General features: G+C 44.4%; 1 protein-coding gene and 1 long non-coding RNA gene across 5 annotated transcripts; both read left to right on the forward strand.

Moving 5' to 3' along the window:
- Positions 1–1,614: 1,614 nt before the first annotated feature.
- On the forward strand, positions 1,615–15,808 carry LOC111823460. The gene is made up of 2 exons (XR_002826475.1): positions 1,615–1,653; positions 15,631–15,808. It is a non-coding gene; the product is annotated as an uncharacterized LOC111823460 (long non-coding RNA).
- A 9,001-nt stretch (positions 15,809–24,809) lies between these two features.
- DISP1 (dispatched RND transporter family member 1) lies at positions 24,810–115,176 on the forward strand. 4 transcript variants are annotated; one of them, XM_023744943.1, is made up of 10 exons: positions 24,810–25,002; positions 31,845–31,909; positions 33,374–33,450; positions 76,917–77,442; positions 94,606–94,635; positions 98,620–98,743; positions 99,580–99,707; positions 100,041–100,138; positions 103,067–103,164; positions 111,538–115,176. In XM_023744943.1, exons 3-10 carry the CDS (start codon positions 33,444–33,446, stop codon positions 115,144–115,146), a joined length of 4,620 nt encoding a protein of 1,539 aa, XP_023600711.1. In that variant the 5' UTR covers positions 24,810–25,002; positions 31,845–31,909; positions 33,374–33,443; the 3' UTR covers positions 115,147–115,176. The 4 variants fall into 4 exon arrangements, with proteins under 4 accessions (XP_023600711.1, XP_014301573.1, XP_023600710.1 ...); XM_014446087.2 differs by having other exon boundaries at positions 33,374–33,436; XM_023744942.1 differs by lacking the exon at positions 33,374–33,450.
- Positions 115,177–127,162: the final 11,986 nt, after the last annotated feature.

Genomic DNA, 127,162 nt, shown 5'->3' on the forward strand with positions numbered 1-127,162 from the left:
TCTTCAGGGAATTTCCTGGGTTCACGTATAACTCTTTGGGCCGACCCTCCCAAGTTTGGTGTAATGTGTGTGTATCATTCCAGTCCTCCAGGGCCCTAATGCCCCCATGTTCCCTTGCCATCCGGGCAAAGAGTGGTGTCCGGGACCTCTCATCGCAGGCGTGGCATTTCCTGCCCCGGGGGCCATTCGTTGGGAACATGTAGGTGTAGACCCCATGACATTTCCAATCGTAAATCACAATAATCTAGGGCGGGGTGTGGTTATTTGAGCTCGGAGGGCCAAAAAATGTAGGAAAAAACAAGACAAGCAATGCCCAGGACCCGGTTGCAGTTACTAATGACTTCCTTGCCCTGGGCCCTGACCAATCACTAGTGACCACAATCCCTGGAAGGGGCACAGCTAGAAACCTTGATGAGTATTCTATCGAGGTGGTCTCCTAAACTGCCAGCCTTCCTCACGCTCAAGACAAAGGACCCAGCCAGCGCTCTCGCTCACGGGAGCACACTCACGCCTGTCCCCTTTCGTCTCATCTTCCGCCACAGCAGCGGTTCTCAATCTCTGGGACGCTACCCCTTGCATTTCCCCCCCGACTGAGACCGGGCGGGGATTCGGGGGGCGGGAGTGCGGTGACCGGGCGGGGATGCGGCTGGGGGGACAGCGTCCCGCGTGGGGGAGTGTCCCGGACTCGGTGACCGCGAGGGCGGCGCGCGGTGGCCCAGGTGGGCTCGCAGGGGCGGGATGGAGAGGAGGGTTCCGCCCCTGCGCGGGGCGCGCACCGGAGGGACGGCCGACCTAACGGGTCGGAAAGACGGCCGGGCACCTCCGAGTATCGGCGGCTGAGCTCGCATCGCTGCATTTTCATGCTGTGCGTGTGTGCGTGTGTGTGTGTGTGTGTGTGTGTGTGCGTGTGTGTGTGTTTCAGGAAAATAGTTTGCATTCCTTGGGAAGCTGGCACCCTCCTTCATTCAGGTGCCAACCGAAGCTGCGTGTCTTTGTCAGACAGATAAGCTCTTGCAAGTCGTTTCATCCCAGCAAGCCCACCAGAGCTCTCCTCTGGAGTCTTGTCTGCCCTGCAGAGCGTGTGGGCTGTCTGGTCTCCTTTGTTGTGGAAATGAACTTTTAAGTGCATGTAGAATTAGGGTGCTAATTGCATGGGAGACCCAGCTGTCAAACCGTTTGCAGTTAACAGTTCGTTGTTCTTCTGCCTGACTCTCTCACACAGAATACTAAAAGTTATCCTGTTGGGTTTAGTTTTAGATTAGGGTGCAATGACTAAACTACTAAGAACTTACTGTTGCTTTTTATTTCTGCTACAAGGAAATACATCTCTTTGCCATGGGCAGTATTTAAAAAAGATACATTGGTAGCCCAAGATTTGTTGTTATATACACGTGGACACGTTTAGTTTTCCTTAATGGGCTTGTTTTTTTTTTTAATCATTACCGGAGATAATTATAATTATCGTCTACATTGTATTTATGTTTTATTGGCTGCAATTAATACGCATTTCCTAATCTACATCATACAGTGTCTTCACTGTGATTACAAAGGCTCTCTTAGCTTCAAGTAGATGGTAAGTGAATTGTTTGCCACAAACTGGGCAAGAGAGCCAGGGAGAGCCGTAGCGTTGCCATTGGTGGAGAATGATACCAGGTGATTGTTTGGCTTCTTCCCAGAGTTTCATATTTCAAGTGTTAAACTTGATTATTTTTTAAATTACTGTATTGGTACAGCTACTTTTTAGATCTGATTTGGTCCTCTGACTTGCACCGATTCACATAAAAAACACAAACATTTTCTGTTTATTGGTGCCATGGTGTCTTGCTAACTTATACATTCTTTCCCCCCAGCTTTTGGAGGTATAACTGACAAATAAAAATTGTATATATTTAAGGTATAGAATGTAATGATTTGGTATACATATAAATTTTGAAATGATTACCACAATCAAGCTAATCAACAGATGGTAACCTCACGTTGTTACCATTTTATTTCTTTTTGTGTGGTGAGAATACTTAGGATCTACTCTCTTCCGGATTTCAGATGTGTACAGTATTATTAGCTGTAGCTTATAAACTCTTGAAAAAAATATCTGTGCTTGAGTTTCTTATAAATTCTTAAAGCTTGTGTTGAGTCAGGGCTGCCTTTGGATTGATTGTAGCTAAGTTGCTAATGCTTTTTGTCAGGCTTAATGCTCCTTGTAGGGCTTACCGGCAGATCATCTCCAGATTCTTCTATACAGAGTTTTCTGCAGAAAAGGGTGATCAGTGATGGTTCTCTGGACCTGGTGCCCTCACTCCCTGGGAGACCCAAGAATTACAGGCTTTCCCCATGTTTGTAGTGGGTTTTCCGCTCCCTACCACTCACTTTTGCATGCATGTCTCTGAAGAACAGAAAAACACAAATCATTGGACTTACGTTCTAACCTACCTGCCTCCCTCCTAGCCCTCACGATGAAATGTCACACTCATGTGTAGAATAGTTGAAAACTTGCTTGAAAGAAAGTATCTGGGACCCGCCATTTCTTATGTTTATGATTTTGCTTTGGAGTTTAGCCTTTGAACTGTGTATGAACTCTCATCCATACTCTAAAGACTTTTAAAAACTGCCAAGAACTATAAAAAAGTAAAAAAATAAAAAGAAAGACCTATAGAGGGAAAACGATCATTAATGTTCTTGGAAACTAGGCTTGCCAATGGCCTTAGTCCATTGTTGTTATTATATAGATGTATAATTATGTATAGATTATATATAGACAGACATAGATTGTATGCAGAGGTTATTTCCATTTTTAGCCAATGTCAGACCTTTAAAACCCAAACTGATAGACGCATTTTTAAAGCCTTGGTTCAAATCTTAGTTCTTCATCTCCATCTTTTTAAAGTTACAATTGCCAGTAGCGAAGTCTAGCTGAGAAGAAAGAGTCTGTTAGTTGGTGAGATGAATGCTGTGTTTCTTGGCTAGTGAATGGGAAGTGAGACCTGCAGGCACTGGGTTTTCATTCCGTTAGCACCATCCTAGTAGAGGAATAGAAGGAGCCCTAAACGGAGTGCTGGGATACCTGGGTTCTAGAAATTGCTATGCTGCTAATGGGCCATGTGATTGGATGAGGTGTTTGGCCCCTTAGTCTCAGCAACTGCCTGTGAAAAGGATTGGATTCTACCAGTGTTGTGATTTCCCCCATTGCCATGGCAGTAGTATTCCTCTCTGCAGCTGCTTCTTAATTCCTAGCCGTGAGAAGTCTTTTCCTAGGCTAAGCATGGCTCACTAATGGCCCCCAGGGCCCCTTTCAGCTCTGATCGTCTAGAACTGTGCCATCCAGCACAGCAGTCCCTTGCCCACAAAGCTGAGATACGACCAGCCCTTTACAAAAAAAGTTTACAGTTAACTGGTATCACTAATACTTTTTAAAAAGAGATTTTTAATTGATTTTTAGAGCGAGAGAAACATCGATGTGAGAGCAAAACATCAATAGACTGCCTCCTGCATGCCCCCTACTGGGGATCGAGCTATAACCCGGACATGTGCCCTGACCAGGAATCGAACTAACAACTTTTTTGGTACATGGGATGATGCTCAACCGGCTGAGCCACACCAGTCAGGTCTCAGTTGAATGGAACCACAGTGTGATTTTAAGAAATTGGCTCATGAAATCGTAGGGATTGGCAAACCCATCAATTGCAGGGCAGGCCAGCAGGCTGGAAGGTCAGGCAAGGGTTTTGCTGCAGTCTTGAGGTAGAATTCCTTCTATGAGAAATCTTGGATTTTGCTCTTTTGGTCTACAACTCATTAAATGAGTGCTCCCCCCCACCCCCCATACACACACACACACACACACACACACACACATTCAAGGGTAATCTTTACTTAAAGTCAACTTATTGTACATTAACCACAAAATACCTTTACTGCAACCCTAGATTAATGTTTGATTAAATAACTGGGTATTATAACCTAGCCAAGTCAACACATAAGACTATCCACCGTTAGTATTTAAAACACATTTGGTATATTAAATATATACCAAATATATATAAAATATTGCATAGAGATTAGCAAATAGGAGAGTATCTGTATTCATCATCTTTAAGGGATTACCTGGGTTTTTCATTCATGTATCAAAGAGTAGAAAACGGACAATTTAATGAACCTTGTCACCCTTTGAAACTTAAAAAGTTTTTTTCTTTTTTATCTGTCATACATTATTTTTTTTAACTTAAGATGCCTTGGGTCATTTTAAAATGGTATAATAATTTTTGTTCTTATAAATTAATGCTCTTGCTAATCTTTTTGCATAAAACATTCTTAGAGCTGGGGGTTAGTTTTCAGCTTAGGCGGTCTCATGCCCATCGTTTATGGTGGAGAAACTGGTCCCAGAAGGTGGAGTCATTTGCTCAGGTAATGCCAGCGAGTGGAAGGATCAGGAGTGGAAGCCAGATCTGGGTTCGGAGCCAGTGGGCCTTCTGCTACAAGAGGGACTACAGTTACGTGAAGCGAGTCAAGGGCAGGCTTTCTGAAGAGAGGGTCATTTTGAGTTTCTACTGAAGGGATCAAGTATGAATTGATAGTTAAGAGAATGGAGGTGTATTCAGGCCATTCAGTGACGGGGGGGGGGGGAGGGGGCAGAGAGAAGTGGGTATGTCATAGGTATTTCCAAGTGGACAGCATATCCTATTGAGGGCACATGGTGACATGTGGTACCCAGGGGGCTTGAAGAGATCTTACATGTCAGAACAAGCGAGCCATGGGATGATTCACAGGGGATATTCCAAAGGAACGTAAGTAGAGAGAATGCATGGACCGAGACGGGGGACTGAGAGAGCTTGCTTGCTGGAGGAGTTGAGAAGAAGGGAACCTGCTGTGTTGGAACCCAAGTACTCCCAGTAAGCACAGGCCCGATTCGGGAAATCTAGAGGGGACTCTAGGATTCTGTGGGGCGCTGAGAAAACAGTGCAGGACAGTGATGGTGAACCTATGACACACGTGTCAGAGGTGACACGCGAACTCATTTTTTTGGTTGATTTTTCTTTGTTAAATGGCATTTAAATATATAAAATAAACATCAAAAATATAAGTCTTTGTTTTACTATGGTGGCAAATATCAAAAATTTCTATATGTGACACGGCACCAGAGTTAAGTTAGGGTTTTTCAAAATGCTGACACGCCGAGCTCAAAAGGTTCGCCATCACTGGTGTAGGAGGTAAATGAACCTTTAGAAGGTTGCCAGGTTTTTGGCATGATCTGAGTTTACTTCCTTACCTGCAAAATAAGCACAATAATGCCCACCGCATGCAGTTGTTCCAGAAGTGTTTTATGGTCCATTTGTTGCACTTTAAACTTTTATGAAATGCGATCAGTGTATCAATGAATGTTTTTCCAAGGTACCAGAATTAACGTTGCATCTAAAGTAGTCGATGCTTGTGACATTTGCTGCGTGGATCACAGCAATAACAGAGAGGTGGCGGCGGACGGAGGGGGCTACTCACATAAAAATTCATTTCTTTTGGAATTCGAAGCAGGAACTTTCCTCATATTACAGGCTGCTGCAGGGCAGGGCTAGAATCCAAGCTTTGATTAAAAGCACCCAAACTCTCTTTCTCTTTTCTTTACAACCACAGTTATTGCCAGCTGAAAAGTATAATGGAGAGTAATGAATGCATTTCCATCTGCTGCAAAAAAAAATTTTTTAGGCCGTTTCATTCTTTTACACCTAGATAAAAAGGCCGCTTTGAAATGAAGGGTAAATTAGTGGCTGCCAAATAAGTGGTTATTAGATTCCTGCTCTGGAAACCTGTTTAGGTGATACTGACGGGGGCAGCTGCCAGTTAACAGTTCCGTCTGAAATACTTTCTCCCTGGGGGTGGGGAGGGGTGGTGGAATTCAAGCACTTAGAGACTTTCTTTCCTTTTCATCCCCAACTTGTGGGTTTCAGATAGAGGTGTTACTTTCCCTGAGACGCTCAGGTTTTCTCGGGCTGTCAAGGCCAAATGCAAACCAAACTTTTGGAATGATCCCAGTAGATCTTTCACTCATTGGGACGAGAGCTGAGCTGGTTGGAATAGGCCGTGGCTCTCATGCCCTCTTGCCCGCTGTGGGAGGGGCTGTGGAATTGCTCTGCCTCCCCCATAGGTGATGGGTCTTGATGCTTTTTGACTTTAGTGTGGTTTCATTATGGTTACCCCTCAAGATCACGTCAGCAGCAGTATATTATAGAAAAAAATTAATCAGTCCCTTAATACTGTACCCTAATTATTAGTAATTAGAACTCTGGGCTCCAGTGAGCAGATTAGTACTTTTCAAGGATTTTTAAATTTGTGTTTGTTTGGTATGGGATCCAGGTTATTGTATTTGCTGAATGTTGATAGGCATTAGGGTTATGTACTCCTATCAGGGAGTGAGGCACTCAAATATAATTTAACTTCTGTGCAAGGCACTTTTTTATAATTTGTTGTTGTTAATCCTCACCCGAGGATATTTTTTCATTGATTTTTAGAGAGAGTATAAGGGGAGGGGAGAGAGACAGAGAGACAAACATCGATGTGAGAGAGACACATTGATTGGTTGCTCCCACCCGTGCCCTAACCAGGACCAGGGATCAAGCCTGCAACCGAGGTACACGCCCTTGGCCGGAATCGAATCCAGGACCCTTCAGGCCACCGGCTGATGCTCTATCCACTGAGCCAAACCAGCCAGGGCTAAGATGCTTTTTGACACTTCTGCTACTGTGGTGTTATGAAACAATTTTAGAAAGGGGATGGATAATAATTACACGCTGGCTGGCACGTATTAAATACTTACTGTGTGCCAGTTACTGTGCTAAGTGCTTCGAGTCTGTTCTATCCAATTGAATCCTCACTGTAATCCCATTAAGGGCCATTATTACGCCAACTTCACAGACATAGAAACTGAGGTAGATGGAGGCTAAATGACTTGGCCAAATGAATAGTAATTGGAGCTGGGATTTGCATCCAGGCGACCTGACTTGAGGGCCAGGGCCCTTGCCTGCTCTGCTGTACGTCAAGCTGATGCCTCTGCTTCAGACATAAGGGGGCTCTGTGTAAGGTTTCCACTCATAAAGTTCCCCCTGTCGTTTCCCATTAGGGGCTGTGTACACAGGCCGAGTTTCCATTTCTCTTCTAATAAAACTTCATCTTTAGGTTCAGTGGTTGCCCATTGGTTTCTTGCAAAACATTCTCAGCGTCTAGCGTTTTTGTCCCAGGTGAGAGGATGGGGTCAGTTGGCTTTGGCATCTGTGCTTTAAGGTCGGCGTGGTCAGATCTTTGTACTCGTAGAAATGAGCAGTCAAAGCAGTCTTTCCGTTGGGTTATAGTATAATTTGAACTCTATTTTAGACACATGTGGAAATTAATTTTTATTTGATAAAATATGCAGAAGGAGACATTCTGAAAGCAGCCTGTTGTAGAGGAGGAAAATCCACTCAGAATTTAAAATGGGCCATGGAGAATTAGAAAAGGTGGGGAGGGTATGGATCATCCATACGTGGGTTGTTGAATTCAAAGTTTCTCACCTTTTTCCTCCTTAGAGTTATTTAACCTTAGAATAGTATTATTTCGAAATGCTTGACTTTCTAAACTTTAACTGAACACTTTAGGTTTGGGAGCACAATTCCTAAACCCATGAAGTAATCTACACACAGCATGATTTGATTTGATTTGTACTTTGGGATTACACACTCGTTCCTAATTTTCACAGGTTTGAATTAACTGAAGTGAGTTGCACATCTTTGAGGTGACATAATTCAGTCTTTTTCTTTTTCTCCTAGAAAGTTTGGGGTTGGAGGGATAGGCAGCTACCTAATAAAGCAGCAACTGGGTTTTCTTTTGTTTTTAAATATGCTTTTATTGATTTTAGAGAGGGAGGGGGGGGAGAGAGAGAGAGAGAGAAAGAGAGAAACATCGAATGGTTGCCTCCTGCCTGCCCCCTACTGGGGATCGAGCCTTAACCCAGGCATGTGCCCTGACCTGGAATTGAATTAGTGACCTCTTGGTGCCCGGGATGACACAGCCACACCAACCAAGGCACAACCGGATTTTCTTTATCTTATATGAAGTGTTAACCTTTACATTTTGCTGTGGAAGGGGCCTTGACTTCAGATTGAATTTAATCTGAAAACCTAAGCACACATAGGCACACTTTTGAAATGGTAATGAGCTTTAGGTACTACACGTAATACAATTTCATACGGAAGCTTTTTAGTCTTGATTAAGGGAGGGATATATAGAAAGCCAAGGAGACGAGGATGGCTATTCTGTGTAATAGTTGTGGTAGTCCTGATTGAAATAGTCTAATTCAGCAATCTAAAGCAATGCCTGCTGCTCAGCGAATACTTCACTGTCATGAAAAGAAGCGGAAGGAAATGGTATTTTGCAGATCGTGTGCCAGGCGCTGTGCTAAGATCCAGGCTTGCATGTGAAGATCCTGGGCTCACCATCTCTTTTTTTATTAAGACGAGGAAACTGATATTTCCTCATCTTTAAAAGCAATGGAAAAATATATCCTCGGCTGAGGATTTAAAAAAAAAGTGATGGTAAACCTTCTTTAGGTTATATTTGTAAGGATATAGGTTACAGAAACATATAAACACTGTTACTAGTAAAAGTTCATGCAAATTTGTCAATACCCTTGACACTCATGATATGTTCAGCATCATGTTATCAGTCATATTCCAGTTATGTTAAGATATCGTATGTAACTGAAATAAGCAAATTTTCTTGTCAATTACATTATAATGACCTCTTATGGGATCTCTAACCATGGCCATTTAAAAGTCTTTTGTCATTCACAGACAGTTGTTTTTCACTCCTAATTCTTTTCCAAAAGTGTTTACAATCAGCTTGAGGCGAGAATGTTCAGTGAAGCCATCACTTGAGACCGTGCCAATGGACTGAGTAATTTTCTAAACTAATGAAGAAGTTGATGGATGCATAGAACTGCTCACCCACGATCAAACAGAACAAGAATTAATTACACGAACTGATGAGGATGATTATAATTTTTAATGACTTTTTGTTTGAAACGTTGCTGGTTCTTTAATGTTTTGTTTTCCTCTTTTCTCTTAAGCTATCTATAATTTACAGCAATTTGGTAAAGTGTACCTTTGTGAACAAAGATGAAACAATTTTCTCCCTATGTGATCCCTCCAGAATTCAGAAAATCTTATTGAGTAATTTTCGTTTCATGGCAATATAGCTATTTACATAAGTCGAACAAGAATCTGTTTCCTGCCTTAGCCAGTTAGGCTCAGTGGACAGAACGTTGGCCTGTGGACCGAAGGGTCCTGTGTTCGGTTGCAGGCTGGATCCCTGGCCCGGTCAGGGTGGGTGCGGGAAGCAACCAGTCGATGTGTCTCTCTCACATCAATGTTTCTTTCTCTCAGTCTCTCCCTCTCCCTTTCACTCTCTCTAAAAATCAATGGAAAAAAATATCCTCAGGTGAGGATAAAAAAATTAGGCTCAAAAAGAGTTTTGATACGAGTTTTCCTCATGTGTCTTTTAATGCATTTTTAAGTGAAAAATCATGCATGATAAGAATAGTATGTGTACTGTATTTTACTTATTCTTCTTGTTTAAAGTATATATTAGGAGGGCATCTAGAATAGAAAATAGCTTTAAGGCATGTTTTCTATATTCTTTCTTTGATGTAATCTTGTAATATGATTATCTACATACGATGTGATTTCCTTTGCTCACTAGATAAACACTGTTAAAAATAATGTTTTAATTGAAAAGGCGCTTCACCCATCTATTTTTTAATGTGTTGAGGTTAATGCTTTATCAAGTTATTCAATCTGTAGCCGGCGGTCTTAATGTAGTGGTTCTTGGCAGTGGTTGTCAATGAGCTCTAATGGAGGAGATGAGCATTTGAGGGGAAACAATCGCTGGCTTTGTAAGCGGTGATGTTGAGCAGTGACTAAGTATATTCATGTGCACGGCCAATGTAAACTCCAGACAGATTGCCCAGCCTTTTCCTCGAGTGGGTCATGTGAGTCGGTGTTTATCACCGACTTGAATAGCTTCAAGTCTCACAAACCACAAAACTTGACCATGAAACCAAGCAGCTGTTTCAAAGGACTCTTTGCAGGCAGATTTTATTTTTTATTTTTGGGGTCACTGCCATGAAAAGAAGATTGTGCAATGTGTGTATGCTCGTTGGAACTTCCCTCCCTCCCTCCCTTCCTTTCTTCCTCCCTTTGGCCCCTTTAAATCAGATTCCAGTGCAGAGGTTTCTGCAGTACATTTGGTTGGTCCTCTCCACACGCTGCCTTCCATCAGCACAGTTGGCTTTGTGCTAAGGCTCATGGGCCATTGCATTGGAAAAAGTCAAATAGTGTGCAGGGTACTTGGTCTCTGTCTTTCGGAAATGACAGTAGGTGAGATTGTAGCCTCTTTTATTTAGATCTGCTCACTGCTTTGGTTGTAGGGTTAGTGGGGAAGGAGCCTAATCCCTAAAGAACAGTATCTACGTTTTCAAAGAGCCTGCAGAGGTGGTTAAGTGGCACCTATGACTGATGGGTCTCTGGGATTTAGATGCCTGCGTTGTTTTCAACATATGGTTACTATTGAGATTATTCCTGGGTCCTATCATTCTTTTGCAGGATGTGTGTACATCATAGTTGTATAGAACCTTTAATATGCTGACCTCCAATTGCAGAGGTTCTCAACCTGTGGGTCGCGACCCCTTTGGGGGTCAAACGACCCTTTCACAGGGGTCGCCTAAGACCATCCTGCATATCAGATATTTACATTACGATTCATAACAGTAGCAAAATTAAAGTTATGAAGTAGAAACGAAAATAATTTTATGGGGGTCACCACAACATGAGGAACTGTATTTAAAGGGCCAGAAAGTTGAGAACCACTGCTAATGTGAGGTGCTTCTCTGATGATTCTCTTAGAAACTGGGCTGTTTCAGCATGGAGAATGTCAGCATTATTATCTGGTAGAGCTACTTCTCCAGGTTAAGTACTGCGCGGTTTGGGTTTTGTGTGTGTGCACACGTACACATTTGGAATTACGATTTTAAGTTAGGTAATGATGTCAAAAATGGGGAGATTATTTCAGAGGCAATAAGTAGTTTATTTATTTTTTAAATCTTTTAAAAAAATTGATTTTAGAGAGAGAGGAAGGGAGAGGGATAGAGAGAGATAAACATCGATTGGCTGCCTCCTGCCTGGAAGGAGCCTGTAGTGTGTGCATGTGCCCTGACTAGGAATCGAGCCAGTACCTCGGGTTCATGGATCAGTGCTCCACCACTGAGCCACACTGGCCAGGTAATAAGTTTATCTTTGGATAATAAAGGTATCTTAGCCCTAACCGGTTTGGCTCAGTGGATAGAGCATCGGCCTGCGGACTCAAGGGTCCCAGGTTTGATTCCGGTCAAGGGCATGTACCTTGGTTGCGGGCACGTCCCCAGTGGGGAGTGTGCAGGAGGCAGCTGATCAATGTTTCTGACTCTCTCTCCCTCTCCCTTCCTCTCTGTAAAAAATCAATCAAATATATTTAAAAAAATAAAGGTATCTTAAATTAATTTAACAAATACATTCTAAATGTCCATGATGTATGTAGAACTCTGATGCTGGAGAATTTATAAACACCTGTAAGTTCTTATCTCTTATCCTTAAAGACCCTACATCCTATAATTGCTGAATGTAGTGTTGTAGTTCAGATGAGAGAGATATTAGCACAGCACAAAGAGAGTAGAGAAAACTTTATGGACATGGTGAGCTGGGCTGGGGCTCGAAGATAAGGAGACATAGTGTAGAGGAGGAAACACCCAGTAGAGGGAGCCTGAGTGAAGGTGGGAATCGCAGGGTGTGTTGGAGGGACCAGTTTGGCTGTAGTAGGTGGCACAGGTGAGGGAGTAGGGGAGACCAGCTTGGGGCTGGGATTGGAGGGCCTGCGTGCCATCCCGAGGAGACTCTACATCTTGTGAAACAGTGAGATTCATTCATTTGGTAACCAACTGAATATGAATTGTGTGCCAAGTGCCAACGCGGCAGAAGAGTATAATGGGTAAGGGCAAGGCTCTAGAGCTCTAAACTTCCGGCTGGAGTCCTGATCAACTACTTGATGGTTCACTGAGCTTGTGCGCACTTCTCACCCTCAGGCAGGGCTAGACCGATAGGTGATGACAGATTTGTCAGATCACCAAGTCATTGATTCTTTTTTTTTTTTTTTTTATTGCTTAAAGTACAAAGGGTATTACATATGTGTCCTTTTTTTTTTCCCCCGCCCTTGACAATCCCCTGGAAGTCATTGATTCTTATCAAATTTTCTAATGCTTAAGGTCTTAATAAGAACTTTCATTTTCTGGTTTCTGATCAGAAAATATGTAGAAAACTATTATTACTAACAAAAATTTTAGTATTTCACTTAGTAGTTTTTTCAGTTGAGAATCTTTTAAATGAAGGGTTGTTTTAGCTATTTTTTTTTATTTCTTTTGGCTACTGTTGATTTTCAGTTAGATTTAAAATGAAAATAAAAATGAGTTAGAGTTAAGCTTTTAAGTGTAAATTTAAGTAAGTTAAAAATAAAATCCAGAAGCACTCCAGAGAAATCACAGTTAACCAGGACAGTCTTGTCCCCCTCCTGCGGGCTAGGCTGTTCAGGGTTCTGTGTGTGACAGCCCCACCTGTACCACACAGGGTGGGGAATGATTTTCACAGAGACGAGATGAATGATGGTTATTCCTTGGGTCATTGCTGTTGTTTTCTTACTCAGAAAAGGGAGTTTGGAAAGCATTGTGGACAGGCAGCCTTCGCTTCCTCTGCCTGCCTACAACACACCCAGCTGGGCTAGATCCCTGTGTCTGAGAATAGACTGAACAGAGTGGTAGGGTGGGGGAGGTGAAGTCTCTAGGACAGCCTCACAGGATGTCATCTCAGTGTGGCAGACGTGGGGGTATTGAGTGGGTCCCTCCGGATCTCCGCCTTTTTGTTCAAGGTCACTCCTTGGTCTTGGGTTGATGGCGTTTAACATTGGATGTCCCACAGGTACCCTCCAGTACTCGCTGCCTTTTTACCCTGAATTGCCTTTGGGTCTCTGATTTTAGAGACCAAATATGGACAGTTTAGTTCCATATTCAAACTGTGTGGCGAGACTCGTATCGGAGAGTGGGAAGTGGGTTTGGCCTGAGGACAAGGGACCAGGGAAGGCCCGGGCCTGCTGCTGCGCCTTGTTCCTTGGAATTTATGTCCCTTTAGTTGCTGACCGCTGCTCTGCCACGGCTGCGTGAAACTTCAGTGTGATGTATGGGTTCCGAAGCGTGCGTTTCAGATGTTAGGAATTGAGCTCTAAATTCACTTGACAGAAACCAGACTCATTGTTCCTCCGAGACCCTTGGTGTAGCAGAATCGGAGCCAGAAGACCTGGGCTGGAAGCCTGGCTCCTCCTCGATTATTTGTGTCACTCTGAGCACGAAATATAGTTTTTCTTAATCTGATTTCTCTTTAATATCAAGGGAGAGATAGTTCTTCCTATCGTTGGTTGTTGCAATGAGACTTGAATAAGAGAGCATTTTGTAGCATCCTAAGAGCTATTTAATGCCAAATGTAAGGGGTGGACTCTGTCTTTGAAGACAGGCAGTATGTCACAAGTACCCATGTGCTAAGGATCAGATTTGAGGGCTATGTGAGGGCAGAACCCTGTTTGCTGTCCTACTGTGTTCCCAACATCTTTATAGAACTGTGCTTACACATTTTCTTTATTTCTAAGTTTAAGAACTTTGCAGCATTTTTTTGTCTATTCACCAGCTTTTCTCAGATGTGTGATTGTTCCTTCCCCATCTCAGAATAAATGGGATAGGAAAGCATAGCTCCCTGTTCTGTAGCTGGACAGATAAGCTATCCCTGTGGGCTAATCCCGAACAGTAAAGAGGCAGGAGAGGCAACAGCAGGGTTCTCTCGAGTTCCCTGTCTGCCTCTGATTAAAATCTACATGATAGATGGGGATCTGGAGGACACAATACTGAAAAGAAAGATGTTTGGCGAGACTCTGTGGACAGACACAGGAATCCAGGCTTAGCAATTGAATGGAGAATCCAGAAAAGGAGTTTGGTCTGGGTCCAGGGAAAGATAACGGGGCACATGAGGCCTTACCTTTGACACTCTATCCCCTAAGCTTACACACCTGTAGCTCCCAGGCTGCACACTTTCAAAATGCTACCCTGTTGATATTTTATATATGCAAATCAGCATTCATATACTGATGGATGATAATTAAGATTTTATGTATTTTAAGACAATGTCCTCTTTTTCAAAAAAATATTTTTATTGATTTCAGAGAGAAAGGGAGAGGGAGAGAGAGATAGAAACATCAATGAGGAGAGAGAATCATCGATCGGCTACCTCCTGTATACCCACACTGGGGGATCAAGCCCACAACCCAGGCATGTGCCCTGATGGAAAATCAAACTGTGACCTCCGGGTTCATAGATCAACACTCAACTAGTAAGAGAAATATATCCTAAAGTTAATTTTTTTGAAAGTGAAGTATTTGACTCTTGGCTCTATTACACATGAGCTGAATGATATTGGACAAGTTAATCTCTTTTGAATGTTCTTTTTTTATTAGCTATAAAATGAAATAGTATCTTGCAGAGTTGTTGGAATGAAAAATAATATTTGTAATGAGACTTGAATAAGAGAGCATTTTATAGGATTCAATTAATGATGGGTATTAGTTTTTGATCTTGGTTTCATGTGTAAGTATTTGTATATCATTGGCAATAAGTTCTATAGATATATGAGCATTCCAAATAGTGCCAGTCTTGTGAGTTTCAATATTTGTTTATAGATGAAATATATATTATGTTCCTTCATAGATTCCTGAAGGAGCAGATACCATATTCTGTTGAATTATATGCAGTAACTCAAAAGACATTTATCAGTTGTCAGAAGCAAAATTGTAATTTCACATTTGGAAAGGGTCACTTATTTTTAAATTTTACTTGGGTTATATCTGTACCCTTGACAAGAAAATTAATAGTTTTTGTGAACTAAATTGGAGTAATTTAGGCTATAGGACATACCAATTATATCACATTCTCTCGGTACTGGAGTCCTCATCCCTCTCCACCTTCCCATCCCCTTCCTTACCGTCTCCCTCCATCTTTGATAATACAGACAAATCTGCTAACTGTACCCCAGTAACTGGTCTTTTGTTCTTTTTTGAGAAATAGAACTCCTAGTCCCTCCCCAGTGTTAGCTAACCCACGGCCACCCAACTACAATGTAACTCCCAGCTACACACACTAAATGGAACCCCGTGACTAAGTGTGGGACCCTGGGATGTAAAAGGAAGAGATGTGGGCAACTTCTGGGGTCATCTTCCTACAGACCAAGTCACTTTCCCTGGAAGTCCTTGTTCCCTTTTCCTCTTCGGCTGGGCAATGACAAGAATGAAAGCAGCCCTGGCCGGCTTGGCTCAGTGGATAGACCATCGGCCTGTGGACTGAAGGGTCCCAGGTTCGATTCCGGCCAAGGGCACATGCCTGGGTTGCGGGCTCCATCCCCAGTGTGGGGTGTGCAGGAAGCAGCCAATCAATGATTCTCTCTCATCATTGATGTTTCTATCTCTCTCCTTCTCCCTTCCTCTCTGAAATCAATAAAGAAATATATTTAAAAAGAATGAAAGCAGCAGTCTTGGACCCAGAGATGGACACTACGTGATGGAGATGACGCACCAACCAGCTCTTCTGGGCTCCCTGGAGGGAGCTCTTGCCCACCCTAGATCACTCCCCTACCTGCGAACTGCTCTGTGAGAGAGAAATAAACGTCTATCTTATTGACGCCCTGGTACCTTTGTATTTGTTTATTGCAGCTATTACAGTTTGTTGCCGTCTACCTAGTGGCCTAAACAAAACTCTGCTGTAAAGAGTTGTGGGTTGTCTACTGCCTGGGAGAAAATATTTGCAAATCATATACCTGATAAGGAGTTGATATAAAAGTAGACATAAAGAACTCATACAAACCAATAGCAAAAAGCAATCTGATGAAAAAAGGGGCAGAGGATCTGAATACATTTTTTCAAAGATGACTTACAGATGGCCAACCGGTACGCAAGAAGACGCTTCACGTCATTCATCATCAGGGAAGCGCAAATCCCAAGCTAAATGATGTAGCACTTCATATCTGTTAGGATGGCTGTTATCAAAAAGACAAGAAATAGCAAATGTGGACGAGGGTGTGGAGGAAAGGGAACACTTGTGCAGTGTTGGTGGGAATGTTAATTGATTCAGCCACCATGGAAAACAGTATGGAGGTGCTTCAAAAAATGAAAACTAGGACTACCACAGGATCTAGTAATTCCACTTCTGGGTATTTATCTTAAAACAAAGACATTAATCAAAAAGACATATGCACCCCCATGTTTACTGTGGCATTATTTACAATAGCCAAGATATGGAAACAACCTAAGTGTTCACTGATGGGTGAATGGATAAAGAAGATGTCACACAAACACACACACCACAAAGACCAAGAAGTGTCAAATCACAAGAGCAATCAAAAAAGAAGAGAAAAACGAAACCATGCTGGGAAGGAAAGATGAGATGATTAGTGGTGGTTGTAGCAACCGAGATGGAGGTCTGAACGCAGGTGCTGAACGCAGGTGCTGCCCCACAGAAGAGTCCGCAGCAAAAGCAGCAGCAAAAGCAGATAAATGGTGTCACCATCATGCTAGATGCACCCTCGTTGGAGTGTGGTGTTGGGCCTGGGAAAGACACCTGGGAACTGCAGTTGTCCTTAAAGTGCTACCTTTTCGCATGCTAAACACTCATCTGGGAATATAGCCCAAGTAGCCCATTTGCTGCTCTGCTTTTGGTATTTAAAACAGCATGTACACATTTCTTTCCCCAGATCTCGTCCTATCAGTGGTTCTTACCGGGATTAGTAGGCCTGGTATGTTGAGATTTCCTCTAACGGCTTGTTGCTTCCTTTGATACTTTATATTCCTTCCCAGCAGGAGGAAATACAGCCACGCATAGCATTACCACCCATTTTACAGGAGTGGGGAAGTCAAGGTGAAGGCTAAGGGCTTCTGCAAGGACTGAAGGGGAGGAGGCTTTCAAGTGTGGCTTAAAAGTCAGGAGTTTGGTGTTTTTATAGAGAAAAAGTAAGATGGCTAATTGAGCAGGCTTTCTGAATTCAACTTTTTTAATGCTGGATTCTACACTTAAGTACATTAAATCTTTCAAGTATTATCTATATCGGTACCAGCTAATCTACCTTTCGCTCTATAATGGATGGCTGAGCCAGCCTCTCCTTTTAAGAAAATCCTTGATGTATTAGGTCGTTAAAACAAATTCTAACATTTGGTGCTCATTAGTGTTGTAACCGAAACAAAAACATTTTAATGGCTGATCCCAGAATATTTTGAAGTTAGTGTAACTTTGCTGGAAAGGTATTTAAGCTACGGTATCAGTTGCAAGTAGGCCATGAGCCAATTTTCAAAGCTGTTTCTAAGTAAGACATTGAGTTTTTCAGAATGCAGAAAACTACATTATGTGGCACGGTGCCATGACGCAGAGCAACAGAATGAAACAATTACAATGGGTTTTGTATCGATAATTGTATTTCTAAGTGAGTAGTTTAAGGTATTATAAAACAGAGTTTAGAATAACTCCCCAGTGTGTACAGCAGTTGCTTAATTTTAATTGTAGACCATGAAAGAGTTGTTTTGAATATAAAGAAGGATGGGAATAGCCAGATGACAAAAATTCAAACTCAATATTCAAATCTTTTGCCCATTTTTTAATTGGGTTGTCTTCTTGTTATTGAATTTTAAGAGTTCTTTATATGTTCTGGATAGAAGTCCTTTGGTGGCTCTGTGTATTTTGAATATTTCCTCCAGTGTATGGCTTGCCTTTTCATTTTCTTGGTGGTGTTTTGGGAGGGCATACATTTTTATTTTGATGTTTAGTTTATCAGTTACTCTTACGTGGTTCATGCTTTTTGTACCTTGTCTAAGAAATCTTTGCCCAGCCTAGTTAAAGTCTTAAAGATTTCATCCTAGTTTTTTTTGTTTTGTTTTATGTTGTTTTGTTTTTTTTTTAGAAATTTTATAGTTTTTAGCTTTTACTTTTATGTCTGTAATCCATTTTGAGTTATTTTTTGTGCATATTGAGTATGATGTGTGTGTGTGTGTGTGTGTGTGTGTGTGTGTGTGTGTATGTGTGTGTGGTCAGTAGAAACCCATTGAAAATGTTTGTATGTGGACAAACATTTAGTGACAGTGTAGAGATTGCAACCAAGAGTAAAAACATGGTGTGAGTTGATAATAACCCGAGCTAGGAGAGCAGGGAAGAGAGAGATTTGATGGCATTTTAGAGACAGAATAAATTGGATGGGGAGCGAGCATGAATTGGATGGGGAGCAAAGAGGAGGCTAAGGCTTATGGTTCCAGGAAATAGTATGGTCTGTGGCCAGGACTGGAATATAGGACAAGGAGAAGGAAAAGATTTATGATGAATGGAGAAGAGCTCTGTTCTCACATTCTTGACTCATGTGACAGCAGGGCATTTAGTCCTTGCCCCTATGCACACATGTTGGGGCATAACCAGATTCTTAGTGAGAACACTTCTTTGTATTAACCCACTGTAACCTATTTTCTATGTTGTTATATAGTCTCCATTCTGGTATTTTTTTATAGCTTAACAATATTATAGTTTTGTAATAAAGCTACAATATACCTGCTATATAAAAGAATTATCTTGTAAAAAGAAATAAATGATGCCACCAAAATGGTTTCCACTGTACTTCCCTCCTATTTCCATCACAGCATAACCACTTAGAAGGATATTCTCTCATTCTTTGTCTAGATATGCAGACATCTCACATCATACTTTTCATGCAAGTAAGATTGTATTATTCTTATTTATTTTATTTTAAAATATATTTTTATTGATTTCAGGGAGGAAGGAAGAGGGAGAGAGATAGAAACATCAGTGATGAGAGAGAATCACTGATCAGCTGCTTCCTGCACGCCCCCTACTGGAGATTGAGCCCGCAACCTGGGCATGTGCCCTTGACCAGAATCTAACCCGGGACCCTTCAGCAGGCTGACACTCTGTCCACTGAGCCAAACCAGCTGGGGCTACACCTAATTTTTATACTGTGCTTATAGAATGGCAAGAGCTGATATTCTTTTTTAAAAATATATATTTTATTGATTTTTTACAGAGAGGAAGGAAGAAGGATAGAGAGTTAGAGAAACATCGATGAGAGAGAAATATAGGCAGAGATTATGTCTTATTTCATTTAACAAGTTTTTTTTTTTCATTTAACAAGTATTTATTGAGCACCGCAGTTTGCCAGTCGCTGAGCACAGAGCAGAACACAACTTCTACCTTGAATACTCGAACAGCTCATATCTAATGGGGAAACAGACATGTAAAGAAATAAATATAAATAGTGTGAAAAATACATGTTTATATACACCAATGTTTTTAGTTGTTTTCTGCTGCTGTGGAAATATTTATATCAGAACAGCACACATTCACTGAGACATTTTCCTAAACATATGGACGGGATGATGAGAATATTTCAATAGTGTTTTTATGCTAACTTCCTGGGAGCTATATTTCAAAGTACTTATTTGTCCCCCTCACCTCCTACCCTCAAATTCTTATATGATACCCATCACAAAGAAGGCAAAAGGCCACATTTTTGGAATGCTTCTTTTGTATGTTTTCTGCTTTGCAAGATGTTAACTCTGTATTCCACGTTGAATCCTGAATAGGCACTGCATACACGCTACATATTAACGAAATGATGGTAGTTTCGGACCTCGTGCTAATATTGTTTTCTCTCACTGCTTCCTCTAGTTCTGTGACTCAAATCATGTAATTAATTTGTATTTTCATAAGGTAAATCAGTGCAGTTTAAAACCCAGGCATCTGTTCTCTATATGTTCCACACCTGTGACACGATGATTTCAACCACTCACTTATAAAAGAGAAACACATTGTCAGGGGGCACCCCGGCTTTGAAGCATGCGTTCTATTTTTCGCTTGGTAACCATGTGAAAAATACCAATTACTGAAATTCTGAGAAGAATGAAGTTACTTGTAAACCTAGTATTCATACCAAGAAGGCTCTCTAAATCAAAACCATACAGGGATGCAATAGATCAAATCTGTGGAGCATAAACCTTTCAAGATCAATGTCGCTGAAAAAGTATCCGTGATTGGGGAAGGCAGCTTTAACAAAACAGTATTGTTACAAACAAGAAAAGTGAGACAGCTGGCGGCCAGTCCGACAAACACGTACCATGCAGGGAAGCCACGCAATTTAAAGACCTCGGTGCGTGATCTGGGTGAATGCCAGTGGACTGTTACAGGTCATACTTCTTTTCTTTTTTTATAATTTTTAACTTAATTTTTAATACATGTTTTTATTGATTTCAGAGAGGAAGGGATAGGGAGAGGGAGATAGAAGCATCAATGATGAGAGACAGTCATCGATCAGCTGCCTCCTGCACGCCCTCAACTGAGGATTGAGCCTGCAACCCAGGCATGTGCCCTGACCAGGAATCAAACCGTGACCTCCTGGTTCATGAGTCAACGCTCAACCACTGAGCCACACCGGCCAGGCATACAGGCCATATTTCTAGTACATTTTTGTTACTATTTTAAAGCATATGAAATCTTTTGAATGGAATTTCCAGAAATTAAAAACATACATAAAAGTACCATTTCAGTTGGAATGAAAATCATGACACACAATGTTATATGTCAGTGCCATCTCAACAAAACTGGAAAATAAAATCCTGAGCATTTCAGATCTTGAGGAGAATAATCTAGATTCTGGTTCAGTGTCTGTTAAGACAGATAATGTGTTCTATGCAGCATCACTTTTCATTATTAGAACATTGTCTTCAGGAGGAGTACAGATATGAGTGGTATAGAGCTGCCTCTCAGAGTCAGGGAGACAGGCGGAGGGGCACGGCTGTAAGGACTCCGAGGTTAACATTGGGATCAAACAGCAGGTCTCTGTTTAAATCCCAGCCCTGTCACTGGCTAGCCTACTGAACAGCAGACTCAGTCTTTCTGTGCCCGTTTCTTGAGCTGTGGAACATATAAGATAGGTCTTAGACATTGAAGATGTGTAAGCTTTAATTACATGAAAAATGCTGAGCATATCATGAGCACACGAGCAGCACTGAGTAAATGCCGGCGGTCAAGGTCAGTGAGAGCAGACCTTCACCCCTCGTGTGCGTCCCCTCCATCTTCCTTTACTCCTCTGCTTGCTTTTATTTTCCCTTTTCTCTCTTTTTTTAAATATATATTTTATTGATTTTTTACAGGGAAGAAGGGAGAGGGATAGAGAGTTAGAAACATCAATGAGAGAGAAACATCGATCAGCTGCCTCCTGCACACCCCCTACTGGGGATGTGCCTGCAACCAAGGTACATGCCCTTGACCGGAATCGAACCTGGGACTCTTCAGTCCACAGGCCGACGCTCTAGCCACTGAGCCAAACTGGTCAGGGCTCCCTTTTCTCTTTAGTTTTCTAATCTTGCCACCCTTTCTCTCTTTTAACTCTCTTTCCCCCCAAGTTTTTATTAGCTTTAAGTATTTCCCAATTCCTGTTATCTTGTTTGGCAGGCTCCGTGGCCATCCTTTCCTTTCCCTTCGTAGGCTTGAATCTCTGCCTCCGGGCCTCTTCACCTGAGACCTTTGAATGCCCTTCAGAGACCTGAAGACCCCCTGACACTGAACACAAAGTGTGATGAGGGGAAGGTTCCATAGTTCTTCCCCTGTTTTCGGAGGATTTCACCATTGATCGATGGGATGTAACTACCCTTCCTCCCAGATGGGTCTCTTCACCAGTTGCCTCATTGGTATGAGGGGACCTCTTTAGACTTGGGAAGATCTCACCACTCTGCTATCTAGACTCGGAGAGCATGGGAGATTTGTACCATAGTATTCTAAAGGCATTGAATTCCCAGGTAATTCATCAGCTATTGCCCTATTGTGTTGTGCTTTACTATTTGTATAACAGCTTTGTTTTGCAAAATGTTACTGGTTTTAGAGAAACAACATTATGCATTCCATATGGCCAGCTCTATTTCAACCAAAGTAGATATTTCTCATTGTAATTTCTTTTCCATTTCTGTATGAATCACCCCAGCCAACTTGGAAACAAAGCATCCAATATTTTAGAAATCAGTTGTCTAGTGAGAAACCAATGAATTTGGAATGAGTTATAAATTCATTAGCGAAAATTCCAGATTGACAGCATTTGGGGTTTCTCCGAAGCCTTTGAAGGCAGGCATGTCAACGATAACAAAACAGTAACGTGGACTTTGGGGAGTTTTTTTCGACTTGGCCAAAGAGCCCAAGTTGTTTTCTTAACTAAAAATCATCATTCACATGAGTCATCCTGACAGCCTGAAAAATTTCAAACTCCTCTAGGAAAAGAAGATACCCAAGAAGCACATTCTTCACACGTCCTACCATGTGCAAAAGTCCAGAGGAGAAAAACACCCCTTTGAAAAGAGCGCTGCTTTCATCTCTGTCCTGATAACTCTGGGCATAAAAATAAAACGCCCACTTTCAAGGGCGTGGATTCCACTGGGGAGTAATCAGAGCAAATTACCCAACAGACCCCTTACCTCCTCACCGCCCCACATACATAAAAAAATACGGGTAGTCAATCCTGCTTGCTTAGTGTGTGGAGCTTAGCCAACACAGCAAAATATATATATATGTATACGTATACGTATATGTATATGTATATATATGTATGTATGTATATATATATTTTTAAATATATTTTATCGATTTTTTTTTACAGAGAGGAAGGGAGAGGGATAGAGAGTTAGAAACATCGATTCAGCTGCCTCCTGCACACTCCCCACTGGGGATGTGCCCGCAACCAAGGTATATACCCTTGACCGGAATCTAACATGAGACCCTTCAGTCCGCAGGCCGACGCTCTATCCACTGAGCCAAACCGGTTAGGGCACCATATACATATTTATCAAAAATAAACTGAGTACCTAGCATGTGCTCTGGGTGTACAATGGTGAACATGACACTTGAGGTCCTTGCCCTTGACGAAAACATAAATACACATACACACATAAATACATCTACACACATGTATATATACATACACATACGTATGCACACGTAGTGTGTGTGTGTTCCTATACAGATAGTGGTAAGTGCACTGAAGAAATGGATAGGGCCCGAGGAAGGGTGCGTTTTGCTTTAGAATGCCATCACACCCGGCCAGGGTGGCTCAGTTGGTTTGAGTGTCGTCCCCTGCACCAAGAGGCTGCAGGTTCCATTCCTGGCCAGGGTACAAGCCCTGGTTGCAGACTCGATCCCCAGTAGGGGGCATGCAGGAGGCTGCCAATCGATGTTTCTCTCTCATCATTGATGTTTCTATCTCTCCCTCTCTCTTCCTCTCTCTCTATAATCAAAAGCATACATTAAAAAAAAACTTTCCTAAGAAGAGAGGGGTCGCTGCCCACCCCCTTTCCCTTAACTAGGGAGCTACTACTAGAAACAAAGCAAAACGACAACAACTTGAAAACAGTGAACCCATTCTTGCTTCTGTGCCAGAGGACCTTCCTGAGGAAGGGGGTTAGTGTACCCGTTGGGAGGGTTTCCTTGTATAAGGACCCTCTCACCGGCTCCCCTATTCTTTCCTCCTACCGTCCCTCCTGTGCCCTCTCCTCGTAGACAGGGAAGTGGGGAAAAGAAAGAGGACACGAGTCCCACAGCGTATTTATGTGTGTATGTGTATTTATGTTTTTATGTGTGTGTGTGTGTGTGTATGTGTATTTATGTTTTTATGTGTGTATGTGTATTTATGTTTTTATGTGTGTGTGTATGTGTATTTATGTTGTTATGTGTGTGTGTGTATGTGTATTTATGTTTTTGTGTGTGTGTGTATGTGTATTTATGTTTTTATGTGTGTGTGTGTATGTGTATTTGTGTTTTTCTCAAGGGCAAGGAATTGCAGAAGACCTGTTAGCAATGGCAGATTTAAGCAATTAGTTAATATTCAAAAGCCCTGAAAGTTATGTTCCTAAATCTTCTAACCCAATGGAAACGTGCATTATGCTCATTAAGAAGGATATACGGGGAAGTAACCGACAGACTGAACTGTTTAGAAAGCAGCATATTTTAGCTAATAATGAGCCGTAACCTTGACAGGGTTAGCACATGGAAATCGTTACTGTGCACCAGCAGATAGAGCCCCGGCACCATACTTCTTAAGTCAGGGACTAAGTCTTCATTCATTATGCCAGGGCGCTCTGCCCTTCCCAGTTAATCTCATTCGCCTGCTCGCTGTTTTCCATGCTTCAAGAAACGAAATGTAAAGGGGTCGCTGGCTTAATTTTGCCGCGAGAAACGCTTCCTCCCTTTTATTTCTACCCTTGGAAGAGTTTTGACTGTTTCAAGTTTTGCATACGGGTAAGAGGACCACAGTTTTTAAGCTCTGGAGGTATGCGATTTGAAGGCTCCCTACCTAATGTGACTGGAATTTTTCTCCAATTATAGAAGAGGCAAACCATCATTCTCCAGTTTCCAAAAAGGAATGCAGCTGCTTGCAAGAGGTCTAAACTAACAGGACATTTAATATTTTGAAAAATATGTCCTGGGGGGGAAAGACTTTTCTGTTCAAAAAGATATTAAATTATTTAGCTTGGCAGCTCCAAGATGTGAATATTTTGAGTCCTGTGGATGTCACTGATGTTTTATCGAGTTCAAATGGGAGCATTGAACACTTTATTCTTTATTCACACCGTCTTTTATTATATCTCACATGTAGACCGTGGGCTGCAACTGCCTGCAGGTCCTGTGATCTTCACGGGCGCATTCTACTTCCAGGGGATCCGTGTTTAATTTTCCAAATTCCCAGCAAATAGCAGCGCTGCCGCCTAAATCCCTCCACCGAGATTCCTTCCGGCCCAGATGCAACTAATAGTTGCAGGCTGCGTGGCTGTCATTCATGACTAATCCAGGTAGGGCTGCTCACTGTTTTTAATTTTCTTGGTCGGGACCTGAAGGCAGGGTTTGCCTTTTTCCCATGAGAAGCCGGTGATCGTGGGCCTGACATTCCAGCAACTGGAGACGGCGGCCTCTCCACACCCACACAGCCCGGCTTTGTTTCAGGGCGGCATAGACACCAGCTTGGTGATAGACATAATACAGCGGAGGACAGGCGTGTAATAGGGTGTTAAGGACAAGGAAGGGTGCGTGAGGGATTTGCCCCTAAGTTTTTCAAGTTGGTGTCATGGAAAGCAGCCATTTCCTGCTGCAAGATACCCATCGATGCCATTTGCCATTTTGGGTCAGAATGTTGAAGTGGGTGGGCAATATGTGTTTATGTTCATGATAATTCTTGTTATAGAAATCATAGAACAAGACTGGGATGTCCTCAAGGGTAGGGGTCTGTGTTCTGCTCATTTGTGTCCACTGTCTGACAAATAGTAGAATCTTAACTGTTAACTGAATGGCTACATTTATGAATGAAAGAACTAGAATGTTTTGTTTCTTTATCACTTTTTAAAAATATATATATTTTATTGAATTTTTACAGAGTGGAAGGGAGAGGGATAGAGAGTTAGAAACATCGATGAGAGAGAAACATCGATCAGCTGCCTCCTGCACACCCCCCACTGGGGATGTACATGTGACCAAGGTACATGCCCTTGACCGGAATCGAACCTGGGACCCTTGAGTCCAAAAGCTGACACTCTATCCACTGAGCCAAACTGGTTAGGGCTCTTTATCACTTTTAATATTGATATAATTTCAAACTTCAAGAAGAATTATAAAATTGGTACAAGGAAATGCCGTATAGTTATACTGTTTACTGAGATTTACTGATTGCTTACTCAGTTTTAAATGTATGCATAATGGTTTTCTGAACCACTTGAGAATAAGTTGCCAACATTGTGTTCATTTACTCCTATCCACTTTAGTACGTATTTCCTAAGAAGAGCATTCTCTTATAATAAAATACAGTACATTTATCAAAATCTGGAAATTTCACCTTGATATAATACCATTTTCTAGTCCATATGCAAATTTGTCCATTGTCTCAATAATAACTTTTGTAGCTATTTTTTTCTCAGTCCAGTGTCCAATCCGGGATGACACATTCCACCTGATTTTCATGTCTAATTGGCCTCCTTTAGTTTGGAATAGTTCATTAGCTTTTCTTTTTCTTTCTTGACCTGAACATATTTTGAAGGGTAGAGGCAGTTATTTTGTAGAAGAGCCCTCACTTTGGGTTTGTCTAATTATTAGGTTGTCATTGGAAGGAAAGCCATGGAAGGGAGGTTGTGCCCTTCTCAGTAGATCATATCAGCAGACACAGGACATCAGCGTGCAAATATTACTGATTTTTCACTTGGTTGCATTATATCCACCAGGTTTCTCCAGTGTCCAATTACTCCTTCGCCTTTGCAATTAATATGTAATTTGTGGGGAGACACTTTGGAACTGAAAATGTCTTGTTTCTCATTAAACTTTCACCCCACAGTTACACCCTCATTCGTTCTTCCACATTCAGTCGTTGGCTTTATGCTCTAAAGAAGCACTTCCTTTCCCCCTTGTCTTTATTTTTCATTTGCATTAGTTTGAACTCGTAGATTCTTATTTTATTCAAGGAGTTACATTCCATTCTGTCATTAATTGTTTTGATTCTTGAATGATTCTAGATCTGTACTGTGGAGCCCCTACCAACTGCTCCCCTGTCCTTGTGATATGTTTTCATTATTCTTGGGGAATTTCTGACTTTCTGGTGTAACAAGATGCCCTAAGTCCTTCCTTGCCCCAGCCCTGGGCTCAGCCTTTTTCTAAGGGGCCCTGACTCCCTTTTCTGGTGAATGGTATTTAAAATCAAGATCTGGGTGTGCTCATCGCTCTACTGTACCATTGGTTCTAGATGCTCTCAGGTCTTCGATCTCTCAGACTGAGTTAGGAAGTGTGTGTGTGTGTGTGTGTGTGTGTGTGTGTGTGTGTGTCTACGTCTACGTCTATGTCTAAATTAAAGTTCTATATCTAATTTAAGAGTTCATAGTCATTATTCCATTTCAAATCCAGCACCCCAGGATTCATCCCAGTCCTCCATGTTGATGACTCCCTTCTCTAACAGTGAAAAACTTGGCTTCATGCTACTGTTTTATATCCCTAGCATCTTGTCCAAGCCCTGGCAATAAGTGATAAATATATGTTTTAAGGATTGAAATCAGGGGTGGGGAACCTTTTTTCTGCCAAGGGCTATTTGGATATTTATAACATCATTCGTGGGCCATACAAAATTATCAACTTAAAAGTTAGCCTGCTGTATTTGGTCAAACTTTTAATGAACCTACCCCTAATGCCTTGGCAGGGCCAGAACAAATGATTTCACGGGCCCTATATGGCCCATGGGCCAGACGTTCCCACCCCTGATTTAAATGAAAGCGTAAATAAAACAGTCATGGAGTTATCTCTGTAAATAGCCACACTGCTGTGACCAATGCCTAGCCTGACTTAGATGTTGAATAAAACTTTGGCAAACAAATGGTTCTCTCTGACATCTTCATTTTATACTTTTGAACCAGATGAAACATGATTCCATATGAGTACTCTTGTGTGTGCATTTTTTTTTACCATTCAAATCATGAAACCAGATAAATTATTCAATGAATATGAAGTCTTTTTTGCAATAAGAAAAATTAGTAAATAAACTTGCAACATAAATAAGAAAAATAGTTCCTTTGTTTTGCTCAAAAGAAACCCCTGGAAGTGGGCAGCGCCATTGAACAGGTCTCAGTATTTCTAATTATAAAACTTGCAGCCAGCAGAGTCTGTCTGGCACATTTTTCACATTTGTCAGCCCTGGCGATGTGAAATATGTTCTTCATCTGAATTCTCTTCCTATCCCCCCTGCTGTCAAGGCAGAAAGAATTTCCACTTCCCTGCTGCTTATTATTAAGCTCTTCTAAGCAAGGATGCTTGAAGATAAGTTATGAGCCAGGGACTAGAAATTTCTGATAACCTTAAGACTCATGGCCAAATCATATGATTAACTTGGTGAGGAATCTGGGGGAAAGCAGTGGGGTTTCATTCACCTATGCCCTCAAATGTTAGAGATTTACAATTCAGGGCAGCCATTCACGATGTTACTTCTTGAAGTGCGCGCCCCCCCCCCCCTGCCTTAAACCTCAGGAAATGTGGTATATTTTTCTCTCTGATGTAATTAAAACGAACAGCTTCTTGCTCATAAACTCCTAGTTTATTCTTAGAAACTTGCTTAAAAACTAGTTGCTTTTTCTATTGACCTAAAGAATGTTCCATATAGCATATGCATTGTAACTTCTAATACAGCATTCCAAGAAATAAGGTATTTTACTAAACGTAGAACAAAGTCTTCAGTTCAGGAAGACTTTTCCACAAAATTGGCTTGGGATTAATTTTTGTTTGAAAGAAGTTTTCCTGCAACATAGCTTCTTTAGCCCTTTATGGGAACATCTATTGAAAAATGTTCCCCCACGTTCATAGGGGCAGTGCCAGGAGTCTGCATCTCCCACAACGAATAGAAAAATCACGATGCTGGGGTCCAATCCCAGCGGGTCCAGGGGTCCCCAAAGGTGTGAACGGAGTCGGCGAAGAAGGAATGACACGAAGACAGCCTTCAGTTGATCAGCAGCCTAGTCAGGACCTCTAGCCAGGATCTCCAGCCAAAGTTCTGGTCGGAGTTCTGGTTAGGAACTGATGAGGATCTGATGTTTATTGTCTTGTTACATCCATATTTATACCAGCCGATTTTAATCCTGTCAATATCTATTACAAAGGTTAGGGCGTTTCTTATCTCCATTCCAGGGAGTAAAGATTATGTAGCTTAACTACCCTCCTGGCACTTAATTAAGGGGTTGTATCCCCTCCCTAACCTCAGGGAAAAATCCCCACCTGGGGAAACAACCTTTTTGGAGAGGTGACCTTGGTTAAAACACATGGCGCTAAAGAGAGCAAACATATTAAGAACAATATGCTATATATGCCAGGTCCCTTGAAACATATGCTGTGCAGATGTTTCTTTCCTGCAGCGACTGTGTCAAGCAGCAAGGATGGACCGGCTCCCGGCAAATTCCCCCTTTTTTATTTTTTAAATGATAGAGCCTTTTCTATTTAAAGAAAAAGACCAAAAAAAGTATCACTTTACATTCATCAACTTTTTTCCCGCGATTAAATGATTGAAAGCAAAGTTTTATGGCTTCATATCTTTTAAGTATAGACATATAAAGCTAAAATCCCCAAATTGTCACTTAAAAAATACTTTGGGAGTGGTAGTGTTGTTATATCAGATTCCCTGATGCTGATTTTGTTTTATTGCTCCAGCATCAGCCTATATTACTGATTTCTCTCTCTCTCTCTCTCTCTCTCTCTCTCTCTCTCTCTCTCTCTCTCTCTCTCACACACACACACACACACACACACACACACACACACACTGTATTAACTAGTAAAGGCAGGTATACTTGCCAGATTTCTAAAAATGTCTCTGTACTTTTAGCCGAAGTTCTGTGTTTGTTCCTGTTTGAGTTTTCACTTAAGGGCCCCCTGTTGTGTTTTATGATAATTCAGTATTTTCTTTGAGGAGTACAGACATCCCAGGAACATAAGCCACAGGAGATGTAGTAGTCCTTCATGTATATTCATATGTGACATGTTTATATATAGTTGAATGAGCATCATGGAGGGATAACTAGGCCATTAGCATTAATTATCTCATGGAGTGGGATTGAGAAGGATTATTAACTCTTTCTTTATCATTATATTATTATTATTATTATTTTTAAAAATATATTTTATTGATTTTTTTACAGAGAGGAAGGGAGAGGGATAGAGAGTTAGAAACACCGATGAGAGAGAAACACCGATCAGCTGCCTCCTGCACACTCCCCACTGGGGATGTGCTCGCAACCAAAGTACATGCCCTTGACCGGAATCGAACCCGGGACCTTTGAGTCCACAGGCCGATGCTCTATCCACTGAGCCAAACTGGTTAGGGCTCATTATATTATTCAATTTGTTAGAGGAAGCATCTATCACTTTTGTTAAAAGTAAAGGAATCTAATAAATAGAAATTGAAATCGATCCGTAGCTTTGTGTATTTAGGATTCTTTTTTAAGAAACTTAAAACAGTGAAGTCAGGTAATAGATTTTTTCATAGAAGAAAAATACAGATTATCTGGCTACTGATTGGCTCAACTCTAGTATTTCTAATACCTTCACATTCTTCAGTAGCAACATCTATACAAAAAGTTACATTTCAAAGATAATTTTTAGATATGCTTTCCTTAAGATCCAACTTTTCTAATGCTCATATTCTTGATTCACATAATGTTAAACATTGTTCATCTTAGTTTATTTCAGAAATCTTTTGTATTTAGCAATAAATTGATTAAACTAGTATATTCACCAATGAAAGATGAATATTGTTTCCATGTGAAACCAAGGCTAATAAATTCTCACAGTGCCCTTTATTTAATTAAGACTCAAACCTTCTTTTGCCAAGAAATGAATTGCTTGGTGTAATTACAGTCTTCTTTTTTAAAGGGAACAAAATTAATTCTCTGCATTTTGTGAATTTTCATAAGTTTTCTAAGGCTCTGAGCCTTCAGTAATTCCAAATAAGTGCAAATGCTCTTGTAATTTTCCAACATTAGGGAGCCTCAGGCCCTAAGAGGTGGTTTGTTTGTTTTAAATCACAGGTACTAATAAAAGAAAAATATTTTTGAATGTAAATATTTACTGGGAGTTTCTTAATCATAGGTTTCACATAGCACTAACAAAGCAGCTCTTCACATAAAATATAAAAATTAGTCAGTTGAAAACGTCAGAAAAATGTCAGTAACAATTTGAGTGTATTTGGGATTGAGAAAACAAAATACTAATCCTTTTCTTAGTTAAGGTTTGTTATATATAATCAGTTGCTCTTGTAGCAAGCTTTTATTTTTTTCATTAAAGTAGCACCAAATTAATATCTTTTAAAGACCATGAGATTATAATCAAGATCTGATTCAAGCACTACATTTTTTTTTTTTTTATTAATCCTCACCTGAGGATATTTTTCCATTGCTTTTAGATAGAGTGGAAGGGAGGAGGGTGGAGGGGGTGGGGAAGAGAGAGAGAGGAACATCAATGTGAAAGAGACACATCTATTGGTTGCCTCCCTCCAAGCACTACATTTTAACAGGGGAATTCTTTCTCTCTGAGGAGCTAGCAAAGCTTGTAAAAACCATGACCATTTGATCTAATAGCTCATGGTTTTAAAGATTAGTTGATTCAGGCTATAAGAGAACAAGATAAATTATACATGATGAAACAACTATAAAGAAAAATAAATAGAGGGATCCTATCTTCTCCTTGATCTTTTCTATATTCTGAGAGATGTAACTTACAACTGAATATACATAGTAGCTTTTCAAATGAAACTATTAAGGTTAAGCCTGCATGAAGAATTCTGATACTATTACTATAGCTCTAAATGATTATCAGGTCAAAGGAAATGAGTAGTTTGCTAGTTTTTGGAGGGGGTGAAGTGAAAATAGACAGTGAGAGAGCATTGGGGGCTGGTAATGGGATGGGACTGGTGGATCCTTTAGTTTGAGCCTTACATTCATGGAGGGCCATAAATTTAAACTTTTAATATTATCCCCAATTAAGGTTTATTTACAGTTGTATGTTTTTTGTTTTCTTTTTGCCTCTGTGTTAACTATAAAATGTACTAGGAATTATTCCAACTATAAAATGTACCATGAATTATTCTAACTATTTTGGCTTTTTTCTTTCCTTTTCTACATACTAGGAGCCTAGAAAGAATGGAAATGGCGGGAGCATCTCTTGACCTCTTCGAGGAGCAGAATATTTTAGGTAGGAAATAGCATCAGAAAACACTAACTAGATGCCTGCTATAATGAATTCAAATGAAAAGTTTTGGATGTCGCTGTTGTATTTTAAGATATGTATGTGCTTCTAAAGTTTGCCCGGAAGGAAAAAAATGTGACAACATCCAGGCAAATTCTGAAAAGGAAGTTCCTAAGGGAAACTTGATGTATCAGATAGCAAAATGGGGTAACATACCTACCTCTTAGGGTTGTCATGACAACGAAAAGGTATTGTTCAGTTAAAATCCTTGGGAGAGCCCGAGCCAGCTTGGCTCAGTGGATAGAGCATCAGCCTGTGGACTGAGGGGCCCCGGGTTCGATTCTGGCCAAGGGCACATGCCTGGGTTGCGGGCTCGATCCCCAGTGGGGGGCGTGCAGGAGGCAGCCGATCAATGATTCTCTTTCATCATTGATGTTTCTATCTCTCTCTCCTTCTCTGAAATCAATAAAGAAATATTAAAAAAATATCCTCGGAAGAGCATCTGACAGGGAACAATTTTTTTCTCTTTTTGAGCATGCAGTATTATTCCTTTATTCAGAATGGGCAGATTTTTCTAGCAGTCCCCCCATACACATGTAGTAATAGTGTAAGACACACATGGGAGTGCAAGCCCCCAATTCAGGGCAGCGGTGACCTCCTTGGAGGGGAGAGAGAGAATAGGATCCAGAATGTTCCACTTGGCTTGTGGCGTCAGGGGGCCCCCGCTTGCCTTGTAATACTTGATTTTTTTAAAAAGGCAAAATTTAAAGATTTTTCTAAGTTGGGAAGCAAGTCCATGGATACTCATTACTCAAACCCAACAGGACAGGGTTCTTTCTAACATCTCTCCTTTTCTTATTTGTAACTTTTCCCCCCAGCATGAGAGGAAAGAACCTGGCTCGCATTATCTCTAATATGTTTACTTAACTCGTTCAAACCTAGTAGACAGATAAAGCAGTGGTTCTAACTGGGGCCAGTTTTGTCTCCCAGGGGACGTTTCTGGCATTGGCTGGAGATGTTTTTGGTTGTCCTCAATGTCCTACAGTGCACAGGACAGCCTCCAGAAGAAAGAGGGACATGGTCCAAAATGCCAGGAGTGCCAAGGGTGAGAAAGAAACCTTGACACAAAGTCGTCTCACTAGCCAGTCCTCCCCCTTGACAAATAAATGTACTGACTCCAATATAATATTTGTGTACAGGTCTTTCTTTAGTCTTACAGTATTTACTCAAAACAGTGTTGTCCATGTTTATTAGGGTCAGTTCTTTCCCCCTCCAACATGCTTATGTGATTGATGATACAGTCAGGATCATCTGTTATTGTGTTTATTTCAGTTCGGGGTCTTATTTATTTGTTGTTGTGTGAGTGTGTGGAACATGATTCTGAGAGTCAGAGCAGGACAAAAAGGGACACAGAAGTGGGGGAAATGGTTAAAAGTTCTCCACGTGATTCTGATGTTCGCCTGTTTTCAGAACCACTGGTCTAGCTCATGGGCTTTGAAGTGAGACCTGAATGTAACTCCAGTTTCCTACCAGGTATGGAATGTTGGGTAAGTTACTTGCCCTCCCTCAGTCTCCGATTCCCACTCCTAAGGATTGTTGTGAGGATGTAGAATATATATGCGGTGTTCATCACAGTGCCAGCCGAAGGGGGGCCCAGATGATCGCTGTTTCAATTCTTTCACGTACCCTTTTAGCAAATATTGTGTTGCTACTCTGTTCTGAGGCATTGCACTATGTCCTAACATGGTTCATGCCTTTGAGCAGTTCACATTTTAGGGGGCTTATAGCGGTTTTGCAGAAAATGCAGTGACTGTGTCTTACATTGACGTGCAATATAAGAGGTTCAGATAGTCATGATTTTCTGGAAGCTTTTCCCTAGAAAGCCTCACTAATGCAGACTGTGCACGTATCATGTGAACTATCAAGGCAAAAAAATATAAATAGATAGTTATGTGTCTCTGCCTCTCTCAAATGTAAGTCATTTCGGGCTTTTAAAAATGGATATCAAACCATGTGTAGTTGAATTCTCTAGTGTGAGCGCCTGCCGATAGGCGTTCAGTGTTCTCAGGTATGAGACATTTAAATGGTTTTATTATATCTGTGTAGAATGTCTCTACGCATCATCTGGGGATCTCGTTACAAAGCAGACTCAGTCAATAGTGTGGGGCGGGGCCTGGGAACCCACATTTCTAACAAGCTCCCAGCAGCTGCAGCTGGTTGAGGTCGCGCTTTGAGTAGTAAGGGGTTATTGCACTGACTTTGAAAGCATGCTTTCTGGCTTTGAATCCCAGTTCTTCAACGTATCAGATGTGAGTCTGCTGTGAGGGACTGTTTTCACTCTATGTGTATATGGTACCTCGAGGTATTAGCTGCCGATGTCACCCTTTATAGCATTTGAACATTTAACAAAAAATGTTTTCATTGATTTTAGAGAGGAAGGGAGAGGGAGACAGAGATAGAGAATCGATGAGAGAGAAACATCAACATTGATCTGCTGCCTCCCGCACACCCCCTGCCAGGGATGGAGCCTGCGACCCAGGCATGTTCCCCTGACCAGGCATGGAACCGGCAGCCTCCCAGCACATGGGTTGATGCTCAACCACTGAGCCACACCGGCTGGGCACATTTGAACATTTTAAATTAACACTCAGCACGGAAGACAAACCTCTGACAACTGATGGGTAGACCTGAAACACAGTGTCATGATAAGGCAGCTAAAGAGTCTCCTTTCACTTGGAGCCACGTGTTATCTGTGAGGGTTCTTTCTCCCACTAAACCAGCAGTGGCGAACCTTTTGAGCTCGGCGTGCCAGCATTTTGAAAAACCCTAACTTAACTCTGGTGCCGTGTCACATAGAGAAATTTTTTGATCTTTGCAACCATAGTAAAACAAAGACTTATATTTTTGATATTTATTTTATATAGTTAAATGCCATTGAACAAAGAAAAATCAACCAAAAAAATGAGTTCGCGTGTCACCTCTGACACGCGTGTCATAGGTTCGCCATCACTGCACTAAACCAAGTACCTGAAGAAACCGAAGTTAGAACAAGACTCGCAAATCACTTCACTACAAGGGGTTAAATGAAGATTGAAAAGCACACACATGTATAATAACGCTGTTCTCACTGTTAACATATTAATAATCAAATAGTTTTAATGAAATAATTTTTGAACTATTAATAAATGGAAACTTTAATATATTATTTACTTCATCAGTCCTTTTAAAATTTCTAATATGTGTGTGTTTGAATTTGCCTAATTTCTTGGTATAGAAATACATTTCTGTGATTTACATTCCAAATGGGGGGCACGGATGACTTTGCTCATGAGGGGTGGGAGAAAAAGGTGGTGATTCTACTGCACAGAGAAGAGGACTTTGTTCTGAAAAAAATGATTGAGGGCGACGTTAATAGCTGTGGGAGGAAGGGCTTGTGGAGAAAGACCTCTCAGTGTTCCGTCTCCAGCTCAGATCACATTGCTGATACGCACATTCCTTTTCTGTCCCTCCTCTGTTTTTCCGATGCTGAGGGCAGAGAGCTAGGCGTGGGGACCTGGATAGTGAGTGCTGGGGGGACACGAGACAGGAAGCCGAGCCATATTCAGAGGTTTATTAGATACCACCCCTGACAACAGGAGCAGCTACCACACCTGATGGCCTGCTGTTAGATCCAGGTATGGGTGCATTCAAAAATGTTTATTGAGCACCTACTGTGTGCTTAAAAATTACATTGGAAAAGACCACGGAGCCTCCAAACGTGTTTTCAGACAAAGCTGGCTCCAGTGGCTGTGTGAAGACGGTTAGATTGCTCTGGTGGCTGATACCTGCATTTCTTCCTTAAGGAGGATTAACTCAGTGCAGGAGACAACCAGCCCCACTGCGGCTGGCTGGGGGCCAGCTCTTTGAAGTTCCTTCCTCACACAGACTCACCCTGTCAATCCCAAAGGCAGAGGAAGCTGGCCTGCACTTTGATGTCAGGACGGCTCTGAGAGACCCTCTTAGGTTGCGCTGCCTTTGAAGCAGTGACTCAAGGCAATCTTTGCTTACACGGGGCCAATCATTTGACCTAGAAAGCCTAGAAAGAAAAACCCTTTGCCAAAGGGACTTGGAAATAGCTACGAGTGATTGGAAACATCGCGTCTCGACGGAGAGTTTCCAGAGAGATCAGTTGGAGTTAATCTGGTTTACCTAAAGGCGCAGGATTAGTTGTTCCAAACGATTCCTTATGGGTATTTGCAGGTCGGTGGAGTGCGTCTCTGTGAATTCTTGGGGCAGCGGCTGCTTAACTGCAGACATTTCTGGGAAGAGCCAGTTTATCGCTAAATGCACAACAATCCATAAACACAAAGTGTGCGGTTGAGATGTTTTTAAAAGCCAGCTGTAAAGGGTTTGGCGTGGGGAAAACAGCCCCAGAAGCCGGAGGATCGGCTTCAGCGATAGCACCTTATCAGGTTTCTCCTGATGCCAGGTTAATGGGAACCGGGAGCCGAAAGCTGGAGCGGGTCACCCACGTGCACCTTGGAGTGTTGCTTGTTAAGACAGGCGCATTGTTGAAATATTTGTTTGAATACCTGAACTGCAAGCCCTTCTCTTCCTGGCTCTTGTCATCCCAGGGGCTGGCTGCTCACAGCATCTGGACATTTCCCAGGCAGCTGCCATTCAAAGAAACTTGTCCAGGTGTCTTCTGCTCCCACTGCTCTTCAATTCATAACCAAAACACTTGTTAGTTTCAAGCATGATAGTTGCCTGAGCTAGGTAATCATTTATAAATGCCATATTGTCTTTTTGAAATTTAATCTTGTTTTATTCATCTATCTATTTATTTATTTATTCAATTTATTTAAACAAACAAAAAAGTTCTCCCACTGTATCCCCCTACCTCTGGCAACCACAAAACTGTCCTCTGTATCTTATTTATGCGTGGATTATTTATTTAGATGTTTAAGTTCACATACAACAGAGATCATATGGTATTTGTATTTGTCTAACTTATTTCACTTAGTGTGAGGCCTTCAAGTTCCATCCATGTTGTCACAAATGGAAAGATTTTATTCTTTTTTTATGGCTGAATGATATTCCATTGTATGAGTGTGTGTACACATACTTACCACAGTGTTTTTATCCACTCATCCATTGATGGACATTTAGATTGTTTCCATATTTACTATAAATAATGCTGCAGTGAACATGGGGTACATATATCTCTTGTAGTTAGTATTTTCATTTTCTTTGGGTCAGTACCCAGAAGTGCAATTGCTGGACCGTATGCTAGTTCAGTTATTATTTAAGGAACCTCCATAACATTTTCCATAGTGGCTGCACCGATTTACATTCCAACCAACTGTGCACAAGGGTTCCCTTTTCTCCACATCTTTGCCAGTACTTGTTATTTCTAGTTTTTTTGATAATAGCCGTTTAACAGGTGTGAGGTGATATCTCATTGTGGTTTTGATTTGCATTTCCCTGGTAATTAGTGATGTTGAACATCTTTTCATGTACCTGTTTGGAAAAATCAGGTGATCTGCCCATTTTTAATCAGATTGTTTATTTTTTTGCTGTTGAGTTGTATGAGTTCTTCATATACTTTGGATATTAGCTCCTTATCAGATATACGATTTGTAAATAGTAGGTTGCCTCTTCATTTTGTTGATGGTTTTCTTTGCTTTAGTATCTATAAATATCGCATTAGTCTTGTTTTTTATATTTTTATGTTCAAAATAATGACATCTTTAAGAATAGAAAGAGAGCTTTGTCCTAATTTGGCAGGTTGGAATGGGGTCAGAGGTCAGAATAACAGAGGCCTGACACTGCTGACCCGCCATCATTTGGTCGTTTCAGTCCCTGATCTGAGTCACTAATCATGGGTTCCGATTGGGACGCTCTGGGCCCTTGGCTACAGATCCCTGAAGGACTTCACCCTTTTGCAACGTGGATCTGCCTGAATGTTAGGAGCAAGTTGGCGTTTCATACCAGTTGCTTCATTTAAGGCCGTTTCTGGGAGATGGTTTAGCTCTATAGAGTTACCCCCAATAGTCCCAACATGGCCCTGTTTAAGGTCCCGCATTCACCTCCAAGTGATGGGTGGGCAATGGGGAGAAAGGCCCTCTAGTAATTTTTGATTTTAGATAGACTAGCCACCCATAATAAGTATCCCATGTGAAATACAGGCTGGCTACTCCATGGACATGAATGAGATGGAGTAAAACCCTACATGCATATCATATATACAAATATGTATTGAACAAACTAAAAAGTAAGGCTTTCAAGCTATTGCATGTGTAGGACAAGTAAATCTTAAGAAGTAAAGCATTTTTTTTTAATATATTTTATTGATTTTTTACAGAGAGGAAGGGAGAGAGATAGAGAGTTAGAAACATCGATGAGAGAGAAACATCGATCAGCTGCCTCCTGCACACCCACTGGGGATGTGCCCGCAACCAAGGTACATGCCCCCGACCGGAATCGAACCTGGGACCCTTCAGTCCGCAGGCCGACGCTCCATCCACTGAGCCAAACCGGTTTCGGCAACATTTTTAAAAGTAAAGTTTTCAGAGGTATTTTTATTAAATGAAAAGAGTTAAAAAGTTCTACTTTTGGTAAATTTGTTTTCTAGAGCAAGAGAAAGCGGCGGGTGGGGCAGTATAAAAATGATAAAATTAGAATGTCCAACACAATGAGCGAGTCTTTTAAACTTTGAGTTTTTCGGTGTTTTTATCAGAAGATATTCTGATAACAGAATAAATTCAGCTGCACATTGAAGATAACAGACAAACCAGGAAGTGTTGGAATAACCCTTATTTTCTCACAAACTGGGAGAGGGTAACTAAATCTTCCTAAACATCACCGTGTTAACTTCTACCAGAACTATGAAAACTTTAACGTCTTTTTTCTTGTTATTTTTGTAACAACCTTATCTTGAGTAACTGATAATGTTCAGTTTTCTATTGTTTTTCCTACTTGAAAGGCTTTTAAGAGATTTCTTAGTATATTTAGTTGTTTACTTGTTTTTAACTTGAAACATTGAAAATAAATACTTTTTTTCTAAGATTCTAATTTAAAAAATATATTTTATACTTTGAGTAGCATGGATTTTGTATTTATCATTGCGATATATTTTGGGAAAGTGTGTTGGGATCCTTTCTGAAGTCAAGTATTTGAGGTTAAGAATGAGGAAAGAAAATACCCTTAAAATGTAAGTAAGCGAGTATTAAATAAATTGATGTTTAATCCCTTGAAAGCCAGGGTTTGGTTGGATATCCAGTTACCTCGTACGTCTTGTCTGTTGAACTGATTGATGATAGGGAATCTGTTTTCCCCAAATAAGAGCTTTTCAGCAGTTCCTAAAGGAACTCTTTCAAGAGATTTTCTGATTAGTGGAGACAATGCCAACAGTAGTGGTTGGGATACTGTCTCGTTTGTGACACTGTTGCTTCCAAATGTAAGCTGTTCATTGGTTTATCCTTTTCCCCATGTGACTGTTTTTTTCATAGTCATATCCACATATTATAACTCTGTGAAATTCATATGTTTTGGGGCAAAGGCTACAAGAAACAGAAAAAGGAAAACAGTATGTTAAAAACATGGGTGAATGGATGAAAACGATTTTTAAGAGTTTCTTAACGATGCTGCTATCACTTCAGCAATATAGGACATTCCAAGGAAGACCATTTTCATTTTAGACAATCTTGAAAGAAACATTTTTTAAGCCTATTCCATTGTGTTGTTTCAGAGTAGAAACCTTAACGAAGAAAGTAATGAAAAGTTCTGTATCTTCCTTGAAATCATTTTCAGATCAGTCAGAGCTGAGAGCTGTGTCTTTTGAGTTCTTTTGTTGGCAGAAAACTCAATGGGAGTGGCAGAGGGGATCTGGTAGGGAGATATAGACCCAAGAGAAGTGTTTCCATGTGGGATTTGCTCCCTTTTTTCAGATTCCAAATGATAAACAGGGGAAGCGTTTTAATTCTCCTGTGAGAAGTAAAGTTTAGCGATCAAAGCAGAGATCGCTGATTCACAGGAATCCGTTGATACCAAGTCCAAAGCAAAAGCAGGAAACGTTGACACGGAGTCACAGGTTAAGATGGATCTTTCTGGAACCTGGATAGGAGCGTGTAGGAGAGAAGGCTTCCCAGTCAGTCTTGTTTGTGGCTGTTGCCATATGTTAGTGTGAATTCCCTGGCCCTGTCTACTGCTAATAGTGATTCAGCCTTGCAAAAAAAAAGTATTAATAAGTTTATTCACGTAGTATACTTGGTATGAGTCCAATAAGTGGTGTTGCAAGAAATAACAAGTTTTGACAGCAAAATAAATTCTTAAATTGGGGATTTGGACATGGATTCTGTGTTATGCTATTAACCTTCCTAGGAGATCCAAACATTACATTATTCGAATACTGCCTAATACTCTTCACTCATGGTTTCCAGTGCTTGACATTTGCCACAGGTTACACTTATTTGTACACTTTAATAGAAGAAATGCAAAGTGAAGGTGTGAATGTGGCTGTGGAATACTCCCACATGAAAACTGAAACTGATCTGTGTAATCAGAATTAACCAAACAATATTGACTTTAATAGTGAAACCAAAATCAGGGTCAGCAGACAAATAATTTTTTAAAATATATTTTTTATTGCCAGGCCGGTGTGGCTCAGTGGTTGAGCGTCAACCTATGAACCAAGAGGTCACGTTTCAATTCCCAGTCAGGGCACATGCCCAGGTTGCAGGCTTGATCCCCACTGTGGGGCGTGCAGGAAGCAACTGATCAATGACTCTCTCTCTCATCATTGATATTTCTCTCTCTCTCCTTCTCCCATCCTCTTTGAAATCAATAAAAATATATTAAAAGTAATAATAATAATTAAATATATTTATATACAGCAAATGCACAAATGATCTAAAAACAGACCTAATATTGTAAAACCTGAAACCAAAACTTTTAGAAGAAAACGTAGAAGGTCTTTGTGACCTTAGTGTAGGCAGAGATTTCTGCATTAGTCCGTTTAGCTGCTATGACAAAATACCACCGATGGGGTCACTTAGAAACAACTGGTTTTATTTCTCACAGTTCTCGAGGTTGGAAGGCCAAGGTCGGGGTGCCAACAGCGTTGGGTGAGGTGGTACACGCCTCATTGTATCCTCACGCGGCGGAAGGGGCTAGGGACCTCATCGGGGCCTCTTTTATAAGGGCACTTATCCTATTCATAAGGCTCCACCCACAGGATTTCCCAGCTCCTAAAGGCCCCACCTCCTAATATTACCAGATTGGACATTAGGATCCAAAATGAATTTTGGGGGGACACAAACATTCAGACCGTAGCAATTTTTTAGGACAAAAAAACCCCACTATTCATAAGATAAAACAGTGTTTAATAAATTGGACTTCAAGATAATAAATTTTTCTTCTTCAAAAGATACCATTTAAAAATAAAAAAGCAAGGCACAAAACAGGACAAAATATTTGTAACACAATGTCTGACAAAGGGTTTATATCTAGAATGTTTAAAGAATTTTTACAGCACAATGATAAAGAGAAACAATTTTTTAAAATATGGGCAAAGACTTGAAAAGACACTTCAGTTACTTAAAGCCTCTAATGAGATGCCACTTAGAACCACCAGAATGGCTCACATGAAAGACGCCGAGAATAACAAGAAGAGAAGAAGAACAAGTGGAACATTGCTAATGAGAGTGTGAAATGGCATCACCACTTGCAAGGCAGGGTGCTTCGTAGGCAACATACACGTACCTTACGACCCAGCAACTCCATACCTACATATTTACCCCCAAAGAAGTAGAAACATATGCTCCTATAGAAACAAAAGACTTATTCATGAATGTTTATATCAGCTTCATGCATAATAGTCAAAAACAGAAAGCAACCTAAATGTCTATCCAGTGGGAATGGATAAATCGTGGTGTGAACATTCAAAGCAATACGTACTCCTCATCAATAAAAATGAATGGAGGACTGATACACGCAACTGTGATGACTCTCACAGACATCTGGTGACTAAAAGAGACTTGGCACAAAAGAGTACATATTATATGGTTCTATTACATGGTTACCCGGAGTGGAGTTCATTGGGGAGATTGGCGACCAAGGGTACAAGAAAACCTGTGCTGATGGAAGAATTCTCTATCTTAATTGGAATGTATCCATTCATTTGCCAAAACTCATTGAACTATATGCTTAAAATCTGTACAATTTATTGCATATAAATTATACTTTAATAAAGTTTAAAAATAAGAACATGATGACATTTTAAAAATATAATTAAAATATTGTTAGCATCTCGTTTTGTATATTTTTTAAAAGGCATTTGCCACGTAAATTTATGGGGAGTTGTTCTATATTTCTAGGGTGCTTTATTAGGCAGTTCAGTGAACCTGTCATGAATAATTTAATTTTGCACTTAATAGTCGGGTTAAATCCAGAAATAATGAGGTAGGCCCCACTCCCTCAGGGAAACAGTCCTTAACATCTACAGCTTTCACTTTTATTTGAGCATTTTATAATTTAAAAATACGTACCAGTTTTATTATATTTACTTTTCTGTATTTTCAGAGGCTAAATTATGTGGTGTCTTAGTTAACCTACACATGCCTTAAAAACGTGAGTGTGTTCACTTTGGATTTACTTTAAAAAAAATACTCCATATCTAATCTGAATCAGAAGAATCTATCTTCTTCCACGTACGTCTTAAATCTTCCCAGTTAGTCGTGCATTTTTCCTGTCTTTTCTCCCTTCTGCTTTGTGTCTTGGTGTCCTACAGGTGAATTGTTGCCATCTGATTTTCACTGGCCACATTCTTTGAGACAAAACATAAGCTTTCTGATTAAATCCTCCTATTTGTAAGGTTCTGGTCACTTTCCGAGGGATTCTAGCTTAGAGTCCATGGAAGAAATACAACATTGGTTTGAGTGGGAAAAGTCTGCACTAGCTGATGTATCATAAAAGTTTAAGCCAGTGCCAGATGTCTTTTTCAGAGGTAGGGCCCTTGGTGCTTAGGAGAAAGGCAAAGAAAATGGGGGGGAGGGGGAGGAGAAAGGGAAAGGCACAGGCATGCTCTAGAGCAGCGGTTCTCAACCTGTAGGTCTCGACCCCTTTCGCGGTCGAACGACCCTTTCACAGGGGTCGCCTAAGACCATCCTGCATATCAGATATTTACATGACGATTCATCACAGTAGCAACATTACAGTTATGAAGTAGCAACGAAAATAATTTTATGGTTGGGTCACAACATGAGGAACTGTATTTAAAGGGCCAGAAGGTTGAGAACCACTGCTCTAGAGAGAGTGAGCCTGGGGAAATGAGGGAGTGGAGAAAGGCACTGGAGAGAGAGAGAGAGAGAGAGAGAGAGAGAGAGAGAGAGAGAAGGGGCTTGCTCTAGGTCCCTTGCCTTATGGGTTTTCAAAGGCAGGAATTTTAGGGGAGGTCTCAAGGGAGGATCTCAATAGAATATTCATCAGCTTTCCTGGTATGTCCTTTCATGTTCGTGGTCTCTACTGATTGGTCAGTGCCAGGGCTGGGGGTCATTCGTCATCGCAGTTGGTCCTGGTGTCAGCCATGGCATCACCCGCCTGGCCTTGCTGCTCTTCTGGTCCTGGAGCTGAAATACAACTGAGGCCTAGGTGGTCTCTCTAAGGTTTAATGCTTAAGGGAGTGGTCATGCAGAGCTTGTATGAGAATCTTCTGAGGCCATTCTCCAGCCCCCCTTTTTCTTCTAAAGGGGTCTACCACATGACTAGCAATATACCAGGGGAGGGAAGGTCAGGGAAAGGTCTGAACCCCATGACCAGCGATACGCTAGGGGAGGGGAAGTTCACCCTGGGGACCAGGGCCCACCCCCAAATACTTATCCTCCAAGTGTTTCCCATTGTTAGGCTCCCGGGCTTTCTGCCCTGGTGACCTTCCATACCTGACTTATCGTTCCTACTCTACTCACGTCTGTCTAACTGCCTCCTATATCATCCCCCCCCCCCAAGGGTTTTTGGCTCTGAATTCTTTAAGCGAAAGGGGTGTAGGGTCTCTTCTATAGCTGCTTCCTGCTGAAAAGGGACAATTTTCCTTCAGAGCCAAGTGATCCTTGCTGTCTGTCAGAGGGATGGTGAGGCCCGGGCATGGAAGGAGGCTGTGATGGTGTTTAGAATCGGTAAGCGGCTGTATTCCTGGAGTACAAGTAGGACTTGTAACCTGGTGAAGACAAATTGTGTTATAAATGTTAATGTTATTGGGGCAAAAATTAGAACAATAAGAACCATGACGAATGGTCCAATGAAAGGCAGTATCCAGGTAAGGATACTGGGATCCCCCCCCCCCCCCCCGAGGCTGGCTTGCCCAGATTTTGAACGTTGTTTGCCCTGACCAACAAGTAACATCTCTGGTGATGAAAAATTCAGGACCCAGTTCAGTTGACAGGCAGAAAATGAAAGTATGAAGACAGTTAACTGGTCTGCAGTCTAATGTCCTCAACTGTGTATTTTAGGTTCTTTTGAAACTCAGTTTCCCCCCTGAATTTACTAGTACCCTCATTTTCATCAAAGAGCCAAATTAAGACCAATGTATTTACTGCAGTAAGTCCAGTTTCAATTTAGCCTGATTTTTGCATAAACTTAACAAGGGTTGTAATGGGTCATAGAGGCTCTCTTACATCTGCTTCGCTGGAATCTCATAAGGACCCTCCAGACTGCGCTTTCATTAGCCTCTCAAGGTGAGGGAGCCACGCATGCCGCACAGTTGCCATCAGACTTTGCGTGCAATACCTACAGGTTTTGGATTCTTCAAGTTCTTTTTTTTTTAAAAAATATATTTTTGTTGATTTTTTACAGAGAGGAAGGGAGAGGGATAGAGAGTTAGAAACATTGACGAGAGAGAAACATCGACCAGCTGCCTCCTGCACACCTCCCACTGGGGATGTGCCCGCAACCAAGGTATATGCCCTTGACCGGAATCGAACCTGCGACCCTTCAGTCCGCAGGCTGACGCTCTGTCCACTGGGCCAAACCGGTTAGGGCAAGGATTCTTCAAGTTCTTGAGGTTCCCCCAAAAGTCTTGAGATTCTTCCTCTGCCATTTCCCAGGAAAGCAACCTTCATTCCTGACCTGGAAAGACGGCCCTGAACCATGTAATTAAGCAAGGTACCAGGCTTTCTCCCCACGGGGATTTTATCTCCCTCCAAAGTCTTAATTCCTTCAAGCTTTCTGGTGACATTCAGAGTCTAGGCATGTCTCTCTCTAACATGACATTGCAGCCAAAGTCCTGATACCAGAGGTATTTGACATTATCTTCCAATTTTACTGAACAATATTCCTCTAAATCTTTGACTTATCAGATACCAAACACATTCCCAGAGATGTTTGCTCAGAAGCTAGGGAGGGGATCTCTGCGTGTTAATGCCTGGTTTGGCTGGCCCCTTAGAAAGAGACAATTGAGTGAATAAACATTGATTTTGTGCTTACAGACATTTTTTATTATTTATTATCCTTATTATTATCCTTATCTGCTTCAGTGTTTGTATTTAGATCAAATAAAACCTAATATATGTGCTGTGTACTCCTACAGCTCAGATCCCTTTTATAGAAAAGAAAGAACAGTAGCCTGCTTTTTCCTTTCCCTAATCAGGAAGAATGAGGCTAATAGGTGTTGACAGCAGCTGAAAAACAGTCTCATGTCCTTTATGTAAAGGGTTAGACATCTTCAGAAATCACTTGAAACATAGAGGGTATTTGATTACATGCCAGTGTGAGGTTTTTACTCTATTTTATTCTTTCAAAACTAAAAAGTAATCTCCAAGATTGAATCTGAGTTATTTGTTAGGTAGAAAAGGTATTTGTGTGAGCTCCCTAAGCCTCCGCTCTTAAGAAATCTGTTAGGTCATAAGTCAGTACGAAGCCATGTGTTCTGAACTGTACTGTAGATGCTAATTATTTACTAACAGTTGTAGACCTGTGCAGTGTCATTTAACACATTACTATTCTTGATGTTCAAAAGAGGCTAAAGGCTCATTGCTGAAACCTTTTCTCTTAATACACCTTTTATTAAATTTAGAAAGAATAATTTATCTTTAGCTTATTCAGGGACTTTTGCTTTGCCTAATAAAGTGATTCCTAATCACTTGATTATACTATTGGAATATTTTGCTTTCCTAAGCTATATTTTACTATGTTACTAGAAAAACATAAAATATAGTAGTCATGGCTGCAAGTGATGTTTGCTGGTAAATGCAAGTTGGATAATTTATTTTGAGACTGATTTTATTTGCTTTCTGGATTAATATTTTATTATTAATATATCTGAAAATAAAAAAGGAATTAAGAAGCTACCATAAACCTTTTTTTTTTTTGGAACAAGTTGGAGCATAACATGCAGAAAATAAGATGGATTATGACATATTAAGTGTTCTGTTGGGTTAACATTTTATTTTACAAGTAGTTAAATAATTTAAGAAATATTTCTTCCCTTCAGTGTTAATGCTAAATCAAGCCAGTCTGAGATACATGTTAGTAATGGTCAGGATGGAAAATACACACCTGTGGTGGGAGACTAGGTCATGGTAAATATGTTTGTACAGCTGTGTGCTAATGTTAGTTATTACAGAGTACATTTACAGAATCATGTAATGAGCCTCATTTTCAAACAACCATTAACTTTGGCTTAGAAATGACTAATTAAAGAATAACTTCATTTTTCAAATGCAGACTGTGTAAACAATATATAGCATTGCCATAGCTATCTGTAAACGCTGAACACATAAATTTGATCATAAGTATATGTTGGCTAATTTCTGAGGAAATAGAGACTTGTGAGATTATTTCTTATTTATAATTTATGCTTTCATTGCATATAATGCCTACTCTTAGTCCCAGACTGAGCTTCCATTAAACTTTATTGCACTTACATGGACTCTTCTGTCATGCTTTAATAAAATTATAAAATTACTTAATTGGGTCTGTGTGAAAGCTTCCTTTATCATTAATAATTCCATTTATTCCATGGGGTTATTAGTTTTGGATAACTTACATGACTTCATTCAGATTTGTACTAGAATATGAATAAATATTTAAAAATTAGCTAAGCATGAGTAAAAGCACATTTTAAAATGTACTCATAGGACTTTGAGGATTAAGAAAGATATTTTATTCAAAAGAGTGAATAAAATGTTATCACTATACATGTATTGCTGTAGTGTTATCTGTACAAATATATTATCTGAAAATGTAACAGGCAGTGAGTCGCTTCATCCTTTTGTTTAACTTTTGAGCATCTATTGGTTCTGTTAAACTCCAGAAATGCCAAGATGGAAGGCTTGTTTCCCGCCCTCAAATATTTTAGTTTCCATCTACCTGGAGAGAACACCAAGCATCTACCTGTAATTATTAGCCAGTACTTTTTTAAAAATCCTTACTCAAGGATATGTTTTTATTGATTTTTGAGAGAGAGAGGAAGGAAGAGAGAAAGAGAGAGAGAGCGACAAAGATAGAGACAGAGAGAGAAACATCGACTAATTGCCTCCCGTACTCACCCCGACTGGGGATTGACTGGGTGTAGGTATGTGCCTGACTTGGAATCAAACCTGCCACCTTTGCCCTGGCCGGTTTGGCTCAGTGGATAGAGCGTCGGCCTGCGGACTCAAGGATCCCAGGTTCGATTCCGGTCAAGGGCATGTACCTTGGTTGCGGGCACATCCCCAATGGGGAATGTGCAGGAAGCGGCTGATCGATGTTTCTCTCTCATCGATGTTTCTAACTCTATTCCTCTCCCTTCCTCTCTGTAAAAAATCAATAAAATATATTTAAAAAGAAAGAAAGAAAAAAAAACAAAAAAAAACAAAAAAAACCCCTGCCACCTTTTGATGTATGGGACGGTGCTCCAACCAGCTAAGCCACCCGGCCAGGGCAGCAATTCCTTTTTAAAACCTGCTACATGAGAGGAAGTTATTGTAAATCTATTCAACATATATGTAGTGGTATCTTTATTATGCCCTTAACTCTTTTTAGAGCTCTTTGAAATGGATACTAAGTTATGTAAGAGGGCCAAGAAAGAGAATATAGAGACTCACTCTAGCTCCATTTCTACTCCTGGGAAAACCAGTTCCGAGAGCGTTGGGTCAGTTGTTTTGCCTGTTGAATTTAATTTCTAAGGTGAATATAGAACCATGGGTATTTCGAGTTGATTTGAGGTTAATTATGGAAGGTTTCAACCTCAGTTCTTTTCATGGCACTACACACGGTGACTAACATATTACAGGTACTTCATAAACATGTGTTGAATTATTGGAATTGGATGCATTCAAAGGATTGATAAAATAGCCACCATTTATTGGCAGATGAGGAGGAGAGCCTGTTAGCAGGGAGAGGACAGCTGAGGTGGCAAGCACTGTTAGAAGGTTTGTTAGTTTGGCCACGAGATGAGGGTGGGGGGGTCAATGAGGAATCTAACAAGAGGGCCTTACATACTAAACCCAGGAGTCCTAGCTTTAGTATGAGATCCCCAGGTTAGTCCATGACTTTCTGGTCTGAGGGGGATTAGTTCAGTTAACTCTGTAGGATATAGTAAAAGGGGGAAGACACTAGAGCAGTGGTTCTCAAAGTGCGGTTCCCCAGCTTCTGCGTCAGCTGGGAGCTTGTTAAGGGATGCAAACTCCAGAACTGCATCAGAACCTCCTGCTGAGGGACGAGGGACGGGGAGAGACCCTGCACCCCCTGTGAATGGGCCTCCCAGGGACGCTGATGTCAGCAGGCTCGCCAGGTAATATCTGGAAGAGAAGGGTTCTGTCGGAGAGATGCCCACTGAAGTCACGTTCAGCTGTAAATGGATGGTGTCGGATTTGATGAGTTAGGACAGCTCTGCAGAAAGGACGACTCACTGAATGGACAGCAGTAGAGAGGTCTGCGCCTTGGTGGCGTGACCTCAGGCTGTCAGCTTTGCAGAGGGAGGGACACTAGCAGCTCACCCAGAACTAACCGGAGACTTCCGGTTTACAAAGCACAGTGTTAATGTATTGTTACAGTGGGCACAAAACTCGCTCCAGCCAGAACAATAAATCTTACACTTGGTGTGTTTGTCCTCCTAGAAGATAAAATTATAAAGCAGAGAGGTGTGATGGACAGAAAATTAAATCAAAGGCACTTGGATATTCCTAAGCGTTATTTATGTTGATGTGCTTTACGCGAGTTCCTATGTCCAGAATTCTGATGGATGTTACGGGTTATAATAAAAACCAAAGTGGAATCTCAAGAATGGCGGTGCCCAGGAGTGCTTAATCCTACTTTTGTAATTACTCTGTAGGTTGCAGTTGTCTCCATTTGTGGTTTTTCTCCCAATAAGTTGTTTTAGAAACCAAGATTACTACTCTGTTAGATTAGCAGGGGTCCTCAAACTTTTTAAACAGGGGGCCAGTTCACTGTCCCTCAGACCGTTGGAGGGCCGGACTATAGTTTAAAAAAAAACTATGAACAAATTCCTATGCACACTGCACTTATCTTATTTTGAAGTAAAAAAACAAAACGGGAACAAATACAATATTTGTATTTGCATGTGGCCCGCGGGCCGTAGTTTGAGGACCCCTGGATTAGGGCATACACCGCCTAAATTTTCCTCTGCCTTACCTCGTTTTCAGTGCTAGATTTTTGTCCTCTGCCTTCTGTTTCCGATTTTCCCCTCAGATTACTTTAGTTTCTGCCTTGCTTTTCTTCCTCATTGTGTGATGCGTTTGTCTTAAATTTATCATATTGATACTGGGCCTGTTTTCCATTTCCCACATTCCTTTTACCATTGGCCTGTTCCTTCCTTTTTCTCATTCTCTCCTCTTTCATCCCTGTTTGCCTTCGTTTCCTCATATGTCAGACTCTTTTTCTACAAGGGGTTTCTTAAAGTTAATTATAGGGGGTTGATTCATGATTAATCAAATTGCTCCTTTTAACTGGAATGTATTCTCGGGGCTTCTTAGACGGCAGAAAAATAAAAGCCAATCACACCATATCCATAAGCCTCGGTAAACTTTTGTTGAACTTATTTGGTTACTTTAGGTTTCACTAAAGAATGTGAGCTAGAAAAATAGCAGAGTGATAGGCACGTGCTTTCATGTCTGAGCACTGACAGATGAGGTAGCGGGGACCGCGATGGAGCAGGGCCGCCATATGCAGAGATGTGGCCTGAGATATGAGACAGTCTGCAGGGTGCTCAACCTGAGTGAGTGTATTTTTACAGCAGGAATGCTTTAAAAAAAAGTCCTTAAAAAACTTGCAACTAGAAAATAGTGATTGGAACTTAGTACATTAAAAAGATTTATTTTGATTTTTGTGAAAAGTATCGCCCTCACCCTATCTGCTTGGTTCTTGGTAGTCACTTGTATTCTTTTAAAAGGTTTGCCTATGAAATGAAATATAAAATTATGATGGAGTCATCAGATAAAATATTAAGAATTAAGCAAATAAGTTAATGGACTAAGTTTATTTTTTGTGGATAAAATAATTAGCTTTCAGCTATCAAAATATTAGTTTGTGTGTGTAAATATAGAGTGGGGATGTTACTGTTAGATCCATATTATCAAAAATATGAACTTCGCCGAAACCGGTTTGGCTCAGTGGATAGAGCGTCGGCCTGTGGACTGAAGGGTCCCAGGTTCGATTCTGGTCAAGGGCATGTACCTGGGTTGCGGGCACATCCCCAGTAGGAGATGTGCAGGAGGCAGCTGATCGATGTTTCTCTCTCATCGATGTTTCTAACTCTCTATCTCTCTCCCTTCCTCTCTGTAAAAAGTCAATAAAATATATTTTAAAAAAATATGAACTTCCAAGTTACTTTATTTGAAAAAAGAATTTGGTTCATAAAATATTACATTACTCAAATTATATTCTTTTATTTGCTTAGCAATAAGATGTTGCCCTTGTAGCTTCCTTTTCCTCTTTCCCTATAAAAACTATTTAACCTTTAGTCTTTAAAAAAATCATAAGATATTAGCATTAAACATTCAGTTAAAGAATTGGTGAAAAATAAAATAGGACCCTCTTACTGGCATTCATCTTTGGGATAACTCTCATACAATTTTCTGTATAATTGAACACTCCAGGGCCAGGTGAGGATAACTTGTTCCCAAATTTGTACTTGAAAGTGGGAGTCGGTCATTTCTTTAAAAACATTCTTAAAAAATAGGTAAGTTCTGTTTATATACATAATACGATTACATGTTTCTCTCCCCCAGCCAGGACAGGCGTCCCCTGACGCCAGGTGATCCGAAGGAAATCATTAAAATCCTTGGCTGTTATAAAATTCCTTGCTCCTCTATTTGAAGTCAGTCTTGATCAAAGGGACCGGGATTTACATTTTTAAAAGGAACTTGTGCAACGCCACAGTTGAACTTTCCAAGCGTAGGACCGGAATCCAGAGTCCAGGGTATCGCTGTACACAGATTTAATTGCCTTTCAACATATATTATACCAATGGGATATATTAGTTTTATGCTTTGAAGTTAGGAATCAGAAAAAAAAAATCCCTCTTGTGGCCTGGTGAGGTCTGTACATGATTATTAATTTGGATTCAAGGTGTGTTTTTTGACCAGCTCAGTGGATTTTGAAATCAATAAATTTTTACTGATTTCAGAGACAAGATGACGTGGACACCAGGGTCTTACCTCCTTTTTCTGTCTTCTTACCTGCCCCTTCCCTTTTTTTCACTTGCCCTTTGAGAAGGACACAGAGTTATTTATCACTGTCAGAATAAGACTGTACAGACTGTCCCCGACTTAGTAGATATGCTGAGAGATCTTGTCAACTTTAGGCTTCAACAGTGTCAAAGAATGTAGGGAAGTTAAGATCATGGCAGCAAATACTGAGCATCTTTCGCATATCCTGGCTTCATAAAACCTGGCTCAGCTCTGGTTGCCCTGGCCACTGCCTTTGGTACCAGTCATCAGTGTGTCAGTATTGACAGTAACCGTTGTTGCAAATAGAATCACAGATGAGCAAAAGCGTTATTTCCAAAAGGTATGCTTTGATCTAAGCAAAAGGTACATCTGAGCGTTATGCAAGATCAGGGGTTATGTTAGAGATTTGTGACGGTTCTGCTTGTTTCTGTACAGGGGTTCTGAGCTGGATCCCTGAGGCCGGGTTTGACTCCGTGCAAAGCCAGGAGGGTGTGGACGCGTGTTGTTACTAAGGCGTTCCACTTGGCAGGGGAAGGAGTGAGCGCTGCATTGCCTCATCTCCCAGAGGGCTGGCACAGGGAGTGCCTGCCGCTCCTGTGCTGTGACTGAGGCTGTGCCCACGGTGCCCTCACTGTTCGAGGGAATGAGACTCAAGGATGCGAAGTAGACTCCACAGGATTCCTGGTGGCTGACCGAGATGTCCAGGAAAGCAAAGACCGTTGGGTGACTAAGCAAGACAGATGCTTTAACTTAGGAAGAGAACAGAGAGCTTACCAGTTTCATTTCTCCAGTACTCTTTTTAAAAAATAAATTTTTACTGATTTCAGAGAGGAAGGGAGAGGGAGAGGAGTTAGAAATATCGATGATGAGAGAAAATGACTGATCGGCTACTTCGTGCACACCCCCTAGTAGGGATTGAGCCGCAACCCGATCATGTGTCCTGACCAGGAATCAAACCGTGACCTCCAGGTTCATAGGTCGACACTCAACCACTGAGCCACACCTGCTGGGCTCCAACACTCTTTTTTTAAAAAAATATATATTTTTTTATTGATTTCAGAGAGGAAGGGAGAGGGAGAGATAGAAACATCAATGATGAGAGAGAATCATGGATTGGCTGCCTCCACGCCCCACACTGTGGATGGAGCCGCAACCCAGGCATGTGCCCTTGACCGGAATCGAACCCGGGACCCTTCAGTCCGCAGGCCGGCGCTCTATCCACTGAGCCACACCAGCTAGGGCTCCAACACTCTTGTCACCCTTTCTTCCCCGGCAGTAGCAGGAACGTTCAGTGACAGAACTGTGCAGTGTCTAAATACTGGACATTGCTAGTAGCCTGGTGACACACAGCTCTTTTCGGTTTCTTGGTGATATCCTGTTGTTAACATAACTTGGAACTCTTCGTGAATAATTGTGGGAGCTTATTTTACTGTTGTTGCTTTGTCATCAGCGTAACCGATTGCCCATCTCCTGTGGCGTTCCTGTGCCAAAGCAGTGCGCGTTCCAGTGCTTGTTACATGTTAGTCACGGTCATTTTCGTTCCACAGTTTTTTATATAAAGGAATAGAAATGTTAAATGCAGTTCAAATAGTTCCCCTTACATTTTTGTCAGAGGTTTTGCGATCTAAAGTCATTTGAGTTCCTGGGAACAGGTTAACAAGGCAAATTGTGGATTTTTCTTCTCTAAAGATGTTGACGGTTAAGGATATCTCAGAGACTGGGGCAGGTTTCCCCTGGTCCCGGGAATAGCATTCAGCGTCCTTTGAGGAGGCCAACGTCTAGTAGACGCATCATAGCACACACGTGGGTCTGGGTATGGGTCTCGGGCAGCTGCCTCGTCGTGTCAGTTCCCACCACCGGAGCTGGAGCGTTTACCAGTCCACACCCAGGAGGTCCATTCTGGCTGACAGCCCAGAAAGGCCTGCCACTCAGGGTGGCAGTGACCAACTGGAACACTTGCTGGGCTTTCAGCACTGGGCTTCGCAGCAAATGTGCCCGAGATGCCTGTTGTTGCAAAGCCTGAGTGTGGAGCATATCAGTCATTGTGATGACCTTTGTTTCCACGTTTTCGAAGTGGCGTTTGCTGAGCTTTGTGACATGCTGTCTTTAAAGATATTAAGAAAACTTTTACCTTCCATGACCTAATCCTCGCTTCTAATGTCCCTCATTTATAAATGTATTCTTTCCGTCATGCCTATGGTTTAAGTCTAACAACACTGCCATGTTGGGATATTTTAAAAGATTTTTGAGAGGCCTAAATAAAATATTCTAGTATATATCTTGCATTCTTAAATTTTGATAACAAATATTCTCCGTTCCTATTTGTTATTACATTATTTCGTACCTTTTAGCAGCCATCTCACAGAATTTTATTTTATATAAAAAAGTTCTGAAGCCAGACATAGCACGAGTTGTGTAATTTTGGACTGCTGGAAACTTCTGAATAATGCATAAGTGTGTTTTCAACATATAAATCAACTCCCGCTACATTTGTGAAATACCTAACCCTAATAACGCCTTCTCTTAGAGTTTGGGTAATTTAAGGTTCTTTCTTGCCAACAATGATAGGACTATGTATTATAAGAAATACAAATAAATAAAATAGGGTTAGGAGTGTTCACTTGCTTTTTCCCATACGACCTCAGCTGATGCGAGAGGATGCGATATGTCACAGAATTATGTAATCTAAGCATTTAACTCTGGTGACGGGTGTGCGTGTGCAGGTGACACGTGAAAGCTGACTTGGAAAATTAACTTGCAGGTATTTTTATTTCATGACATAAGGAAAGTAAGGATAACTTTCGCCATAAATATTAGAAGTCTGACTTACAGAAAATTTCGATTTATTGGTCATAATCCCTCTGAGCATAGGCATAACACATTCATTTAGATTCGTTTAAGGTCTGGCACCAGTGCAACTGAAGGTGTTAAGATAATGTTCTAATGAAGTGACAGTTAAGACGCAGCGGTCTTCATTCTGGCCACGGAGCTCCTGCCAGGCGTGTCTGTTGTGAAAGTAAAACATCTTATTTTGAAATCCTAGATTGCAAACCAAAAATATTTGGGAAATTCTCCAGAGCCCATGGGTGTATTATGTTTTGCTTTTAAATCTTTGTGCAGCACCAGATTATATTCTTAGACGATCCACAGTCTCGTTATTTTGTTATGGCTGAAATGATCCAGTTGTTTTTGATAGAAAATGATCAAATCTGCGCCTCCTCTCTCCTCCAACACACAGCACATTCTTTATACTTCATGTGGGAGACAGACTCGGGCAACAAGCTGTTTACACTACTCATGTCAAGACAAAATGTTCACCAGAATTCCAGCGTGAGACCCATCGTAAACTAACCTGCTGGAGTTATTTTCACATTTTAAAAGGTTTTTTTCATAGTAATTTTTCAGTTCAGTTAAGGAGGGCTGACATTTTTGGCTGCTTTTGATATTTCCCAGTAAGATTCTTTTTTCTTCACAGAAAAAAAGAAGACTGCCTTTTGTCTGAAAGTTACTAATCTCTGTACCTTTTGCTTTAACATATATACCCGAGCTTTTGATCTTCATTCACATTTTTGGTATGTATAGATCAATAAGTGAATTTCATTCTGGATGATCAAAATGCTTTCTGGATTACAGTTGGTCCTTGAACAGCACAGGTTTGAACTGTACGGGTCCATTTAGGTGGATATTGTATGTATTTTCTCTTTTTTATGGTTTAAAAATACTTTACTGTAAGAATACAGTATGTAATACAGATAATAGATAAAATACATATTGATGAACTTTATGTTATTGCTAAGGCTTCTTTCTGGTCAACAGGTTATTAGTAGTTAACTTTTTGGGGAGTCAAAAGTTATATGTGGATTTTCCACTGCACCAGGTCAACACCTTTATCCACCCCCCCGCCCCCCGCCACTGTTTAAGGGTCAACTGTATTGATCATTTTTCATCGAATTAAGCACAGGATGTAATGAATAAAAATTAAGTTTCCTAGGTTCACCTATTTCCAAGACACTTTATCACAGAAATCATAATTGCTGCAATAAAATCAATTGGCAATTAAACAGAAAGTCAATTAAACAGAAAGTCCATTAAATTTAATGGCTCACTGTGGGGGAGGCCTCTTTTATTTGTTTTCATTCTTGAAAAATATTTCAATCCTACCTTGGAAGCCAAACAAAAAGAAATTTTCAGAACTGCCCAAGAATAAGCTTGCGTATTGGCTTCTCGCGTGACTTCTACTGGTTTAGAGAAAGGCCAGTGACTGACATCTCTTATTATTCAGCAGCAGTTGAATATTCAGAATTGAAAAGCAGAGAATAGTGCAACATGGCAATCATACTTAAAATACATGAAATCTTGGCCGTTGTTTCTTCCCCACAACCGTGGTCCTTGGGGCCCATATACATCAGCAGGAAAATAGGATTTGTGTGCTGAATTTTATTTTGCTGACTGCGTTCCAAAACGACATATATTCTGCTTAATAAAGGACATATGTAACAGTAACAAACTATAAAACGTCATTTTTTAAAATTAACATTTGTCAAGTACTGGCAGGTACTAGATCTTCCTGAAGGGTATAAAAATGATAATAGAGCCCAGCCACCGAGGCTCAGTGGTTAGTGTTGGGAGCAGCTTGGGGGTCCGCTGTGACGATGATGAATCCGGAAGCTCTGTGTTGCTTAGGTTGAAATGTAGGAGAGCACAGGTGAGTCACATCATCAGACTGTGGCAGTGATCCGAGGGGCAGTAGGACCTAGAAAGTGGGAGAGGGAATGGGAAGGAAGGGGTGGGTATATGTGCCAATGGCTGCTCTTGAAAACAAACAAACAAGGGTAGGTGGTGGCATAAAGGTCAAAGACGACTCTCATCCTAGATCCCGATGCCACACAGATCGGTAAATAAATATCTAAGTGAAAATTTGGGGTTCAAGGGACAACGACTAAAAGAAAAATCAGGATGCTATTTGAGGATGATAAGGTAATTTACATTTTAGATTACTGAGTTGGAGCTGCTGGCAGGACACATACTGAAATGTCCTTAGAGAGTTTAAGGGACCGAAGTTTTGCCCCCCTGAGCTGCCTTTTTGGGATATTGACTTAAGCTATTTATTGAGAAGCCTTAGAGGGACCCTTTGACCCTCCCCCTTTCCTGCCCAAAAGATTCAGGCAGAGAAACCTGCTTTAAGAAGTTCTTAGGATGCCACCTAAGCCTAATTTAAAGTAAGCATGGTAAGTAAGAGGGCTTCAGGCAGGGGCTGGTGGTTCTCAACCTTATGGCCCTTTAAATACAGTTCCTCATGTTGTGACCCCCCAACCATAAAATTATTTTTGTTGCTACTTCATCACTGTCATGTTGCTACTGTTATGAATCGTCATGTAAATATCTGATATGCAGGATGGTCTTAGGCGACCCCTGTGAAAGGGTCGTTCGACCGCCAAAGGGGTCTCGACCCACATGTTGAGAACCGCTGGGTTAGTGGCTACCTCCTGTGTCCGATTGTTTGTGACTTGCCCAGCAAGGATTTGCCTGCCCTGTGTGTTCCCCTCTTCCTCAGCTCCGTCAGTGGCCCCTCTCACTTCTGAAATCAAAGACCCCATACCCCACCATCAGTATTCCAGAAACACCGCAGTACGATGTAGAGCAGGGGTCCTCAAACTACGGCCCGCGGGCCACATGCAAATACAAATATTGTATTTGTTCCCGTTTTGTTTTTTTACTTCAAAATAAGATATGTGCAGTGTGCATAGGAATCTGTTCATAGTTTTTTTTTAAACTATAGTCCGGCCCTCCAACGGTCTGAGGGACAGTGAACTGGCCCCCTGTTTAAAAAGTTTGAGGACCCCTGATGTAGAGTGTCATCTGCAAAACTTTCCCATGGCTACTGGTTCTGAACTTGTCCTTTCAGATGGCTAAGCTGTGACTTGACCAAACTGGAAGAAAATCGGACTGATTTTTAAGGGACTCTGCTGTCTAGCTTAGCCCACAGTTTACTCATTTATAACTGGACGTTTAATACACACACACACACACACACACACACACACACACACACAACGATTACTAGGTGGGATTTCTAAATGTCAATAAATATAACAAAATCTAGGATTACGTTTTGGCCTGAGTTCAGATGTGAAAGAGTTTGTTAATCAGCAGGTGGTTGTGTTTTTCCCCCCAGTTTCTAAAAAGTACCTGCTAGCTCTTGTCTCTCCTCCCCTCTCCCATATTCTCTCTCTAATATTGAAGACAGAAAGAAACCTAAATAAGTGATTTAGGAAAAACAGGGATATTGGTTTCAGAGAACATTGGAACTTTGGTAAAGTTACTAGCATTTTCCTTTTCACTCTAATATATTGAGAAATAACTGAAGCGATTGGAAATAACACTATTATTTATAAAATAATAATGTATTCCAATACTTAAAATGTACTTAAATTGTCTATTTTTACACGAACACAGCAAGATTTTAAAATTTTTATTTATGGATTTTAGAGAAAGGAAGGGAAAGAGAGAGAGAGAGAGAGAGAAAGAAAGAACACCATGGATTTGTTGTTCGTATGGGGATTGAACCCACAACCTTGGCATATGGGATGATGCTCTAACTAACTGAGCTACGTAGCCAGAGCCGAAGCCAACAGTTTTAAATACAGTGGTTAAATCAGTAACCTGCCTAATAGTGTAACGTAGAATTTGCAGGTTTATGAGTTGGGAGATTTCAGGTCTTTGGTTCCTGTGACACCTGAACTCATTAAGGGGCTTCTTGAAGTTGTTTATGGGATCAGCCACCCCAGAGCCTGTGTTTGCCTTTCTTGCAAGGACAAGCACAGTGAAACAGTGTCAGCCTCTTTAATAAACTAAACCAAACCATCAAAGAATGGTAAACACCTCCGCTTTCATTTGAATTCTCGAATTCCTTCTTGGGGATTTTTAGGCATTATAGCAGTTGGCATACATAAGGCATGACATCAGCATACCCTAAGATCGCAGGGACTGGATCTTTTAATATATTTACTTGCCTAAGTGCTCCTCCTTTTCCCTCCCTCCCTCTTCCTGTCGTTTTCCTCCGCAGGACTGGCTCTTTCTACCCACTGTGAGCTCATACATGGTCTTTCACTCCCAGCATGTGGTCTCAGAGCTGCAGCAATATCACCTGGGAGCTTCCAGAAAAGCACACTCCCAGCCCCACCCCAATCCTCAGAGTCAGGATCGCTGGGGATGGGACTCAGCAGTCTGCCCCCTAACAGGCCCTCTAGGAGGTTCTGGCGCACACTCAGGTTTGCGAATGCCCATTGGAACTATTGGTCTCATGCAGGGTGGGGAACCTTTGTTCTGCCAAGGGCCATTGGGTATTTATAACATCATTCGCTTAATATAATTCACGTCATATAAATTTGTGTTGCTATGAAAAAAGCTCTTAGATTTATTGAATTTTGAGTCCCGCCTGCGGTCGCCTTGGCAGGGCCAGACCAAATGACTTCTCAGGCCTTTTACAGCCCGCGGGCCGGACGTTCCCCACCCCTGGCCTAATAGTTAGAAATGTATACCTTCTTTTTATTGAGAAAGGTGTATCCACATACTATAAAAGTCACCGTTTTGAAGCGTACAATTCAGTGGGTTTTAATGTATTTACAACTGTCACCACTGTCTAATCCCAAAACATTTTTATCACCCAAAAAGAAACTGCGTACCTATGAGCAGTCACCTCCTATCTTCTGTCCTCCCCCCGCCCCAGGTACCCATGAATCTACCTGCTGTTTCTATGGATTTGACTGTTCTGGATATTTCGTGTAAATGGAATCATACAATATGTGACCTGTTGTGTCTGGATTTCACTTAGCGTATTTTCAAGGTTCATTCCTGTGGCAGCATGTTATCGGCGATTCTTTTTCTTATGGCTGAATAGTGTCCTGTTGATGGACACGTTGGGTTGATCCAGTCTTCTGCTCATGGGCATTTGAGTTGTTGCCTTGGCTGTTATGAATGATGCTGCCATGAACATTTGTGTACACATTTTTTGTGAATATGTTTTCAGTTCTCTTGGGTGTATACAGTTGATGCTCTTTATTTGTTCGAGTTGTATTTCAGAAAGACTGCCCATGCTGAATTGGTGAATACTGAGTGATCACTTCGCAGGGGAATACAGGACTAGGTTACTTTGAGTTTCTGGTTACATTTTAAATAAAATATATTTTTATTGATTTCAGAGAGGAAAAGGAGAGGGAGAGATTTAGAAACAGCAATGATGAGAGAGAATCATTGATTGGCTGCCTCCTGCACGCCCCCTACTAGGGATCGATCCTAAAATGTAGGCATATGTCCTGTCTGGAATCGAACTGTGACCTCCTGGTTCACAGGTCTACACTCAACCACTGAGCTACACCAGCCAGGCTAGAGTTACATTTTTGACAACCAATCAATACTTGTCTTGTGTGTGTTTCTCTTTAACACACATCACAGCCTTTTTGAGCTTAGGAACTCTAGACAGCACTGCACATTACTTTTGGGGGCCATTTTAAACAGTGAAATTACCAAGAAAAAGCACAAAGATGTGAACAAGGGGGCACTACATAGACCAGTGATGGCGAACCTTTTGAGCTCGGCGTGTCAGCATTTTGAAAAACCCTAACTTAACTCTGGTGCCGTGTCACATATAGAAATTTTTTGATATTTGCAACCATAGTAAAACAAAGATTAATATTTTTGATATTTATGTTATATATTTAAATGCTATGTAACAAAGAAAAACCAACCAAAAAAATGAGTTCGCATGTCACCTCTGACACGCGTGTCATAGGTTCGCCATCACTGACATAGACTGTGGAAAGAACATGTGTTTACAGTCTGAGAGCTGAACCAAGAGCGCAGCCACCTGCTCATCCTCACCTGGGCTCATATTTCCCACCTCTGCACCATATGCCTGATGCCTGCGAGGCTCCGAGGGGGTACTTTGGGGTCACAAATAAATTTTAGCAAGTTTGTAAATACAGAATCCTCAAATCATGATAATCAGCTGTACCTCCGGGTGAAATTGCTGAGTCATATGGTAGCTCTGTGTTAATTTTTTGAGGAATTGCTAGACTGTTTTCCAGAGTGGCTGCATCATTTTACATTCCCATCCGGGTCTCACTTTCTCCATATTCTTGCCAACACACGTTTTTCCTTCCTTCTTTCGGTTACAGCTATCTGAGTGGACGTGAAGTGGTGTCTCGCTGTGGTTTTAATGTCATTTCCGTAGTGATTAGTGATGTTGAGCATCTTTCCATGTGCATATTAGCCATTGGTATCGTTTCTTCAGAAAAATGCCTATTTTAATACTTTGGTCTTTTAGATTGGATTATTTGTCTTTTTATTGTTGAATTGTAAGTTTTTACGTGTATTATGGATACTAGCCTCTTAGATATATGATCTGCAAATATTTTTTTCCCATTCTATGGGTTGTCTTTTTTGATGCATGCAAGTTTTTTATTTTGATGAAGTCCAATTTTACCTATTTTTTTGTTTGATCGCTTGTGCTTTGGCGTTATTTTCTTTAATTTTGAAAGTGCTATCTTCATATAATTAATCAGTACAGCCTGTTAAAAGAATTGTTTCCACGTTTTTAGTAAAGAAGTCATGGAGAATTCGATTTCATGATTTCAGTAAATGATCGCTTATTTGCCAGTGGACATCATTTGTCAATTTAAAGTGGTTGTTTGCAGGTATTTACCAGGTTTTTATGTTGTGGCCGTGGCATCAGCAGGGCCCACATGTTAAGGCCACGTCACTTTCATTGAACAAAGTGCTGGTTTTGTTTGGGAAAACTGAAGAGAAGCACTTACAACTTTTAAACAGTATTTTCTTCTTTGATAAAGAAGACTCCTCCTCTTTTAAAAACGAGGAACTTTCTGCCCTAAAAAGCAGGGTCTCAAAAGCCATTTGTGAAGGAGCAAAAATCCCCGGAACTCGGAAATAAACACGGATTGGTGTTTATTTGTGTTAGTTTAAATGCAGTAGCCCCGCGTGTCAGAAAACTGAATCTGCGACACTTAAGTGAGTCTAAGCAAGCAAATAATATCAGCTCGCATGGCTTTAATCTACTAAGTAACTTTAAATCCAAGAGATCAAAGGAACGCATAACTGAAAACAGCCCTTCGCGCAGTTTCTCCGAAGAAGCAGGAAAAGGCTAGAAATTACATGTCACCTTCATATCCTGGCTTGTGACCTTGTGCTCAGATCAAGCCCCTCTGTGTGCCAGCTGTTACCGTTATTAAGACCTTGCCCCTAGGGGTTAAGTAGGAGGGAAACTCCTGCCCTATAGGGAAGCAAACACTGCAAGTCCCAGCCCCTAACACGCCTCATTCAAAGCGAGCTGCACCTCCTTGTCATTCCTCTGCCCTGCGCTGCGGCTGCGGAGCTGCTCCTGCCCAGCTCTGCTCGCTTTCTGCTGGGCTGTGTCCCTGCGTCCCTGCAGCGGTTGGGGCTTTTGCTGCTGCGATCCTTTGCTGACCCAAAGGAGCCGGAACTTTCTTCTTTCAACATCAAGGTAATGCTTGGCCTCCTGCCCATTTGTTATCTGGGGAGACTGGACTTTAAAAACTGGACTTTGTTCTGTGCTGCTAGAGTTGAATTGAAAATTCCAACTTGCAATTTCTTTTCGGAGTAAACTTGGAAGGGCTTCTCTATGCATTGAAATCCGATGTTTATTTAAATTGTCGTCTTGCATTAGAAGGTGAGGCAAGCCGTTTCTTACGAAAGTTTATGAAAATGTGCTTTCTTTATGAAGAAAACCGCAGATTTAAAGCAGCGTAAACCATTGTTTCCTGCTTTGAGGTTTTCCTTTAACCACTATCTAAATCAGAGAATTTAAAAAAGATGTGCTACTCTTTACCCATTAGTAGCAAACTAGACGCAGAATTATAGGAATAACTTTAATTGCTGTTGTGAATCAGATATTGTAAGAAAGTAAGAAAACATCAGCATGTTCCCACCTATAAAAATAGAAGTCTTGTGAAGAACCACTTAGGGACTGAACTTCCAGGCAAGTTTAATTCTTATCAGTGTTCATTTCGAAGACACAACTTGGTATACATCCTCCAGTTGTATTTGAGTCTATTAAATGCCGTATGATGAACTATATGCATTTTAATTGTAATAACGGTCACATTATAATTGGATTTACTACTTAAAGCAGAAGTCAGAATATATTTGCCATATTTACTTTTGTTTAAAATGAGAATGGATGGCCCTAACCAGTTTGGCTCAGTGGATAGAGCGTCAGCCTGCGGACTGAAGAGTCCCGGGTTCGATTCTGGTCAAGGGCATGTACCTTGGTTGCCGGCACATCCCCAGTAGGGGGCGTGCAGGAGGCAGCTGATCGATGTTTCTCTCTCATCAATGTTTCTAACTCTCTATCCCTCTCCCTTCCTCTCTGTAAAAAATCAATAAAATATATATATTTTTTAAAAATGAGAATGGATGATTTATATGTGACTGTTAGAAAAATTCAAACTAGTTTAACCTGTGAAATATTTGTGTGTCTGCTAGCAAAATGTACATCTGAGAAAATTAGATAAAAATTTCATAAAACAGATTTCATGCAAATTATGGACTGATCATAATGACTTCAGTGAAAATGCAAGAAATAAATAGACAACGTACTTCACAGTTTGCTAAAATATTATTTGACAGGTATTCCTGTTGAAGGAAAAATGAAATATGTACTTTTTAACCACCAGAGGGTTATTATAGATGATCGTCTTTATAATTTAATGAAACCCCAGGTCCCTTTGATGGCTGGGAAGTCCCCAAACTCTGCCAATAAGCCCTAAACCAGTGTCTCACTGTAGACAGTAGAGTCACTATTTTCCATGGCTTTAATGTCTGCTGACACATTTCTACTTTTTAAAATGTTGAAATAAGTAGTCTTTTTGCAATATTTTACAATATTGCATTTCTACAAAAAACTATCTGAGAATGCTTTCACTGCCAAAACCTTGTATATCGGAGTATTTCATTGGACTGTGCTCCATTTGTAGCTTGCAGTAGGCAAAAATAAGGCAGAGTATTTTTTATGCTTCCCATGCTTCCCATGCTCCATCTAGCTTACATCTCAGACCTGAATTATAGAACCGTGAGCATGAGCTAGTTGTATTGATTATGCAAAAAAAAAAGGGTAATATTTAAGAATCTGGAATGATTTCTCTGCAAAGCAGTTGAGAAAATAAATGTTACTGGTGAAAAAGGTGAAGGGATTAAGAAAAAATAAAAGGCCGTAACCGGTTTGGCTCAGTGGATAGAGCTTCGGCCTGCGGACTGAAAGGTCCCAGGTTCGATTCCGGTCAAGGGCATGTACCTTGGTTGTGGGCACATCTCCAGTGGGAGGTGTGCAGGAGGCAGCTGATCGATGTTTCTCTCTCATCGATGTTTCTAACTCTCTATCCCTCTCCCTTCCTCTCTGTAAAAAATCAATAAAATATATTTATTTAAAAAGAAAAGAAAAGATGCAGATAACAGTATGGTGATTGTCAGAGGAAGAAGGTGTTTGGGGGAGGTGGTAGAGGGCAGAGTGGGGATAAATGGAAGGAGACTTTACTTTGGGTGGTGAGCACACGATGCGGTGTGCAGATGATGTGTTACAAGGTTGTAACCAATGTCACCCCAACAAATTCAATTAAAAAAAGAGAAAAGAAAAGAAAATGCATGTCACCCTTGCCTCAGGCTGGGAAATGACTCATATGTGTTATAAAATTGATTCAGCCAACATTTCCATCTAATCCCAGTGGCTTTGTCATTTATACCGAACCAATAATCAGCCCTTTTTGGCAAGCGGTGGGGAACCTGCTTTTCAGTGTTTGCTGGGCACCAGTTCCTCACCTTTCCTTGTAACTGCTGAGCTCCTGGGGCTGGAGCAGAGCGCTCACTCACAGCTCCTCTCTTCCCACTCGCGTGGGTGACGCACAGCCTTCGCACGCTGACTGTGAACATTTCCCATTTTTTAAAATATATTTTATTGACTTTTTTACAGAGAGGAAGGGAGAGGGGTAAAGAGTTAGAAACATCGATGAGAGAGAAACATGGATCAGCTGCCTCCTACACACTCCCCACCGGGTATGTGCCCACAACCAAGGTACATACATGCCCTTAACCGGAATCGAACCTGGGACCCTTGAGTCCACAGGCCGACACTTTATCCACTGAGCCAAACTGGTTAGGGCGAACATTTCCCATTTTTTAAAAAATTGTAATTTATTGATCATATCCTAACATAAATGAACTGCTTAGCCTGCCAGCCTGTTGGAAAAAATATAAAACAAAGCAACTATAGCAAATTAGAAAAGGGAGACTTGGGGAAGAGGGTGTCTTTGTTCTCTCTCTCTTCTATTCTTTCATCATTTTTTAAAAAAGATATATTTTATTGATTTTTTACAGAGAGGAAGGGAGAGAGATAGAGAGTTAGAAACATCGATGAGAGAGAAACATCGATCAGCCGCCTCCTGCACACCCCCTACTGGGGATGTGCCCGCAGCCCAGGTACATGCCCCTGACCGGAATCGAACCCGGGACCTTTCAGTCCGCAGTCCGACGCTCTATCCACTGAGCCAAACCGGCTTCGGCTATTCTTTCATCATTTTAATCTCTTTAAACAGGCTCGCTTATGACAGGCCCACATAGGAGATTGTAAGGGAAGTATTCAGGGGGAACACTACAGGTGCTCATATGCCTATAAATAAGGAACCCGCCTAGTTAACCCAACAATATGATTTAATTACCTCTGTGTGCAAGCAGGAATCCCACAGGAACAGTAAATATCATTTCAGTTCATCTAATACACACAAGAAAGCAAATAGCAGAAATCATAAGCATTTAGAGGGTAATTTAAGTAAAGAATAGAAAAAGGCCTCTGAAAGGTGTATCCAGGCTCTTATTACTAAGTTAATTTCCTGACCCAATTCAAGTAAGAAAAAATGTTTTCCTACGCTTAACATCTCAGAGCCCTTTAAGTAAAATGTGTTTCATGCAAAAACTCTGAGAGCTATTTCCCAGGTCGCTCAGTGGGCGGAGGGACCCCTTGAGATGTCTTGAGTGGGGGAGGGGGGTTCTGCGGGGAGAACCCATCTGGGAGCTGCTCTAGGAATCTCATTTGCTGCTTCTCAAACTTCCCCAAGCAGCGGGGACTGGGGCCTGGTGGCATCAGAGACTCGGCATTTGTGGGAAAAGCTGAGATGATTCCAAGTGTAGCATTAAAACCCACACCTTGCCATCCAAGTCAGACAACTTCCAAGGCCTTTATGGTGATTGGTCTCCATTTCTGACTTTATGGAAGATGTCGTAAGAACTCTCCCCTTCTTTTGCCTCACAGCGTCTGGGAATAGACGTTTCTTAATTGGATTGACCTCTGCAATGGATTTTTCCTTTGAGCTGCTAAGTCTGAGGTTTCGAGATGTGTGAAGTCCTAGATGTGCGTGGTGACTTCAGACGCGTGTGATCCCTTCGGCAGCATTGATAAAGCTCAATAATCTTAGCCTGTTTCTGAGCAGGACTGGGCCGGGGGTTGGGGGGGGGGGGGCGGTGGGCGGGGTACAGTAACATTGCTCACTTATAAACTTGCCTGTTTTGCAATGTTAGTGGAGCCAAATAGTTTGAGATGAAATATTATAGCCTCACGATAGGCCTCTCCCATCTTGAGGGACCTGTTTATTACCAAGGCATCTTGTAATTCTTATTTGGCGGGGAGGTGGGGCAGGGAGCAGGCCTGGTGTCTGGAGGCTGTCTGATCCGAGAATTGGAACATTTAAGATGCTTAAAATACAGTAAAAATCCTCCCCTTTTCTTCATTACTGGTTTATTCTTTTTGCATAAAACTTTAGGAAACATGCCTTTATAATAGAGGGGCTGGGGCTTCGTTTTTTGGAGATTGGCAGGGGTTGGGGTATAGTTTTCCTTGAGGGTTAAATGAACTCATGAGACAAATTGGCTATATCCTAAACTTTATTCAGATGATCTGTAAATGTTTGAGGTTATGTGACCACTCGTTTATGTCTGTACAACATTGTTCCACATACATTCTGCCCTGTTGTCTCAAAGTAATGTCTTAATAATAAAGGTTTCTCTTCACCCTTGTCCCCATGCTTACACTTCAAAAGTACTATAGATGAAACCCCTTTTCATTATAACTAACAAAAATTAAGATAAGCAAATACTACAGAACATACCTAACATGAAGTACTCCAGTTTTTTAAAATTATACAGCAACATTCTTCATTTCAAGCAATATGTTTTGAATGTTGACTATTTTGCATGGCATTTGCTTGCTCTTATAAATTGACTAGAGGCCTGGTGCACGAAATTCGTGCACTGGGGAGGGGAGATCCCTCAGCCTGGATTGCGAGAGGGCACAGGCCAGGCTGAGGTACCCCACCGGTGCATGATTGGGGTTGGAGGGACACGGGAGGTTGGCCAGCCAGGGAGGGACTGCAGGAGGGCTCTAGGGCATGTCCGGCCGTCTTGCTCAGTCCCAATATGCCAGACCCCAGCAGCAAGCTAACCTACCAGTCGGAGCGTCTGCCCCCTGGTGGTCAGTCCACGTCATAGTGAGCAGTTGAGCAGCCTTAGCATACCATTAGCATATTACGCTTTGATTGGTTGAACAGATGACCGGATGACCGGACACTTAGCATATTAGGCTTTTATTATATAGGATTAGCATTACTTTTATAAACTGTAAGTCTTTGGTTCTCACCCCTTGCTGCACAGTAGAATCATTTGGGGAGTATTTTTAAAAATATGAATGCTGCCCTAGTTGGTTTGGCTCAGTGGATAGAGTTTCGGCCTTTGAATAAAAATATATTTTAAAAGAATACTAATGGCCACACCACAGTACAGTATGGATTAAATCATAACCTCAGGGCCTGTGTCTGTAATTTTTTATTTGTTTATCACTGGAGTGACAGTAATGTGCAGAAAGGGCTGAGGCTGCTGTAATAGATTTGTTACTTGTGGATATTTATCATATTTATTGCATTTCCTTCAAGATTTGCAGCAGACTCTCAGTGAATGTCTTGGCTGGTTCTTGGGTTAGTTGACAACCTCTCAGAGGGCTTTCTAGAATTTGAAAGACTATTGATAGATATTTCTGATTATGGAAAACTTCTCTCGTTTTGTTTTGTATATTCTTTATTATACAAATGAACATAAGTCTCCAGACTTAAGATTCAATAGAAATTAGTGCAACTTAATAAAACTAGTAAAATACAATTTTTTTAAAATCCTCATTCGAGGATATTTTTCCATTGATATTTTAGAGAGAGTGGAAGAGAGAGGGAGAGACAGAGAGAAATATCAATGTGAGAGAAACACATCGATTGGTTGCCTCCTGTACGAGCCCTGACCAGGGCCCGGGCCGGGGAGGAGCCTGCAACCTAGGTACATGCCCTTGCCGGACTCAAACCCGGGACCCCTTGTTCCGCAGTCTGACGCTCTATCCACTGAGCCAAACTGGCTAGCCTGGAATAGAATATTTTAAGGAGAATTTAAATTCATCTGAAATAGGAACTCAAAGATATAAGAAACCTCTCTCTCTCAATCAAGAGCATTGATGCTTGTGAATATAGCACTTGTAAGTATGGGAAGAAGAGGTGAAGATTCTGTGGACTGATAAGTTTTATGGATGAACTTGGGAAATATATCTCTCTTGAAATATATATGTAGGAAGATAGCTTTTATGCTAAAAAGAGGATGTTATTGACTATCATTTACCCCAGATTGTAAAAGATAAACTTTATTTTATACCCGCATTTCTCTTCCCACGTTGATCTGTTACCAAAGGCACATTGGACATAAAATAAATGAGAGAAATAAGATTCGTGTTTCCACAGCTCTGACATTCCTATTGCTCACCCCTGCAGGTATAATGGCTCTGCCTTGACAACCTAACTCATATCCAGCAATGAGATGCTTCCTAAATTCAGGGTCTTCAGATGTGCTATGACGCATACACTGTGATATCTTCCTAAGGTCACTTGATTTTTGTTGTTGCAAATATGAAGGGTAGAGGACTTTGCCTGGCAATTTTAATTGTTTCCCTATATCATAAAGCTCTTTGTCAATATTATGAACATTTTTTGTAATAATGAAATGTATAACATTTACAGTTTATTGGTGCCTTTATCAATATATATCTCATATTGCCCTGGCTGGTTTGGCTCAGTGGATAGAGTGTCGGCCTGCAGACCAAAGGGTCCCAGGTTCGATTCTGGTTAGGGGCACATGCCCAGGGTTACGGGCTCAATCTAGGGCAGTGATGCGAACCTTTTGAGCTCGCCTGTCAGCATTTTGAAAAACCCTAACTTAACTCTGGTGCCGTGTCACATATAGAAATTTTTTGATCTTTGCAACCATAGTAAAACAAAGACTTATATTTTTGATATTTATTTTATATATTTAAATGCCATTTAACAAAGAAAAATCAACCAAAAAAATGAGTTCGCGTGTCATAGGTTCGCCATCACTGGTCTAGGGCGTGCAGGAGGCAGCCAGTCAATGATTCTCTCTCATCATTGATTTTTCTCTCTCTCTCTCCCCCTCCCTTCCTCTCTGAAATCAATAAAAATGTATATCTCATATTAAAAGAGGTTATATAAAAGTGTTAGGTAGGTTTCCATTTTCAACATTGGTATTAGTTATAAGTTTTATCTACCTTCTTAATAATATAAATATACTAGGAAAGTAGTACATTTTCATTGTAAAAGAATAGTAATCTTTACTTTTGGATTTTTTGCTTTTTCATGGTGTGATGGAAAGCAAACTAATATCTAGAAAGTTCTTATGAAATGTATATTTAGGGTATTCTCAAATGTATGACACTGTGTTTGGGAAAATGGTTTCTAATGCATTGCAGTTTATGCTGAAGGGAAATAATAACTATAATTATTTTTGTATAGTTCTTTGCAACATATAAAATGTTTATAGGTGATTAAGTAAAGATATTTAGAAGTGTTCTTACTGGTAGAAAGTTCATGAACTCGAAGAGAAATAAGAAAATTTAATTTGTCTCAGCAGGGGTGGAGATTATATTTCCTTATTTAAGACCACTCTTTATAGTTCCTTAAAAGTGCCGATTCTTTATTAAAGATTCAGATTTGCTGTCAGGTCACAAGGACATTATTTTGAAATAGTCTAAATGCTACATGACTGCCTGGCCGGTGTTGCTCATTGGTTGAGCATCGACCCATGAACCAAGAGGTTGCTGGTTTGATTCCTGGTCAGGGCACATGGCCTGGGTTGTGGGCTCAATCCTCAGTAGGGGGTGTGCAGGAGTCAGTTGATCGATGTTTTTATCTGTCTATCCCTCTCCCTTCCTCTCTCTCTAAAATCAATAAAAATGTATTTTTTAAAATGCTGCATGACCATCAAGGCCAGTCCATGGCCTGGCTTTTCAGGTCTTCATAACATGATACTTAATTCACTGAAATATATTTCTTAAGTGCAGGATTGTGCCTTTTAAAACTATCTTGGGAAATATTTTTGATGTGGACCTTCAGACCGAACTTTATATCAGTAGCCTCTAGTGGGTCTATAAAAGCTAGCTGAACTTGGCAATGCCCTAGGAGCATCCTGAGGTAGTGGAAAAGCCTTGCTTTTCGAGACATACTCATCTGAGATTGAATTTTAATCATGTGATTTGGAGGGGTTATACTTTAATATTTTTGACCCTCAGTTTTCTCTGTAATGGTTTAATAATATCTTCATAGAGGTGTTGCAAAGAAAGTATTTCACACAGTGAGTTAAAAAAACACACACACATTTTTAATAGTCCTTTGAGGGGAAAAATATTCTGGGAGACAAAACCTAGTTGATGTCCTTATCCTGCCCGTCTTTAATAGCCCACGGCAGATGCCTAAAACCCAGTTCTTTGTCAGTTTCTCTGGTGCTTTTAGAGAAGCTATTTGTTCTCTGGCCACAGCACGAAGTATGAATAAGTCAGCTTAGTACCAGTGATCAGAAATGAGACCATCATTTGGGGCTAAGCAGCAAGCGGTTTTAAGAGGAGCTGTTTTATATTAAAACAGGATTGGTAAGTAATGGGTATGGTACCCCCAGACTCCTGTATCCCCACTGTGGAAAGGCCCCAGCGGTCTCTCCACACCCATCTATTGGTATGGAGGACCGCTGGAGAGAAAAAGATAAGCTCACCCAGTTACCTGGGCAGGTGCTTCAGTCCATGTATGTGTTGCTCTGAAAAGGTTAAAGATTTCACTGGTTGTTTTTCTATGCACACAACAGTTTGGGTCATAAAATAAGCCAGAATTAAACTTGGTTGTCAATTAGAACCACTGTTGTTAAAATTTGTTGCTTTTCTCTGTTTTAATCAGAAAAAATGGGCCTTTCTTTCTCTGTCGAGTGTTGGCCTTTCCCTACTTGTTTTATCCATCTGCTTTAATTGTGCATCATTTTGTCATTGCTTCGGCCTCATTCTCTTGTAGGCGCCTCGCCTAGTTTGTGGCCGGGCCTTGCTACACAAAATGCGTTCCGGGACCAGCAGGGTGGCCATGCTGTTGGCAGCTTGCTGCCCCACTCCACAGGGGCTCTATCAGAATCTGCACTGTAGCATCACCCCCAAGTGGTCCTTAATGCCTGAGAAGCACTGGGCTAGTGTTGTGTATTTCTTAAAATATATTTTTATTGATTTCAGAGAGGAAGGAAGAGAGAGAGAGAGAAACATCAATGATGAGAGAGAATCATCGATTGGTTGCCTCCTGTGCGCCCCCTATTGGGGATCGAGCCCACAACCCTGGCATGTGCCCTGACCGGGAATCAAACTGTGACCTCCTAGTTCATGGGTTGATGCTCTACCACTGAGCCACACCGGCCGGGCAGTGTTGTGTATTTTATCTAGTGAAACTGTGCTGTAGGAGCATCACTCTCCTGAAAAAGATGATTGGCTACACCGTGGGGCCTTGTTGGTGATCCAGTCTTGCCATTTCTGGTTAAGTTTGGCGTTATGGAACCTCATGAAGCAAGGGGTTACCTGGAACACATCACCTGAGCTTATGAATGTAGTTTAGCCGAAAGCCCTCCAAACCTTGGCATCGGGCTTTGAGGGGACCACTTAAGGCTGACTGTGTCTCAGGTTTTCTTTTGCAAAATGGAGTGGCAATGCCTGCCACACCTGCTCTTCTGAGGGCTATTAGGAGGAGCAACTCAAGAGAGCTCATGCGTGGGAAAGTGTTTGGAAATACCAAAGCGGTGTGCTGGTGTGGCTGTTGTGGGATGAAGGTGATGTGCCTGCAGGCCGGAGGAGCTGTTTGTGAAGGATGGTGATGACTTTGCTAAATGGTTCCTGTGGTAATTGGAGCAGGTCTGTGTATCCTCTTCAACAATACAAATAGTCGAACTTGACAGTTTGCTGGCCACGCCAGCAGTTCTGACTTCCAGTTCCAAGTAGTTACCATGCGCTTTTCATAACACTCTTTTTAGATGTTGAACCACCTCAACAGTTTGCATCCTTTGGGTAAATTGGGCCTCATTAGCACGTCTTGGCATGTAATATGTTGACAAATAAAATGTCCATAATTCAAACAGACCCTATTAGGATTATATGGTAGCATTTTCAGTGAGATACAACTTGTTGTCTTCGAAGCATGGTTTTTTCCTTATGCCTTATAAGTGCTAGATTTCCTGAGTCCCAGACCAGAGTAGGATATAATCGCTCGGCCCTTCTCCTCACGTGAACTCTGATGACTTTTCTCTCTACATTTCAGCATGACTGAAATGTGGCGTGTGTCTTCTCTGTCGTGTCTGCTTCATGCTTATGGCACTAGTCAGAGTGCTCTTGGCTTAGATAGCTTTAGTCCAACAAGCAATAATTATGTTTCCAAAAATTTGGAAGCTGTAAGATAAGATATATTTTTGGAACATATATTTACATATATGTTTGAATATTTATTTTTCTGAATAGTTTGTATTCATCTGTTCTTATTCCCTAGCTCCATTTTCGTTCCCTGCTTTCTCCATTTGATATATTGTGTAGGGTGTTATTGTAAACGAGCACAAATATATCAGCAGATAAACATTTTTAGATGCATCCAGTGAATAGGTATCTGGTTATCCTTTAAGGTAAAATAAGTTTGCTTTTGCATATTAATATTAATTACCTTTTGTTCATTAATAGTCACTGTGCTAGAAATTTATGCGTTGTTTTATTAAAATCCTATACAGAAGATACATTTGTAGTAAAAGTTGCAAGTGGTATGGAAAGTAAAATGTGAAACTTCTCCACCTTCCCACATGGCCCAGTCCAACCTTCTGTCGCGAAATAATGGTAGCATTTTCTTAAGTCCTTCTAGGAATTATCTGTGTGTTCTAACCATGTATTTGTGTCTCCCTCACATTTTGAACAAACTGGATTCATATCATGTAGGCTGTTTTGCAGGTAGGGTTTATTGACACATGAAGGTTGGCTTTGGACTTCTTTCCATAGCAGAACCCTGAGCCAGCACATTTGTGTTCCTGTTGTACAGCACACCCAACGTATGGACATGACAGAGTTTAATTCTCGTATTGATTTAGTTCGTTTCCTGTTTTCACTGGTACAAACAGTGGTACGGTCAATAACTTTATCCATACATCATCTTTACACATTGTTCCAATATGTCCAAAGGATAAATGCCTAGTAGACTTGTTGGTCAAAGATGAGGGTATTTTAGATTTTGATTAATTGCTCTCTTAGAGGGTTGAACCAATTTGCATTTCAAACAAATTTAACTCTAAGAACAAGCAAGACTTAGAGACCCTAAGAGTGTGAGTAACTTGACCTAGGTTCTCAACTTTCAAACGCAGACCAGGCCAGGCTGTTTCTTCCAAGATACAGATGTCTCGGCTGCCATCTTAAGACACAGCTCTGGCTTTCAGACTAGGGAGCAGCATTCGGTATTTTTTTATATTCTCACTCAATGAAGCAATAATGATAATTCTTCCATTATAAAGACATTGCCCTTTATAGTTCTCAAAACATTTTTATATTCTCATAATGATCTATGAGATGGACATTGATTATTAGCCTAATTCATACATTTGAAGAACTGAGGCTCAAGGCAAAACACTTAAATCTTAAAATATAATCAAAAGATGGTTCTTGGCCAAAGGCCTTGTAGCCCCCGCACGGCGGAAGCACCCAGAACATTAAAATGCTAGTAGAAGAGGTGAAACGGGGAGATGCGATTAGTGGCTGTGACTGTATTGCCGTTGGCATATTAAGCGCATGAACAGGAAACACACTAAAGTCTCTGGCCATGGGCCCCATCACACCTCCAGAAGAGCTGTTTGCTGGCAGCCCTGTGTATTATGGCCCGGGGGAAAACGGGTGATTTCAACATAGCTGTCTTTTAAAATTGTTCATTATATTTGATCCAAAACTGAGTTTAAATTCCCACCATGAATACCATGATCATTGCGTTTCTAATCGCAGAGCATTACATGTACAGTAGCTCCTTTTTATGATGTTGACTCGCCCTCTGTCTCATCCCCTTTTCTGTTCTATCCTAGGCTCAAATCAAATCTTTTTCTCATTTGTCTCGGTTCTAAAGAGAGAAGCTCTTTTTCTGTATGGCCATGGGTCAGCTCTTGAGTTCAGATGGAAGCTTTGCTGTTCTCCTGGTCCCCGAATCCTACATAAGTGCACCTACTGAACTTGATCCATAGACATCTCTTAGGACAATTTTTCTTCTGGTTTTGCTTTTTATTATTTTTTTACTTCTAATTCATAACTTATAAAGTCAATATGATTTTTCTCATTTTATGATTAAAGACACAATCATAGAAAGCTCATGTGACTTACTTCAACTACAAGCCAGAGTTCAAATTATTCTTTACTATCCACTAGCTCCTAATTCATCGCAAGAGGTCTCCAAGTTACGAAACAGGTTTTGTTCCAGAAATTCATTTGTAAGTCAGTGATTTGGCATTCGAACTGCATTTTACCACATTGGGGGGAAAATGTTATAAATGGTGATTGAGTCCCTTGGCTGGCCTGCAAAAATCTGTTTAACTCTTTTGTAACTACAAAATGATGCATTTGTAATTTTTTTAAAAAAGAGGGAATGATAGTTATAATTCTGGTTACAAAGAAAAAGAAAAACTATTATAATTATTTAAAAAATATTTGTATTAATTTCAGAGATGAAGGGAGGGGGGTAGAAACATCAATGATGAAGGAGAATCATTGATCGGCTGCCTCCTGCACACCCTACACTGGGCATCAAGCCCATAACTTGGGCATGTGTTCTGACTGGGAATTGAACCATGACCTCCTGGTTCATAGGTAAGTGCTCAACCACTGAGCCACGCTGGCCTGGCAAAAAATTACTTTTTCCTGGGAAAAGCAGATTTGGTTAGAAGATAGGGAAACATGGAATTCACAAGAGCTCAGAGGAGATGTTAGAGCGCTTGGGAGGGTGTTGGAGAAAGATTGATGGCCTCTGTGTTAAGCCCAGTCTCACTTGAAAACTGAGGATTTTATTGTTAGACTAGAGGCCCAGTGCACAAATTCATGCACCAGTGGGATCCCTCGGCCTGGCCTGCGGGATCGGGCCAAAACCAGCTCTCTGACATCCCCCGAGGGGTCCTGGATTGTGAGGGGGCGCAGGCCAGGCTGAGAGACCCCACCGGTGTACAATCAGGGCCAGGGAGGGACAGAGGAGGCTCCAGGGCGTGTCTGGCCTGTCTCACTCAGTCCCAATTGGCTGGACACCAGCAGCAAGCTAACCTTCCGGTCGGAGCGTCTGCCCACTGGTGGTCATAGCGAGCGGTTGAGTGGCCTTAGCATATCATTAGCATATTATGCTTTGATTGGTCGAACAGACGACTGGACGACTGGACACTTAGCATATTAGGCTTTTATTATATAGGATACTTTTACTAGCACAACTCACCCAACAGCTGTGATTAGAGTTAATAGGATTGATTGAATTAAATACTTAAAAAAAAATAGACTCTGAGATATTAACCAACCTGGGATGGTAGAACCAAACCATCAAACCAGAAAAGCCTTCCTTCCGTCCTCCTGATGGAAAGGGGAAAGGGACTCATTGATTTTCCCATTCAGCCCAGTAGATCCCATCAACTGGCGTAGCGTGGCCGAGGTCAGGAGGGGAGGCTCCGGCCTCCGGAGCGTGAGTCATGGAAGAATGTGCCTTCGGTATTTGTAGAGTGAGAGCTTCCCCTTCTGGGAAATGACTGCATTTATCTCATCCAGCGTTGGCTTCTTACATTATCTAGACTGCCTTTCACTTAAGCGTACAAATAAGCATCTTACATTTCAATTAACTTTTTTTAAAAAGTGCCTTTTTAGATGGCCTTTATGTTCTGTTGTTTTCAGAGCATTTGCACACAGCGTTTTCCTTTTGTTAACAACAAAAGGGAGGATCTGCCCTTTAGTAAACAGGAGCTTAAGTGAGCAGATCTTGCTGAGACAGCACATTGAGAAGTGGTGGAGGATTAGAGTTGGTGCCTCCCGGGTCAGTTGGGGCTCTTCCATTCCCTACCTGCCTTCCTACTAGCTGGGTAAGAGAATACATTTCACTGCCATTGCTTGGTGCTGGGTATGTTATCTGAATATTTTATAAAACTATATTTTATAGTATATATGTATACCCAGGAGTGACTCAGTGAAGGAGAGAGCAACGGTATTTACTGCAACAATGCAAAAGCCCTCTCAGTAGCCATTATAAAGACAGTGGGATTGGCAGACCCCTTTCAAAGTGATGATAAGGCTGATGAGAGAGGCAACAGCTCCTTGATTTGATGTGTGTTTTGATATTTATAAATGCTTTGTCTTTTTATTAAAACAGTTGATTAAATTCCATCTCTCTTAGCTCTGATACGTATATAATGGAATGTATGTATGTATGTGTGTCTATGTCTGTCTGTGTGTGTTTGAGGAGTTTTATCTAAAAGGTAAATAAATCAGTAATGCTAAATTTGCCTCGTAGCATAATGGGTATCTTCTGGGCATGAGGATGCAGGTGGAAACTCTATGCATTGTTCGGGCATGTTCTGCTCGGAAGTGCCCCTGTTGAGTAGTGTTGACAGGGGGTGGAAACACCATGTCCGCAGACGGGAAGGAGGTGGTTGGTCGGGGTACCTGTGGTCCACAGAGGTGGGGGGAGGCTGGAGAGAGGGCGCCCCTGAAGCTGTTTTGCCTGCATAGAAGAGTGCCGCTCCAGAAGGGCTAGCGAGCCAAACCATTCTTTTCCTCTTGTTGGCTTTCGTGTAAGGTTAAGTAGACCAATCAGAGCCAGAACCCTTGTTTTCAAAGAGCTGTTTTTAAGTATCTTTCCTGACTTTCCACAGATTCGCCTGCCTCGCGATAATGGATGATTTTATGTCATTGTCTTCCTTAGGGTCAGGAGATTGGAGCATGGCTATGAGCAATGGAAACAGCGATTGTGTGGTTCTGAGCAATGGCAGCCTCGCAGCCAGCGCAGCCCCCCCGAGCCCCCCGCCCCCCTCGGACGGAGACCTTGCCGCCCAGCAGCTCCCACCCAAAGAGGCACCAAGAGCCAAAGTGAGTCCAAACGGATGCCTGCAAGTGAATGGCACAGTCAAATCCTCCTTCCTGCCTTTAGACAACCAAAGAACGACGCAGCTGTTGCCGCCATGCTGCCACCCTTGCCCATACCATCACCCGCTGACTAGCCACAGCAGTCACCAGGAGTGCCACCCCGAGGCCGGCTCGGCATCCCCGTCTGCTTTGGCCTCGTGTTGCCTGCAGCCCCACTCAGAGTACTCGGCACCCCTGTGTCCACACCATGCCCCCGTTTACCAGACCGCGTGCTGCCTCCAGCCCTCTCCCTCCTTCTGCCTGCATCACCCCTGGCCCGACCATTTTCAACACCAGCCTGTGCCACAGCACGTAGCCAGCATCAGGTGAGTGGTCCCAACGTTCGGCTAGCCGTCAGCATTCAGAATGTGACTGAGTATATGGTATGGTCAGGGCACAGACAGCCAATAGGTGCATAAATAAGTGGAACAACAAATCTCTCTCAAAACCAACAAATTAACAACAACACAAAAGATTTACGGAGCAGTGAGCCCGCTCCAGCATGGCTCAGCCTGGCTGGGCCCTAGAGGAAGGGCATGTGGTTGGAGAGGAGAGGGATACTGGGACCAAGTCCTACAGGCACTGTCAGTCACCTTCAGGAGATCGCTAGGCTTGATCCTGTGCCAGTGGGAGGTATTATGTGTGTGTGCGTGGTTTTTGTGTGTGTGTTTTTTATTGTGGAAAAATATATATAACAAAAGAGATCATTTCACCATTTGTAAGTGTACAGTTCAGTAGCATTAAGTACATCCAGATGGCCATGCAGTCGTCACCACCGTCCATCTCCAGAAGATTCTTCCTCTTCCCAAACTGCAGCTCCATACCCATTAAGTCCAATCATTCCCCGTTAGCCTCACCCCCAGCTCCTGCCAACCACCATTCTCCTGTCTGCCACCAGGAATTTGGCTACTCTAGGGACCTCAGAGAATTGGAATCATAGCGTACTTGTGTCCTTTTGTGAATGGCTGATTTCACTTAGCAAGGTTCATTCACGGTTCATCCAAGCCTTAGAGTGGTATGGCAGAGTTCCCTCCCCTTCTAAGGCTGAATAACACCCCACTGTAGGCATGGAGAGGCCACAGTGCGTTCACCCAGTCATCTGCCAGTGGACAGTTGGGTTGCCTCACCCTTTGGCTGTGGTGACTCAGGCGGCTGTGAACCTGGGTAAACAACTGTCTGTTTGCGTTCCTGCTTTCGCTTCTTTCGGGTCTACACCCAGAAGCACAGCGACCGGGTCCTATGGTCATTCCGTTTCACTCTTTGGGGAGCCAGCAGACCGTTTCCACAGCTGCTGTGGCGTCTTACATTCCCACCAGCAGTGCACATCCTTGCTCACACTTGTTCTTTTGTGTGGTTTTTTAAAAAAATTACAGCCGTCTTAATGGCTGTGACGTTACAGATTTTTAGGCAAAAAGAAGTCCGGTCAGATTTGCGTGTGAGAGAGGCCCCTGGTCTGTCTGCGTTGTGGAGAGCAGGCTGGACTGGGCCAGGACCACTGGAGAGAGGAGGACCAGGAGGAGGCTGGTTGCAGTAATTCAGGTGAGAGATGAGGTGACTTGAACCAGGGTTTAGAAATCATTTCATGCTGGAGAGATTTACAGGCCTGCATCCAGCTGGCCATGAGAATCACCTGGAGAGTTACAAAAAACATACGTATAAAAGGAAGGGTTTTTTGCACCGGAAACAATAGAGACCCTAGGACAGGGGTGGGCAACCTTTTTGTGAGTGTGTGCCCAAACCAGCAAAATCTCTGACTCAAAATTCTTCTGCGTGCCAACCCTAATTTTTTGAGAACATGTTACGCCTACTTGATATCTCTTAAGGAGTACGTATGTGAAGAACCTTGAAGAAATAATAAAATGCATTCGAGCGACAAAAACACAGTATATGATGATGAAAAATACATTTATTTTTTAATGTATACATGTTATGTAAAATTATTTATTTATCTAAGATGCACCTACACTGAATTTATCTGAAAAATAAAAAAGTCGATATTAAGAAAAAAACTGTAAATGGAAGATTATAAGAGAGGGTTTCGCATGCCAGCAAAAGTTACTGGCGTGCCATGTTTGGCACGCGTGCCAGGGGTTGCCCACCCCTGCCCTAGGAGTTCGGAGGTGGAAGGATCCCTGTGGAGTGAGGTCCAGGACAGTCTGATGGAGAAGAGAGAACTCGAGTGACCCTTGAAGGGCGACCAGGATGTGAGAAAGGACTGTAGGAGGCAGAGCCTGGGAGTGGGGGGAGGTATGCAAGAATAAAGCCAGGCTGAAGGAAAGTAAGGAGAATGGGTGGCGGGTCAAGGGTCATCTGGCTGAGCGACGATAGGTGTTCCATCCTGAACAGTCGGGCTGTCTCCGAGCCTCCAGGCTCCTGGCCTGCGCTTTGTCCTGCGAGATCTGGAAAATGTCTCGCAGGAGCCAGTCACGTTCCATGTGCGCTGGTTGAAGCAAAGTATTCATTGGGGATCTTCTTATTGCCGTATTAAATGGAAAGGGGCAATGGTTTATGACAATTACTAAGGAGTTCTGCATCCAAAAATAGCATACAAAATTTCTAATCCAAACTACACTTACCTTTTAATTTGGTGTCGCAGAGAAATGAGCTCAGTGGTACCAGAGGACTTCGTAAATGATACTTGGCAATGCCACAGACGCATGACCATGGCAGGCAACCTGTGATGGTTTTGGGCACCTGCCAAATGCCTTTTTATTTCCCTGAAGGTGGTTTCGTAGACAGATGGTCAGTTTGAGTGTTCCCCGTGGCACCCTGGAGGAGTTACAGCTCTGCAGAGCTAAGAAGGCTTGGCACAGAGGGGCCCAGCACCCCCCAGCATTAGCTCAGCCCCTTAAAGGTTAGATAAACATCATCCCCACCCCCACCCCCCATATACTGTGACTGTGTCATTTTTTGTAACCTGTATTTCCTTTCTCCTTTGGCTCTTTATTAATTTTCCAATTTCTGACTCTTTTCAGAGCTTTTCTTTTTGTTTCCCCTTAGGACACTAGTTACTTTCTGTGGAGGGAACTCTTTAGAAGTAAGGATTCTTGTCTTGTGTTAAAAGAGGTAGAAACTACCACTGGAAGCCTTGTTCTTTCGTATGTGCTGTACCATAAGGCCCAGGGGTAGTTATAACGTTGAGCATCATTTTCCGAAGTGCCTTCCTTTGCTACCCCTGGCCTTCCGCGAGCCAGCCTTCCCCCTCTCCTGCGCCCTGGTGTCTGCGTAATTGCAGTTAGCTAGGGAATTGGAACCCACAATCACTTTGAACACTTCAGCAGCATTGTAGCATGAACCTGGGCCTGGACACAGATCCCAGAGTCTCTGATTGGCCCACCTCACCAGACTCAACCCAATGGCTTTTCTAAGATGGTGGAGCAATGAGTGGCGAAATTCAAGATTAGTTCCTCACTTATTTAGCAAGTATTTCATGAGAACTTGCTAAGTGTTAAGTGCTGGGGACAGGTTAAAAACTGAGTCCATGGTCCCCACCTTCAAAGACGTGGCAGTGATGTGGACAGGGTAGGACACTTGGATTGAGCGTGAGCCATCCACAGGTAGCTTGCCTTCCTTGATCAGCAAATATTGACTGAGTAGCTGCTTTGTTCCCTGGAGCAGCGACGGTAAATATCAGTGCTTTGTCAGGGGCATAGCCGGTTCTTCTGTTAATACAAAAAGAGGGCCAGCTTTATAAGTTCATTTCCCCCTCCTTTCCGCTCTCAGCCCTGAAAGGTTACTAGTAGCTAAGAAGTCATTGGTCTTTGTTTATTGATATTTGTTGTAACCTGTCTAGGACTATGGCAGGTGCGTTGAAATCCTGGTTCTGCCATTTGCTAGCTTTGTGGCCTTGGGTAGATATTTCAGCTCTCAGCGTGAGCGTCTCTCTGTAAAGATGGATAACTGTGGCCATTTTGCACATAGCAGTGTCTAGAACCGAATAGTCATTCCTTTCTCCTCTTTGTTCCTTTCATTTTCTTCTCTTTTTCATTGGTGGTGTTCTTTACTGCCTGTGCTGATTCTGTTAACATTGTTTTAGAAACCAAGCCATTCCTGAATCCTGATGTAGCTAAGTATGGCTTTTCATTCTTGTTTATCAATCACACATTCGCCCCATCAGCCTCCAGGAAAGAGCAAGTGGAGAAGGTCGCAGATCTGCCTCCGGAGAGGAAAGGGGGCTGCTGGGAACCTCTCCAGCCCCGAGGCTCAGGGCCCCTATCCCTTATACTAATTATATAATCTGATTAGATAGTTAATTTTAGAAGTCTGGTCAGATTAAACCTTGATTTCACTGCAACCAGGGTTTATTTTTACTTTCCTTAAAGTAGTCCAAATTAACTTTTTAAAACAGGATAATGTTTGTAAAATTTTAAATGTTCCAAGCTCGCTTGCCAAAGTAAGTGAGTTTGGCAGCCGGATTGAGCGAAGGCCTGTTTTATTAGCAGCACTTCTTTTAGAGGCTTTTTTATGTTATAACTGAGCAGGTTTTAGAGTGTGCCGTGCCTCGTGGAATGCTTTGCACAGCCTGCAATACATTTCAGAATACGAGCTTTGGTCATCTTGTATTTTAACCATCAATGTCAAGAAACAATGCCCTTCTTATTTTATAAAATTAATTAATATAACATTTTGCCGTGAAGTAATATGTTCTTTACCCCCTTTCCATATTATTGCTTAGCAGGTACTGAGAGGGAAGAACAAAAAAGAAATGATTCAAATTTTCCTTTTTTCGTTGTGGTTAAAACTAAAGTTTAAATACGTAAACTATTTGGCAAACAATAAAAGGTAAATGTCATTGTTATGGATCAGTTACAGCTCTAATTCCAGGAAAAAGGCAATTATCTGTGATATCTTCTCCTCAAACTTCAGTGGATTGTTAAGTGTAATTTAAAAGAATTTATAGTACTTAATATTTATAGGAGAATTTTGATTCTGTACTATTTTGTGTTCTTTTCAGTAAAATTGACTCTACAAAATTATATCTTTTTAAAAATATATTTTTATTCATTTCAGAGAGGAAGGGAGAGGGAGAGAGAGATAGAAACATCAATGATGAGAGAGAATCATCAATTAGCTGTCTCCTGACCGCCCCCCACTGTCATCGAGCCTGTATCTGGGGCATGTACCCTGACTGGGAGTCTGACTGTGACCTCCTGGTTCATAGGTCCTGGCTCAACCAATGAGTCACTCTGGCCGGGCTCTTTTTTTAAATATACAAACCAGATAATCAACCAATTGCTTGGTGTTTGGGAGTTTGAAATACAGCCTACTGCCTGGGGCATATTTGGAACCAAATATTTGTTGAATGAGTGATTACCCAATATATATATCAGGAAACAATTTTTTTTTTAATTTACGAAGCTTAAATGTATTGTTTTTTTTTTAAAAAACAAACAAACACCCTCACAAAGTTAGATTAGTCACTGCCATCAGACAGCTTATAGTCTAGTAGGAAAGAGATGATCAAGGCAGAAATAACCACACTCTCTGAGGACCAAAATCAAAGTGTAGAGGCTCGGGGGGTCCCAAAAAGGAAAGGGGGGCATAGGAGAGCTTAGAGGAGGCATCAGGGGAGACGTGGGAGTGGGCGGGGGGCTTTAAAAAAATAACAGGAGCCTAGCTGCCCAAAGTAAGGGGACCGGAAGCCTGGAGGCCATGAGAGGGGGAGCAAGTGGAGGCAGCCTGGCAGGTGGTCTCCTGTGCCTGGAGGAGGGACCAAAAGGGCCTCACGGGCACGGTGCCCCTTGGGTTCATCCCATTGGGCCAGTGACTGCGAACCTTTTGAGCTCGGCGTGTCAGCATTTTGAAAAACCCTAACTTAACTCTGGTGCCGTGTCACATATAGAAATTTTTTGATATTTGCAACCATAGTAAAACAAAGACATATATTTTTGATATTTATTTCATATATTTAAATGCCATTGAACAAAGAAAAACCAACCAAAAAAACGAGTTCGCGTGTCACCTCTGACATGCGTGTCATAGGTTCGCCATCACTGCGTTAGCCCTTTGAAATCCATACGCGATAGTCAAGGAAGACTGCTCCCTAGAGCGCTAGAAACAGTGGGTTCCAAATGCTGAGTTTTCATTTACTTGTGTATTTATTTAGCATCTAAGTCCTCTAACTGCAGGAATTATATACTTCTATCACCTTTGGTTCCTTGCTATTTCCCTACGCTTGTTGAGTCAATTTCTTTGTACGAATGCATAGCTCCAGGGCCTAGCAAGGAACCAGGTATCTAGTGAGCACTCAGAAAGTCATTATTGAATGAACGGAGGAAATATTTGAGTCCCAGTCAGGTCCTTCTTCGGCAGAGCTTGATTTGAGGCTGTTCTAATTTAATGATGAAAATCAGGCCCCATTGGTCCAACGCAGTGAGATGTTTGCCAAACAGCAGGAGGAGGTTCATCAGGCTTTGAGTCCTTCTGGAAGCTGTCTTATTACTGTTGTTTGAGTTCATTTTGGGGATAGTCCATCCTGTCCTTTAACTCTCCCCCCCCCCCAAATAACTTGGTTTCTAACTTTTTAAAAATTATAGCCTTACTAAGAAGAGGAAAGAAGGAAGGTAGAGGCCTGGTCTACTCCCCCAGTCCCTAAGCTGCTTTCTAATTTGATGCCGGAGCCCCTTTGAGGAATCCTGGGAGGGGCCGGGAGACTGCCCGGGAGAGTCAGTGCCCAGTACCCTTTCTGTTTGCTCAGCTCGGGCACCTCCAGGGTATTTGCAAATCTGGTGTAAGGAGCTCTGTAAGCAATCGGCAAGGTATAAAACGGGTGGATGAAACGGATCCCCGAATAAGAGTTTGGGCTTACCTTCATGCATGTGTTTTTTATGCATTTAGAAGGTGGAATAAGATGAGAGGGGCCAGGAGCAGGCGTGATGCCTCCTTCCGTTGGTTTGGTTAAATCGGTTTGCTTTAACCCCATTGCTTTAACCCCATTGGACTGCTGCAGGACTCGGAGAGTTACCAAATGGTTTGCGATTCAAGCAGGATGCTTTCTAGGGAAATGGGAGCAATTTACTGCTTCCGAGCGCTACTTGGTGCGTCCAGTCCGAAGCAGCACGGGGGACACTTATTGCATTCATTCCTCCAGACCTTCTTTGGGCGGCTGTGGTCCCTTGGGCCAGCCCACCGCCCCCTTCCTTAGACACTGCTTCCATTATGTCGCTCCTGTCCCTGCTCAGAAATCTCCTATGGTTTCCCCGGACTCCTTGACCTGGTATCGAGGGTCCTGGCATGGCGTGTGTCTTGGGAAGAAGGGTGTTCAGGGGGAGGACTCTTGCAGCCCTGCTTAGGAACAAGTCAGAGCTCAGTGAGTACGATTCCTGTAACGCCTTTCCCCCTGCACTCTAGGCGTTTAAACAGAAATCTGATCAATGACCGTGTCTTCGTTCTCACTGCTATTTAATCGACAGTTGGACTCAGATCATTATTTTGGTCCTGGCTGACACTAACTCTTCTGGGTCTTGGCTTCTCAGGCATGCGTCTGGGACTTGGTTTTTCCGCTCTCAGCATTGTCCGGCCTACCATGTTGGCCAGCAGAAACTGAAGCTGTTTCATTGTAAAGCTAGCCCTGGGGAGATTTATTTAAGTGTATTATTTGCTTGTTATAATGTTCCCCTCTAGCGCAGAATTAAACCCTACATTAAGCTTCAAATTCTAGGGATTTTTCCCCCCCTCTTACCCCAACTTCCTTCTCCCAACGCTTAAAATTCTAGTGCCTGGGATTTTGGCTTGAGAAATTTGGACCTTGTTCCAGCACCCCATGCTCTTAAGTTAGTTAAGTTTAATAAGATTTTTCTGGCTTTCTTATGAGCTTTTCTTGGATCTCTTATTAGCGATTATTCGCATCTTATTAAGAGAAGTCTAACCTGTGTGCGTGTTTAGCATGTTTTGTACAGGGCTCGCAGCAGCAGTCGGGCAGGGAGCGGCTCTAGTTTAAGGGCAAGCACTTTATAATCGAGTGTACGTTTAAAATGTGGCACGAGGGGGTGGGGGGTTTGGGGGGTGGGGACGAGTGACTGGGGGACGGGGTGGGGTGGCGGGGAGCTGCTTGCTCTAAAACCTCCACCCAAACCATGCGGCCTTCACCTCCTGGCTGGCGAAGAAGGTTTTCTTTTAACCCAGGCGACTTTGCAGCCATTTCAAAATATTTTGAATTAACCAGTTGTCCTTTGCAGAATTCGAATTGCTTTAAACGGTTTCTTTTAAAAAAATAAATAAATAAAAAGGGCACTCTTAGCCTCCTCTTTGAGGGTGTGCCTCGCGCCGGGCCTGAGCCATGTGGTATGTTGACCTTTGGGGCTGCCCCTCCCCCTCCCCCTTGTAAGTGGTGGAGACAAAATGTGTTTGAAAAGGAATTTCCCATGCCCCGCTTCCCTCACCTCTCCGGGGGCACAGAATAGCTGCCCTTTAACTAGTGATCTGCCAGACCTCGGAACTCCCCTCGTTTTCAGGAGAAATAATTAATAATAGAAGAGGAAGTGACGCCCCTCCCCCATGCTCATCCAGTTTTGTCTGACACAATTCCTTTCTTGTTTCCCGAAATAACTGGGGGGGAAATAGCATCATTTTCTTTTATTTATTTAATTTTTTTGCTTGCTTTGCTTCTTAGGACCAAGCTCTGCTAAGAATAGAAAAAAGTCTTTTAACTTATATTGGAACTCGAGCTGCCTGTTCCATGAGCATTTGATTTGTTCCAGCTTTAAGGGGTTTTGAGTCTGAGTGGGCCGGACAGACTCACGTACATTGCACACAAAACATTCTTCTTTGGAATCCTGGTATCTTTCTTTTGCCAGCGAGTTTGGTTAAGTTGGCTTGGGGCTTTATAAATACGTGCAAAAGGCACATTTCTGTCATTTTCACTGCAGTCTTTTATCACGTCTCGGCGATATTCTTAGTGTCTCTAGAGGGATTTTGCAAATTATTTAACAGCTGAGTTGGTGGGGGAGTTTTCTGAGCTGATCAATAGCTACTGAATGCTTAGGAGGGATTTACAGTAGATCGAAGTTAAGGGCTAGCAGGCTCGCCAACTCCACTCCGAGCTTCTCTATAAAGCCAACTCCACTCTGAGCTGCCACCGACCCGGGGTTTATATATAGAGTTTATTTATATATGTTTTTCTTGATTTGAAGATAGCAGAGTTAGGTTGCATTTTTCTCGGGATCTAAAAAGGAGAGCGTTTGTGACCTGGTCCATTGTGCACATCCTGGTTTATTCGCCTTCTCCCTGTGTCCCTGTCTGCCTGTCGCCTTCCTGTTTTGGTGCTTTACTGCTCACTGCTCAACAAGGGGGGTGGGGGTTGGAACTTCCAGGGGGGACAAGAGATGACAAAGGAGTGATTTAACGTCGCTGGGAAGTGCAGGGCTGTACCTTCCTTAGGGAAGACAGTAACGCATCTTCGTCCCTCTGCCAAAGATGTTCTCGCACAAGTGAGCCAAGATGATGAAAAGATTTAAGTTTTCCATATGGAAGAGCCAGATTCGGGGCCAGGAAGAAGGAACAGAAACGTGTTTTGAACGTTTTTGACAAGAAAGAGCCCTTGGATTCTACATATGAGAGCCTTTCCCTCCCAAATACCGCGGCGGAAGCCAGGTTCTGGGAAAACGGACTGTGCTCAGTTGACTTAGGATTGAATGTGAGTTTACTTTGCACATAGTCTGTGTACACGGCGAGCACGCAGGGTCTTGCTGTAACCCCACTGCCCTGGGGGTTTCCCACTGTTTGCTCTGTTAGGAGGTTGTTCTGAATGAGCAGAAAGGCTTGTGAAATTTCCTTTCAGGATTTTTGTTCTAGATCAGCGGTTCTCAACCTGTGGGTCGCGACCCCTTTGGGGGTCGAATGACCCTTTCACAGGGGTCGCCTAAGACCATCGGAAAACACATATATAATTACATATTGTTTTTGTGATGAATCACTATGCTTTAATTATGTTCAATTTGTAACAATGAAATTGGGGGTCACCACAACATGAGGAACTGTATTAAAGGGTCGCGGTATTAGGAAGGTTGAGAACCACTGCTCTAGATTATAATTTAGCAGGTGCATGTCCTCGGGGAACTAAAGTTCTCATATTTGCTTGGGGCCCATTTAATAATCTCATCTAATCTTTCATTAACCGGAATTGTCTTCAAGTAGCAGATGCAAGAATAACGCTCTAAATTACCCACCAGTTGTCTAAAGGGAATTAGGATGTCCTCCATACTCCGGCGTGGGACTTGCCCATCCTGAAGCCAAAATGGCCAAAGCAGTGTGATTCTGTGAGAAGAACTGCATCAGAGGGTCCACGAGGACAGATGAAACCTGAGTCAGTGAGCCCCTTGGCGGCTCCGTGGGCTCCATTCTCCAATGCGGCCGGGCCAACACTGTGACTTCTGACCAGCAGGATGTCCTAGGCAGCCCTTGTCAGGAAGCAGGACTGCAGAAAGCGGATCTTCTGTTCCCATTCCTCCCAGTTTCCCCAGGCTGGCTAACCAAACGGGCCCCAGCCAACGGGCCCCAGTTAACGGGCCCCAGCCAACAGGCCCCAGCCAACAGGCCCCAGCTAACGGGCCCCAGCCAACGGGCCCCAGCTAACGGGCCCCAGCCAGCGGGCCCCAGCTAACGGCCCCAGCCAGTGGGCCCCAGCTAACGGCCCCAGCCAGTGGGCCCCAGCTAACGGCCCCAGCCAGTGGGCCCCAGCTAACGGGCCCCAGCGACCCGAGAGATTAGGTTCCCACTGTGGTAGTCCCGGAAGGACCAGTCAGAACCCGCACTTGTCCCAACCATCACTGAGCTCAAGGGAGCAGCTCTTGCTAGACGGCACCACACCACAGCCTAGGACAGGTGTGGGGGCTCGGCCAGACCGTGGAAATTCAGTCTCTTGGCTGCACAGGGTGCCACAATCAGCGCACAATTGTCACAATATCAGATGCCACGGGTTTTATGAAAATGGATTTGGATTCTGCTTTTCTCCATAAAACGGGGCTTTACACAAGATGATACCTGGCGCCTCTCAAAGGCACAGTAAGCGAAACAGGGCAGACTGGCGTCTGGATCAAGGATGGCTCTTTGCTTGTAAAAGAAGTCATAGGAATTACTAACAGAACTTAAAATGCACGTCCAAAAAGTCATGGCGAAAAACATGCCACAACCTAGGGAAAAAATACTGGCCACCATTGTGATGTCTGAGCTTTCTTTCATACAGATCTCTTTTAAATAAACAGGAAACATAGACGTATATAAGCAAAAGAGACATGAAGAAATGTGTGAGTGTGACTAGTTATGTGCTGTAAGTAATGGTAAAAGAATGGGACATTATACAGCTAATAAAAATCATGTTTTCAGATTTTAATTACATGGCAAAAAGCTCATTATCCAGATGGATAATACTTGAGACTGTGACCCTAATTGTGCATCTTTAACGTGTATATTTAGGCATGAGGGGTAAAATACTGAAAGGAATTAGATCAAAGAGAGGTTAGATCTGTGTAGTGAGAGTTAGGGTAATTTCTTTTTCTTTATAATTTTCTGCATTTTCAGACTAAAAAAATGAATGTGTGTTTTAATCAGAAAACAAAACCAACATTAAAACAAAATTGATCTCCTCGTTAAAGCTTGGCTCCTCCTTTAAAAATTAAAATTCATGTTTTAGAATGGGAAAACATTAAGCAAAAAAGTTTATCAAAGATTTTAAATAAATAAGTAAAACAATAAGAAGAGCCCTGGCTGGTGTGGCTCAGCTGGTTGAGTGTCATTCTGGGCACCAAAAGTTCGCCAGTTCGATTCCCAGGTCAGGCACATGCCCAGGTTTGGGGCTCGATCCCTGGTAAGGGGCATGCACGAGGCAACCAATTGATCTTTCTCACATTGATGTTTCTCTCTCTCTCTCACTCTCTAAACTCAATAAAAAGCATTTATATATATATTTATTTTTTTTAAAAAAAGATTTTATTCTGCCTTTCTTAGATAGTGGATGGGAAACTCGGGAAAGAGGCTTTGGAAATTTAAAAACAACTCTTTTCACTTGAGCACACCCTCCCGTTCGCTCTTCTGGTAAAACCCTTTGGGTTGGTGCAATAGACGAGTCCTGACCACTTCTTACCACGAGCGTCTTTGATGACCTGGCCCCACTGCCTACAGCGCTTCTTCCTCTTTTGACACCTGCTGGTACAGATGTGTTCCTGGCATCCCGTCCATCAGCCTCCTGTCCATAAGCTAACAGACAGGGAACTCGGCCCTCTCCTCCCACCAGCACTTTTTCATTAAACCATTTGTCTGGCCATGTAAAACACGTCTCTCTAGCTATTCACGTAAAGAGCCAGCATTACTTTTCAGAGCATTTTAAGACACTAGTTCTTACCTCCCTTACAGAAGAACTATTTTTATTGATTGTTCACATGGAATATTTCAATATAGAATTTTGATGGGAGAACCTGGCTTCTTAGCTTTTGCCTAGCAGCATGTTAAAATAATTATGATCTGGAATTTCACAGGAGAATACAGTCGAATTTCACAGCAGGAGAAGACCTTAGAAATAATTTAATCCAACTCTGTTTATTTTACAGACGAGGATGGAAGACAGAGAGGTTAAAACCCAAGATGAACCCCCATTTAATAACAGGTCTTCTTCTTCCTGTGGTCTTTTTAATACATTCTCCTTAGAATAAGTTCCTGAACTTTGGAGTGGCATTTGGCTATCATTGTCATATATCATAGGGTTGCAAACAGAATCTACACCATTGCGAAATGAATACATTGAATTGAAGGTTTTAGCCAAGCTGTTCCGGAAGTAGAGTGTCACAGGGGCCCCACTACAGCCTGAGAACATGTGGTCCCACCCTGGGGGGAGGGGGGGGTCCTCATTTTTCTTCAGAAAATTCTCAGTTGTCCTCAGTCTCAGATTCTCTTTTTTAACCTCAGACTTTAGGCTGAGAAAACCCTTTTCTATCAGTATTATTTTTATAAAATCTGCGTTCGAGTTTTGCTTTGATCTTTACTTACGAAAGCTTTTGGCGTTTATTTGGAATACCTACATTTAATTTTTATGCTAAAGGAGGACTATGAGAAAATGTAGGTAAGGAAGAAAAATCAATTCACTAGATATTGTTGTTCTTAAAAGCATAACTAAAGAATTGCTGTAGAAGGGGAGGGAATAGTCTGTTCTCCTGGCTAGTAAAATGAAGATATCACAGCAGCTGCAAAGTATTGGTTTCACTGTTGGAATTCATTTTGATACAGTGGATTTTTATTATTTTTTTAACTCCCCCCAATGTGGGGTTTTTTTTTTAATAGCAGGTGTGACTTTTAACCTTCCAAACTGAAATTGTACAATAGCGAGTAATTTTGAAGGGGCAAAATAATCCAAAATATGTGGGAAAGGAATTGAAGAAAGATTAGTCATCTTTCCATGTAATTTTGAGCTCAAATAATAGCTGTTACATTGAACAAAATGGAGACATGTTATACTAAAAATTGAGAACTGGCAAATGTTAGAGGAGAAGATAATTGGCAAGTTTATAAATTACGATTGTTTATACTTTTAATCTCTGGTCTAATTGATGGAGGCCTTGTCTTAATAAAATAGATAACTTAAACGTATTTTCAGAAATGCAAATATATCTTCACTGAGGTTATAATTAATATATAAACTCATGTATATAATTTGTACAGTTGGTAATGAAAATGCAAAACGTACTATTTTATAGATAAGATCCATAAAACTTTGAAAGTGGAGAAATGTGTGTATCTTTCTTATTTTAATAAAATTAACGAAATATATTTGTTGAATAAGCCCCCAAAATGTACTTATAAAACCAATCGTTTGGATAACCTCCTTGTGTTGTAATCCAAATTGTCACAAACTTCACTTCCGTAGGCACTGCCACTATTTTTAATTCATTATATAAATAGGCATTAAATGTAGCTTTCAGCATTTCTAATTGTACTTAAGGTACCTCATTATAGGTAAATATTAAACAACAGTGAGTGTGGAAATGTGTTATAATATACATAGGATAAATCTTGGTTCATCAGAATTTTTTTCTTGTAACACCATGCATCCTTCTGACAGTTGATACTCATAGTTTTGATTCACATGTTCCTAAGATTCTCAGAAGCTTTCTGAGTCATTAAAGGTAGACTTTTCCACTTTTCCCTCTCGGCACTGTATACCTGGACCACTGTAGCAGCTCCCAACCCCGTCTCCGTATCTGTAGTGTTTCCCTTTCTAGTTCATCCTGCACATTGCCACCACGTCATTCATCCTAAACAGTGTTTTCATCATATTCGTTCTTGCTCAAGAGACTGTAGCAGCTTCCTATTTCTGTTACCCATTCTAGTCTCCTGCTTCCCCCCAGACAACTGCTACTCCAACAAGCCTCCCTCCTCCCTCTTCCCTCTCAGGAAGGCCTGGTGACGTAGCTACACTGACCTGCAGTGCTGTTTAGCAGAGGTTTGGCACAATATTTATTTCCTTTCTCTCTCCCTCCTGTTTATCCATCTGAAGCCCACCTGTCCTTTAAGACCTAGCTCAAATTCTACTTCTTACGTCAAGTTCAAGGCTACTCTTTGGACCACTCTGTTCCAATATCACCTCCCCGTGCCCCATTCACTGAATGTTTGTCCTACACCTTTAAGTTCTGATGGTCCTGGTATTACTCTCCAGTTGTTTCTTGCCTGGATGTCACATTTTCCTGGCAGATCGTCCCAGGCAGTGGTTCAAGCTCTGACCATGTAGCTCTACGCCAAGCCCCACTGAGCCAGACCCTGGGGAGGAGCCTGGAAACCCCTGCTTTAATAAGCTCCCCAGGTGATTCCAATGATGATCAAATCACTTGGTGTCACTTCAACTGTGTAGTAAATCAGTTGACAGAATGAACTGTAGATTTTGTATTAAAGGTATTTTTTAGGTTCTTTGAAAGCTTATGATCCGTGTGTAGTGTTACTCTTTTTCAGTCTATTTTAGTTAGCCAGGGTGCCCCATTCTCCCCAAATCAGTATCAGTGAGAGACATTTTCAAGTAAAATATTTCAGCCACATATACATAAAGTAATACATATGCAATTTCCCTTTATAAAAATTCTTTTCACTGCTTAGTTATGCAAATAATTAATGAATATAGTCTCACAAAGAATTTAAAGATACAAAAACTTACTCTTGATTTCTTCTCCCATGTCAGACAGGGCTATCGATTTGCCATATCTCTTCCGAATTTTTAAAAGACATTGACATATTTGCTAAATTTCTTTCCTAGTAAAAAGTGCTTGGTATTTATTAGATGATCTGTAAACGTTAGTCCTCCACTCCCAACCTTTTCCTCCTGCCTCCTAGGTTATTTTATATTTTGTGTAGTCGTTGGGGCGCTGTTCATATCAACAGTTTCAGACGTCACCATGACCAATACTTTGAGGCAACATCCCTTGGCGTTCAGGAAACGCATTGCACAAGTGATTGTGGTTATTGTTCTTCAGGTCACTGGACAAGACTAGAAGCATGTAGACCTGGTGCATGAAAGATGGATTAGCGGCCAGGCTGAGCATGTCCCAGGGCTCCTGTGTCATCCTCGAGGCTGAACCCAAGTGTGCCAGTGGTCACTCATGCAAACCCTTAACGGTGAAGAATGGTGATGGTTTTGTTGGAAATCTTTTCAAGAATGCTCATTGAAGTGTGGGTTCTTTATTTCCAAACGCTTTCTTCCTAACGTGTCAGCACTGAACCCGAGTTATCACTTGCAGGATATGCATGAAAAGGCAACAGGGCCCAACCCCATGGGACTGTTGCCACAAAGATATGCTACCTGGAGTACTTGTTTACCTAAGTTTGGTTACTAGTTGTTCAGAACCATACAAAGCTGTTTTTTCCAGAGCTTTGATTGTCCCGAGTGCTGGACAGAGCCATCTGGAATTGGTGCAAGCTGATACTGTCCCTCCTTAAGTTGTGATATTAATCCCGCAGCTCTGTCCACAGTAGAGTTCTCTAGACGAGGGACATGTCTTCATGTTACAGCATTCCATTTCCCTCGCCCTTCAGTCTCGCACGCTCTCCTCAAAAATTATTAAAAGAGAGAGAAACGGTGAGGGAAGCAGACCATTGGTAGCTTTTTAATTTTTTTTTCTGTTTCTTGTTAACGTTTTCCCTCCCATACAACTTACTTCTGGTTATTACCTTTAAAAAATTTCCCTTGCCTCTACCTGCCCCAATGCCCCTCATCATGTCAAGTTCCCTTTTTCTGAGAACTTGACAGGCTCATTAGCTGTTCCCTTGACATACCCCAGCTCACTGGTCACCGGAGTAGTGAAGCCAAGGTCCTGCTGTGACAGTTCTCAGCCGGGCAGTGCCAGAGGCCATTGATTCCTCATCACGAGTCCCGGGTTCGTAAGTGCTTCATTGACTTACCTTCTTAGGCAGAGTTGAGCTTAGCCCTGTAACAACGTCACTGTCACGCACTCTCACACAGAAACGCTTTCTTGAGTGGGAGAGAGAGGATGACACTCTGCCTAGGCCTCCGGGGATGGGGCACAGCCAGCTCATCTGAGCCCCTCGTGTGGGGAGGGTCCTGGACCTGCCAGTGTCACCCTGAAGACCTAACTGAAGTGCAGGTCGATGTGCCCACCCGAGGTTATTACTGTTTGTTTTCTGGTGTGTGTTTTGACCGGATGGTATTAAAAGGTGAAAGAACCCTGGGAAAGCATTGTTTCTCTCTATAACAGAAGTTAGATTTATTTGTCTGTTTTTACGAGTTTTTATTGTCTGAAGTGAGTGTGGAAAACCACCCTGCAGCTTTTATTAGACAGATATTAAAAGTTGCAAGTGGAAAGATTTCACAGTTGGAGGAAGACTCCACTTGATGGGTGAAAGTGTGCGGTGGGCTCCTGCCTGCCTGCTTTCTCAGATGTTTTCTGCGGAGGTTGAAAGGGGAGAATGAAAGATAACACAGGGCGAATCAAAGGGATCTTGTGTCTTACCTGTAGTTGTGGTTTGGGTGTTTCCAACATCTGCTTGTCATGTCCATTAGTACAAACACTTCAAAGGGATCCAGTGTTTTCCCAGGAGGGATCTTTGTGGGAACCTCAATTTTTCTTTCTCAATCGATGTCGACAATCTCCACTTAGGGTCTCAAGTTGAACATAAAATGAAGTCGTTACTCAAGCAGAAAGAATGCGATGAATCCATAGTTTCTGTCTCTGAGGAGTAAACTAGTCACAGATCCATGACTTTCTCAGGGAAAAAAAGCAACAACAAGATAGTAGTGCGACATAGGAAGAAATAGAATATTTACATTTGTCACAACCCAGAATGTGTATAATAAAATATCCCTTTGCAGATGCAGATCTTTTTATAGCCTGACCCCGTGGTTCTGAGATCACTTTCGACCTACAGATAGCAAATCTCTGTTGCCCTCCCAGGATTCTTCCAGAAGGCGAGAGAAGTGAAATGCTGACTATAGACATTAAGCCTTTATGTCCTGGTGCTTTATTTCTGATGGTTTTTCTTTTGCTTTTTTTTTTTTCCAGACCATCCAGACCTTTCAAGTTACCAAAAAGGTACAGTAATCGGATCATTTTATTAAATAACAATCTTGCCTGCATGCTTTCCCCTCCTCCTCGTATTTTCTCCACGTTTTGCTGCTGTTTCCACCTTCCTCGTTCATAGTTTGTGAAGGAGAAATACATTTCCCCTGAGCTGGTTGCTTGATGGACCTTCTCTCCTCAGTGGTTTTCATCTCCAGGTGGCTTTCTGGCCTTATCCTGTTTGTGTTTCATCGCTCACATTGGCCTAATATTTTGCTCTCCTTCCTGCAGTGGATTGATTGGCCTCTCATTGAGAAGAGAGATGCATAATATTGTGTCAATTCCCATGGCTGGAATTCATGGCACTTTTTTCCAAATACATTGGTTGTGTTTCTCCCTAAAAATTCCGTTGCCCTATCAAGGTGGAGAAGACTCTTTTGCGTGAAAATTTCAAAGTTTTACCTTTCCAGTGGAAGAGCAGAATTTTAAATGGATACGAGTTTCTGAACAAACGGTCTTGTCTCATCAGATGTCCTTGAACATTATGGTTCCAGGTGTAATATGATTACACCGTAAGAAACGCAAAGCGATGTTTGAAATTCACTTGCTAAAAATGCTCAGATGCGATAGCTCTAGAGCCTTTGGAGTAAAATGACGACATAAATTTTAATATGAGCAAATTCCCCTTCCATTTAAAAAACACTTATTTTTTAAAATGTTGGTAAAATATCCACAGCATAAAGTTTACTATTTTAACCATTTTTAAGTGTTCGGTTCTGTGGCATTAAGTACATTCATATTATTATGTGGCCATCGCCACCACCCGTCTCCAGAACTTTTTTCATCTTGCAGAACTGTAACTCCCTCCGTCCAGCCCCTGGCAACCCCCGGCTCTTCTTTCTGTCTCTGTGAATTGGACCCCTCTATTACCTCGTCTCAGTGGGACCAGGCAGTGTTTTGTGTGATTTCATCACAGGCTGATTTCACTCCGCATACTGTCCTCAGGGTTCATCCATGTAGCACGTGTCAGAATTCCCCTCCTTTTAAAAAGCCGAATGACATTCCATAGTATGCATATACTACATTCTGTTTATCCATTTTTGTGGAAAAAATAAAGGAAAGAGGTTATATCAGTAAAGATGGCATATTAAGAACAGCTGTCCCCGGCAAGGTTGGCACCTGAAACATCTGGTGAGGAGGGTGGTGGTAGAGTCAGGTGGAAGGCGGGGACATGTATGTAAACGTCAGCACATGTGTGTCATGGCTAGCGGCACGGCCAAATCAAAACCAAATGCTTTCAAGGGAGGGGAAGCAGTACTTGCAGCGGGTCTTTTAAGGTGGCTGCGCATGTGCATGCAGAGTTTTCAGAACACGAGACAAAAAGCCATTATAGGGGTGCATGAAACCACAGTATGAAAGCTAAGCCATCGGGGGCCCACTGCCCTCTATTGATAACGTGCTTGTAGGTAAAAATGAGTAACTTCTGGTTCAGTTGAAAGAAAATGGATCCGTTTAAAACAGGGTCTCGTGAGTCATTGTGGAAGCGCGGGGCATTTTCATTTCGCAGGGCTGATCGTTTAAAGGTCTGGCACATAAAGGCCTCTGTGCGGTCTGGAGCAGTGAAGAGAAAGTCTCAAGTGCGCTATTGACCGAGGACTTGACTGCTTCAGAACCCGTTCCTTGCACCTTAGTTTGCATTTGGCGGGTCAGGAAATAAAGCGTGAAGAATATAAGAGCTGGGTGTGTTCTGTTACGTTTGAACCACCACCATCAGCCTGCTGTGGTTTATAGCTTTTCGTGTCATTCAGAATTATCCTTACAAGGTTTTTCCATCTTACCTAGCAGCATGTTCCCTTGATGAGTGAGTACTTGTCAGACTTGAAGTCCTGTGGATCTAGGTGGTTTTGCATGGAGAAATTAGCTGTTAGTGTGGCTTAGGCATTTAATTTTAAAATGCGAATTTGGGAAGAAGCTGACTTCTTCCAGATGTCTTTTGTTTCTCTTGTGTTTGAAGCAAGAGATGATATCATAGTGGTTAAGAGGCCAGATGCTAGAACTAGACTACCTAGATTCCAAGCTTTGGAACTTTTTATTGAGATATAATTGGGGTAATATTATATTACTTTTAGGCGTACAAGTTAATGATTCAATATTCTATATATTGCAAAAGGATTACTACAGTGAATTTAGTTAAATCAGTCACCGCACAAATTTCTTTCTTGTGATGAGGACTTTTATTTTGGCAAATACACAACACAGTATGATTAACTATAGTCCCCGTGCTGTGCATTACAGTCCGTGACTGATTTATTTTATAGCCGCTGTTCCTTGGTTTCATCTCATAAGTTGTTGTGAGAATTAAATGAGATGATAATCTATATAAAGGAACTCCTTGTAAGTGCAGGCTAGCATGCTTTATTTTCCTAAGATTACTTTTAAAAGAATAACAATGAAAAATACCTCTATGGCCTTTGGCGCCCATTGGCTCAGTGATTGAGCGTCGAGCTGTGAACCAGGAGGACACCGTTCGATTCCCAGTCAGGGCACATGTCCAGGTTGTGGGCTCGATCCCCGTTGGGGGGAGGTGGGGGGAGGGCGTGCAGGAGGCAGCCGATCAGTGATTCTCATCATTGATGTTTCTCCCTCCCTCTCCCTCTCCCTTCCTCTGTGAAATCCATGAAAATATAATTTTAAAAAACAGCCTCTGCAAGTGCTCCTTAAAGCATAATTGTTATATTTTAATTTCCTTATTAAAGTAAGGAAAGTTGGAAGCAAATATCCCCACAAAGCCAGATCTGTGAAGCTGCGAGAGTAGAATATAAACATCAACAATCTATTCTTAGAGACACATAGCAGCTTCTTTTCAGAATGGTATTTACAGCCCCAGCTTTATTTACACAGCTAGCATCTAGCATGACGCTGAAGAAGTCATTCACAAATATATGAGTAAGAAGCCAGTTTCAGACGAGCCAGAAATGGCCATCACAGCAGCCCAGGGAGCTAGCATGGACGAGAATTTGAGAGTCATTGTCCACAAGTTAAACGTTTCTTTTTTCTGTAATAAAACTTTAAGACACTTGGAGTTGGCAAGACAGATTCTGCATTTTAGCAGAAGTTCAGTGTAGTTAGGTTCTACCGAGCGCTCAGTTCCTATCAAGACCGGGAAGCATCAAGTTAATAAGGTGTGTGGTCCAGGTCTGGTGGGAGGGCCACCGAAGCAGGCCTTTGGGTCAGAGGTGGAGAAGGAGGGTGTAGAAGGGTGTCTGGAGAGAAGGCTTGATGGTGGCATTTGTAGCAGAGCGGTTTCCGAGGCGCGGTAAGAGACTAAAGCCAGGCGGTAGTGGTTGGACAGTGAAGGGAGATGAACATGGGGGTTTGTTCATCTAATCAATAGGTAGTTATTGAGCACCTTTGAAAAGGTACTGTTCTAGGCTCTGATACTGCACTAAATAAATACATAAAGCAAAAATCTCTGCCTCATGGAGCTCACAGACCAATGGACATGTTCATTATGGTTTTAGCTGGAAGGAAAGTTACAGGTTTAGGGGATTCTTTGGTTTGGTTCAGCTGTTTTTAAGATGTACACTCCAGGAATCTGTTTATGGGCTGAATTCTTTTTCCAGAACTTTCAGAGTAAAAGTCTGGAGAAAGGGAATAACCAGACAACCAGAGTTCTGGGAGAGAGGTGAGGAGTTTGGATCCTCTGCTAGAATACATCTTCTTTCCACTGAGGAAGTGTAAATTTCAGATCCTCTCTTCCCCAGGCACAGCTGTCTATAGAACATGTTATTTGTCAGAAATAGACAGTGTTCTGACTCTCAGCCTGTGGCATGAGGACCGCTGCCACGTCATCGCAGAAATGAGAGGACAGTGATCTAGTAATCTCCTACAATTACATAGGAATACTTATAACTCACGGGAGCTCTTACTGATACGTACCTGCACTGGGTCGGAGAGAGCAAAACCTCTCCATTGCTTCTAAGAGGCCTTCTCGGCGCTTTCTCTCTGCTTCTGTAGTTACGCGGCCCTGCTCGCCGACTGGCCCGTGGTGGTCCTGGGCATGTGCACTGTGCTCATCGTGGTCTGTGCCTTGGTCGGAGTGTTGGTGCCGGAGCTTCCCGACTTCTCTGACCCATTGCTGGTAAGGAGGGTTGGGCCAGGAGCGTTTGTTTATCTATTTTCTTTAGCCCAAAACCATCTAAAAAAAAAAAGTATGTTAATACCAATTGCATTATGTTAGATAGGATCCCATTTTTAAAAAACCTTCTCAAGCCATTGATAGGAATACAGGTCTCTTTCAGCAAATTGGAGGTGTAGCTTCTCTGTCCTCAGATCCGTAAAGGTTAAGAAACACGCTCACCATGAAGTATCTGGACATTGTGCTTCTCGGTCCCCATGTTTAATCTAAAGAGCAAGAAATTGGAGAATCTGCTGACTACAAAAAATTTCATGAAGTCTTTAAACTGTCTTCTCCCCCCTCCCCACCCCTCCCTCACCCCCAAGAGAAGCTAAAGGAATTTCGGCATTGCTAAGAGATAGTAGGGTCTGTTTCTAGTAAAATCTGCTTTGGGGTGGAATAATGAGGAAAATATGAGCACGTTGAATGATACCCTCCTTGTGAAACACTGTAACATGCACAATGTAATTTAATTTGACCAAAATATGTTATAACCGAAAAGTAGGCATTTACAAAAAGCTTAGGTATGAATTTGAAAGAAGCTTTAGATAAGTTTTTTCCCCTTTCCTGAGACATGTGGCACAGCAAAGAGTCAGAATGTTTTGCCACAGTAAATAGGTGGTCATTATCAGGTTAAGTCACCTTGTTTTAATGCTGGTCACCTCTGGAGTAAGGAACCTCTGGGTGTGTATTTTCGGTTGAAAGCTATTCATCACCTTGACATTGCTTTCCCAAACTGCTGAACTACCCTCAGCCTGAAATGAAGGACACTAACAGGAATTTGTAACTTTTCGCCTTAGGGTTTTGAACCAAGAGGGACTACAATAGGCCAGAGACTGGTCACGTGGAATAACATGGTGAAAAACACGGGATACAAAGCAACATTAGCCAATTATCCCTTTAAATATGCAGATGAGCAAGCCAAAAGGTAATCATTTATTAACGTTCAAAACATTGCTTAGTGAATTCCACTTTTAAACATTGCCTGAGCAAAAAGATAAAATGTAAAATGTATGGCTCAAAATCTTGTTTAAATTGCCATTGTCTAGTAAGATTTTGTTGTATTGGGATGAAAAAGTGAGCATTTGGGGGCTTTTTTCGTTCAGAAGTGAGAAAATGAATGTTGGTTGCTTATATTAATCCTTCCAACTTAATTTCCACTGCTAAGTAGGCCATGACTTTGAGGATGTCCTGTTACAGGCACGTTTATGGGCCTTGAAATAGCTCGCACTTTATTGAAGTTCAACTTGCTCTGTTTCAGCCATCGGGATGACAGATGGTCGGACGACCATTATGAAAGAGAAAAGAGAGAAGTTGACTGGAACTTCCACAAAGACAGCTTTTTCTGCGATGTTCCAAGTGAGTGGTGTTTGTAGATGATCATACCCCTCAGCGGCTTCCTGGCCCTCTTGAGATTGACACGATTAAGATCTAAGATCGGGACTGATAGCAGTGTGTGGCTGGTCTTAAAGGGTTTCCAGCTTCATTAACTTGTCATTGTACATCTCCAGGTCAGTCAGCCACTGCTCTGAATTTGTTTACCTATAAGGAAAATGAACAAGGAAGAGATGATGGAGTTATACTTGATTTTAAGGAGGATATAAATCTAGTAAAATTCCTGTGCTGGCCCCAAATTTCAAGTCACCTTTTTTTTTGTTTTGTTTTGTTTTGTTTTGTTTTGTTTTGTTAATCCTCACCCAAGGTTATTTTTTCTATTGATTTTTTTTTCTCCCCCCAGGGAGTGGAAGGGAGTGGGAGAAAGAGAGAGAAACATCAGTGTAAGAGAGACACATCGATTGGTTGATTGGTTGCTTCCTGCACGAGCCCCAACCGGGGCCAGGGATTGAGCCTGCAACCAACGTACATGCCCTTGACCAGAATCGAACCCGAGACCCTTCAGTCCTCAGGCCGATGCTCCCACCACAGAGCCAGACTGGCTAGGGCTCAAGTCACTTTCTAAAATTCCTCGTACTATTTGAAAAATAGTGCACATTTTGGGATTGAACCCTGAAATAATCTACTGTATGACCAAAAATGTAGTTTTAAAATTTTGATTCCTTCAAAAAGTCTTCTGTGGCCCTAACCGGTATGGCTTAGTGGATAGAACATCGGGCTGCGGACTCAAGGGTCCCAGGTTCAGTTCTGGTCAGGGGCATGTACCTTGGTTGCGGGCACATCCCCAGTGGGGCGTGTGCAGAAGGCAGCTGATTGATGTTTCTAACTCTCTATCCCTCTCCCTTCCTCTCTGTAAAAAAATCAATAAAATATATTTAAAAAAAAAAAAAAGTCTTCTGTGTGCCTGCCTTGTCCTTAGGCATTAGAGACAGAGAGATGAGCAAAGTCAAGCCCAGAGCCCAAAGCTTGAATGTCACAGGGACCTGGGTCATGATGTGAGTGAGTGAGCGAGGAGACAGCGAGAAGCGATTCGCCTGGGGAGCTGGAGAGCGCCTCTGGAAAGAAAGCAATTGCTACTTAGCAGCAGAACATGCCCTTGCAGAAATGAAAGGCCAGATATTGTAAGAACTTCCCTGAGGCCAGGAAGCCAGATTTATGTCAGCAGCAAATTTGCTGAAAATCTGCTGTTGCCTAGAGTTGGCCTAACCCCTCTGCAGTTGCCACGGAGGGATGAGTACAAGCCAGAGCAGTGGTCGCCAACCTTTCAGGCCTCACGGACCACCGGTTGGCGACTGCTGGGCTAGAGGAAATGCATGTAAGTGTGTAAGTCGCCGACCAGCCTAGATGAGGAGTGAGGAACTGTGGAATGAACATTAACATTAAGCTCTTTGGAGTTTAGCTTTTTTGGTTGTTGTTGAAAAGCTCTCTAAAATGTAGCTTCCTGTAGATCAGATCACAGAGGACCTGATCGGCTCTCGGATGTTTCTAGATCTTGCCAAGCCCCCCCGGGTCTTTATTTTGGACACTTTCACTACATAGTCATAGCGAGATAGAAAGTAGGAGATTAGGGAGCATGTTATACCGATCTCAAGAAGCAATGCCAGTTTCTTTTCTGTCTTTTATTAGAAAAGTTGGTTTCTGGTTAGTTGCATGTTCAGCTACCTTGTCTCTCTCAAAGTGTTGCTAGATATTGCTTAACCAGCATCTCTCTTAACCAGGAAGCACATTAGCAAATTCACGAGATACAGTCGCCTTTGTATTTCTGTAGTCAGCCCTAAATATTTGTCCCATGAGCCGTAGATTCCACCCTGATAAAGTCATTTCTGACTGCTCGAATGAAATGTTCCACAAAGCTTATTTTGATCTGTAAAACCAATCAACTTAAGATAACAGCCATTTGATGAAGACAAGCGTTTACTAAAGAAAACTTCAGAATCGTGAACTAAGTTTATGTAATAAAAGCTTTATTCATTCATTTGCAAGTTGAGTTTCTTTGTTAGCACATTTAGGCATCTTAGATCACGTGAAACTCATCTGCTTCGTTTTCCTTGGTTCAGATTTTTGGTCACAGCCGGGGAGGCAGAAAGAGGACTTACCTAGCACCCCTTGTCCGTCTCATTTAGTCCCCACGGCGGATGGAGATGGTGTTGCTGTCTCCATCTAAGCAGTGAGGAGCCAAGGCCCAGAGAAGCAGTTAGTTGCCCAAGATCGCCAGCTAGGAATCGGCAAGACCTGGTCACACCCAGGGCTAACGCCAAAGACCACGCCCTTTCCAGAACATCGCACAGCCTCCCTCATTCAGAAACATGTGTTATATGAGGATGATTTTCCACACAGTTTTTCTACTCTGGTGAACTCAGCCAGGACGTGGAGGGGTCTGTGATCCTGGCCAGCAGTCTGTACTGAGTGGACTGTGTTTACTGCTTTTAAATGGATCACCTGCCATGCCTCCTCTCTAGTTAGCTGCCAGAGAAAGAGAGCATCCTTGCCATCCATCCTCGGCAGTCCCGTGCGTCATTCTCTGATGTTATGTGCCATCGTGGTGACGTGTTGTGAAATGAAGAGGGAGGCAATCAATTAACTGCCTGCTGGACGGTCTATGGATTGCTCTTCCTCGTTAGAGTCTGACCTGAACTTCATTTGTCATGTGAGTCCTAGGGTTTTTCAAGTGCAGAGAATAGACAAAGGCCTTGAGCGAAGACAGTGTTAGAGCGTTGCTTTTTTTTTTTTTTTTTTTATCATTTTCTCCTGGAATTTGTAGAAGGAAGGGCTCCCCTGCAGGTAATGAATTGTCCATGTGGCTTCCCTGTTTGAATCGCTTCTAAATGCCAAGCCTTACGGAATCCATGAATAATTTATAACCCTGTTTCTTTTCTTTTTTCATATCCACAGGTGACCGCTATTCCAGGGTAGTGTTTGCGTCAGCCGGAGGAGAGACGTTATGGAATTTACCAGCAATTAAATCGATGTGCAATGTAGATAATTCAAGGGTATGTAAAGGGAAACTGGAGTAGGTTTGGCTCCAATGAGGCGATGCTTTTGAAACTCGGCTTACTGCTGAGCCCCGTCTGATCCGATGGGAGTCCTCGCGGGGCTCACCTATGAGGAGTAAACAGCAGTGGCAGGCCGCTTGGCAGTCTCTTAGATCCCAGGATCAAAGTGTCCGTCCCCACCCTCCACACTGTCTTCCCGAATAAAGGACTTGTTTCTTTCGCTCTCCTGTTCTTTGTCTGTGACAGTCTCTTGTATTCTTTCACAGCAGCTCTCCTTTCAGGATCATAGTTAAGACTCTTTTTCCTTCTTTTGTCATATTTCCTCTCCTAATCTGCTTTCATTGTTCACCACGCTTCCCCCCGAGGCAACTGTCAGCACCTTAATTATACAGCCAAATGCCTCCCTTCCTAGCAGTCCCTGGGCCATTTCCCTGTGACCTCAAAGGAAGGTTTAGGGCACAGGCTGGGGAAAGGGACATCAAAGGATATGAATCGGTATCTGTGCACATGGCCGGAGCACTGCAGGCCGGGTTGCCCTCTCCTCCACACACCTTGCTCTGGAGAAGGCAGAGGATGCCGGGAGACAGCACTTCCTGTCCTGGAGCCCAAAAGCTGTCAGGCCAGAGCATGCCAAGGCCGCCTCTGGGAGAGCTGTCAATTCCCCGAGTTCACAGGCAGTTTCTCCAGGTAGAAACTGCTGTCTGTGTCACTCCTGGGCCTGTCCAAGCACAGTGACCGGGCGGAAAGGAACTCATTGCATTCTTAGCGCCACCCTAAGGTACAGCTGGAAATGGAAGCGCGTGCAATGCTAAGAGCTAGCCTGACCATCGGCGCAATCGCCTGTTCTGGCAACAGCGTTCCTTAATGGAGTACGAGGCAGAACGGACGCTGAGGCCACCCAGCCCAGCCGTCTCATTGAGCCGAGAACTAAGTTAGTTCTCAGGTTCGCTAGTTGGCCCCAGATCTCCTGACTCTCTTCATCCTGAGAGGCGTTTATACCTTTTGGAAGTAACTTCCCCGTGGGGTGAGCCATCAGGATTTGCTGCGAGTGCCATCTTGTCTCTCCAGTTCCAAACAGGCCAGAGGCACAGACCATCAGTAAACAACAGCGGCTTCTTCCCAGGTCAGTTTCCATCGGCCGCATTTTCTCTCTCCCACACGATCAGTTCGTTATTCGGGGGCTGTGAAGGTGTTTCTCCTCGTCACCGGCTCCGCCTTCTGTAGACGGTGAGGCCAGAGGAGGAGATTGTGGAGTATCTGCAATGATAGACAATGCCCTGTCCTTTACTTCACTCACTAGGCCTGTGACCTTGGGACTTGTAACCCCGTGTAAGCCGGGCTGGTTACTGGATGTTCACACCTTGGATAAGAACGGCTCCTTCCCTTCCGTACCTCCTAGTTCTCGCTACCCCACCTTCACAGTTGATCTTTAGACCTCCCCCCCCCCCCCCCCGAAGAAGCTGGAGGGACTGAATTCACGCTGTTGATTAAAAGCTTATGTTTATTGGGCGCTGCTGATGTCTGCCAGGGCGTGTCCCAAACACCTAAGGAATTATTTCATTATTCGTTGAATTATTATTCATCGGCACCAGTGTTATGAATTAAGTACTGTTTTTGCCCATTTATTTATCTTTTAAATATTTTTTATTGGTTTCAGAGAGAGGAAGGGAGAGAGAGAGAAACATCAATGATGAGAAACATCAATTGGCTGCCTCCTGCACGCCCCTTACTGGAGATCAAGCCCACAACCTAAGCATCGGCCCATGAACATGACCTCCTGGTTCATGGGTCAGTGCTCAACCACTGAGCCACACAGGCTGGGCATCCTGCCCATTTTATAGATGAGGAAAGTTCCCACAGGAGGGAAATGGCAAATGCAGGATTTGAGCCCGGCCAAGTCTCACTCCAGCCTGTGCCTCATGCTCCCAAAATGCAGGAAATACACCATTTTTGTTCACTTTTACTATAGACGCCATTTCCCACTCAAACCAACCTCAGAGTCACCATGGCCTGGAATAAGTGTCATTTTTAGAGCTAGCGGTTTATTCTTTGATGCCTTCAAAGACTCAAAAGCCAGAAAGCAGTGCTGAGGCACGTAGCTTTCATGAGTGGGAGCAACACACTGTTTCATGTATAACCCATATTCATCCAGAGCAGGTGGATAAAATCAGCATCAATAGGTGGCTTCCCAAAAGGCATACAGAACGGACATGATAAAAAAGCTGAATGAATGGCACGAGGGGAGAGTAACGGGAGGAAAATCATGAAGCTAAGGGTGAGATTTAACAGGAAAAAACACATACCCCATGATCCTGTACACTGGCTGACCAGGAGCAGCAAACTTGTCTGTACCCTCCCTGACAGCCACCGCAAAAAGCAACTCACAGTCAGGGGCGAAAGCCATAGAATAGGGTAACCAGTTCGTTTCTCGAGGACGCCCAGTTTCCCCTAATAGTAAGGCAGGTGAGGACCGCCCTTGCTCCTCACCGCCTTCATCAAAAAGCAGGATGTGTTCAGGGTCCTCAACCTGCTCACAGAGATACAGGATGGACCCTGAGCTGATTGGTAGACCCTGTCTCAGGCAGGTTGGTAGCAGGAAAATGTCATAGCAGAAGCATTTCTACAGGAGATCAATGCAAGGACATCTAAATATGTGGCCTGCTAGTGGTTTTAATACATTAGCCGAATGCAGGCCATAAAGGAATGGGTGCACTCTGCTTCTTTGAGTGTTTTTCTCCCCTGGGCTCGGAATAAGGATTGGGTAGCTACGCGGTCAAGTTTGTAATCCGTAGCAAGGACACCCTAAGCATTGTGGTCCACATGTGAAATGTGCGGGACACACCCAAGACACACAGCTCAATGAGTGGCCCAGCCAGTCACAGACCCACACCAGCACGTGGACAGCTAGATCACGGGGTCCCCGAATCCTGCCTCCGAGGGCATGACTGTCATTTTCACTTGTTAAATTAGATGCTGTTTTTACCAATTGCTGGCGCCTTTGTATTCTCATCTCTAACTCTGCTATGAACCCAGAACAGTAAACCTTACCCGTAGGGATGAGATATTCAGTGGCATCTTGGTTAGCAGGTCAGATTTCAGTTATTTCAGATTGTTGCTGAGCCTCTTTTAGTCCCTCAGCTCTGGACCCTTTTCGGGCTTTTATTTGTTGCCGTGGTTTGAGCAAACTGTGTCCCGAGGCTACTTGGCCGTCTCCTGCCACCCTCTCCCCCCAGATGCTAGTCTTGTACTTAAGCACTTGATTATTTTTTAAATATATTTTATTGATTTTTTACAGGGAGGAAGGAAGAGGGATAGAGAGTTAGAAACAAAGATGAGAGAGAAACATCGATGAGCTGCCTCCTGCACGCCCCCTACTGGGGATGTGCCCGCAACCAAGGTACATGCCCTTGACCGGAATCGAACCTGGGACCCTTCAGTCCACAGGGTGACGCTCTATCCACTGAGCCAAACAGGTTAGGGCCGCACTTGATTATTAACAACATCACGTTGAATGGGACACACACCAAATGACACAGAGCAGAAGAGCATAACTGTCGGTAGGTCGACCCTAGAAAACGCCTGGTCCTCAGTGTAACATCCAGGGGGACCGGGTGCGTCCCTGTCGCCCGCCTGTGCTGACAGCACACTGAGTTCACCCCCAGCGTCCGTTCCCACGACAAGCCCCAGACACGCCGAGTCCAGGCAGCCTTGCCCTCCCCCCCGAAGAGCTTCCGCTCCCAAGCTGTCGGCTCCCTCCTGACAGTCTGTTCCTTAGCCTTTCGCAGGAGCCTCAGTTGTCGCCCCGTCTTCTCTGTTCCTTTTCTGCCCTTTGACCTCGGGGGCCCACCGGCAGTTGGCCACTCGTGCCCAGGACTGTGCTTCTCTAGCTGTCTCTGCTGGAAACCCTGAGCTCTGCTTCTTAGTCTCTGAACATCGTCGGAGGCAGGACTCTGAGTGATCGGCTGATAAAAGGGATTTGAAATTCGGTGCCTAAGACCCCGTTTTCTGGGGCCGCTCTCATGGACAGCTAGACCCTCCCAGTGCTTATTCTAAGGAAGACCTGGAGCCCTCGCCTTTTCTCTTCTCTCAGGTCCCCTCACTTTTCCAGTCACGAGGCCCGTGGTCACGTGGGGGAGGCGAGGCCAGCAGTTACTAGAACCTGGGATTAGGGGGTGACTTGCTCCCTTTTAGCTGCTTCCCTCGGCCTCTTAAAATAGCTCCAGCTCGGCCGCTAGTTTTAAAAGCTAAGGTATGATTTAAAGCTCTGCTGCCTCCTTTCTCTCTTCTTCCTTTACCCCCTGTTTAAGCCACCCCCACCCCTGCTGCCGTCTAACCAGGAAATGTGCAGGGACACGGGACAACCACATAAGCAGCATGCTTTCTGCAGCAGCCGATTTGCGAATGCCTCCAATTAAGAGTTGCTCACAAGAATTACAAGAAGTCGCTCTCACTCACTCTGTCCCTATGTTTATAAATGTCAAAGATTTTGAAATCATCCCTATGAATGCTTTTCCTCAAAATATGGCAGAAACATATGTCTTCTGCATAAAGACATACCTGCTTGCCAAGCCCCACCGAGTAATATATAACCGAGTGTCAGCTGGCTGAGTCTCACCACCAAGTTAGGGCCGCTGTCCACCGAACGGACTCCTCTTGGCATCCCCTCCGCAGGTTCATGCAGACCCTTCCGCATAACAGGCTGGTCCTTCCACATGAGTTAGAATCACTGGTTTTCTGGTCTGATTTCCCTGTCGCTCGCCAGCGACTTGAAGGCAAGGCCCACTGTGCCGTATTCATCTTGTATGGGCATCAGTAACATTTTTTTCTTTTGAACGGAGGGACGGATGGGACCATACGGCCTCACTCCTGACCGCCTAGGCCAGTGATGGCGAACCTTTTGAGCTCGGAGTGTCAGCATTTTGAAAAACCCTAACTTAACTCTGGTGCCGTGTCACATAGAGAAATTTTTTGATATTTGCAACCATAGTAAAACAAAGACTTATATTTTTGATATTATTTTATATATTTAAATGCCATTGAACAAAGAAAAATCAACCAAAAAAATGAGTTCGCGTGTCACCTCTGACACGCGTGTCATAGGTTCACCATCACTGGCCTAGGCAGTTCCTTGTCCTCCATTCCTTTAGACTCAGGGCCTCAGGCACTAGCTTCCAACCCCGGGTAAGTGAACCGTCACGATGTCTCAGCTCTGTCCTTCCTTCTTGCCCTGCACGCGCCCCCGGAACTGCTTTCCAAGGTGGTCCATCCGCCAGCCCCGCCCTGGAATCGGGATCGCCTCTCCGGAGGCTGCTGGCGTTTACTTTTTATAGTGGCCATCCAAGTAGTGTTCGTCTGGTCCAACATTCTCATCTTTGATCAGACATCCTCGTGGAAAACAAAAACCCTGCTGTTATTTGTGAAGGTTATTCAAGGACAGGATTCTGTGCTTGCCTTCCCAGTTTCTGCTGGCAACCTGCTGCCTTTATCTTTCCGTCCCGTCACTTCATCCGCTGCAAACAGGTTCCTTCTAGCAGATCCTGGATTTCGTAATGGGTGCGATTCGCCTTCCTCCACCTGAGAACTGTCAGGCATTGGGGTTGCTTTGCCTCTCCGCTCCCCCCGCTGAGTGCAGGGGCCTGCGGGTTCTCTCTCTGCAGGGAGGGAACTGGTATCTACCATGAAGACCGAAGGGTGCTTTCCCAGAGTTCCCTGGTGTCCGCTAGGCATCTGCTCCCCCTGACAGTCTGTGTGACTCTTCACCTGGTAGCAGCTAAATAGGAATTACCCTATTCTGTGAAATGTCAAGTAATTCTTGCTCTTTGGAAGTGAACTTGAAAATGAGGGCTTTGTTACAATAAACATTGATTTAGTACACTTGAATGATAGCCTTTTTGGCTCTTTTTTTTTTTTTAAACCCCCGACAGAATATCTTTAAAAACAACAACTTTTTATTATGGAAATTTTCAAACCGATGCAGAAGTAGAATAACAGAATAATTCCTTATGTGGAAGTCTCCCAGCTTCAGCAGTTCCCAATGCATGGCCAATTTATTTTATCTGAGTCCCAGTAAAGTACAGTTGACCTTGAATGGCATGGCGGTTTGTGGTGCTAACCCCCTGTGCTGTCGAAAATCCACATAAAACTTTTGACTCCCCAAGAGCTTAACTGCGTATCTTGACGGCCAGGGCTTAGGTTCTGAGTGACTTGGTTCTTCGGTAAGTCTCAGTTCCAAAGAGGCGATTGTGCCAACATGTCCTCCACTTGGACAAGGTATTTCGTGCATGATTGATAAAGCCCACTTTAATAAAGATCAAGGTGGGTTTAGGCAAAAATATTCACATCCCTCTTTTTAAAAAAAATATGTTTTTATTGATTTCAGAGAGGAAGGGAGAGGGAAAGAGAGAAACGTCAATGATGAGAGAGAATCATGGATCAGCTGCCTCCTGCACGCCCCCTACTGGGGATGGAGCCCGTAACCTGGGCATGTGCCCTGACCAGGAATTGAACCGTGACCTCCTGGTTCCTAGGTCGACGCTTAATCACTGAGCCACGCCGGCCGGGCACTCACACCCTTCTTGAACTTTGGAGTTTCCTCCCTAAACAGCCTTTGGCAAGTGAGACGACGGCCCGTGAGAAGTGGGTCGTCTCTAGCTCTGGTGCTTCCGAGAGGAGTCTGCACGGGCTCCCAAGAGGGGCTGTTCCGAAGGCCGTGGACTGGCACTGGCTTCCGCATGAATCAGCAAGGCCAGGCTTGGCATTGGGACAACTTTCCCATTTTCTGTAACAAGAACAGCCGTCAGCAGAAAAGCCTTCTCCGGGAAGAGCGGCCCATGGGAAGTACTGTCCCCCTGAACCCGGGACGTCACACCTGCTAGTACCAGGCAGCGGAGCCGTTTGCCGAGAGAGGAAGTTCTCAACGGGTTCGGCCACTTTGAGTAAACTTTAAAGGATGCGGAGGAAATCATTAAACTCCTTCTTATTTATGGTATTAATTGTACATACTCATTTACAATCAGATATATCCCAGGGTGGGCACAAGTAGGTTCACAGTTGTGAGTACACATAACACAGAGTTTCTATTCCGGTATGATTATTGTATTATTTCTTTGTACAACTATAAACCAACTTTTGCCCACCCCTGTGAATGTACATATTTCAGGAAACAGTTTTATTTTCGGGCTTTCATACATCTTTGTCATCAGTGCTTCTGATATCAACAGTCACTGTTTAAAAAAATTGTTTTGAAGAGGTTTTTTATTGATTGTTAGAGAGAGAGAGGAAGGGAGAGGGAGAGAAACATCGATGTGAGCACAAACCATGATTGGCTGCCTCCTGCATGCCCCGTACCAACTCCCTGCCAGCTTGGGGAATGTGTCCCGACCTGGAGTTGAACCGGCAACCTTTAGGTGCACAGGGTGAGGCCCAACCAACTGAGCCACACCAGCCAGTTGCTTTCTGATTCGCTGACAGTTTTCTAGGAGATGTCATGATGCTTGCAACTGGGTTGATTGAGCCAATATACCTTCATCACCCAACGTTTCATACTGATAACCAGAAATTTAGGGCAAAGCCACAGACTGGTTTCATGAAGCCACAGATTGGTTTCATGAATCAATTGGCCCGTTGTCCTCTTAACTGATCGGATAGGTATGCATACCCAAGCCTCACAGCCTCTCCACGTTATTGCTTCTCAGAGGGACTTTGAAAAGGCTTGTTTACGGAAGAGGTGTTAATTTCCTCCCCTCTTTGAAACCACACCAGCACTAGCTGAAGCTGTTTCACACTTGCCTGTCATCCCCAAGCAGTACTTTGTTGTTCAGAGTAAAGTAGCCTAGCACAGCAGGGCTCTGAGGGGAACTTACACTGGGCATTCACACCAAGGATGGCTATTTACCTTCTGTAACTCCCTGGCCCTCGAGGCCACCTTAACCCAGACCTCTGAGCAACCCGCTTTATTAATTTATTTATTTAAAATATGTTTTTATTGATTTCAGAGAGGAAGGGAGAGGGAGGGAGAGAGAGAAACATCGATGAGAGAGAGGTCAAAGTGTCCAGGATGCAGGAGACCCTCACTGAGCTCTTATTTTGTTTTTCTATTGTTGTTTGGTTTTTAAAAATATTTGTATTGATTTCAGAGAGGAAGGGAGAGGGAGAGAGAGAGAGAAATATCAATGATGAGAGAGAATCATGGATCGGCTGCCTCCTGCACGCCCCCCACTGGGGATAGAGCCCACAACCCGGGCATGTGTCCTGACGGGGAATCGAACCGTGACCTCCTGGTTCATAGGTCGATGCTCAACCACTGAGCCACGCCGCCCCGGTGAGCAATCCTGTTTTAAACGCCCATCCTCTGTGTGTCTCTCTCTGCAGATCAGGGCACACCCCCAGTTCAGCGACCTCTGCCAGAGGACCACGGCCGCCTCCTGCTGCCCCAGCTGGACGCTGGGCAACTACATCGCCATCCTGAACAACCGGTCGTCCTGCCAGAAGATCGTGGAGCGGGACGTGACCCACACGCTGAAGCTGCTGCGCGCCTGCGCCAAGCACTACCAGAACGGCACGCTGGAGCCCGACTGCTGGGACGCGGCGGCCCGGAGGAAGGACCAGCTCAAGTGCGCCCACGTGCCGCGCAAGTGCACCAAGTACAACGCCGTCTACCAGATCCTGCACTACCTGGTGGACAAGGACTTCCTGGCCCCGAGGGCGGCCGACCACCCCGCGCCCGCCCTCAAGTACAGCATGCTCTTCTCGCCCACCGAGAAGGGGGAGAGCATGATGGGCATCTACCTGGACAACTTCGAGCGCTGGAACGCGTCCGACGGCGTCACCACCGTCACCGGCATCGAGTTTGGGATCAAGCACAGCCTGTTCCAGGACTACCTGCTGATGGACACCGTGTACCCCGCCATCGCCATCGTCATCGTCCTGCTCGTCATGTGCGTCTACACCCGGTCCGTGTTCATCACGCTCATGACCATGTTCGCCATCATCAGCTCCCTGATCGTCTCCTACTTCCTCTACCGCGTGGTGTTCAACTTCGAGTTCTTCCCCTTCATGAACCTCACGGCGCTCATCATCCTGGTGGGGATCGGGGCCGACGACGCCTTCGTCCTGTGCGACGTCTGGAACTACACCAAGTTCGACAAGCCCCAGGCCGACACCGCGGAGACGGTGGGCGTCACCCTGCAGCACGCCGCCCTGTCCATGTTCGTCACCAGCTTCACCACGGCCGCCGCCTTCTACGCCAACTACGTGAGCAACATCACGGCCATCCGCTGCTTCGGGGTGTACGCGGGCACCGCCATCCTGGTCAACTACCTGCTGATGGTCACGTGGCTGCCCGCCGTGGTCGTGCTGCACGAGCGGTACCTGCTCAACATATTCACCTGCTTCCGGAAGCCCCAGCCGCAGGTGTACCCCCACAAGAGCTGCTGGGCGGCCGCGTGCCGGGCGGGCCACAAGGCCCTGTTTGCCGTCTCCGAGGCCTCGCGCATCTTCTTCGAGAAGGTGTTGCCCTGCATCGTCATCAAGTTCCGCTACCTCTGGCTCTTCTGGTTCCTCGCCCTGACCGTGGGGGGCGCCTACATCGTGTGCGTCAACCCCAAGATGAAGCTGCCCTCCTTGGAGCTGTCCGAGTTCCAGGTGTTCCGGTCGTCTCACCCCTTCGAGCGCTACGACGCCGAGTACAAGAAGCTCTTCATGTTCGAGCGCGTCCACCACGGCGAGGAGCTGCACATGCCCATCACGGTGATCTGGGGGGTGTCCCCCGAGGACAACGGCAACCCGCTGAACCCCAAGAGCAAAGGCAAGCTGACCTTGGACAGCAGCTTCAACATCGCCAGCCCCGCGTCCCAGGTCTGGATTCTGCACTTCTGCCAGAAGCTGCGAAACCAGACCTTCTTCTACCAGACGGACGAGCAGGACTTCACCAGCTGCTTCATCGAGACCTTCAAGCGCTGGATGGAGAACCAGGACTGCGACGAGCCGGCCCTGTACCCCTGCTGCAGCCGCTGGAGCTTCCCCTACAAGCAGGAGGTCTTCGAGCTGTGCATCAAGAGGGCCATCATGGAGCTGGAGCGCAGCACGGGGTACCACCTGGACAGCAAGACCCCGGGGCCCCGCTTCGACATCAACGACACCATCCGGGCCGTGGTCTTGGAGTTCCCGAGCACCTACCTCTTCACGCTGGCCTACGAGAAGATGCACCAGTTCTACCGGGAGGTGGACGCGTGGATCTCCCGCGAGCTGAGCTCGGCCCCCGAGGGCCTGGGCAACGGCTGGTTCGTCAGCAACCTGGAGTTCTACGACCTGCAGGACAGCCTCTCGGACGGCACGCTGGTCGCCATGGGGCTCTCCGTGGCCGTGGCCTTCAGCGTGATGCTGCTCACCACCTGGAACGTGATCATCAGCCTCTACGCCATCGTCTCCATCGCGGGGACCATTTTTGTGACGGTCGGCTCTCTCGTCCTGCTGGGCTGGGAGCTGAACGTGTTGGAGTCTGTCACCATCTCGGTGGCGGTGGGCCTGTCGGTGGACTTCGCCGTCCACTATGGGGTGGCGTACCGCCTGGCCCCGGACGCCGACCGGGAGGGGAAGGTGGTCTTCTCCCTGAGCCGCATGGGCTCCGCCATCGCCATGGCCGCCCTGACCACCTTCGTGGCCGGGGCCATGATGATGCCGTCCACCGTCCTGGCCTACACCCAGCTGGGCACCTTCATGATGCTCATCATGTGCATCAGCTGGGCCTTCGCCACCTTCTTCTTCCAGTGCCTGTGCCGGTGCCTCGGGCCGCAGGGCGCCTGCGGGCAGATCCCTCTGCCCAGGAAGCTCCAGTGCAGCGCCTTCGCCCACCCCTCGCCCGCGAGTCCTCGGGACAAGGGACTGAGCAAAACCCACAGCGCGAATGCTTATCACTCGGGTCCCCGGGGCCAGAAATCGGACGCGGAGCATGAGTTCTACGAATTGGAGCCTCTGGCGTCCCCCAGCCGCCCCGCCTCTGAGAAGGCCGCCTACGAAGAGACCCACGTCTGCTCCGAGTGTCTCAGCGGCCCGGCCAAGAGTGCGGGGATGCCCGTGCCCGCGGCTTACAACGGCGAGCTCGGCCAGAGCGCCCGGGGCGAGCCGAGCTCTGCCTTGTTGCAGCCGGCGCTGGACCAGCGCGCCGTGCGCCACTTCTTCTCTCTGAGTCAGAGATGCGGCTGCCCCACTGCCTACAGACACGTGCAATACGGCCCACACTCCTGCCAGCAGATGGGCGACTGCTTGTGCCACCAGTGTGCCCGCGCTGCCGGCGGCTTCGTGCACGTGCAGAACGGCGTGGCACCCCTGCCCGTGGCGCACCGAGCCCCGGAGGGCTGCGTGCCCCCCGTCCCACACGTCCACCACTGCCCCTGCCTGCAGGGCAGAGCGCACCCCCCCACAGTGCAGAGCCCTCTGCCGCGGAGCTGCTTCTTCCACCCAGGGCAGCACCTGCAGGCCCAGGACCCAGCGGGCAGGGGCAGTGGACACAGCCTGCAGGGCCTCGAGGAGCCACGCCCGCAGGTGGCCGAGCCGTCAGCACTTGTCTGCAGGAGCTCGGGGTCCTCGCAAAAAGCAGGTGATCCTGAGAATAGCCAAAGGGGACCCGGTCCGCACAGAGACACGGGGACCGCGGCGGGCGGGGCAGGGGCTGAGGACCAGGACTCCGGGTCCGCGGGGCAGCCCGACAGGGTGGAAAGGGGGGCTGAGCCCTGCCCGTCACAGACCGACGTCCCCGTGAACTCAGAACGTTTACATCCGAACGAACCAAAATTTCTATTGAACCATTTCGTGGGGGAGGCTGGGTGCGGGTCCTGCCCGAACCGCCCCCAGGGCTGCGGCAGGATGGCGCGGGCGCGGTGCGGTGCCCACTGCCGGATGCCCGCCTTCGAGGCCGCCGTGCCTGCTGTCTTAGCACACGCGGAACTTTCTGGTGAAAGTCTGTTAATAAAAACACTTTAATAAATGCAGTATTAAATTCTAAATTCCGAACCGGCGCCTCGATTGTTCCTTTGAAGGGGAAATGAAACCCAGAAGGTTAGAAAAGGAGCCCAGATGTGCAGGAAGGAGAAGGTTTCACTTTGTTAAAAATCATGGGAGACTTTGGTATTCCGTGTGAACGGTCGGACACATATCTAAGAAGTGGTGGTGGATCCTGTTTTCTACTTTCAAAAAGTCCAGTTGTCTTACATCTAAATCCAGTTCGAAAAATAATGGCAGTGAGTCAGAGAGCGGAGTGTGAGTTATCTAGAAGTTTCCGTTCTCCTGGAAACCCCGTTTGGCTGATAGCTGCTTCTAGCTGCTTCTGGTGCCGTGGTTGTCAGTAGTTAGGACATTTGCACACACCACGAATGTGGGTTTTGGTAGAGCTCCTTTCGCTGGAATTCAGGAAGTGGAACCGTCGGCATCCTGCCCCTTCTGAAGAAAACTGGTAGAAATATTTCTAAATACCATGTCCCCCAACCCTCCAAAGTTGTATTTGTTATTTTCTAGGAATAGTCTTCTATATTAGATCTGCCTCTTATTCAGGGCTTTCAAACAAGAGTAGGAAGGGATCTCATGGTGTCCTGACTCCAAGCCACCTCCACCAAACCACAGTACTAGGTGGCTTTCCAGGTTTGCTTGAATACTTCAGGGACTTTAATTCCTTATCACTGGGCAGCACAATGTCACTATTTCTAACTCTGTAATGTCCTAGAGAATTGCAAAGCAGATAATAGATTAAGTGATAAGAGAAAAGGGCCCTTTCACTGTGAATTATTTGTAACTGGAGGGTATTTGCTTAGTGAAGGAATTACAAGCTGTTCTGAGGACATGCCTTTGAGGTTGGGGTCCCCGTGACCACAGTCGTTCCTGACTTCCCTGCAAGGTCACCTTTTAAGCCCCGGCTGACGGGGAAGTGGGGTGGGCCCAGGGCGCGAAGCTCGTCACAGAGAAGAGCTGTATTGTTTGAAAGAAGCTTCGAGGCTTCCTCTTGCAGGTAATTGCTGTGAAATGCACACCCCCTAAGACAGTATTCTTTAAAGTTATGTCGAGCTGCTCTGATATTAAATGTCATTGCAAGAATAGGTGCCCCAGCCTCAATCATCCTAACTTTGTGTCACGGGTAATAGGAAGAGTAGTTTTACAAATGGGGTCTCACGGACCATTAAATGTTCCTGATTCGTGTTGGTTCACATGGAAACCGTCTTTCCACCAGCCGTTAGGACCATTTCTGAAGGAAACATGAGGAAACAATGGCTTTGAAAGCAGCTGTCTTTTCTCTTAAAAGAGAGGGGTCATGTGAGAAGAAAAAAAATGAAGCCTGGGTTAAAAAAACTCCAAGACCCAATTGAGATTGCTTCTCATTGGATTCAGACATAGCCACGAGAGTAGAAATTTGTTGAAATTATGAGGTATGTGGTATGTGTGGGTGTTTTTTTAATGCAGAGATAACTACATGTTCAAATATTCTTTACAGCACAGCGGATTTTTCCATAATGCTCGCTGGCATTTAGTTTATCTACAGTTGCTACACGAATCCATGATGGGGTTTTTTGTTGTTAAAACGGCCACTTTCATTAATGTTTGATTTTTATACACTCAGAGGTTTTATATCTTTGCATTAAATAGATAGAAAAAGAGATAAGGCATGAATATCCGTAGTTGACTAGTAGAATCTTGTACCTTTTGCTGTTGACAGTGTTTTAACTGCCCTGATTTTGGATTTTTGTGTGTGTGTGTGGATTTTGTGTGTGTCTCTTCTCATGAGCTTAGGAAACTAGTGTGCACAACCAAGAACAATTTGCCAAATGACCGGATCAACACCGTTTCCATGGACTTCCCTGAGCCCTCGGTTGCAGCATGAACGTGACCGCACGCCGGCCAGCTAGGTCACAGCTTGCTAACTCGGCAGGCCTTCCTGAGAGTGGGGTGTGAGCGCTGTTCTAATTGCAGGGAGGGGAGGGGAGGAAAGCAATGATGTTCTGCCTTCAGCAGTCCGTTCAAAAAAGGGGCCCTCCTAGATGGACATTCTTTAGGCCACCTTGAGGCCAGTAGGATTTTAATCTTGAATAAGAAGATTAAGTCACCCCGGCCGGCATGGCTCAGTGGTTGAGCATCGACCTATGAACCGGTCAGGGCACATGCCCAGGTTGCAGGCTCCATCCCCAGTGTGGGGCGTGCAGGAGGCAGCCTATCAATGATTCCCTCTCATCATGGATGTTTCTCTCTCTCTCCCTCTCCCTTCCTCTCTGAAATCAACAACAAAAAAATATTTTTTAAAAAGAATATAAGTCAATGGCCAGTTTGTTAAGAGCATCTCTGTAGAGCATACATCTTCCTCTGAGGGGGTTTAAGCCAACATTGGAAACACCAGTCAGCACCTCCCCCGTCCTCCCCGGGTCCCTAAAATGCGATCCATTTCTTGACTTGCTGCTTATTATTCATGACTCTGTGATATCCCCGACCCTAACTATCACAGCGAGTCGAGTTACACTTCACATACTCAAACCAACCGGAATAGCCAAACTTCGACATTTATAATCACGTTTTTTCACATAACTTTCTGTACTGTAACTACATCTTCCTAAAAAATGAAGGGCAGGTTATGTTCAGTAAGAGGTTTGTTGTTGTTTTAACTAGTAAGATTCTCATAAATGAGCTGGTTTTAACTTGAGACAAAGTGACAATCAGGAAAATTTGCTCAACCTCTATCCACTAATTGGACCTTTCTGGTCAGCGATCTGGACTTCCGATTTCCACTATTTAAAGGAGAAAGATTTGCTAAGTAAATCAATAACCCAAACGAGATTACAAAGAGGCTATTTGCCTGCCTAAGAGATCAAGCCTCCAGAGTTTACAACACTGCGTTAGTGCAGTATTTTTGGCAGCATCATATGACCCTTAAATCTCACTGATAAAGAACGGTCCAGTAGGACTGACTCTCTCGAAGCAAATCTCTACCAGATGTTTAGGGACTAGCTGAGAATAATAAAATAGCATCTATTTCTAAACAGACTTAGCTGTGATCTTTGTTGGATGCTCTTCACTCCCACGAGGGCCATTGTTCGGCCTCGGAAGCTCCCTGGTCTGCAGGGACACTTCTGATCCTCACACTCCGGCCTCTAGCCGCAGGCTTACCCTCCCTCCAGCAAAATTTCTTTCCATGCAGAGATCTGAGAGAAGGCTTTGGGAAACCAGCAAATCTCTGGCAACATCCTCACTCAGGTTGAAGTTCACCAGTGTCTGTCCTTTTCCACAGTCTGATCTCTTCACCTTCCGTTTTCTGAATAGTGTGTGTGTGATTAGTGGGATAGGTCAGGTGGGAAGAGGTAGATGCTAAACAATCTTGGGTCGTTGAGTAAGAGCCCAACTTGAATTTTCACCCTATTCTGAAAAGGACCTGAAAAGAACCCTGAGCCCTAGCCGGTTTGGCTCAGTGGACAGAGCGTCGGCCTGTGGACTGAAGGGTCCTGGGTTCGATTCCGGTCAAGGGCACATGCCCGGGTTGTGGGCTTGATCCCCAGTAGGGGGCGTGCAGGAGGCAGGCGTTGGATGTTTCTCTCATTGATATTTCTCTCCCTCTCTCTCTTTCCTTCTTCTCTCTCTAAAAATAAAATAAATAAAATAAAATGCTGCCTGGAAGAAAAAATACTGTCACAACACCTGTAACAAAGGATCAATATCTCTCTCATCCAGGACTGAAAGAAAAGGAAACCCAGTGGAAAAACGGGCAGATGATGGAAACAGGCACGTCACCGGCGGAAGCTTCCAAATGGGCCATCTGTTTGCTAGATGACTTACTTAAGCCATCGGATTGGCCAGAATCTTAAAGATGGATGACGCCCAACATCGGAGAGAACGTGGGGGAGAGAGGCGGTTTGGATGAGTGAAAATCAACACAATATTTTGGAATGTCAGCTCCTGACAACCATTGTGAATGTTTATAGTGTGTGACACAGGAGTTCCATTTTTAAGGCTCTTTCCTCTAGCAATGCCAAATATATGTGTGTGTGTGTGTGGGGGGGGGGTGTTCGTGATGAGAATTTAAAACAAATGCAATGTCCACCAATAGACCCCCATTAAATAAAACTACGGAATGCTTCGCATCGCCCATAAAAAGCGATGCAGGCGTTTCTTAGCTGCGTGGAAAGATACCCAGGGCGCAGAAGGAAGTGGGGGGAAGTGTTGCCAAGAAAATGTTTAGAACGAGTCGCACAAAACTTTTAGCAGAGGCTCCGTCTGCGGACCGGGGCTGAATCTCCCTTGATTTGCCTGCCGTCCACAGGTGTAGATCCTAATGACTAATGAAGGAGTAATTTCCCATTACTTATGTGCTTTTTATTCGATGTGATTTTAACTTTATTTGCTTTAAACATTAAAATAAGAAAATCATTAAGTGACACAGGTCAGCCTCCATGCTGGCATCGAAGTGCGGCCTGTAATTGAGGTGTGTGCTGTCATCAAGACGCATGGGAAACAAGCAGGAAAGGTAGGAGGCACCCCGAGTGTTTACTGTGATCCATGTAATTAGCCCCTTTTCATTTATGAGCCAGGGGATCCCTTAACAACCTTAGGGAAGAAGTCAGCAATATCATCCCTAGTTTATGGACGTGCACACCGAGGAGGAGAAGAATCGGGAAACACTCATCCGGCCACATGGCTACAGGCGCTGGGGAATCACATCCTTGAGACCCGGGTTCAGCTGGAGTTCACAGCCTGTGGGGCTGGTCCTGGGCTCTTCGTCCCCCTTACTGATGGGGGAGGGATTTGGAGGTCTGACTCGCCCAGGAGAGTCCAGGGCGCAGGGGTCCTCAAACTACGGCCCGCGGGCCACATGCAAATACAAATACTGTATTTGTTCCCGTTTTGTTTTTTTACTTCAAAATAAGATATGTGCAGTGTGCATAGGAATTTGTTCATAGTTTTTTTTTTTTAAACTATAGTCCGGCCCTCCAACGGTCTGAGGGACAGTGAACTGGCCCCCTGTTTAAAAAGTTTGAGGACCCCTGGTCCAGGGGAGTCGGATCTTAAGGGAAAAAAACCTGAGTTAATAGGTTCACACCTGCCGGCCCGCCTGCCTGGAGGCTGCGCGTGGGTGGGGCTGGGCCCACGCTCCCAGGTGAGGCCAGTGTGTGGCTTAATGATGCTCAGGACCCGTTATATTTGGAGGCGGCGTTGTTTGTCCTGCGAGCATAGGTTTGGAGACGCCGAGGACGGAATGCCGAGTGGGAGCGTTTGACCGTCCAGTGGGGAACCGAGTGAGCAGGCGAGGCTCCGAGGGACAAGGTCGGAGGAAGAGGACGAGGTAGGTCTTGGAGGCCCACGGGGGCGTGCGGCCTGGCGCGGTGACATGAGTTTGTGGTGGAGGCCGGCGTCTGCTGGTGCAGGAGGCTGGCTGTTGATGGCAACCTCTGCAGTGCCCGCTGGGGTCGGTGGAGTGTCCAGTGGCGGCGGTGGAGGCAAGCTGTGAGCCAGCACCTGGCCGGCAGGTGTGCCTGGGGCACCTGGCTGGGTGGCCAGCGGGTCGGTCAGTTTCTTGTTTGGGTCCCCATCAAACGCAGAGGCTGGGGCCCACGGATGGGAAGAAGGGCTGCCTTCTGTGGACAGCGGCGTGGCCGTCTGTGTGGTTTCAGAGGCTTCCCCGGGGCAAGGGGCTGCCCACCGCGGGCCAGCCCGGCCTTCTCGCCACCCCGCCCGCTGGCCTTTCTCCTGGGATCCCTCCGTCCTGCTCGCTCCCAGGCTGAAGGCCCATGGCGTCCACCCTCAGCCCCTGGGAAAAAGCCCAGCCTGGACGTGGCTGCCGGAGTCGGCAGGAAGCAGGCTGGGTGCGGGGGGAGGACGGACGCCCCCCTCCGGCCGGGGCAGGTGGCAGGAGTAAACAGGAGGTTGTCGGGCGCTGGAAATTCCCGTGAGGTCTTTCTTTATAACTGGGAGGAAGGGACATCCTGACATTGATCGGGGAGATGGTCCCGCTCAGCATCTATTCCAGACCCACACGGAAGGGCGGGCGGCGGGCTTTGTCCTGTGACCCGACGGCCAGGACACGCCAGGCCGGGGGTGGGCGCCCGGATGCCCCTCCAGGCCAGGCTGGGCGAGTCGGAGCAGAGGGAACTTAAGGTCCTGGGAGCCCTGGGAGAGACTCAAACCCAGCCCCGGCTGGTCCCTTTGTGTCTCTGGCTGGGCTGTGGGGTGAAGGCAGCTTCCTGCTGGGCTGTCTGGGACACCAGTGCGCACCCCTCACGCCAGACACAGGGCCCTGGGGACCTGGGGACCTGTCTAGGAGGCGGCCCAGGCTGTGCACCCTGGTCATTCAGGAGCTACGCTGGAGGACAGGGCCTGAGCGGACACAGTGGCCACTGGATGGATGGCCTGTGCTCCCTGTGCGTGAGGATCGGTGGCACGTAGTGGGGTCCAGTAGGGCCAGCTCCTCTCTGCCTCCCTCAGCCCCTCGCTCCGGGCCGTGAGCTAGTCCGTGCGAGGCCCCGGGGCCTGCAAGTTAACTGCCTCCCCTCCTGTCGCCGCTGGGATCGCAGACCTGCCCCCCAGCAGCCCCTTTGGTCCCGCAGTAAACACTCCCTCGGCTTGTCCCCCAACATCATTGAGTTCTGAACTGCTGAGGTTTTCAAGAGAAAGTGCTGCCTTAGCAGGTGAATTGAGTCTCGGGCTGGGAAAGGTGCTGGCTGGGGCCTCCTCTTCCGGGAGGTTGGGAGCCGGCGCCCGTCATGGTGGATCAAGGGGGCCTATGAGATCCTGAGGACTTCAGGGGGCCGAGTGGGCCCCAGCGTTTGGCGAGGGGATCTCGGTAAAGTCGGGGCCTCAGAAGGGCCATTGCGTCGCTGAAGCAGTTCCTGGAGTCGTGTGGGCCCAGGCGATGGGAACGGAAGTCGGCGACCATCCATCCCCTCTCTGGGTCCCCCCTCTGGTTCCCTGAGAGAGAATCGCTTTGAGGTGGGGGTGCCTGTTTAGCCCAGCACCGCCCCCTCCCCGGGGACACCGCCGGAGGCCGCTGGTTTGTCCGCCAAGCTCTTCTCGAGGAATGACAGGCTCTCGGTTTTCTCGGTTTTCTCGGATCCTCTTACCCTGGCGTGTTTCAGGCTCACATAATGCAGTCCGCCTTTCCTGGAAACTGGATATCGGGGTACTCCGGGGCCAAGCACACTGTTCCCTGCTGTGGGGAAGGAGCCAGGGGTGGGAGGTGGCAGGGGCCCCATCTCAGAGCTCCTCTGACTCCTGGGTGCGGGGCTGGGGTCAGGGGGCCCAGGGAAAGCAGGGATTCCTGGGGGAGGGGCGGCCTGCAGGCCTGGTGGGACCCGGGCGCCCCCTGCAAGTTAGTACCGAGGTCGAGGCCAAGTCTGTGAGGCCCGTGTTCCCCTCGGCTCCCAGGACCCCGAGGGGAGAGATGCGAGGCCACTGCCCAGGCCCAGAGCTGGCCTGGTCTGCATCCCAGGGGCCCCGGGAGACCACAGGGCAGGGAGGGGGTCCCCGGGGGGCAATGGGGAGAGAGGCAGCCATGGGCACTGACCCAGAGCCTCTCGGCTGCCGAGCTAGAGACTAGGCCCGATTCCCACGAGTGCACCCCGAGCCTGGGGTGCCCCCTCATTTTGCAGGGGTTGGGCCATCGCCGGGCAGCAGTTTCTCAGGGTTGGGAGGGTGGGGGAGGGAGGGGGTTTGACATGAGAAACAGCTGGAACCCGGGGCTCACACTCACTCAGGTTTCACTCTGTTGTGATGGAGGATTAGCAGGAGGAGAGGGGGCGCAGCTGTGGCCGGCCTTGGCCTTCCAGGTCTTTCTCCCTGGGCCGGCCTCCGCCTGAATCTGGGTGCTTGTGTCTGTCTGAGGTGGGGGCCCGGGAAGGACCCTGTGTTTGTGCACTTGACGTTCATTCATTGATGCTCACAGCGTCATCGCTTCACGGTCGGCAGCCAAACGCTCGCTTGTGCGCCGCTGGGCCCGAAGGTGTCAGCAGCCCCAGGGCTGAGAGGGCCGAGCTGGGTTAGGGGTGTGGGGAGCCAGGGCCAGGGGAGGAGAAGACGGTCGAGGCCTCCTCCAGGCTCCGGGGCTGGGCAATGGGGACTAGAGAGAAGGCGCCAGTGGGGAGCACCTCGAGGCCTGGCCGGGCTGCCTGGAGCTCGGGGTCCTGGGCCGGCCTGATGGGCTCCTTGCTCTGGGCAGAGCTGGTCAAGTCTCCTCCCACCCCAAGCTCTTCTGTCTGCTTGGCAAGAGCCGCAGAGAAGGGCCCAGACCGAGCACCCAGGGTCAGATCCTGGGCGACCATATTGTCCGTGGGTGGCTCCTTAAGTCAGCGCAGGTGCTGGGGCAGGTGCGGCCTGGGGTTATGGGCATGGTCTCCCCCCCCCCCCGCCCCCCGGCCTGAGACAGGGCTCAGCGCACAGCTGACCCCACCCCGGTGGCTCCAGGGCTGCATGGACAGCTGTTGGCAACATCCAAGTGACCCCAGAGTCTGACCACTTCTTTCCTCCCTGGGGACAGGAGGGAGCTTGTATTTTTACTATTTATTTATTCATTCATTCATTCACTCATTTATTTATTTTAATCTTAAAAACCAATGGGTTCTCTAAAAGCACCCAGATAGGTAGGTAGTACCTCTTTAAAAAAATTTTTATTCTTTATTGATTAAGGTATTACATATGTGTCCTTATTGCCCCATTGCCCCCCCACCCCCACCCCCACTCATGCCCTCACCCCCCTGGTGTCTGCGTCCATCGGTTAGGCCTATATGCACGCATACAAGTCCTTTGGTTGATCTCTCCCCGTTACCCCCACCCTGCCCCGCCTTCCCTCTGAGATTTGACGTCTGATCGATGCTTCTCTGTCTCTGTTTTTGTTCATCAGTTTATGTTGATCATTATATTCCACAAATGAGTGAGATCCTGTGATATGTATCTTTCTCCGACTGGCTTATTTCGCTGAGCACAATGCTCTCCAGGCCCGTCCATGCTGTTCCGAATGGAGGTTGTATTTTTAAACCTCACATCCCAGGTGCCCTCCCTTCCTGGAAGGAAATGCTCTCGTTCTATTGTGGAAAGTGAAAGTCAAGGTCATCCATGCGGCCTGGGGGCTCGGGAGGGAGGGTTAGGGGAGGGAGGGGTGCTGGGAGCTTTGCCCAGTCGGGGAGCAGGGACATACACACAGACACGTGTTTCAGGTCCAGCAAGGTGCCCCAAGACCCAAGCCACGTCCCCCACCAGCAGCCCTTGGCGTGTCCGCCAGCCTGTGACTCCCGAGCAGGGGCCCGGGCCGCCCAGGGAGAGTCCCGGGCTGAACACGTCCAGGCCCACTGGTCTCTCTGGGATCCAAGTTCACGGCACCGGGTGCTGGTCCTCCTCGCTCCCTCTGGGGAGCTGCGTGCCGATGGCGGGGAAGGCCCTGCCGTGGTTCAGAAGAACATCCCGGTTAAGTGTCCTGAGGGAGGACGCTCGAGTACGTTCACATTAGATCAGCGGTTCTCAACCTGTGGGTCGCGACCCCTTTGGCGGTTGAACAACCCTTTCACAGGGGTCGCCTCAGACCATCCTGCATATCAGCTATTTACATAACGATTCATCACAGTAGCAACATGACAGTGATGAAGTAGCAACGAAAGTAATTTTATGGTTGGGTCACAACATGAGGAACTGTATTTAAAGGGCCAGAAGGTTGAGAACCACTGCATTAGATGCTGCATCGGGAAATGATAGCCGTGTCTGCCCAAGAGCCAGCAGGCAGGGTGTGAGCGAGGGACGCTGTGCTCAAATGAAAGATGAATGAAACCCCTTGATCACGGGGCCACGTGCAACCCCTTCTCTGCACGTTGCTGATTCCACGCTGGGTCTTGGGGACTCGCCCAAGGGCGCCTGGAACCTCCTTGCTGACCCCCCTCGGGAGGCAGGCTGGGGAGCCAGGCCTGACCAAGCCCTCGATGGCCAGACCCCACGCCAGCGCGGAGCCAGGGCCCCCCAGTGACACTCCATAGAGAGGTGTTCGCCTCCGCCCCAAGGCCCTGGAGCTGGGGTGGGGAACGTCCGGCCCTCGGGCCACACGAGGCCCCAGAAATCCTCTGTCCTGGCCCTGCCAAAGCCTTAGGGGTGAATTATTAAATGTTTGAGCAAACACAGCAGGCTCATTTGCAAGTTGATCCTTTTGTGTGGCCCTTGAATGATGCTATAAACACCCAAATGGTCCCTGGCAGAGAGAAGGTTCCCCACCCCTGCCCTGGACGATGGACTTGCCTCCCCTGGCACCTCTGGGCTGAAGGAGGCACAGGTGGGATGGCTGTGGCCCACGCAGGCTCTGTCCCGGTGCCGGGCTGGCTCCCGGGCCGGACAGGGGCTCCTACAGTTCTGGGAGTCTCCAGTTCTGGGAGTCTCCGGTGACCAGACAGGCCACCACGTGGGGGCCAGGGGAAATGACTGAGGTCCTGTCTCCTCTCCCCGCTGCCTGCGGGTGGGAGTGGGAGGCTCCTGTCACACTGAGGGCAGGACGGCGTGGCTGGGCGCTCCCCACACCTGCGAGCTCCCCAGGGCAGTGGCCGTGGCTCTGGGCCGCTCCCACGCCTGGCCATCGTCCCCAGGGCCTCTGCTCGGGGCCCTGCGTGCTGTCTCGTCCCCATCAGACAGCAGGCCCTAGAGGGGGCACGTGCTGGGCATTCAGACGCTTGTACATCGCAGGGCAGCTGGTCACGAGCCGGCCATGACCAGGTGGGCACTGTTGGCCGTGTCACTGTGACCTCGGCTTTGTACACGTTCCTTCTGATTATTCGATGAGGAAGTGGGGGCTCAGGGAGGCTAAGTGACGTCGGTACAGACAGACAGTGAGGGTGGAGCTGGGCTTGAACCTGGCTTCTCACCCCAGCTGGTCCCCACTTGCTCTCTCCCTCGTGGAAGCCCACAGGTGGTCCCTCTTCCTCTCCCCTCCCCTCCCCTCTCCTTTCCTCTCAGGCGTCTCATTTCCCACGCTCACCTGGGCTGAAAAAGCCCGGGAATTCCCTGAGCCACCTTGGCAGGGTCCTTGGAGGGCCCTTGGAGGACGAACTGGTCCGCAGCCCCTGCCCCCCCCCCCACGCCTGGCCGAGAGGGCACGGGGCGGGGCCTGCGCTCCCCCTGGCAGCCTCCCCCGCCCTCATGGGTGGGTAGGGTTGCCACACTTAGCAAATAAAACATGGACCACACTTGTACCAACAAAAATCTGTTGTTTACTAGTATCTGACATTCAAATGTAGCTGGGAGTCCTGCACGCCCCCTGGTCTCCTGGCCCCCTGGCCCCCTGGCCCAAGCAGGCTGCTGTCCAGGGGGACGTGAGCCCTGGGAGAGACTGGGAAGGAGAAATAGAGCTGACAAGGGGGAGAGGGTGCGAGGGCAGGAAGGGGTGAGTCCTGGCTCCCCGTGTCCAGCCTGGTCCCAGTTCCCTCATGGGGGACAGCCCTCCTTCCGTGTCTCCCCCAGGCGAAGGGGGCTGGGCTGAGACCCCAAGGCAGGCAGGGCGAGGTGGGGCCCTGAGAGAGGCCCCTTCCAGAACAGAGGGTGGGAAAGGGGCTCCCAGCTCGGGGTGAGCCCAGGGCACCGGGGCTGCCCACAGAGGAGGGACAGGACCTGTGCTGCCCAGAGAAGCGATTCCGGGGGCAGACAGGCGCCCGGGTGACGGAGGGCTGCACTGTGTCCACATCTCATCACTGTCGGCCGGGGACTCCCTCCCGTCTGAGCCGGGACACACCCCGAGGGGCCGTGCGGGACCCCAGGGAGGGACCCCGGGGCCCCGCTCGGAGCCTCTGCGCCTGGATCTTCCCAGAGCCCCCCTGCTCGCCGCCGCCTCCCCCCGGGGAAGGGAAACATGGCCTGTGCATGTGCTTTCAGGAGCGATTGCAGGGTTTGCTCCCTGGCTTGGCGACTGGGTGTTTCTCTCCTCAAACAAAACGTGAGGCTTCTGGGCGGCGGCCCCGCTGGGCTCCTGCGGCCTCTGTGGGATCCGCGGTGGGATTTTCTGTGGCCAGGCCCGGCT

This window comes from Myotis lucifugus, unplaced genomic scaffold, assembly GCF_000147115.1.
Source record: "Myotis lucifugus unplaced genomic scaffold, Myoluc2.0 scaffold_500, whole genome shotgun sequence".
Taxonomy (NCBI): Eukaryota; Metazoa; Chordata; class Mammalia; order Chiroptera; family Vespertilionidae; genus Myotis; species Myotis lucifugus.

Bases quoted from the DNA above. Each gene is read 5' to 3' on its own strand.
- DISP1 (XM_023744942.1), top strand. From the start codon at position 31,858: ATGGAAATGGCGGGAGCATCTCTTGACCTCTTCGAGGAGCAGAATATT. The intron at 98,744-99,579 runs GTAAGGAGGGTT...TTTTCGCCTTAG, and splicing joins ACTTCTCTGACCCATTGCTG to GGTTTTGAACCAAGAGGGAC. The intron at 99,708-100,040 runs GTAATCATTTAT...GCTCTGTTTCAG, and splicing joins GCAGATGAGCAAGCCAAAAG to CCATCGGGATGACAGATGGT.